The 144,179-nt window shown below is 36.0% G+C and overlaps 1 protein-coding gene across 1 annotated transcript; it reads right to left on the reverse strand.

Moving 5' to 3' along the window:
* Positions 1-28,025: 28,025 nt before the first annotated feature.
* LOC128210480 (uncharacterized) lies at positions 28,026-74,865 on the reverse strand. Its single transcript, XM_052914828.1, has 31 exons — positions 74,616-74,865; positions 74,425-74,514; positions 72,286-72,456; positions 69,770-69,833; positions 69,487-69,635; positions 68,262-68,353; positions 66,242-66,332; positions 65,390-65,511; positions 63,747-63,921; positions 62,754-62,890; positions 62,403-62,571; positions 61,214-61,372; positions 58,107-58,256; positions 56,963-57,085; positions 56,581-56,766; positions 56,206-56,393; positions 55,554-55,647; positions 54,622-54,777; positions 54,153-54,306; positions 53,665-53,874; positions 52,803-52,952; positions 52,540-52,613; positions 51,530-51,599; positions 34,828-35,020; positions 32,167-32,356; positions 31,664-31,823; positions 30,311-30,468; positions 29,625-29,818; positions 29,137-29,201; positions 28,452-28,564; positions 28,026-28,156 (listed from the first exon to the last, which is right to left on the reverse strand). The coding sequence occupies exons 1-31, from the start codon at positions 74,863-74,865 to the stop codon at positions 28,026-28,028; spliced, it is 4,428 nt and encodes a 1,475-aa protein (XP_052770788.1).
* Between the last annotated feature and the right edge of the window lie 69,314 nt (positions 74,866-144,179).

A 144,179-nucleotide genomic window follows, 5' to 3' on the forward strand; every position in this document is an offset into this window, starting at 1 on the left:
TGTTATGTTATACAGATTTGTTTCAATAGTATCCCAAAGGTACCCCTGTTAAAATATGTTCAAGTTCAAGAATGATGCCTCTAGAAAATTTGCTATGAATTACATAATGGTTTCTCAATGGGTTAGATGTAATTATTGGATCATGAACTATGTGTCCTTATCACGCTATTTCTTTACACACCTGTTTCAGCATAGTAACATGTGTTGAGTGATATCTTTTACACACTGATGTTTGTAACAATAATAACTTACTGTTAAATAACATATTTTAAGAAACGTGCTATATTTTCTAAAATAATTCAATGCATTATATTACTGACTTGTTTGTAATCATAAAAGTGCACATGACCACTATAATAATTGCGATCAATTTCCAGGAAAACGTCGTGTAAAATGAAAATGCAGTTTCATTTGTTCAAGATAAAATCAGAGCGTTTTATCACGGAATAACCAAAGGATACATATAATAAAAGGAATATAACGATAGCAAGCTTTTCTGACCTCCTGCAAAACGTCTCAACGGATATGGTTTTACGCACAGAACTCGACGCAAAACAGAACATTAGTAAAACGCCCTATAATAAGATCCTTTATAAACGATATGTGAATAGTTTCCGTGTCTGTTATCTGAAATCAATTAAAGTTTAAGTGCTATGAGTTATTGTAAATGAATCTGAATGTAAAACGAGCGAAAGATTATACTTGGGATGAATAGTAATTCCGCATGTATGTTTTCCATTTCTACGCCCCCCACCAAAAAAATAAAATAATTAATAAATAAATAAATAATAAAAAATGTTAACTAGCTTTTTTTCAGCAAGAAAACAGTTTTGTTCTAGGTATCTTTAAAAATGATGGTTTTTATGTGAATGACATTATTTGTGGACCAATGATAATTAAGTATTATTAAGATTCCTTTGCCACGGCAGGGTCCCGTTCAAAAGCCTTATTCTTTCGTGAAATTCTACTCATATTCAATGGCGGAGACCATCTATACGCTTGTAGTTGTGACCTTGGAGTAATTTACCATTACAAAATATTTTCAATTTGACTCTTTGGAAGAGAATAAACGCATTTTTCGAGAATTTCTCGTGTAGTATTTATTTTCGAATGTTTAACATTAACCATATTCGTGTTCTCGTTCGTTTAAATGTTTTGTCAGCGGTAAGCCATTTATTGTTATATTTTTTCCAGACTAACTTGGTCCAGGTTAACATTCTAATTTGGTAGTATTGCAAGTACTACGCAGTCGATCACACTTCTACTATTTAATGTGGTGAAGATATCAGAATAGTTTAAAACGACGTACTCTGAATACACAGAAATAACAATCATACGCATAATATAAGGCATGAATGGTTTAGCTGGGACAATCAAGTGGCCGCGATCATTGCTAAAATACGTTACGGTAGACATATTTCAAATACATAAAACGTAAGACTAACATAGCAACAACGCATTTTACAAACTGATTATGGATCGATAAGTCTATTACAATTTCTATGATGCTCTCTATATCTTTCGTACTGTGCCCGTGTTAGTATTTCTGGATGTAAAATTAGAAGGTAGTAAATGCACATGAAGAATGAGGTATTTTCATGCAAAGAATACACAATAGCCATTTATGTGCCACCATGTTGAATTGCAAAGCAAGGCAATTGCTACAAATATAAAAACAAATAACAATTTTACTGCAATCATAAGCAATAAGAAATAATACCATGACTAACCTCTTGAATAATCTTGAATGTATTACATCATATAAAATATGTATCTACCACAAAAATCAGGTTAAAAGTGCCTTCTGATACTCCCTCAAAAACGTTTCAAACAATGGGTCACACCTGATGAACACAAAATGTCAGATAGGTCAATATACATTTAACCATCACTAAAAATGACTTCTCGTCACACAATCCAAATACATGTACCGTATGCCTACTAAGGGTCTAAGGGTTTATTCATTTCATTAGAATAAAGTGGCCAAGCAGAAGTTGAAAAGTCATCTATCAGCTAAAGAAATCTTGAGCATGAGTGCCTGTTTTCTCTGAATGTTCGATTTTCTGATCCTCCTGTGGAATATTTTTGTTATTAAACCTCACGTGACCTGCCAATGTTAAATTATCAAATACACGATTTTAGCCAATCCGTACTGTTGCCCTGACATGAAATATTTCACCAGGTATCATTTCTGTTAGTCTTGTGAAAAAATGATTGCAAACTGATTAAGAAACTTATTTTTGTGTTTCATTACTTTTAAAATAAATGAATTTACTCATTTTGAGGGTGTTGAGTTTCTTTAAAACTGTGCCTATAAATTTGTTAAGTCGAAAATCTGTGTTAGAAGACGCCAAAAATCTAAAATAGTAATTTCAATAGACCGGAAACAATTAACCATATGCGGTATTAATAACGCCGAAAACAATAATTCATATAGCTGATAACTATGATCTTGGTAACACCTTGTTTAATTGCAGATATAACCAATGTAAATAATAGTTGTTCGGTATAATGAAATAAATATCAGATACCATGAAGGGTGATATAAGCTTAATCCTCGAAACGTTAATGTCAACCGGTAAGTTTCAGGTATCTTCCTCTGTTTGTACCAGTTGTTAGGTAGAATAAAATAAATATCCGATGTCATGGCTGACGCCTCGGCTGACATTAAAGTTTTCGGTTAAACATGACATGCTATCACCCTTCATGGCATCCGATATTTGTATAATAGCTTTTATACAGTGTGTATAGAACAGACAACTGAAAACAACGGAAACCCGTTAATCAATGAAACGATTTTACACCAAAATGTTGCACGTAGATAGCATTTAATCATAATAATGTCTCGTTTGCACATTGAAAGCTTTTAACGCAGTATTCGATTAATTTGAATGCACGCAAACAAAAGTTTAAAAGATAACAGAATAGTTGAAGTCGGTGCATGTCCTCGTTTAATTCTGGCAAAGATTGTGTAGGTATTCCTTCCTAAAGCAGGCGATATTTTATGACATCAATCCCGCAAATTATAACGCCATATGTCATCTGTTTGCTTTGGCTTTGTAAATTAGTTTTCTTATTTTGGATTGGTTTTCGTTTCAAAAGTAATGCAAAATATAGGATCGAATAACGACGTACTGTTATCAGTGGATGAAAATGCTCGTCTTTTCTGGAAAATTTCGTTTTTGCAGGAGATTTGTAAAATCCTGGTATTTAATAACTAAGAAGTTGTATCAATAATTCCGGAGTCAATATTTCATGATGTATATGAATGTAGTTAAAGTCCATTTAGGAATTATCACTATAACCGAAAGGCTTCTATCGTTTACCTCTAATACGCGAATATTTTACAATAACACCATTATTTATCCTGGAAACACGAACGTGACCGGGGCTGCTTCTACTTTAACGAATATTTCACTTGATGAATTTGTCCATAATTTAACATTATAACAGTTTTGCCGGTCACACTTTTAATCGGTTTAGAGGCAGTGTTTGGCTTTTTGGGGGATATTATGATTCTTTTAATTTACCGTCGACGCTATGAGAAAAGTAACTACCGGTGTTTCGTGTTGATGATGGCTGTCATTGACCTGACCAGCTGCCTCACAACGCTACCAGTGAAATATTTTCTCAGCTTAACTGGTATACATACGAATATGCTGGATATGCAGGGTAAAGTCTTAATTTAATGTCTTTACGGCCTGGGGCGCTGCGTCTATACTCTTGCTGCTAGCGTTAGATCGCCATAGGAAGATCTGTATATCCCTCAATTGGAAAGTCCAGCCCTCGCTCGCTGGCAAAATGTGTCTCATCTTAATTATGATGTCCGCGGTGGTGGCCACACTATTAAAGGGGGAGACATACATATGCTTATAAGCACGAAGGGATAACCGTCAATATTTCCATCTGTTCAAAGTCCGAGAAGAACGCAAATCGGTTCACTGAATTTTCTGACTGCAAACTATTTGGTTGAGGGACATAAAGGGGAAAGAGTTGGCCTGCCATGTTGGAAAAACTTAACGATCTACATTGTCCCTGAACACGGAAATCACAAACGTGTGTGATCTACATACGATTAAAGATTCGAGCGTTCAGAAAAAAGGGATCAAAAATATTTTCAGCATTGAATGCAAACACAAAACGGCGGTGCCATTCTATGAATGAGGCGTGTGTAGATTTTGAATAACTGGATTGTCAAATAAGGACCAGTATTTCTGTCATTTCGTTACCGCTTTTAAAAATAACAGCAGTGACCAAGAGTTTTATATAGGTATATATATAGAATATCTACAATCATCTAGAAGAAGAAGCAATGCCAAAAACCAGGAAATTCGTCAACCGGTATCCGATTCTTGAACGAACAAATTGTCTACAGTATCGAGTAAAACATCATACTTTTCTTGTCCTAGTGACTTTCGACTGAAGCAGAAAACAGTTATTATGCTTGTACTCACAATTATCTTTGTAATCATAATGTCCACATACGTGATTTTTATCAGTTTTGTTGCAGGAACAGAGGGTATTCTGAGACGAATGAAGGATACACAAAAAGGTGTGTTTTTCTTCTTTTGGATGCTGTATTTCATTAACACTGTCATCAACCCCATCCTGTATGGTTTTATGGATCCGCGCTTTAGGCCGGGACTTGATGCACTGTTTAGGCGAGATTTGTTTATGAAAAAATACAAAGAACAACAAAAGTGGCAAGCTTGTTGAATGGAAACGTAAACGACTATTTTTACCCTGGAAAACATTAACAACGGTAAAACTACACTAAACCGACAAACAATTGACAATGGTTGTACAGCTAGCGCAGTTGTTAGAGCACTCGATTCGGCTCACTGCCTGGGCGCTTGTGGGTATGATTTGTGGTCACGAACCCGGACAAGTGTTTTTTCTCCGGGTTCTACCGTTTTAACATGACACAAGACCACACAAGCGCGCAACATCCGGCCAACGAGTGGACTTAGTATAAGTTCATACAACTTACTTCCCAATCTTTGTAAAAATAATAAAGTTTTAACTAAACCATGAAAATGGTTTTTTGTTTATATCGAATCTGATCTACTAACAGTTTGTAGTTATGTACTAGGATATGTTACCTCGTTATTGTTTACATTTAGATATGTAATATGAATATCCATGTCAAAAATTGGATGCGTTAAAATCTTACAGAACCAGTAAAGAGGCTGTTTGCATCAATCAGGCATGATGATAAAACTTGTTTGACTATGTTATTTCTCAAACACGGCTCTATTTATTTTCTAAGCTACCCAAACAAATTTTCGAATTAATATCATTAGTATCAATGTAACATCTGCATTATGTATACAGGTCGTTGTTATTATGAATGCGCAAATAAACAACGGATGAATTTGATACAGCGTTGAAGTTAAGCAACAGCTGCACAATAAAAATGACATCGTTTTTCTTCATTAACTTGTGAATAAACATTTATTTTCTTATTGGTAATTGAAAAATGGCCGACTTATGACGTCATTAAAAACGTGAACAACTGTAATTATATCAAAGGTTTGCAGACACATCATTTTTTTAATGATTGAATGAATTGGAGTTAGATAGATTGTTTCTTTTCAAACATATTCTTTTCTGAAACCCATTGCTTTTACAATATGCTTTGTATGAAAAACACATAACATTATAACAAGGGTACAATGACGTGTGCAAGACCAAGGGTAAGGTCATAAATAAAGGTATGCCAGCGTGTCATTTATCAAAAGAACTAGGACGAGAGCAAAAACCAGGGTAAGGTCCGGTCATAAACAAGGCATGCCAGAGTGTCATTTTACAGAGAAACAATGACGTCAACAAGGCTCATGGTAAGGTCATAAAAAGCCATGCCAGGGTGTTACTTCACAAAAGATCTAGGACGAGAGCATGACACATGAAAGCTGGTAAAGTTATAAGTACGTAATATAAATGTTCACTTAACTGACTTAAGTATAACGATTCAAATTGACTACGAATATAATTTTTAACGATTCAAATTGACTACGAATTGAATTTTACTATGATTTTATTTTGAATTTTACTTCTGGATGATATCCATTAAGAAAACAAAGTCATCGAAAAACGTGTATTATTGGCTGATTTCATGATATGAATAACATAAAATGAATATAAGACGAAACCCAATATTTTAAGGGAATCGCAGTGACTAAGCATTCAAGCATACCTGTACTATGGAGGTAAACAAAACTTCAACAATGTTTGTTTGTTTGTTTTTTTTGTTTTCAAAATAATGAAGGATAATAAGCATTTTTTTATATTTAGTTGGTTTCGCTTTTTCCATTTTCTTTTCTATGTTAAAAATAAACAGGGAGCATTTATCAAATTATAACTGAAACCATTTCAAAACATGTTTATTCACTGTTCTTCGGGATCAACTTAGCCAAGAGGATTTTAGTCAGAGGGTCAAAAAAGAAGAACACCAAATCGATGCACCTTGCTCAATTTCCGAAAGATCGCCAAACTTTTTATATTAGTTAATTGATATTTGTTTGTGATAACGGAATGAGAAATTACAAACTAAAATAAGTTTTAAAAATCAATCGAAACAGAAATACCAAAGTTAAGCATTCGAACTGATACGAAAACCAATATTGTTTTTATAAATTACTATACGTATAAAGACTATAATATGAATGGTCATTCACTATTAAGTTAACGAGTTGAATAAAGTTCGTACGGATTAACCACGTTCTATTCATTTAGTATGTTATATTCCAATTTGACAAAACACAGCTCTAAATACAAAACACGTGGCTATATAGTGCGCTTTTATCGGCACGTCAAAAGTTATCTCGCTTGTGATGTATCAAAATATATATTGACGTAATCTCATAAATATACGCATATACGTACATGTATATCAAATTTGTTTTTCACCATTTCCGACAGACAAAAGTCTCCAATGCTACAATACTGATATCCCATTTAACTCCCCAAAAAGGTTTCGGCTGGCATAAGTACCAATAAGTGTAAACAAATTTGTTGACGTTTTTAATTTGATGCATTATCTCTTATCTTCACAGGCCTTTATATGGACGCATATTGTTTCCTATCACTATATAAAGGCCTCTATTATAAGATAGCATGGACTAAGACGCTGCTATTATTGTTACCAGTGCCTATCACATCGGACACGGATGGCGCTTTGAATGGCGCATTGAAGGGATCTATAGTATAACAAATAATAAAGAACCTGGCCTGCTGATTAATACTGGTCTGGCTACCCCACTGATTCGTTAAAAAATTAGATTACAATATATTTCGCTCTTACGAGTATTACTACTAGAAGAAATAACTCACTATTAAAATGCTTTTCTCTAAGTCATTATAAAACATTCTTAATTTAATAAAGTGAAGTGCAATTTGTCTATTGCTGACTGCATTAGGCAACATGGTCCCTAGAGCATTAATTTCGAAAACGGTTCCATTACTCTCCAGTTATCTCTGTATGCTAACACGTTCACTGTCAATGGCCTGTAGAGTGAGTTCTTTTGCACAATATCTTTCACAGAAGCCACAGGTGTCGCTTTGAACGGATTTATCGTTTAAGAAATAACATCACATTTGCTACAGCGCGCGCTCCTCCTCGAACTATTAAAAAACCCCAGACACACACAATATGTTTATCACATATCCCTTTACTTGTTAATGAATTGTTTGACATTTTAAAAATGAATATATATTTTTTTTCGCAGGCAATGCATATAATGGGCTACTACGACAATTGTAACTTTTAAAAACTTACGCTCGTCAGGTTTTATAATTATGTCATTTAGGTCAATACATGTCAATTCCAATTTTTATAAGGTATTACAATGATATTATATGGCTCAGAGTGAACACTTTATTTTAAAATGTATAACGATGCCTACATCTACATTTAAAATGTGTTTTTTAACATCATGCGCAGGCCGTACCTGATAATGCATGCCTGGGCTACGACGATTTAAAAACGTACACTTGTCTTTTATTACAGGTCTTTTATGTCAATACAAATACAGTCATTTCTTGATGTATAACGATGACTAGGGTAAATCCGCCTGCAATGATTTCATTCTGTTGATCTGTTATATAAAACTATTGTTGATCATTTTAAAAACAAATGTGCAAACAGTCGTACATTTTAAAACTTATTTCTATTCAAAGAGTGTTCATTTATTATCATTTCGAGGATACGTTTTATTTTTTTGAAAAAAAGAAAAACCCAACGACGTTTTACAATGTCAAAAATTTATTTACGATAACAACTTGTTCCATTTAAAAAGGGCTTTTTAGTCTTGATCGAAATCTAGGATCCATAAAACCGTACAGGATTGGATTCACAGTATTGATAAAATACAAACGCAAGAAGAAGAAAAACACTGCTTTTTGTGAGTTATGAAGCTGGCTCAGAACATATGAATCATCGTGAAAACACATTTAAATGTTAATACACACATAATATCCGTCTTCTGATTAGGTTGACAGTTCCGTATTCTGGACACATTGGTATAACTTTTCGTCGTTTTTGATACTCGACTGCTAAGTGACATTTCCGAAACAAATATGTCGAAACTTTAGTCGGGAGCGTGTTGAAGCTTCATAATTATTTGTAGGCACAGAACAGAATCCTAGTCTGCCAAAACGTGGAGCACTGGGGTTAATTTCATCCTTTAAATGGTTCGTGATGTGAACGTCATTATTAATCTGATTCGATACCTGTCAATAAAGTTTATGTTGCTGCTATCGATTGACAGCGTGGGTAGGGGAAAGCATAGATAGATCAACTGCTGACATAGTTGACTTAGATTGTGCACAACACGGTTCTAGATGAGATGAAGTTTAATGTACAAACAGTTACATCATGATCAGCATTGGAAAACTGTAGACTGCCCCAATGTATAAAAGAGAGTATAGGTTATCGGCATATACATCATCCTTTTTACAAACTGACACGTTTACATTTGTTCCATTCAGATTATATTCATATGTTTGTTTTTACAATAGGAAAGCAGCTAGTATGGCAGCGATGGCTGAGAAAATTATGACGTAATTCAAGCCCCCCCCCCAAAAAAAAAAAAAAAAAAAAAATCGCTCAAGTTGCTTTTTATTTTTATAAAGGAGAAAAAGAGTCAAGAAATATGCACAAAATGACCATTTCGGACTGGATATCGCTAATATTTTCATGAGTGAGTACCCCCAAACCCCCTGCCAACAATTTAAACAAAATAATTTTAGCTCTAAGGGAGGTTACGCCCATAAGTTACACCCCCTGTAACATCAAATCCTGGATCCATGACTGGCTATACAACATGTTATGTCTATACAGGTCATCGATATGACAAAGTAACGAAAGTTACTCTTTTCAATGCGCCAAACGTTTATGACTTAAATCAAAATATTTCCAAAAAATCCAACGAAAGTCTCCACCCCGATGAAAAAAGTCACAGGTAACACTACGATAGTCATGTTGTGATTTAACGACTGAAGCAACGAACTTTGTTGAGAATAGTTTAAGCCTTATGTATTCGAATTTTCCGTTCCATCGCCGTCAATGATAGTCCAGTTATCTTGGTAAATGTTACTGTTGTTGAATTACAACAAGTTTTGAAGCAGAGGGAAATCATTTCTAACAACAATGCTATTGGGCATTCATTCCAAGCAGAATTCATCGTAAGATGTATTTTGCCAACCTTGTTGTACCTTTTTCTACCTTTTCCTTTTACTTAAGTAAGGGCAATAACAAGGTGAAATTGTAAATGGAAAAGGCCGTTCCTCGTTGTTCCAAAAAATATTCAACACACTCCTTTTATTAATAAAACAATTTGTTTTTAATAACCTAAATTAAGATGTGTCTCTGTTGGTTTTATTTATGGTAGTATGCAAGTTACTTAAAATATATTTAACAGAAAATCAGTCGGACTGCTTCTTTTGGCTACGGTTGAACGATATGGCATTTTATTGGGGATCAGAGTTATTCAAATATGAGGACTATCGCACTGAATGTCTCCCCTTGCAGTTTATGCCTTTTAAACGACACGCTAGTTCTATACATAGGAACTTATTCAAATGCTGTATAACCCTGTAAGAAAGATGAAGTCAAAATTATGTGTTCATCGTTGAAGGGCAACAATGAATAGTAAACATTGAAATGGAACGTCGGATTGAGATATGCTTTGTGATTGAGTCAAAACAATGATTGGCGAGTTATACTTGCATTTGCTTTAAATTGAAAGTATTTATATACATATTATTTGAATCGCTTTAGTAATTATTTTTCTTATTTGTATCGTGAATTCTATGCAAAAGCTTGGCATTTCACCCTTTAATAATATAATGTCGATTACCGTAATAAGTTATAAATATTGTTTTACAATTGTACATAAGAACTGTTTTTCTCCCACCTCAGATAAGTAGATCCAATAATTTAACCATGCTAGATATTCTTATCTTGCCCACGGGCGAAGATAAAATGCCCGTATTGAACTCCTTTTAATGGTCACCACATTGTAATTACCTCCCTTGTTGAAGACTGTCGTCAGTAGCATCAAGGAAATCTTGTTTTATGGTAATATTTAGAACGCTAATTAATTATTTTTCGCTTCAAATGTCACCATAAAACAGTTTTCACGCACAATTCAAGAAATAATGCTTCATTCTCCTTAGAACTATTTAAAAAGACCGATTTGTCTATTAACATTTACTTGATCACTGCGCGCATATCCATGACAACCACGTGCTATCGCATATCCATACGCAGTTATTTTCACTAAGCACAAAAGAGTTCCAGCACAAAATACATGTTTACTTAATTTTGTTTAACTGAGGTGGGAGAAAAAGCATCTACCATAGCCGCTTGTGTAAGATAGGTTCATCCCGCCCCTTGCGCAGGGTGTTTTGCGGGAACTCGGTAAACCTCGTTTCCGCAAAACACCCTACGCTCAGGTCGGAATGAACCTATCTTACACTCTCGGCCATGGAAGATACTTAAAATCCTGTATATCCTGTTTCAAAAACAATGAGGTAATGCGATTTATTTGTATATGTGTCTTGTCTTGTCTCGCACAACTACCAATCAGTAGTCATATATGTTTAACTGTTCTGAATAACATGGACATATTGCTGCTGTCGGCGTTAAAAAGACATTTTTTATTTTGCGAATTTCTAATCGATCAAATGAGGAATACAGAGGCAGGCGTCACACTAATGACAATAATACGCATATTCATATTGCGCTAACAATCTGTTATCATTGTAATATGTGAGTGAATTTCTGCCAAAGAACACAACAACTGTTTTAAATCAATTACCAGTTAAGCATATCATGTCAAGGAAAATATTTGATTTTCAAAAGGAACAACCATACGACTAGGTCAAATATTAACTTGTTAGAAGAGGTCATAATAACTGAACAAATACAAGATGGGACTTTACAACGTTTGTTTTGTTAATCGCATTATAAATTTTAAATGCAAATATCAATGGGACAAATCATGAAACTGGTACAACGTATATACAAAGCTAGAGTGTTTTATATTGATAAATTAAAGACAGGATGCTTTGGTCTCTCGGGCAATGCCGTTTTATTAAAGTTCAACTATTACTTTATTCAAGATAGTTTGGATAAGAGTGAGTTTTATGCACAAAAACTGTTTTAAACCCCCAGTAAATTTACATTTTTACTGACCGTACCAGGGCGGTACCTAACAATCCTTGATAAACACACCTAGTTTTTATATAGTATATCTGAACTGTGATGTTAGTGGAGTTTTGGGCTGTTGTTCCATATTTCATGTTTGTGATTTGTTGTTGTTGTCTTTTGTTATATGTCTTTGGGATTTACCCTGTGCCATTAAACGGGGTTTATGTTTAAAATTTTGGCTACTGAGCTTGTTTCTGTAGTTTTTCATGAACATATAATTTATTTTTCATGTTTTTGATAATAATTTGGTATAAGAGTAACAAGAAATATATTTGCAAAAACTAAAATTGTTTAAAAAAATCCGAATGACCTATTTCAACTTAAAAGTAATGCACTCATCAAAATGCTAGTATTTAAATGTAGAAATGTATTTAATAACTCTTTAATGAAAATACGATATAAACTTCTTGAAAACTATGTAAGCTAATTAAAACAAGCAAAAAAAGGAAATAAAAAAATATGCTTCTATATGCATTAAACCCTAAAAAGTCCTATGCATTACAACATAGACTAAAGCATTAAACCAAGTGAAATTTAGTTTTAAGTGGAGCCTTTCATAAGGGATTTGCTACCTTAAGAATATGGTATCGCTCTTGCAGCCATGTTGTTCATGATTAGAACACGATTGAAGTGGTCAATGCATGGAGGCTTAAGCCGGCTTGAGTATTGGATGATGTCCTTAATAGCAGAAACACTTTTAATTATAAGTGTCATAACTAAAAGGTGTTAAAAAAAGCTACCGACCGATGGACCATTGTAAAAATCAGAACACATATAAAAGTTGTTACGGTTATAGTAATACAATAACAGAAAAATCAATACGCAAATCTAACAGTCTGTTGGAGACTTTTCGTTGCGTTATCATTTGTCACGTGATTATCAAATCGAGTGTTGCATGGAATGTGTATAAATATTATTTATATTTTTAAACAAAATTCTAGATCAACATGGTGGCGGCCAAAAGTAACGGAGGTACGCTGTAAGGTACACTGTTTCTCAACTTGTGTAGTGTTGGTGATCGTTGTATACTTAGAAATATCCCTTGTACTTTACACACGAACAACGTTGTAACGGTCATAAAACGACTCAAATTAAAAAGGATCATGGTTTATGTGCACTTACTCTCATTTCATTGATTTCGGGTTTCCCCTACAATTTAGCAAAAGCAAAGTGTTTATCGACGTCCAATAATTCGTACTTTAAAGGATACACGGTTGGCCGGGTACTAGCCAACAATATATGTTATTGTCTGTAATAATGTTATATTTATGATAGTATGTTTCTTTGGACGTTGAATAAATCTATTAAATTTATGAAAAACGCCTAGCTAAGCAAACTAACAAAGTTAATTAGACACAAAACCCCCAAAAAGTGAGGATCTTCACATCTGAAATATGCAAATAGTCTCCGTGGGGGGGGGGGGGTCCTTCACTTATCTCAGTATAATCTGTGTTCCCGCTACAAAAACTGATCAAAATGATGTGTGTAGACATTGTGATAACAAACATAAATGCATTATCAATATAAATGTTTACTCTTTCCCTCGAAGGTATGTTGTACCTGAAGCGGACGTCGGTCAACGAATGTCGATGCCTAATTATTGGTTACTCGTTTTATTGGGTTAAAGATGGAAACCACATGACGGAAGACTTGTTGTTTGTTACAATCACTTTCTTCAATATCCATTGACACTAAGTTCATATAATGGCATCGCGTAATGTTTTCCTGCAGAAAGTGATATAAACAACACTGGTCACGTTTATGCATCCACGAGTAATTAGAGAGTAATAAGAAAATATGGTGTTATATCTGTCACAAATAATTACCAGCTTTCAGCTACATTCATTTGATAATTCCTAAATGGACTTTAGTTAGAGGCATTAATAGCATGGACTAATATATCTTGATGTTTTAATACATCCTCTTAGTTTTTTAATACCAGGATGGGATAAAACAATTATGGAATGATGCGATTATCAGAACAAGTCGCGCTTCTGCGTCTTTTGATTACAATGCGTCGTGAACTTGATAAAGCAATGGAAGCATATGTTTTGCGTGCTTGCAAACTAATTGAATACTGTGCTATAAGTTTGTCATTGACGAACAAGATAATATTTAAACTGTATCTAGTACGTGCAATGTTATAGCAAACCCGATTTGTTCCAGCTGTAAGATAACTTTATACTAGAGGATAAAACATTATTTGAATTTTTCCATTTCACAGTATGTTTTACACATATTAAAACTAGTATAAATGAATAATGACGCTAATGACCGTCTATATTCATTTATAATCGGCAGTATACAGCTGCATAGGCCGGTACCTAACACATACTTGCAGTAATATCACCTTCTCGCTTGGGCAATTGACGCAGGCCAAGTTATGCCACGGCGCAAAAACGGCATTTAACAAGTATTTCAAAGTATCTCTTTCATTCCAGATTGTAAATCGTTTGAAACTGCTTGCGATGCTGTTTTTTTTCTACTTAATGACCTTATGGCTTAAATTTTATGCAAAAAGAACCAAACCCGTTAAGCTTACAAGCCATTCTTTAAATTCAAATGACTGAACGAAAAAGAACTATTTCTTAACGGTGATTGTTGTCTTGAGTGGATAATGTAATTACACTTCAGAATTTTTAAGTGAATGCATTTATTTGTGGACCAATGAAAATCGAATAATTTTCAAGTATACTAGACAAGATATTATTGTATGCAAATATAAGTTGATGAATCATCTTCTGACTGATGAAGAACTTGACAAGCGCTATGTCGATTATTATTATGCATACACTACACGAATATAAGAATAAATGGAAAGGTGACCTGAGCTTTGACTTCCATAACACAGAACTTCAAGCGGAACACATATTTAAGGAAGGGGGGAATCTACCCAAAATGAAACTGCAAATGCTGGTGCCATATCGCCCAAATCGTCAATACCGGTCACGTCTAAGACCAAATCACCCGGTCCAAGAGAGGTATGTCGGATCTTCAAAAGCAGGTTGGTGTTCGTTTGGTAACAACTGCTGTAAAAGACACCCTAAACACCTACTTCCGCCTCACGCATACACGCAAGCAATACTATATGGCTAGGTAAGATCGCCAACATGCAAAGGTAAGAACTCATACCTTATTTTTTAAAACATAGGATTAAAAAGACGTTTCCATACATGCCATGCGTTCAAAGTCTTATAACTTTTCAAGGTGATCCGTTTCTAAATTTGTGTTTAACTCAGTCAATATGACAATAAGGAACCGGCATATAAACTGCAGGCTTAAGATAGTGAACGAAACTCCATCTTCAATAATGAGTCGGAAATTTGTACTGGATAACGCGGTCTTTGTGGTCAAATCATATGGGGCGTTTAATACATCGTGCTAATACATTTCGTGCAAGTGTGCACTAAACAAAGGTGAACACAAACAAGAAACTTGAAACTTAACACAATTCTTTGGTTTCGTTGGTTTCGAATTGATGAAGACACTCAATGGCATCATGCGGATTATTTAGGACATAACGGTGGTTTCCTGGTATATATTAATGTCTTCAATACTGTGAAAAACTTCAAAATCTGCATGCGGCTCGTTTTGCTCTGGGGATTTCGTTGGCATGCAATGGAACAAAACCTGCAACACTGCCCAATATTTACCCTGCCGTGCTATCATTAAAGATCGCGACTAAAAGCTAGTCATATTGATGGGCCAATCAGCTAATTTCCGTGCACGCTGATAATATGGCGGCCTGCAAGATAATTAGGTCTTTCAAACACACGATTCGTTTGAACGCGTTTTGTGGCTAAGAGATATTTATTGCTGTTAACGACTTATTCGCATATGGTATGTACGGTTTCCAGTCAGACATATCAATCATTATTTTAATATGGTTTTCATTCGGTTACCAGCCAGGCTTACGATACAGTATTTGCATATGGTACATACTGGAAATTATTTGCACTGAGGATACAGGATTGGTATTTAGATTAATTTCGACATGTTAGATACTTTATATAAAACACAATTATTGTGATGGGTATAATTACATAAGGCAGTCCACAACTGAAGATAACACACCAAAAATGAAATATTTATTTTTATTTTAGCTGAAATTGTTAATATTTTGTCTTATTATTTTATATCTTCTAGAAACTAGATACAACATATACATAATTATCATTATTGGAAAGACAAATTTAAGCCTAATGAATTACTAAACACATTAGGAACTGCACTAATTTTGCTAATCATCGGAATCGTTTACTGTAGGGCCATAAGCTGATGAAAATGCGAATGTAAATGGTCGTTCCTCACGGTTTTAAAAAAACAAGAACATTACATTAAAAACAATCTCTTTTTTTCTTTCAAACAATTATAATTGAGACATTTCCAACGTACTCACGTATTATTTTCCCATTTATCTCTGTCGGACAAACAATGGTATTGCACAAGTAAATGGAGATATATAAAGCATTAACGTAGTCGGAATGTTACTTTAAATTGCTTTTGAAAAATATGGCAATATACATATGTCAATCCAATTAATCAGATAAAGAGTACTCTCACTATAAGAAAGATTGTATTAAATGTAGCCCCTTCAAATGTCTGAACTGATAAGAATACAATGAGTACCAGTGTAATAAATATCGTCCCATCAGGTGTCTAAACTGATAGGCATACAGTGAGTGCCAGTGAATTATATGACATCTCTTTTCAGTAAACTGATAACGATACAGTGATTTTTTTATGTCTCACATTTTTATCTTTGCATTTATAACTATATCAGTGTATTTAATGTCCTCTCTTCAAATGCATGTACTGATAACAAGAGTAGAGAGTAGAAATGTATGTCTCTCATTCATGCAAATGTATGCACTAAGAATGATGTATTGATTAGAAGTGCATTTAATAACTATCCTTTAGGTGTATGCACTGATAACGATACAGTGTTTTAATATGCCAATTCTCAGTGTCCGAACTGTTAAGGATGCAGTTACTATCAATGAACATAATGTCTCAACTTCAGGTGTATTATTTTTAACAATACTGTGGATATCAGTTTTTTAGGGTCTCCCCTTCCAATTTCCGCGAAACGATACAGTGTAAATTAGAATATTGAATGTTACCCCTTCAAGTTGTTGAACTGATAACGATTCAGTTTAGTTGGTCATTTGGAACTCATACTTAAGAACATATTAATGCGGTTGATTGAGTTTGAAGGCTGTTACTCGGTACGGATAAACAAAGAGTTGTATTGATTCATTTTTAAGCGTTTAAGAGCATCACTGAACAGTAAATCTTAGAAATAAAATATGATATGCACTTATAAACGAAAATACAATACTGGCGATTCCAACTTTTCTTGAATATCTCTTTACATTAGATCATTTTTATTGTTTGTATCGTGTTATTTATAGGTTATTTCCAGTTTTTATATCGTATACTACATGATACATGGCAATTCTTTTACAAATATAAATGCTGTTCAATTTTCATCAATGTGATGGTTTACTTAAGAAAAGTTTGAGCACACTGATTATGTATAAACTGCAATACGGTTATGTTCTCTGTTATTTTCTCTGTTGAACACTTTTTCTGGAAAAAATCACGATTTTTCTATTAAATATATAGGCTATAGCACTAGGACAAATAAAACTATTTAGCAGAGATTTTGCAAAATTATTTGGTGTTGCCCAAGGGTGTTTTATTTACATTTTGAGTGTACAACAAGCATACCAATGGGACGAATATTTTAACTGGTAAAAAAGTATAATGGAAGGTCAAGGAACCATTTATATTGGTCATCGGAATATGACCAGAAATTAATTATATATAACTTTCAATATTGAAAAAAACAACACTAAGTACATACATACCCTAAAAATGGACCATGTTTCTATATTAAAGAGGCAAATGTGACTGACAGAGGATGAATATCCAACAATGTTCAGTAGAAATCCATTTATGAACTTAAAAAAAATAGGAAAGAAATGCTTAAAGAAGAAGATGTACTGCTGGTATTATTTTGGCGAAGAAACATTACCGAATCCATTCTGTTGCTGCCAATTGTAGACTTGAGAAGGATCAATTATGGACTTAATTTAAAGAGTATGTAACGATATTGTATGAAAGAGGTTGTTGAATTTTTTTTAAGACATTGAAAGAGCTAAACTTTTGTTGAACACATTTAAGGACATTAAAGGGCTTTTAACTGAGTATACTTATCCAGTGGACAAAACAAACGTTTTCGATTTTTGTTTTAGAATATATTTCTAAATAATAGCCCTGATTGAACAAAGATCAATGCATGGAAGCTTAGTACCAAATTTGGTACCAAGCTACCTCGCAGGCGATGTGTTGTTTGAAGAGACTGATAATGAAGGTAAACGTGCAGTCAAAATGCATAGATTAGATTGTATGCGTAATAAAGAGCGTCCTAGTCAACTAGTAAGGCATCTTAATCAACTAGCTGGCTGGCCTAATTTTCGAGTCATCATAAAATCAAAATGTTATAAAAGTTTAAATGTAATAAATAATGAACACACAATCACAAAATAAAATGAGTTAAAACTTCTTATGATTATTTGATCGTTCGTTCGCAGTTGAATCGCACAGAATATTAATATAATACAAGTACCGTGCCATATCGGTTACAAGCAATTGGCATATTTTGCACTTAATGGCAGCAAGCTGTTGCAAATACTTCAAACAAAAAACAATAAGATATCAAACAAAACGTCCTGGAAAAAGGCGAACAAGCTGTCGTTTCCAGTCGTTTCCGAAAATAGTGAACTAGAAATTTTGCAGAAAATATAAACTAGCGATGTCATGTCTCTACTTCTATTTTGGTGATGGGATCATACCATTTTGTAATATCTATAATCATTATGTTAGAAACATATTAGGAAGTAATTACCTCAACAAAACAACAACAACATTAACAACAAACTCAGTCAAAAGAAGCCTGCCCGCCACTTTTACGTGGTGCCCTCTTTGTCACCTTCTCTTCGTCCGAACAACTAGTACACCCATTCACCGATCGAGCATATGAAAAAAAGAGGGATGATATAAATTATATTTCAGGCTGGAAGAAAAGAAAACTACTAAAAAATCAAGATATTTGTGAAAACAGAAACATTTTTCTTCTTTTACACTTATACTTCAAAGTTTGGAATTCATCAAGGTTTTCTGGCGCCTTCTCAAGGTTCATTGTCTGCGATTATGGCACTCCCGATGCTCCAATTCTTCTTTCGTACGCTTCCAGGCCGATTAGGAGCCCGGTCAGCCAAATAATTTACTCTCCATTGATAATCATTATTTAAAGGGTGAAGATTTCAATGTTATTAAAGCTGTTATGCCCGATTTTCTTTTATTGGAATACATATTATTCGTTCGTTCCTTACGGTGTCAGCAAAATGTGTTCGATATTATAAGTTAGGAAACAAGTGAAGATATTGTTATATCATTAAGATGAATATAATTTGCAAATGTTTAAAACACTTTTTGAATCATGCGCATATTTCTTTGTTGTGTAGTTAGAAAAGATGGTAAAGCCATTGCTGTGTACAAAAAAAGGCAAACAGTATATTCTACAATCAGTATTAAATGTAAAAAGTACTTTGAAATCCCTCTCCTTCGGGCTTTGTCGATCGTTTGCTCCCCAGCAGACACCGCCATAAAAAACAGCAAGCAGGGATTTCCCGACCGTTTAGCCTACTCATTTAACAACGTCCGCAACTCCTGGCATTTTCAATTATATTTATCAACAGTTATGTATGTCTAATTTGAAGAACATGCGCGTAGGAGCTGGAACGAGCAGTCACCGCTACAGACAAAAACCAAGTGGGGATTCCCCGAACGGTTATAGTTCCTGGAGTTTTAGTTAGATTGATAAACAAACATGTCGGTTAAAAATTTTAAGGCAACATTTTCGTTCAGAGTCCTTTTCTTTATACACATAATCTGTTTTAATTAGTAATCTTTTTTGGGATTTAATTAAAGACCTTGAACATTCACCGACAACGAATTTAAAATAAGATTTGAAATCGTTCGGAAAATTAAGGAAATTGGACAGTTTCAGTTTCCTTCCTATTCGCACGGCTGTAATATTTACTTTGCTTTTGATTAAGAAGTCAATGTCAAAACGTTTGTTTGAATAATATCCGGGAAAAGGAATGAATTAAATATTGGTGAATGGAAACTATTTTTTCTAATTGGACCAAAATTCATGTCAGTTTGTTTGCACTTTGATTAATAAAATAAATACCAGTAAATTCAAACAGAACAATTTGAAACAAACGTGTACTTTCAATAAGGAAATAATCAGTTCTATATTCAGCATTTTAATAAATATGCTGTTAAAGGCCAATTCAGTGTAGCTTTTGATGTAATCAAGTAAAACAGAATTTTGATTTTTTTGAGAGAAAAGGATGATATAATTAAGTTAAAAAACAATTTATTAAATGACAAAAAATATATAACATTATGTTGTTAGGCAGCTGGATTCGGTGTCTTCATTTTAGCCAAATAATTTATATTTTGTACAATGATAACCGTAAACCGAAGTGCACATTTTCTTTGCAAATAAAATAAATATTTCTAACGCCGTTGTCCATAGTATGAGTCTCGATATTGAACCCATGTCCCCTGTGATGATAGTCAGGCCTCTCTTCTGGACAAACTCATCGTCAGCATAATGAGCATCATTTTTGTTTAGAAACAACGAAATGTATGCAATTTAAGTTTAAAGACGGTTTTTAGCACTATTCGTGAAAAGAAAACGCTATTATTATTGTTATTCCATGTCGCTTCCTTGACAAGATTTTATTTCCACTCTGACGAAATAAATACCGATGTCACGTGAAAATACCCACTTTGATGTTCGTGTTCGATTTCTTTAAAAATAGCCAGCACATTGCTGTTAAACAATGAAACTAAAAAAAAACACATTTTTAAAATGTTTTATTCATGCATAAAGTATAAATCAATTAAACGAACAGATACAAAATTGGTTAACCTAATTCTTTTTTTTAATTTACAATTATATGAGCTTGAACTAAGTCACACTCGTGAGCATTATGTTGCTCGAGAGTGAGGTCATGTTTTGTGGGCTGACTTTTGTGGGCAAGAGTGAAACAAAATCCTATAAGAAAAAATGATAGTGTATGATATTCATGATTATTCCATTACCTGAAGTTAAATTTCATACTTTACTAGTTAATAGTTGTCATTTGAATGCCTAGGACGATAAGTTCTTTCACCGAAAGCAAACGATTATGCTGTTCTGTGCATTTCCTACATAAATTATCGTATTGTACTTATTAACTGAATAAATTAACAGACGAGTAGTGAACTAACATTTTAAAATTTTAGAAGCATCTGGTTAAAACATGGATTGTTGTTCAGAATGTTAATTAAGGATGGAGTGTTTCAGTATTGCAGTTTATCGGAGTAAAGAAACATTTGTGAAATTAAATACATTTCTGAAAAAAACTACATCCATTTTCATAATTAGTAAATATGCAAATCGAGTAAGTTTTACTTCGGCATAAAAGTGTTTGGGAACACGGAAAAACAATAATTAATATATCCAGTCTTAAACATACATGTCGAGGAGGTAACTTGCTTCTTATTAAATGTTTCCTCATAGCATAGCTTACATAAAATGGAGCCATGGCTTTGTATTTACACTTGTATTAAGTTGATTTATAAAATAACGAAAAAATGTCTATAACCCGTAGGGCAAATGCTTCAAGTGGCTAACATTCCTTACCCTCTGGAAGATACCACGTATACTTCAAACTTATAATGTGTATACGAGCAGGGAAGATAACTGCAAACAGGTTTGGAAAATTGATGGATATTGAAGTATTATCTTTGTTTATTCTTCTTGCCATCTTCAAAAGAAATTAATGTTTAAGTTAAGTTGAAACGAATTTGAGTTAAAATTATGATTTCATGATTTTTAACGCGATCACGTGACTTTAATCATCATCATGTTATAAACGTCTGCATTAACGTTGCATTAAAGTGACAAAACCGATTTTATGTTTGGCGTGTATTGGGAAACTGTGATCCGTTATACAGGTGTTAATAGTAAGTTTAATACGCCTATTACATAGTCAGTCATTCCGATAACAACTGTAACAAACATGAACCTCTGACGTGATTGCGCTGAATCTATGCAACCAGACAATACACATCCATATCAACAAAGCACAGTAAATAAAGCCGTCGTTATATCAATTTACTTTAATGGCAGCCTGATGTTTCAAGGTAGAACAGTTGTCCTTCAACCCTTACGGAATATCTCTACAGCAATTTGTTTATCCGTTTTAGGTAACCGTACTTGCTAGAAATCATAGAAAATCAAACTAATCGAGTAATGTGAATTAAGGCGCTGCCACCAGCGTTTGTATCCCAAACTAAATTATATAACAGTCCTGTGTCGCCCCCTTTCACGCCTTATTAATCTTCATCGTTATTGTTAATGTTTAAATCAAATAACGGTGATATACTTGACGTACAACTAAATGACTCTCCAACTCTGCACCCTGGTGAGGCCTTTTGATACTTAATTTATGAATATATGTGATTACAAAAACGGACATGACCCGATAAGCAATAGACAAGAGTTGATTGTTCAATATTACATTGTTTTCTGTAACCTGTAAGCTGATAACAGAATAGGTTTGCTTGAAGTACGATTTCTTCCTTTTTTCTGCGAATGAAAATTTAGAAATAAGAATGGCCATGACTCAATTAACTAGCGAAGTGTTATTTGTTTAATGATAGATACATAATTATACTGGATTATATATAATCCAGTCGTATACTTAAATGGCATGTTCATATATCAAGTTTTTTTATGGTTTATTGAAATGAGTAATTTGCATGAAATTAATAGAAAAAAATCCTATGTATGTACGATTGAAAATAGTTCACCTCGTGAACTCTCTACGATAGTTGTGTGTATGTGGAACGTCGCATCGGCGTCTTACCTCACTTGACTGCTTATAAAGATCATATTCTCCGATACTCATTTTTATATAAAAAAGAGAGTAAACACAATAAAATATATCTGAGGCAATTGTATAACATTTTGCTAAATTTTAACTTAAGTCTAGTTTTCACATTCAATTGAAATGATCCTTTGTGTAGTGGCACGGTGTTCTGCTCTGTTTATGACCTTTCCCTAGACCTTGCACCCGCCCTAGATATATTGTGAAGTGACACGCTGTGATGCCTTTTCATAAAGTTATCATGGGTTTCGCTCCTGTCTTAGTTTCTTTGTGAAGTGACACGCTGGCATGTTTTTTTATGAATTTGTCTTGGGTCTTCCACTCGTCATTGTACAGTTGTAATATTGAGCTGTGTTTTTGTACAAAAGCCATGTGTTGTAGAAAAGTATATATTTTTTAAATGGAACAATATGCATTAATTCAAATCAATTAATAATATATTAAGAAAACGGATAAGCCCACAAACTTGTGATATAATTACACTTGATCATGTTTTCTATGACGACTTATGGCGGTTGCTTTTCATTTATCAAAAAGAGGGTGTTTTTTTTTTCTTATTAGTGTTGCAAGAGTTTTTGAGCAGCTGTTGCTAAACTAACACCGTATACTATTGTTTCTATATTTATTCTTGTCGCATTCATCCATCGTTAACATGCGCTATCAAAATGACTATGCATTTGTCATTAGAAACATACACAATTGTGGCAGAAGGCATGAATGAAAAAACGAACAAACAAACAAACGAATTTACGTACAAACGAATGAACAATAAACAATCGGTATTTTATGCAGTATAAACTGTCAGTATGTCAGATTTGTTTATAAAAGGTGAAGTCGTATCATATACATTGTTTAGTTTAAATTTATTTTACGACTATTGTAGAGAAGATTATAAGAACATTTACTTAGTCACTTGTTTGCACGAGAGTGTGATCTTGCGTTGTTGCGGAAACTTGAAAACCCGAAGAAATCCCACATGTCCGGGTACCACAAACAAACCCACATGCACCTAGGCCGGAAATCGAACCGGTCCCCTTGTTGAGAAGCGAGTGCTCTAACCATTGCTCTAACCATACAGCCATTGTACACTGTTTCGTCGGTTTAGTTTAGTTTTACCGTTGTTATATTATTCCAGTGTAAAAACCGGTCGATTATGTTTCCATTTAACAGTCTTGCCACTTTTGTTGTTATTTGTAATTTTTCTTTTCATAAACAAATCTCGCCTAAACAGTGCAACAAGGCCAGACCTAAAGCGCGGATCCATAAATCCATACAGGATGGGGTTGATGACAGTATTTATGAAATATAGTCTCCAAAAGAAGAAAAACACACCTTTTTGCGCGTCGTTCATTTGTCTCAAAATACTCTCTGCTCCTGCAACAAAGCTGATTAATATCACGTATGTAGACATTGTGATTACAAACATAATTGTGAGTACAAGCATAATAACTGTTTTCTGCTTCCGGCGGAAGTCTCTAGGACAATGAAAGTCTGATGTTGTACTCGATACTGGCGACAATTTGTTCGTTGAGGTATCGGATGCCTGTTGACGGATTTCATGGTTGATAGTATTGCTTCTGTTTCTTGGTGACTGTCGAAAGTCTATATCTATGCCGATACGAAACTCGTGGTCACTGGTGTTATTTGTTAAAGATGGTAGCGAAATGACGGAAATACTGGCCCTCATTTGACAATCTATTTCATCAAAATCTGCTGACGCCTGATTCATAGAATGGCATCGTCTTATTGTGTTTGCCTTCGATGCTGAAAACAATTTATTCCTATTATCTGTGATGCTCGAATCTTTAATCGTATGTAGATCACACACCGTTGTGGTTTCCGCATCCAGGGACATTGTAGAACGTGATGTTTTTCCAGCATTGCGTGCCAACTCTGTCCACAAAATGGCCAAGTCTTTTTTGCGACCAAATAGCTGCTTTGCAGTAAGAAAATTCAGTGAACAGACTACTACCATCATTATTCCAACAGGCAATATATACACACATCCGATATAGATTAATGGCGACTGATCGTTAGCGTACTTCTCGGATTTTTCACAGATTGAGACATTGACGGTTATCCCTTCGTGCTCATAAGCATATGTCTGTCTCCCCCACAATATTGCGATCGGTGCGGCCACCACTGCGGACATTATAATTGAGATGAGACACATTTTCCAAGCGAGCGAGGGCTGGACCTGCCAATTGAGGGGTCTACATATCTTCCTATGGCGATCGAACGCAAGCAGCAAGAGTATCGACGCAGAGCCCCAGGCCGTCAAGACATTGAAGTAAGACTTCACCCTGCAAATCCAGTCATATTCGTATGTATACCAGTTAAGCTGAGAAAATATTTCACCTGGCAGTGTTGTGAGACAACTGGTCAGGTCAATGACAGCCATCGTCAACACAAAACACCTAAAATTACTTTTCTCATAGCGTCGACTGTAGATTAGAAGAATCATAATATTCCCAAAAAAGCCAAACACTGCTTCCAAACCGATGAAAATTGTGACCGGCAAAACTGTCATTGTTAAATTATGGTTAAGTTCATGAACAAATTCATCCATTGAAATATTTGCAACAGCAAAAGCAGCCCCGGTCACGTTCATGTTTCCAGGAGGAATGATGGTGTTATTGTTAAATATTTGCGTATTAGAGGAACAATTAGCAGCCTTTCAGTTACGGTAATAATTCCTAAATGGACTTTGGCTACATTAATAAACATCATGAAATATTGTATCTGGAATTATTGATACAACCTCTTAGTTATTAAATACCAGGATTTTATACAAATCTCCTAGAATCACGGAATTTTCCACAGAAGACGAGCATTTCCATCAACTGATAACAGAACGTCGTTACTCGATCCTATTTCTGACATTGCTTTAACTTTTAAAACGCGAACCAATCAAAAATAAGAAAATAGTTTACAAAGCCAAAGCAAACAGGCGGCATATGGCGTTATTATTTGCGGGATTGATGTCAAGAAATATGACCTGTTATTAGGAAGGTGTACCTACACAATCTTTCCCAGAATTAAACGAGGACATGCACCGACTTCAACTATTATGTTTTCTTTTAAACTGTTGTTTGCGTGCATTCACGTTAATCGAATACTGCGTTAAAAGCTTTCAATGTGCAAACGAGACATTATTTCGATTAAATGCTTTCTACGTGCATTTTTTTGGTGTAAAATTGATTAACGGGTTTCCGTTGTTTTCAGTTTTCTGTTCTATACACACTGTATAAAAGCTATTATATAAATATCAGATGCCATGGAAAACGTTTATGTCAACCGAGGCGTCAGCCATGGCCATGGCATCGGACACTTTTTTTATTCTACCGAACAACTGGTAAAAACCGAGGAACATATCTGAAGCATACCGACGTTGACGTTTGGAGGGTTAAACTTAAATGCTAGTAACCTCCATGACGTGTAATATTTTTTTAATTATACTGAACAACTATTATTAACATTGGATACATCTGCAATTATACAACGAGTCAACAAGATCATAATTATCAGCTATGAAATCATTTGCGTTATTATTGCAGCATATGGTTTACTGATTACCATTTATTGAAAATAACTATTTTGACGTTTTGGGTCTTCAAACACGGACTTTCAATTAAGCCAATTTAATGGTGCAATTTAAAAGAAATTTAACGCTCTCTTAATGAGATCCTAACAATTATTGAAACATCAAAAAATGTTCATTGGATATAATCATCCATTTATATAAAATTGTTTTATTTAGACTTGTTCGAAGTAAGCTAAAATGGATACTGATTGGTCAATATTTATACAAACATTTATATAAACACTACTAACTACTCATTTCATTCAAATGTGAACATAAGACTCTCGTTACAATTCATCCAAATGTTTTACAATTGGCTCAGACTGATTTTATTTTATTAATATCATTGAAACGACCATTTTTCTTTTTATTTCATGCATATATCTCATTGAAAGTAAAAATAAGTTGATATTTAATATAATAAATCACCGAAAAGCATGAAATAGAAATAAGCAACAAGAAAACCACTGGATTGTATTTATCACGTAACAAATTACACGTTACTAGTTAATCGGGTCATGGTCATGCTTTTTTATAGCAAATGCACTACAAGTATTCTCATGGCACAAATCATCTTACTGGTTACAAAAAACACATGTTATAGTGAACAAATAACTCTTGACAATGACTTCTGCTTGTCGGAGCATGTACAGGGAGATTTATATTTGCACTCATATCAGCTACACAGTAAACATTTGATGTTGGATTAACGTTGTGCTAACGGTAGACCCAAAAATTGCATAACGGTTGGATTTAAAAGTTATTTAGATGTCATACCCAAACGTTGGATAAATGGCATTTCCCTGTCGGTCAACTAAGTATGTTCAGAGTATCTGAATATTGTCAATAAATGGCATAACTAATCATATTGTAAACAAGTATATCTCAATTAATCCTTATTTTTCTTTAGCACAAAAAGTAAAACATAAGAATTTTCCCTGAACAATACAATGGACATTGTGATACAAACAAGTACATATTTTCATATGATTTTAATACGCCAATTATGGTATACAATTATCTCTGGCAAGTTCTTTAACATACTAGAAAGTAACATGGGGGACAATTCACCGACTTACACAATATAATTTATACAAGATTTATTTTAATTATTGAATAAGGTCATCAAAAAGGTCTTTCATAATTATTCAATACTATAAGATCATAACATGTAATCCCAAATACATAAGAATTATAGTGAAACATATCATACCCCTAAAAGAGTTTAACCGCTAGTGCTAGCAAGTGCTTGGTTAACTATAATTGTAAGCATTATATACATATAAAAGAGAACATGTAATTTGTTTATATAGCCTCTAAACTAGCGTTTTGACTTAATCATTACAATAATTGTCTTATTCAAATAATTATTGTTGACTTTTTTAATAATAAAATTGTTAATATTACCGAAAAACGGTGATTGTAGTAAACACAACTACATTAAAAACAACATGATAATATTTACAAAACAGAAAAAATCAAATGCATGTACTAAATATATGCAACATTTATTAGCGTGTTCAGATCAAAGCACCAGTAAAACAACATTTGAACAACACCTTAACAGTCCCTGCATTAATAATAAAGGCATTTCATAAGTAAATCAACACTACAGCAGATAAAAACCGAGGTAATTTATACTTAAATCAGCACATTGATAGTTCACACATATACACACGAAATACACTAAAAAAGAAGGAAATGAAAGGTATCACTGTATATATGTTAATTTTCTACCGCCTCCACCGTGACGATCGGGAACATATTTCAGTGTATCTCCAGTGTATTTATAAATGTGCTGGTCTGTTAAGCCCTCCTTCATGTAGGTGTTGAAGGCACTGGCTGAAAATATATCATTGAACTTGTGTACAGCATTATTCATGTTTTGACCATTTCTTATTGCTGCAGTATGCACGAATGGTAAGCATGAATAAATTTAATAGCCCATTGTGTTTAAACATTCCTGGGTAAGATATCCATAAAATATTAACTGAATTATACCCAATATTTGTTCATGAAACCTGCAGCATATAAAATTTATATTCATTCAATTGTATGAGGGGTGATCAGGGATATACATATCCAAACTTTATACTCCTTTATTTTTCTTTTTTGAACAAAATAAACTTAAACATACCCTTGACTACTTCGTAAACTGAAGAGGTTTGGACACCCAGCTTCCTCGGCTCTCCATTCTTGGTGGACCTGCCCTTCATGCTGAAGAGGGCTATCAGGCGATTGCTCATCAACCTGTGAACATACAACAAAGCAGGAATAATCAAATTAAATATACATTTACTTCAAACAGTGTAACCGTCGGTGAAACTGTATACCGCAAATAGTCAAGTGGGTCATGGGTTACATAAACAGAACGTTTATTGCTTAAATATATCGTGTGTATGGTCCAAATGTTAGCTCTGTATATCTTTTCGGATTTAACAGATGAAACTCGGTAATAGTGAAAGACCCTAAGATATTTCAAATGAATTCATGAAAATTCATACTTTCTGCGGAATTACTTGTAGTTGAAATGTTATTGTACCATCGTCTTCAGACTCATTCAAACTCATTTTAAAAAGGAAGAGGTTCTTCCTTAGTATCTAGAAGAGACACTGAATTTGAAAAATTATTGTAGTTTATAACTTCAAACTTATGTTCAAGGCTTTATTCATTACTTTTAACATTACATTATAGATTATGCAAACTAGAATATTTCCCCATTTTGGATTTACAACACTTTTACATACTTAAATCCCTTTCTTTATAAATCCTCATCTCTATTTCAGTATGCAAAGCGTCAAGAGAATACACAACGTGTTTACCTTTCCATGATTTTCTTGACATTGTCCTTGGCATCCACACCACCAATCTTCGACAATACCTGAACCTGTTAATACAATATGATGCATATTACTAAAAATAATGGGAGTTGTGCCAACTGCAACCAGGTTTAAAGATTCAAATGTTAGGATGATTATAAGAATACACGTCAGTAATAATCGGACTAAATTCCCCTAACAAAGACAGTTAACGTTATCATAATTAATTGTAACATGAAGGCACAAGTGCATTTAGAAACCCATCCCCTATTTCTTTAAAAATGGAATTGGTCTTATATGTTTTATTGTGGGATTCACCCTTTTGGGTTAGGACACACTGGATTAAACCGGTAAAACTAACACAGCTTAAGGAAGGATTTGTTTAAAACATGTTTACAAGGTTCAGCCTGATATCACGTTGTTTGCAGAGCAATGACGTAAAAAACACACTGTAAAGGTCTACTTATTCAATACAATTATTTGTTCTAAACAATACCAGTTTTTTTCCTTTCCTGTGTGTTTGAACACTTGTCATCTAACTGATGGAAGTCGTCCAAAGTTTCTGCTGGCCAGATGTCTACTTCCAGCGAATCGACAGACTGGCTATTTGGGACCAACTGCCGCTTCAGTTCGGCCAACTCATGCTGGATATCGCTGAGTAGCATGAGGACACGCTTCTGAAACTCTAAAGCAATAATACATCTTAGCTGGGTTACATATTCAACCAATGTTAACACTGACTTGTCTTAATCAACTGGGTAGTCGGTTATTGGTCTACATTAATCAGTCCAATTTAGAAATATATTAAGAGTCTATATATATTTTATGAAAGCGGAAGTAAAAGGTTTATACAGGATAAGTTTGCATCATTGCCCTTCCACTGATTTGCAATTGTTCAATTCTTTGTTAAACAGTTAATAACAGAAAAACCCCAATGGTATATTTTCAATACGACTCTGGCAACATGACAATATTCCCATATATTTTTTTCGAATTTGAATGAAAACACAAATCACTCAATTGATAACAAAAGGCCGAGGGGTTATGACCATGGACATCAAACCACAGGACTTCACCTCCATGTCGGTTAGTTTCCAAACAGGATCTGGATTATTGAGTTGTATTGCTTATTTGTAGAACCGGACATACGTGAAACTCAAGCAAATATCTAACTTACCTCCAGTTGGCAAAGGAAATATATCACGTTCATTCTGCTGGCTGCTTCCTTCCTTTGGTGTTGAGAACACTACAAAGTGTTGTGAGTAAAGTGGACTGCGTGTGGCATTATCGAATGATCGTGATCGTGACCGTCCTAAGGCAGACGTTGAAGATGTCCTGGCAAGTGATTTGCTACTGAGAGTAGTGATTGACTTGTACTGCGAGTGGTGTGTTGACATCGACCGCAATTTGTGTGAAGATTATGAATGTGAGTGCTGTGATGCCCTGGATTGTGGTGACCTTGATTGTGATCGTTTTTCTGACCTTGAGTGTGAGTGCTGAGATGTGGATCGTAAGTGTTGCGGTGAATTTGATTGTGAATGGCTGGCTTTCGTGGAGTGTGGGTGATGCAAAAATCTGAGTGGTTTGACAGCGCCTCTGTTCTCCTTTTTAGGCTGAGGGTCTAGATCAGTAGACGGGCTTGCTGACTTGGTGGAATTGATCGTAAGATCACGATTCGAAGACAAACCAGTTTCATTGCTTAATTCTGAAAAAGCAACAACGTTATAGTGTAGAACGTTCTAGATCTATCGTTTGAATAAAACTGTCTTAATGTGTATCTCAAGTCTCAATTAAGCTACTTATTGACCGGACCATTATTATATTGCCTGTGGTAGGTGTAAGCCAGTTGTTTGCTAAGAACGGGCCTCATATGTTTGTACCACACATTGTCACAAGTAAACGGTACTTCTGAAGATATGATTTGTGACTAATCCAAATTGGTCTGAAATATTTCTGACATCTAAAGGGCAAACTACAATTACCAAGGGTTAATAGTGCCTTAAAAAGTGCCTTTTCTTCTGCTTGATTGATTGATCCCTTGATACACAATATACGAATAATATACGTCATGTGTTTCCAGTCGGATAGAAAAAACCGACCCGAGCTAGGGCATCTGCGCTACGAGGCCTATCGAGTTACCGGCTAAGGAGCGTGCCCGGACAAATACGATTATTATATTTTCTAGCATACCTTGATTTAACTTTTTGTGAACAAATGACATAGAAAAACGAATTTTTGTACATCTCATCAAAACAAAACGTGCGGTGATGATTACTGACGTCATGGCGCGCCATAACTTTTATTCACTGCATACGTAAATAAGTTCCTTCAATATATTGTTTTAAGGGTTATTTTGTTTCGTTTTGAAGCTATATGTTTTGTAAACTAAATGTTTATTGAAATCGTCTACTGAAATAAGTATGCTTACATAAATTTTGTACTTAACGAAATAAAAATGTCATGAGTCACAGCACGTGACTTATCTATCATGGGAAAAACAGATACAGTTTTCGAGCACGGCTGAATTCACCGAAAATGCCTATTCGGTGTGCTTGGATATTCCATCCTATCAGTGATGGAGTCTTCAAATCGTCGCTTCATTCTTGTGCGTTTTGCTTCCACCGGTTCATCAACATCCCACGCCCCCATCGTTGAGGTGAAATCGTACATTTCACACTCGCTTTTCTTTTCTGAAAGTTAAAGTGTTTAAGCCTGTACTAACAAAACATTTTTCCATAAATGGCTTTATTTTTTTTTACAGAATGAAATCAATAGAGTAGAGCCTTTTTCCCTAAACAAAAAATCAGAAGAAAACATGCATCTGCACAGTCCTGTGAAATTGAAATATTCGTTTACCAATCCGTTAAGTCAAACGCTTTTAAGTAAACTATTTGCTGTTTGTAATAATATACTAATGCAGCGGGATTTATATAATGTTGGAATATCTTTTACCCAATCTCAACAATAAAATGTTTAACTGGAAAATTCAGATGAAAAAATAAAGGATGAATAGAAAGACAATGCGGTTCTTACCAGATTTTATATTGATTTTGATCAATGGAAACTTCTTCCATGTGCTCCGAGGGTGTGTCCTGTCCCTCAATGATTTCCTAGCCTCAGCTACAGGCGGCCAGAGCACACAATTGTCCTGCACCCAGTTTTGCGGAATCACACCCTCTACCTCCCTCTTTTCGTCATCTTTCCAAACTGCTCTGACCCACATCTACTAGACATAATGCACAAACATGGAGCTGATTTGATTTGGTAATTACTTGCAAGTATACTATGAATATAAAGTTTGCTTGCAGCAAGTACAATTTATACATAAATATTGTATGGCATCAAAAGGTTACATTAGCTGTAAATAGCTATTGATAAACTAAATACTTGATATTGTTTAGTTTAAACATATTTATTTTACAACGATTGTGAAACAAGTTATTACAACATTTTATTAATCACTCTCGTTGGCACGATTTTACGCGAGAGTGTGGTCTTTTGTTGTGGGGATAACCGGAGAAACCGGAGAAAACCCACTTGTCCGGCTTGGTGACCACGAACCAAACTCACATGCACCCGAACCGGCAATCGAACCCGGGTCGCCTAGGTGAGAAGCGAGTGCGCTCGCCACTGCGCTAACCAGACAACGGACTTGAGATTGTAATAAGCAATAATTCTGTAGTAACTTAAGGGAAATATCAATAAATTAGATTATTCTTGATCAGTAATAAGCAATCGATTATCTGTTGTAAATGAGTGTGCTTTAGTAATCGTATCTCCCAGCAGTAAATATGTATGTAATCAAAGCGCTTAAAGCGTTGCTTTCGGCCGGTAACGTTTTGTGAGTATAGTCATGTAATTGTAAAACATAATTATTAACATACACATCTCAAGATAGCATATACGCGCTCATAATTTCCTTCGCGAAAACTTTTAGAGTTTAATGTTGATTCTCAATGAGATCATGAAGTATAAGTCATTTGAAATGTGGAATACGCCAAATAGTTACTTATACGGTATGGAGTAATTCTCAATATCATATAAAACCTTAGCTGGAGCTTTGGTTTCATAAACAATACACTGCCCCGGATAAAGCATTAAGGAATTTTTAGTAAAATCTACTCTACACTTCAAACTTGACTTATGCATATTTAATTTACTACAAGGGTATGTCAGCTTAACCAAATGCATCCCAACAAAATGCATTGGACATATTAATTAGGTTTATGTTTAAGGTTTCTTTCTATAACGTCAAATTCCTCTGGATCAAATCAAGCACACACTATTTAGTCCCTGTATGCTTTATGTACAAGTTTCTTAATAATACCCTCAACATATGTCACTCATGGACAAAATGAAGAGATTTATATCAGTTGTGTTTTTAAATATGCATATGCATTATGCTACATGCTCAAGATATTTGACTGAAATTACTGAGACAAACTGAGAAAATATTCACATACATCCCGTTTCATTCGGCATTATATGACTAGGACACAACATTGCAGCAGGTCGATAGCCTGTCAACGCTTTACGCGATTTGATTTGAACAGAATTGTGTTTAATATTCATTTATTAATGGTTAAAGGGTTGTTAGTATGTACTTACACAAGATAATGGTTTTATGCAACACACATTTTACAAACACAAGTAAAAACTAACAATCTCAATAAAAATGTCAAGTAATAGCCGATTTAGGCAATTTAAAACATAGAAAATAATAATGAATGAACTACTTTTCCGAATGCGCTGACTCAGATTCTATTCTTAACTATAATATACATGTAGATATTATCGGTCCTCGGCCCTAAAATAATCTAAACACAAGTATATGATACATGCATTTATTTAATTCAGAACACGTTCATTTTGAAACTATTTGCGGATTCTGCTATTTATATTGCGTTCTGTTACTCGCCGATATCAAATTAGTTGCTTTTTGTACAATTTCAATTTCGTTATTTTACGCAAAACGCAGCTTTTTCGAACTATATTAACGGCATAAGATAGATTGAAAACTCATAACAGCACTATTTATATCAAGCTAATGAATATGCAGAACGTAGTCCGTAGCAATTAGAGCAGATTGCATACTAGGTATTTTCGATGTAAATGTTAATGTAAATTAGGTCGGTGACCACCGCAATTCAAATTGCGCTGGGGTTGATACGCCCGTGCGCACATTAATTGATTTAAACATATTTTATTCAACATATACAAACAAACTACACAGAATATACACACACACAAGTTGTCTATAATATTGAAATGGATTGGAACGAAAGCAAAGCTTATAGAGTTCATCTGCGCACATTAATTCGATTTAGTTAAAAATGTTTTGTCGATCAGCCGATGCGACGGTTATAAATGGCTGCAGGCCTAGCGGCGTACAGCCCAAAAAACTACAGAAACAAGCTCAGTAGCTTCATCACTTCTTGCCATACACTCTACTACTGAATGAAATACTTAACGATTATTTGTTCAATGTCCTTTAATCGTATATCGTTCACACGCATTTTAACCGATGTGGTCTTTGATTGTCTTTATTAAAGCTCAGACTGGAGCATGGCATTTAAATACATTGCAAACTTCGTTGAAAATGGAAGGTTTTCTTTGAAGGATTTATTTACATTCATTTTATGTTGACTCAGATGAATGCTTCAAATCTCTTAGAAAGTCTGATGCATCACTTACATTACTTGTTTCACTGTCTTGCCCATAAGTTCCGATATCTGTTTCCCTGTTTTCAAATTCATGTTGATGAAGAATGTCCTGTTCAATGTTGTCTTGAACATTGTCTTCACTTTCACTGCTATACATAGCCGATGCCATCACAGCTGCGCGATTTCGTCGCCAACGTTTTAAATAAGCCATGATGCTCTCAGTGCTGAAATGTTTTGTTGATTATTTCAAGTACAAATGCCAGTTTAATAAAGACAATTATAATCCATTTGGTGCCTCAAATTCTGTTGCTTACATATTTCGATCTCCGAAATGGTTATATCTGAATTCTTACCGTTTTGTGTGTGTAACATTCCCTATAATTATGGTAAATGTCAGAAAACACATCACAGTAGTTCAATGATAAATTCTTAGTATTCCGTATTGCTATGCATGGATATTTTCCGGTGCGGCAAGTGCATATCTCTAATTTAAGGATTTTTTTCAGACTTTTGTCATTATGCACCGAGTGTATTTTATTGGATACTTTCTTGTTTATAAAATGTATCTTTTTTAAAGAGGGTAATGTGGAGTGTGCGTTTCAAACTGATTTAAAAATTCACTTGCTTCCATGCTTCAGTCTGCGAGTGTCATTGCAAAGGCAGAACACCTTTTGTACCCTTTCAGATGTTGGTCGTTTAACTCTCCTTTGTTGTTTACACCACTATGTATCCTTTGCATTTGCTGTTTACATAACTATCTGGACTGGTATTAATTATTGGTCTTTATTGAATCTAACAAGGATGTAGCTAATCGGATAACTTGTATTTATTAACTGACCGAAAGAGTGAATGAAGTCAATGATGTATGACCATTGGATTAACTTAATTTGAATAATGAATACCACTCAAGGTAAGTGATAGCCCCCCTGTTATATATTGTGTATTCGTACTTGTGTGCTTCCATGTTTTCTTTGTTAAACTGTCATGTCCTAGCTATTTTTTCTCAAGCATTCAATTCTAAATCAATCCAGCAAAAGGTTAGCAGATAGTAACACTATATCACTTGAACAAGACTGTTGCTTAGTTATTTGAATTGCAGTGTATTGCCACGCTTCGGAAACAGGATGTCACTTCACTATTGATGCAGCAAAAGTATAAGGGACGAAAAAAAAATACATTTGTCATTTTTAGACTATCTGCGCATGCGCGCAGGTAGTCTTAAGACCGCAAACGCCAAAGAACTACTTCTATTCATGTCGTTTAACCCATTTTTTTTGTCTCAATGCGCTCTATGTTTAGTAGCAGAATGACGTCGAAACCATAAAAATAGATTATCCTAGTATGAGTTCTTGCTTGTTCGGCTATTTCCGCGCTGTATTTCTGTATTCCAGCGTTTTATTTTTAGCAGAATATAACTATTTATAGATCGTTATATTTATCAGATTAGTGTGGGTCAAAATAATAGATGCTCTGGTAGGATGGTAACATACTGATTATGATATTCACTCTGAGTTCAGTCCAAGATGTTTTAGAAATTATTACCGACCGCAAGTGTACCATCGCCTGAAGGGTTTGTTATTATAACCTGGTGTGACTATGAAGCACGCTTATTTGTAAGGGTGTATTTCTGATATTACTTTTATGAATTAAGAAACAAAAATGATTGTCTGAAAATCAAAATAGTTGTATCCCAGGTTTCGTGTTGCTAATGCTTCAAATACTATGATTTGCCTGCTATACAATAACAAAATACTATCCATCTAATAAGAGGTTTACATTTTTTGCGTAAAAGCTTCGTTCCGATGTATTCTTGGCATAGTTTTGGACATTAGCCTTTCAATTTATTCTAACACACTTGCCCTGATACGACAGTGAGTTATGCATACTTTTGATGAAGCAAATTAGTTCGGATTTAACCTGTAAAACAGACAATTAAAGAGTGCGAAGCATTCATAACAGCACTAGTATTAATTTTAAACAGATACTTACATAAAACATAACAAAACATTTATTTATCAATAATACTTGAAACGGCACAATCATATTCCCATTCTTAGAACAGACAATTTCCGATAATCTAGAAATAGTTTCAACTGACTGATTTTCTAAAAATAGTTTCTACATACATTAACTGACCACATGTTTGCCTTCACCGCAGGAAAACGACCATCTGATAAGCTCTGCATTTTGATAGTAATTATTGCTAAAGTTATTCGTAAAAATAAAATCATTTTCCTTAAACAATTAAAACGTGTATGTGCATAAATCTTGCATATTGTATGATATCTAATCAAAGCACTGGAAATCTTTAGAAGCGATTGAAAGAGGCACGCATTGCCAGGGGCGTAGCCACCGTTACGCACTTACGCATGTGCGTAACATTTATTTGAAAAAAAAATGAAAGGTCGAGGGCTAAGCTAAAAATCTGGCTACGCCTCTGATTGTGACTTTAAATACATAGGGATACGTCGCCTTAAGTGATAAGCTGTGCATCTTGAATGGAATTATTGCTGAAGTTCTCACATATTTGCCCGCAGATAGTCTTTCAGCGCCTCGCGCTTTGATTTGTTTTAGGAATGAATTGCGTGATTGATGTCGTTATCGCGGTGTGAAATCAGTTGGGCTAGTTAAGGTGTGTGGTGTCCAAATGACCCCACGCGTACTTCAACCAGCCTAACTGAGTATACTTCCCCGATAATCCATTACTTATATATTTACAACAATAGGTCATTAACTCTTTGCAGCATTATGAATACAAATAATTCATTCATCAGAAAATTAAACTGTTTGATGTGTTAGTGGGCTCAGTTCTTAATTTCTGCTCGGAAATCTGGGGTATGAATACAGCTACCGACATAGAAATGATTGATGTGAAATTTCTTCGTTATATACTTGGAGTAAAAAAAAAATCGACAAACTTAATTGCATTATACGAAGAACTTGGAAGGGTACCAATGATAGGTTATAGGAAAATAAATTTAGTCAAATATTCGAAAAAAGTTATTGTTTCGAGAGATAATTGTTTAATCCAACATACTTATAACATATTACGAACAGAAGATTCAAATAATAAAACATATAAAATAAAAACTGGGCCACTCAAGTTAAAAATATTTTGAATGAACATGGTTTTTCTGATATAAGGCGAACTGAAAGTATTGATAATTACACATCTGAGGTAATCAAAAATATAATTATAGACAACTATTGCCAAAGCTGGTACGCAGATATCAATAATTCACCTAGATTAAGAACATACGCCTTATTTAAACATGCTTTCATTAGAGAAAAATATTTAGAAACAATCCATGAAAACATATTTCTATATGCTCTTGCGCGATTTAGAACTTCTGCCCGTAGACTTGGAATCGAGACGGGCAGATATACTAACACACCCGTAAATGAAAAAATATGTGTATCATGCAATCGGGTAGAACCTGAATTTCATTTTGTACATGTGTGCCCAAAATTTAGGGAATTAAGATTTTTTTTAAGCCTTAATTTTGCCATTGGCCAACGTTAAATATATATACTTTGCTAACCAGCTAAGGGAGGTTTTACATAACTAGTACCTGAATTGCTGTTATTTAATGTAATTATCCTAACATATTTAGCTATATTTCTATTTTTATAACCACACTCGAACAACTATAGGATGTTATATCATTCATGTTAAATCGCTCCAGAAAATTGTATTTCTGTACTTTCTCCATTCATTGTATTGTATGTTATATGCTATGAACATTGTATAATGTTTTATGCAATAAACTTATCGTATCGTATCGTAATTTCATTTTAGAAAACTTTACAGTTATTCCTTCTTACTCATCATGTTAATAGAACGACTCGACCATAACCGGAAACAGTTTATTATATGACGTCACAATAACGCGGAAAAATGTAATTCAAAACACTTTTAAACGTTTAATTAAAACGCTAATGATAATAATACATTAAACAAATAATGAATTAACACTCGTCGACATGTTGATAAACGTTTGTCGTGACATGCTTAACAAAAAACAAGATATTTTTTTATTTTAAATTTATATTAAAATGACTTGCGATCCGAATAGATCCGAAGATGTTGAGTTTGTCGAAATATATTCGCAATTGGCGAAAGGCCGTTCAAAGTTTAGGTGTAAATGTATTTATAGGTGAGGTTCATGTTAAAGCTCAGTATGTATTTCAAATAATAATTCATGTATGAAACAGTTTCAGGGACTTCCCAGTCCGCGTACCGACCGGCATAGTGAAAAAGATTTCAATCATTTTTCAATTGTTCTTATTCGAAAATAAGATGCCCGTTAATATTCCTAATATGATAGATTGTGAAATTAAGACTACTACTACTACTACTACTACTACTACTACTACTACTACTACTACTACTACTACTTCTACTAACTACTAACTACTAACTACTACTACTACTACTACTACTACTACTACTACTACTACTACTACTACTACTACTACTACTACTAACAACTACAACTACTACTACTACTAACTACTACTACTACTACTACTACTACTACTACTACTACTACTACTACTACTACTACTACTACTACTACTACTACTACTACTACAAATACCTACTCCTACCAACTACTACTACTACTACTACTGCTACTACTACTACTACTACTAATACTACCACCACCACCACCACCACCACCACCACCACTACCACTAGCACTACTACTGCTACTGCTACTGCTACTGCTACTGCTACTGCTACTGCTACTGCTGCTGCTGCTGCTGCTGCTACTACTACTACTACTACTACTACTACTACTACTACTACTACTACTACTACTACTACTACTACTACTACTACAACTACTACTACTACTACTAATAATAATAATAATAATTACTTATATTATAATTTATAATAACATAGTAGTAACTTATAATAATAATAATAATAATAATAATAATAATGATAATGATGATGATGATGATGATGATGATGATGATGATGATGATGATGATGATGATGATGATGATGATAATAATAATAATAATAATAATAATAATAATAATAATAATAATAATAATAATAATAATAATAAAAAAAATAATAATAATAATTATAATGATAAATAATGATAATAATAGTGAAAATAAAGATAATAATAATAGTGATAATAATTATTATCATTATTTTTTATTATAATTATTATAAATATATATGCGTCGTAGTCTATACCTTTATAATCAAGGACACAAATATATATTTCTATATTTTATTATATTCCATTGTTTTATTGTTTATTTATTGTGAGAGGTTAATATCAATTTCAAGTTAAATGGTTACTCACTTACCCAAATGTAAAGCTTCCTATTCTTACTTTCAATGCAATTCCTTCCCTCACATTAATTGTGTTAATTACCTTGCATCTTACTCTTTTTAAGCCACACCCATATAAAAATAATCAAGCATACAAAATACTAATAAAGCTGCCATTCATACCAGCCCTTAAAGTAACATACTTTTGATTTCACCTTCATACCCGACCTCATAACGATCCAATTCACACCTTTATGTTAATATTTTCTTTGATCTAAGTAGGATACTTGATAACCATGTTACCATTTATAGAGATAGAAGATTCAGTCTGTCCAGTAATTAAGAACACATCTAGCAGGTGTCTGTAACTCAGTACAGCCTCACAAACCGTCATTTTTTTGAAAAGGGCTTATCAGTCCATGACATCAGCATTGAATTAAACCAGTCAATTAATCACCACTTAGCAGGCCATCATGCTGTGTTATTTACTGTGTGTTACTATTTCAAGATGTTCTGACCAATATTGCAGTATGTAAGCATTGAGTTTGTCCTAAATAATGTATCAATCAAAGCACTGAAAGTGCTGATGGACGGTGACATTGTTCGGTCTGCTGCAAGTATAGAACTAAGTCCTTTCTCTTATAAACACAGAAAATCATCGGAACCTAATCTTGAATATAGAAGCATAATTTGAACACTCTCATGTGAGGACAATTAGACAATGCTTCAAACCAAATATCTAAGCTTGATATTTATTTCCCAAACATAATTATTCATCTTAATGCTGTAGCTTTGAAAAGTTGATGAAAAGGTCACCTGGCAATATCATCGTTAATGTTTGTTTGCAGAACTACTTCATAGTCAAAATTTCATTCCAGTTGCATAACAAATACGCCAAAAGGACACAATCAAGATAACTGAAGCATAACATTAACAGATGTTTTTTAAAACAGTATACATGGTCCAAAGTTTAATGTTGTACTCAAAATTAAAAACGTAGGCCTTAGCTGAAGCAACTGTGCACAAGATGATCAATCTGCCAGAAAAACAATTGTCGAAAACTGACATAAACTTGGTATTAATGTGTACAAAGCATTGAATCTTACTAACTGAAGTACCACATAGTTTACAATTTATTTTAGCTAAGCAGTGATTTTGTATTTTTCCATTAAATAATTACTGGGTATGTCTACGAAGGTATATAGCTTAAAAATATCACCCGTTTGGAGTAAGCCTTTGTAGCACAGCGGACACAACACTGGACTGCTATTTTTTTACATTTTGGTCCTTTCTCTAAAATTATGATTCAAAGCTTAACACATTCTATTAAATAATTGTCCTGAGTTGCGTTACAGGAAAAAAAAATGGTGCCAATCTGGTGTACAGTCCCTTTAAAGTAACCCGAGACCAACAATGATGAATTGTTTTCCAAACATAGCAACATTTTATTGCAGAGGCCACAAAAATAAAAAAGTAAGTGAAAATGTCACAATCATGGTTAGCCAAACACAACATTCATAATTATTCTTAAAGCAGTACATTTTATGAAAGAGGGTCAAAAGGTCACAGTAAAGAAGATCTCAGGACAACATTGATAATTGTTTTGCAAAACTTACTGAACTTTCGTTGCAGTACCTTAGAATAGAAAAGATGGTCAAACGGTAATTATCAAGGTTATCCAAGTACAAAATTGATATTTGTTTTAAAAGTTATACACATGGTCTAAAAAATTTTGCTGTTGCTTCAAAAATAGAATGTATGTCAAAAATCATATTCTATGTCATCAAAGCACAACATTGCTTTTTGTTTTGAAAACTGTACTAAAAAACTTTCATTGAAATAGCTTAAAAATAGGAAAATATGTCGAAAGGACAACGTTATCAAAGCACAATTTTGATTTTTGAGTTCGAATTAATGGTCTTAATTTCATGGCTGAAGCTTCAAATTTTAATGTGTGTCAAAAGGCCACAATCTAGGTCATCAAAAGACAACATTAAATATTGTTTTCAAAACTGTCTAAAATGCTATAGCTCTAAAAAATAATTAGGTCAAAAAGGTCCCAGTCAGGGTCATCCGAGAACGACATATATAAATATATGTTTGTTTTCAAAACAGTACTGATGTCAAGTTTTCATTGATGAAGCTTTAAAAAACATATTCAACAACCTCAGGAAATGTGTAAATAACTTAGCCTTTGTCGATCTTACTAACATATTTCCTTGACGAGTTGTATAATACAGTCTATTATATGATGACGAGTTTTAGTATCTTTTTATCAAAATATTCTTTAAGTAAAGACAACAAAAACAACTTACCTGTTTTACTTCTCTAGTAAACAAGAGCTGTCACAGAGACTGCGCGTTCGACTATTACGCCGCTGTTCAGTGTGCGTTCGACTATTACGCCGCTGTTCAGTGTAAGGATTAAAAAGTTTTGGCGAAACATGGATCACTGTAAAATTAGATTAGATTTCAATGCAATACATTATGTATTTGTTGAGATATTAACATGAACGTGGTTACATGGTCCAATACTTGAAACTTAAACAGTATTTCTAAGTTGCATAATAAAGGGGCAAAAATGATAAAATATAAAAGATAGAGTTATCTTTCCTGATTATTTAAGAAGGTTAAATAGTTGGGAGCCTGTGTATAAAGTTTCAATGCAATACATGATGTATTTGAATTTATATGTCAAATAATAAAGCAAAACCTTAACCAGAATTTTTAAGTCGAATAATAAAGGGTCATTATTTGCATTAAATGCAAACTAGAGTTATCTTACTTGGTTAATTAGGAAGGTTGGATGGTTGAGTACTATTGTATAAAATCTTAATGCAATACATCAAGTAGTTGCTGAGATATCAGCCTATGTGTGCTTACATGCAAAACCTTAACCAGAATTTCAAAGTCAAATAATAAAGGCCCATTTTTTGCATTAAATTCAAATAAGTGTTATCTAACTTCATTAATTTAGTAGGTTAGATAGTTGGGAATACATATCTAAAGTTTCAATGCAATACATGATGTATTTGCTGAGATAATGACTTAAAGGTGCATACATGCAAAACCTTAACCAAGGTGTGACGCCGACGCTTGGGTGAGTAGTATATAGCTCTCCATATTCTTCGAATAGTCAAGCTAAAAACAGGATACATGTACCATTAAAGCGATGCTATTCTCTGGACTACAAACATGCATTGCAAAAATTTGTATTAGGAAATATTTCAAACCAAAGAATCATGCGATCATTCTCACACTGTTTGTAAGAAGAATACATATAAAGGTGATATCAAGTACAGCAGAAAGGAATAACAACAAAAAACTAAACTCTTTTTAATTGTGACATCATAATGGTCACCGGTAAGATGAAGTCATAGATTACTATGTGTTCATGACGTCATTTCCTATTTAAACCAATATATAGTACCCCATTCAGTACCCAACGTGATTGAAAGTTTTTATCAGGAGATAAGATAAATATCACATTTTCCTCTTAAGAATTGGTTGGAAATTTAATTTTACATTTTTTTCATCACAATGAATACAAAATGACAAATTGTCATTTGAAAAAAACATTCTTGTCAATGAATTTGTTTAAAAACATGTGGAAGGATACTATAAGTTCCATGGTCAGTAGGTAACCCGCGATATGGGATATTCAATGTAAAGGAAACCATATTGCAGTGGAGTGAAGCTCGAACCTAAATATGGATTCTTGCCCCCCCCATATTTCCAATACCATGTCACCTACTAACCCCGTAATGTAAGTATAACGTTGACAACCTGTTCTCCTGTTTAAATGTTTTATTTATTCATTGAAATATTCATCAAATCCGAATAAAGACGCCATTTTGTTGTAATTTAAATTTGGAAAATGGAAAAATGTGGTGTCACCGCGTGACCTGTCCTTGACCAACAGCGGTGTTTCATAAATATTGGGAGTCGTGACATTTTTTTGACCAATAGAAATAGACCAATGTTATATTGATATCCCCATGTGTATTTAGGAGAGAAAAAATGTGTGATGGCTGTATTTAACTGGATATAAAGTATACAAGTAAATAAAAAACACGAAAAAAATAAAATCTTTATGAATAAACATTATTCAGAATGGGTGGAGTGATTGATGATAATGAGCCCTTCTTAATCATTAAGCTAGTTACTTTAGGTCATTTAATTGACTTCAAAAACAACCTCATTGTCTAATTCATTGTCGACGTAAAATCTTATGCAGGGATTGTGCATCAGGTGAGTGACAGTAGGCTGAGGAAAAACCCAACTTGAAGAATGAAATTGTTAATGATTAAGGATAGCACTTCATTTATACCTATCTGAAATTTCATTTGCTTAATTGTAGGTTTGTTCTATTTTTGTTGTTAAAGCTGCACTCACACAGATTGAAAGTATTGACAACTGCTTTATTTTTTGTTTCCGAACGAGCCAATTTTTGCGAAAATCCATGGAAACCAGTAATATAAGACTGCTGACAAAAAATCAGATCATAGATTCTTATACTTAAGTTCAAAAACTGATGTTTTATGCATTTTTTCTTTAACCGTTAGTATCAGATTAAGCCATTAAGCATCAATTTTGGAACATAAATATGAAAATCTAAGATCTGATATTTTATCAGATATCTTATTATTGGTTTGCACATATATATTTACGCAATAATTTGCTCTTTCCAAAACAAAAAATAAAAGGTGTTAAAATAGTCAATCTATGGGAGTGCAGCTTTAAGGTCTCATTATTTCTTAGTCTAAACAAGTTGATGTTCAAATTAAGAGTCTTCTTATCCATAAACATCTATTAAAACAAGTTTTGAAAAAAAAATCACAGACTGTCAGACTAAATTACTGACACTCCTTTTCTATAAAAGTTCATGCTGTCTTCAGAAATAAATTGAAATAACGAATAAGGGTAATGTAACATTCTGCCAAAGGGGGAAATGCATTCATAGTATGTGGATGTCCTGGATTAAATATGCAAATTAACATACCAGGTCTCTGTTTGGAGGGAGAATATATGTAGATAAAAGGGTTATGCATGATTTTCTCTGAAGGGATCTGTTGGCCTTGAACATTTCAGTAATATGGCTTGTTTTTATTGATCTTTGTTAGACATACATGTTTGATGCTTGATAGGCATACCAATGAGAATGATTTGCCCAAAATCGCAACAGAACAATTTCAGGGGCGTAGCCAGCGTTACACACTTACGCACATGCGTAACATCAATTTGAAAAATGAAAAAAATGGTCAAACATGGCATCAAAGTCGAGGGTTATGTTTTGACATCAGAATAAAACCTTTAAGGGTAGATCAGCTATAGAAAGCATTGTTTCTCTGTGCTAGATAGCTAACACAGCCTTAAAAATCACTTAAAAAAAATTCCGTGGGGAGCAGCCCCCCCCCCCCCCCTAACCTCCTACGGTTACAGGGATTCCCTATCCCATAGCCTCTCACATTTAGTACAGCCTGGCTACACCCTTGAATTTAATTAATTGCCAAAAAATGTCAAAATCCTGTCTACATTCTAGTATTTTGATTTATTTTTTTCATTTAGTAAGACCCTTTTGAGTTATTTAAACACTGTAAATATCCGTAAAGCTATATGCATGTATACAATATCGATATCCCCAGCATGCACAATCTTTTACCATTGTTAATTTTAACATACAAAAGATACTGTATTTTACACTTACCTAAAAAATGTGTAGACAATGATAGAGAATAATTAAGTGGCAGATTTCAAATCAAGGCATTTAAGGCTCACCAGGGGCTTAGCACCATCCAGATAATACAGACAGGCTAGCTCCATGTCCTAATGCCAGGATCATTTATAGTAACTTTATCTTGTTGAAAAGTTTAATACTTGACTAGTCCAAATAAACAGCAACTTCAGAGTCTTGGACAAGTTTTGTTTTGGCGAGTCTTCATGTCCACATCCAACTTTTTCTCCTAGCTAAGAATGACATTTCAAGCACTAAGTTTATTTAGTTCAAATAATTGTACATTGAATGATTTTTTACCATTTTTGATATGGCACGTCACATAGTGAACACATCTATAATTTTCGACTTGATGTATATTGAGCTTCAAGATGACGCGCATCAGCTAGATAGGTCCAAAATGGCAATGCTATGTTGACAGAAGCTGATCGGAATTTAAGTGTTTAATGAAACACTTGTGTAATTATACACACTTGTGTGATTAAACAATGATATTGGCTCAAGATAAATTATGTGAAACTTTCGTGTTTCTATTTTGCAATGCAATGTTAAATATAGAAGTGTTGTTACAGCTGAAGAAAATATTTTACTATGGTAGGAATCAGATCAACATGGCATAAAGGGAACCAAATTATGCACTGGTCAGTCAATTGTAACCACGCCCCCCCACCCCCAGATCTTGGGAATAGCGGGGACTTGGACTTTCAGTACAGCCAACACCGGCTAGATTCCATGCCATGCGGAGACGAACAGTTGGTAAAATCCCCACCAAAGTCCCTGCACCCCGGGGACTCTAGGCAAGGCCAATTACCCGCTGTATTTAAAACAGACAAAACCACCGCATTCACCCGGCAATGTGTAGTTGGACTAGGCAATGTGGGGCCACCTTAATCTAAAATAATAGACGTGTTATACGGGATTCTTCCAATCCCTAACGTCTAAACGGGAATGTGCAAAAAACGGGGGTGTTTTAAAAATATTGAAATTATTTTAAGTGAAGTATTTTATGGTTGAAATTGATCATAAAGAGTTATATTCATAGTTTGCCATGTAAGTGAAATGTTATTTTGCACTGAACAAGCATTTAATGCATTAAAACAAGTTGTTTACCTTTCCAATAAAACGAAAGTTGACTGACACAGACAACAATTATGCGAAGTGGAACAACTCGATACAATCGTAATGACTCGGCCTCCTCCGACAAAGCTTCGAGACAGACCTCGTTATACAATCGTAACAACTCGGCCAATTGCCGAAATGTTCTGAGCGATTTAAAACTGTGCCCTAAAGCCTTGCAGGTGCCCTTCATGTATATATCGTTATGTTTTGACAGAAAGAAACGAAGAAAAGCCGTCAAACTCATTATTTTAAGTTGGATATTTAATTTTTGTATACGGAACTAATATAAAATAACATTATCTGATAATATTTCTTGTTTTTATGATATTTTATAGACGCTATATGCTTTAACCCGGAATCCTGATCGGAACAACTACCCACTTTTGATACTAAACAATTTGTACGCGAAGGATTTGCCATATCAAAAATCTAAAAAAAAAATCCGTCAACGTACAATTATTTGGACTAGGGGCCACCTGACAAGCATAAACACGACCCATTTCACCGGCTATTCCCCGTATATCCCCGGACCTGGGTTGGCCGTGGTTACAATTGACTGGTGCATTTTAAAGAAAATCTGAAGTACCTACTGTACTGTAATGTATGTTTTATGCAAAAAGATGACAACTGTGACGCAGATGCAAGTTGTTTCGAGTTATTTATATTATCATTATTTTTCACATCAATATTTGCAACAATTATTGGCACGAAGCAAAACGACGTCATTGTTTTTTTGATTTTCACTAAGCTTGTATTTCCGTGTTTTACTGCAACTTCCTTTTTGTCGTGGGTGACCTTTCACCAGATGTATATCAGTCATTAATTGTATTGCGTTAAATTCAGCCAATTTGACCACAAGGTGATGATGTTATTCAATTAATTATTTTTACTTCTCCTTTTTAGCACTAACAATCCATTGTAAAACTCGAGTGTGATGCCTTAAATCCAATTTGACATCGGAAATTCCACGGACATGTTTTGATTCATCCGCCATCTTGGATAAACCGGGTCATTTTGGGTCATGCCATTAACACATCATATTTTGATGATTTTACTTAAAGAGTCTACAGCATGATATAGATTTTAAAATATTTCAGTAGTTCAAAGTATTGAATTAATTATGTTTAGCAACAATGTACTTCAGTATTCAGTTCGAAACATTTACGGATTTATTTTTATCGATACAGTAAAATGGCCGAGGAGTTCCGAATGCATTTTTGTAGTAACGTAGTGGAACTATTTCCAATTAGTAGTCAATATTGGCGAAATGATTTATCAATATAAAAATTTGATTTCAGTACCAATTGGCAATAAATTATACATGACCCACTTCTCTCACTATTCGCCCAGACATTTTAGAAAAAAAAACTATGTAACAGCCACTTTAAATCAGCTGTGTATTCAAAAAAATGATGAGAACTATTTACTGAGCGCACTGGCGTTCTTTGGCTTGTAGTTTGCTCGGCTGATGTGCCTACTTAGGACGGGCCCTGAGGGGCACCGTCCAAAAAATGAAAAGGGGTTACATGTTTACATACAAAACAGATGATATATACAAGCTCGTTAAGAGAATTTACCCCCCCCCCCCCCATTAAAAGTTAAAACATGAAATCACAATGTTTTCTTTTCGGTTCTTGCGTTTGTTAAAGGGTGAAACATGCATAACTTTGCTGCAATGTGTATTTTGCTATTTTTTGTTTGCATAATTTGTAACAACTTATGCACCTGATTAGGTTACATTTTGGTCACAGAAAACAATGAATTCATTATATTTCTGTTTCACAAAGTGAGATAGGGATTATATTGGAATCATTCGTCAAGTACAGCTGTACGACAGTCAGTCCCTCCGGATCCGTCCCTTTTTGTCGACTCTTTATAAATATCTGTCTCATTCATGGTGTGATTATTTTAGGCAGAAGTGACGACCATAGCATGAGGATGCGTCGCGCACATTTTAATTGTCGGATTTGAACAAATCTGCCTATGATTGGCAGGAGTGACCAGTATGATGAAGTGTCGCCCCTTAAAACTGGTATACCTTCGATGCCAAGGTCACAGCAACAGTGTTTTGCTATTCAGTCCATATCTTTGTCATACAAGGTCAGCTTTAAAATTATTTGGCAGAAGTGACCATCATATTATGTCTATGAGGACGTGTCGCACACAAGATCTGTGATTCTAAGCCTTCAAGGTCACGATCACAATTTCCATCTGAACTTATCTGAAATATTTTCTTATTTAGGAGCCTGACTGATGATAGCTTGAGTCCGGTCTACGTCTTTGTCATACAAGGTCAGATTTAAAATGATTTGGCATTCTGGCACTTGCCGTATGTGTCCTTTAACAATAATACAGGAGGTTTTTGGCTAATGGTTTTATCACTATGTTTTGTATTCCTGTATAAATTTGGAAATAGATATTAACTGTAACATTATATGTATAACTCATGATTATCTGATTGTATGTACGTGTTTATCATCTGCAACTTTTAAATAGTCATCTACAGCAGTCATCTGGGGATTGTCATTACTCGTTATCGCCAAACACGATAACGGTGTGGTGGAAATCGGAGAAAGCAGTGATAAACCAATTGTCTGGCCCCATACCAAACTCACATGCGCCAATGCCGGGAATCGAACGTGGGTCGTCTTGGTGAAAAGCGGTAGTCGATAAAGTGTGACCAGTGCCCCATTTTGCTAAAGAATAATGAGTGGGTGGTAATTCTATTTGAGTTAAAATACATCCTTACGCAGGCCAAATTCTAATAGACTCTTAAACAAAATTACCGTAATCAAGTTGTTAAAATAATCGATACAATCTAAGCTAAAGGCGCTATTTTAATACATTTAGATGAATAGTAAATAACATTTATACTTGATATTTTCAATCTTTAAACATTACTCAAATGCTTGGTTTAGAGAGTTAACACTCTGTTGTTAAGGAGATTTTTAAACAACATCAAAGATTTAATACTTTGTTAATTATAGTTCAGGAAATCATGTCTATATTCAGTAATAAACCATTATTGAAATATTTGTGTTATGTTTGACAAGTATCGAAATATAAAAAAATGAGATGAAGCTTAAAACCTGAGAATTATGCACTATTCCAAAAACTGACCAAAGTCATTGCTCAAATGAAATTCATGCTTGGCGTAATGGCCATTAAATTTCGATGATTTAGCTATTAGCAGATAACTGATAAAAGTTGCCTGGAGAATCACAAAACCATTGACTGGAAAATCCTGCATATGCCAGGTATATGCAGGCATAGCCCCTGAAAACAAGGGTTTCCTTCTTAATCGAAAATTGGATAGGATTTCTTGGCATGCGTGTGTGGGGATATTCATGGCATTCAGTGATAAATCTAAATATAATTATTTAATACATCCCCTAACAGAGATTCTTTCATAATAGTTAATGTTATAATTATGCAATACAATAAAAATAATTCATCAACGTACAAGTTGAACTGTTCTAAATGACAAAAACAAGTTATATTACGATGTACAGCTCGGTTCTCAGAAAAATGTGCTAGGAATTGAATACCAGCTGTGCAGTGAGTATTTATAACTCTGTGGCTTGCTTTAGATCATTATCACAGAGGTGTTAATAAACACTGACCCTGGGTAACCTTTATCAAAATGATAAGTTTGGAAGACAGAAACTCTGGACTAAACTGATATTTCAAAGACTGTCGTTCACCCACTTGACCATAACAAAATATTATAATTACTAGAATCTATCTATCATTTTCACATGTGGCTTTGCAGACAAATAAATGCCTACGCTTTTCATTTTGCTCAATTCAAACTATTTGAAAACCATATTTACCGAAATGAACAATTATGGTTTTATCTGCTGTTTTATATAAGTTTTATATCGCTGTCACACAATCAATACATTTTAAATGCCACATGTACTGTTAAGTTTTAATGAATGAATCCAGCATATAAATCTGAAAGTTGTTTCAGAGAAAGATAAACAATAAAATATTTTCGCACACCCCGTATTGCCTTTGGATGCATATATAACATTTAATGTTTCGTTAGCAAAGTGCGCGTGTTCATTATTTTATGCGACTCATTTACAGCAAGTTACGAAACACATTCACATTTCGTAATAAATTTGATGTAATTTAAACTGTTTTCAATATGTTTTGCTAAAGTAACACATTCGATTTAACTTTATGCGCTTTTTAATTCACACCTTGTGTTAGTTTTTCAGTGGTTTCTCTGTAAATGTTTTATCATGATGCACAGAAAATGCAAACTAATTTTTCTTCACAAAACATTGAGACATGTAAACACTACATTTTACCTGTCAAAACAAATTTAACATGTCGCAATGTATTTAAACAGTATTCGGTATCATCAACCATAATCTTTATTTTCAGTCGTTATTAGCTTTACGTGAGACGGTTGTGGTGTTGGTCACAGATCTGAGGTTTACAAGTACATTTGAAAATATGAACTAAGGCGTAATTTTTCTTAAATTCTATAGAATTCTTGTAGTTGTTTTTAATCAAATAAATTGTAAAAATCTTGTGTTTTTGTTTTTCTCGACTGCTTCCATGTGACTTATTGTCGTCGTCGACGTCAGATTTATCCATCAAAAGGTCCTCCTGGTTGCTGTCGTTTCTATCCGTTTCTGAAAACAGAAAAATATACAATTTTAACGAAGCATTAGATATATACATATATATATAAACAACCTATGGCATCGTTTTATAGCGTTATAATGAGGATAGCTTATAACTGATATGGACCAGACTCGCACATGTGAACGGTTTACAAGCCAGTAATGTCAGTGTCTATTTGGAGAAGCAACTCGAAATAACAAAGCGAAAGTTTCAGACCAAGGACCCATTACACTGGCGGTCACCTATTCCACCTGATCGCCTAAAATGGTTTTAGTTCTTATTAAGTATTTTATAATGAAAGTGATCATGTGATAGCTTATCTAAAAGCCCCCCCATGTAAATGATACATTTCAACTTACAAGCGTGCCAAAACTCGAAGGTATTCCCTCGGGCTGAAACAAATATTGTTTTATTTAACCACCTAAACAATACGGATACAAGTAATATAAGTAATTAGGAAGTATCAAAGTAATAGCGGTACATTCCAGTCAAACGTAGGCAGACAAATATAATTTAAGACAGTGTTTCTTAGCTTTTTTAAGGAATTAAAAAGGTACGTCATAATTTTCAAGAAAGAGCACGCAAATGCATATTTACAATGCATTTTGTTTATAAAGAGAGTGTGTCCTGGGCTCAGGCATTCATTAATGGTCTAATTGAATATAAGAACGATGTAACTAATCGGATTACTGGTTATTAACAACTGACCAATACATATGGGTACCCACTTATAAGAATGAAGTAGTTTAAAGTGGCGGTGATGTCATCCACGGGGTACATTTCGTTCAACATTGAGCTAATTGGAATATGTAGGTACTCCAAATTGATTAAGATCGCGCTTTTCCTCCGGAGTAATATGTAGAACGCATTACTTTTTGAAAAGTAGTCCGCCAAGCATATTCATACGATATCAAACTGTATAAAGATTGATTTGCGATTGTGATTTACCTTTAGGAAAGTCGCGTCTGGGAGATAGGTTGTAGGATTTCTTAGGCTCCTTAGGCACTCTCTCAATTTTGCAGCTAAAATATTAAAATATTTCAGAATATAAATGCATTTAGTATTTTGCGTATTAAATTGTTCGCAAGATACTTAATTGTAAAAAACGTTTTCATATTTAACATATTTTAAAGGTCTACATATCTATTCAAAATTAATTTAAGGACATTGTATTTCACAATTTATATAAATTATAAATTCAAACGTCTTACCATCGACATGCAATCCTGGATGTTGCCTCGCCGCCCCGGCCCCAGTACGTGCACACCATGTAGACGACAGTGACAACGACCACCAGAAGTATCACCATGGCTAGTGGAAACCACGTGAGGTTCCCATCGTCTTCGAAAAACGTCACAAACCTGCAAATGCGATAAAAATGTATTAGTCTGGTTATACGTTATTTGGGAACGACTTTATTTGAGAACATTGGAGATGAAAAACGTCAGATACCTGCAAATGCGATATAGAATGTTATAGCTGCTTTATTTGAGATCGTTGGAGATCAGCAGTGCTGACGTGAAGGAATACAATCACAGTTTCACGTTATCATGCAAAACACGTTATTATTTAAAATTGAACCTATCTCTACGTTTACGTTTTTACTCGCGGTATATTTATTTACTTTGTGCTATACTTGTACACTAATCATGATGGCAATATGAACTAAGTGCGCGTTCTAGATATATGGGTAGTTTTGTTTGGTTATTTATGGAAACTAATTCCAAAGAATGTATAACCCGCTAGTCACTTGTCAGTGATTGTTTGTCAGGGGTGTTTAATATATAGCAGGTGGGGAAGGGCTTTCATGAGTTGTTTACCATATGCCAGCCCAATCTTATATTTTGATAGTGTTTGTATGAGAATGCACACTCTGTAAGATTCTTTTAATAACAAAATATATGTTTAAATCAGAGATGCCTTAGTTATTCATTTGATTATAAAACCATGTGCTTTTACTTTTAACGAAATACACTCATTGTATTGGCCAATTGACAACCAGCGTATAAATCATTTAAACCCAGGAAATAATTTAACATCAACGGATTGTTAATAACAAAACCTTCTTCATACCTGTCAGTTGTGGAAGTGGTGGATGTGGTTGTGGTCGCCATGACAGCCACGGTGACGTTAGCGCGTGTTTCCAAGCCGCCACCATCAGTTGCTATCACGTGAAACGTGGCTGATCCACCATATCCGAGTGACTGGATGGACTTAACGACAAATATGGTTCCACTCTGAGTGATTCCGAAGTACTGGTTGCCTAAACTCGACTGGTCTAGGCTGAGAAAAAGTACAAACTGTGGTATATTGTCTTGTCTACATTTCTAAGTACTAGTACTGCATATCAGTTGGTTGCCAAGCCATTTAGAATAATTAGTGGAGAATGTTAATTGTGACAGGTTGGTCTCAACGCCTGACTATACTTGAATTACTACACATAACGAAGTAATGCAAATAAGAAAATACCTTGAAATACAAGTTTAAAATCTTCTTCTAAAAAACAGATGGCCGTACCTCTGTAATACAATCTTAAATCATAAAGCATATCAAGCGCTTACCTGTACGTAAGAGTGCCGTAATCACCTAGATCGCCGTCGGCGGCGGAGACGGGGTCGGCGGGCGAAAGGGCGGCCGTGCTGGTTGGTGCATTCCAGTCTGCAAAGTACGCGTAGGACGCCGGGAGGAACACGGGCGTATTGTCGTTGATATTGTCTGACATGGAATAAAGAAGGAACATTAGCAGTGAATACGCAATTGTTATGGCGAAAATATATTGTTGTTATTCTGTTGTTGTCGATTTTGTTACCGATCAACACACCAGAACGATCAATACCGTATATGTTATATTAGTGTCGTGATTGTGTCTTACTGGCGTGTTGGTGTGTTAGTAAGAGATGACAGAAATCAAGCACCATATGCAAGCCACGCCTCTAATGCATGGCATTATCTATTACTATATTTGAACACATATATTGTGGAATTGCACATTTTTTTTAGTCCGTTATATATTATATAAATCACACTCACTGATTGTTATGCTTAGACTGGCGGTGTCGGTGAGGGCGCCCTTGTCGGTGACGCCCAAGGAACACGTGACGTACGTTGGCCGCCCTCCAGCCGGATCAACGTCATAGTCAGTCGCGAAACTGACCAGCCCCGTGTTACCGTTTATGTAGAAGTAACCTTGAAACGGAACGAGAATTGGTGTTTAAAAGCCAACAGTATGATGCCATGTATATGCAGTGCAATCTTTTGTATTTTAAAGGGCTTATGTACCAGCCAGTTGTAACCACGGTCCCCAGGTCCGGGAGTAAACCTGGGATAGCGTTAAAAGTCGGCAGTGTTTTTACCTTCTAGGTGGCCCCGCACTGCCGAGGGAATGCGGTGGTTTTGTTTTCGCGCCGAAAATTACGGGGAATGGAGATTTTACCCGGAATTGGCTGGAGCGAAAGTCAATGTCCCCGCCATTCCTCGGGCTGTGGGGACCGTGGTTACAATTGACTGGTGCATCACAAATGAACAGATGCCTTGACAAGAGAATCCACAGTGGTGGTTGGCTTTTTATTTTCATAAACACGCTTGTAGCGTTATTCGTTAAAATAGGTATGTTGTACAGCATATAGTTGCATTAACCTTTGATGATTGTCCGCAGGTTATCTTTCGGCTAAATTGTACATTTAAATGATTTGATCGGTTGATATTAATTATTGGATAAATGTCGACACATCAATTACATTTTTGGAGCAAAATTCACAGACAGAATGTAACGCTGGTAGCTGTAGCCACCCGGTTTTTTTTAAGTGCACCAGTGTATAGCAGGACATTTAACGTCCCTCCCGGAAGCCTGCGACCTCTGGATTGACAGTCAAGTGCATGTGTTACTACTAGACCACGGATCCTCCACCTTTGACGAAATCAAAGAGTTATCCAGTTTTATAAAATTGGCTGCAGATATTTACCAGTGTCATTCCCGCAGTCCAGTGTGAAGGTTTGTATTTCGTCCGAGTCTTGGTCGTTCACTTGGGGTGGTGACGCCTGGAGCTCCGTACCGCCCTGCATACGTAAAGGGATTTCACAAAGGCTTTATTGTTTCAAACAAATGTATCAAACTTTTGTCAATCAGTTTTGAAAATTCTCATGAAGTAAGATATTAAATGAAATACAGCCTAGTTTAAAGCGTTATTATAGAGCGTTCGAAACCCGTCGAAGCTCGCAGGTTCAATCCCCACCCGCGTCATATAAATATGGTTGCCTCCTTATATAAATGCAGACCGCTAAGCGAGTACTCCACTCGATAAGCTGTCTGCATTTACATAAGGGGGCAGCCTAAATACACTAGTCTTGAAGAATTAAGTAATGGTTAAACCTAATAAAAATGTATACTGTGTATTGTTTTATTTTACACTGGAACATTAATAAACAAGAGTATATTTATTTTAAAAGGCAATGAATCGCATCCGATTTGCATACTGGACCACACCAAAGGATTTTTTCAAGTTTCGAAATATCTACACACAACCATGTACCAATTTGAAAATGCAATCATTTTTTCACAAAAACACGTGTAGTTATAATTGAAAACTACAACAACAATAATAATAACACATATACCGGTCCTTCATCCGCGTATATGCTGTACCCATTCTGAGTAAACGTCGGTGCTTCGTTAACGTCAGTGATATCAAGATTCAGAGTCGCCGTGTCCGTCGCCTGCCCATCAGAGCATGTCACGACACACGTAAATGACGTTGACGTCAAAGTTTCATAATTAATAACGGCAGACACCGTAATTTCGCCAGCTACATAAAAAACAAAAGCCATTAGTTCATAGAAAAACAAATATAAGGGAAAACGATGAAGATGTTTACTTACATTGTTTGAATACAGCGGTTATTATTTAGTTTATTAATTTTAATATTTATATCCAATATAGGTATATAAATTTGCGTAAACAATTTTAGTATTAACACTTTTAAATACACCCACTTGTTGAATCAATTCTAAAGAGAGAAGTCCCGCTTGCAGGCACACACGTCATACTGAGCGTCAACGTGTCTTCAGGAACGTCAAAATCCGTGCACGCGGTTTTAACGACGGTCTCTCCGACGTCAGTGTTCTCAGCGACGTTGAACGCCTGGTTCAAATTGGTAATATCAGGTAGATCGTTGATGTCTGAAACAAAAACGTTACTGTAAAAAGTGAACAAATGTTTTAATATTTCTTTAAAAGGCAACGTTATTTTTATAACATAAATACGCTTGCTTTTTATCAAGCTTTTGTATAGTACGTTCTTTTGTAAACCGGGTGACTTTTTTATGTGTTGCTTTTACCCTACGACATATGTTCAAATTTGTCCAACCCTACCTACCGACAATGGTGACCGTAAGTATCCGGTTAATGCCGCAGTTCCGGTGGTCACACACGGTGACGGTGACGTCATATCCGACCAGGCTGAGGTCAGAGATCGATGAGTCCAATTCCAGATGTCCTGCTATAATGTGTAAACAATCGTAAGTTGGAGTCTGATAATAATATTCTACCGATAGATTATTGAAATATTTTATGATTAGCTACAGTCCTTCGTGAATAACAGATTTACAGCCTTCAATATTTTTGCGTCGTTGTAACCGTTAAAAGCGAGGTCAAAAATATTCTCTGCCACTTGCGTCGCCCATATACGCACTTAAGTCCCAGACCCCCCAAATACATCTAATATTAATGTGTTTTTGTAGATATGCCGAAAAGTTTTTAAAAACATTCGACCAAGTCTCGGCGTCATTTCCAATCAGTTTTGCCCGTTTGCGCATTTGTGCTCAATTGTACTATACTTCTTTAAAATAAGGCCCATTGTTCAGAACTTTCTTAAAGTTAACAACTTTTTAACGGCATCGTTTTGAACTTGTAAATTTTAAATGTTGTTTTATATGCTCTTGTTTTTAAATAAAACAAAAACAGCTGAAACAGTTGTCTTAAATGTGGTTAGAAATACTGCAGAACACAATTGTGTTAATAAAAACTTAAGAAAAGTATTTTGAAAGTTAACAACTATGACGTTAACAAAGTTGTTTACTTAAAGTGAGACTCTTTTTCAAAATCAATAAGTACACATGTAAAACAAACATAAATTTTGAGTGATAGACCCTCAACTACTTACTAAATAAAGCATTTATGGAAAATATTAATTATTATTAACACTATTTTAACCGTCTATTAAATAGCCGAAAACGCAAAAATATTAAATGATTGGTGAATGCTAAAATATTTACTGTGATCTACTATAGTCTCATTAGGTAGAAATGCCGTATTTTATGCTCATTTATTTCAAATTAAACTCGGTATCCTTCATAAGAATCATATCGACATTTGTTCTTCTTTTTGGTATATTATCACAATTGAATCAAATGTGTTAAATCTTATTTGGGAGTAATAGTGCATCTTTAAACAAGGTTCTGAACAGTTAGCTTAATGTCTTACACAAAGATTCTATTTAATATACAATTCAGGGTACCTACAAGCGAGTATTGTGAATGGGCACCCCGACGGGTTGCAGGAGATGGAATACGTCAGTTGGTCCATACGGCCCCCTGGCCCAGGAGCGTCATATGACGTCAGCTCATACACCGTGTACCCGATAGGCGCCGACGTCGACAGCGATACGTTTGCTACAGTAACGGTGAATAAAATGAGATTTATAGATAAACCTAGTGACATGCATTTGTGAAAAAATCAAGCCACTAATCATATATGTTTTTTTTAAACTCATATCCTTATAAGTTCATACAACTTCGTTTTAGCAATCAATCTCAATTCCATAACCTGAGTAGAAACCAAAATCAATGCTTTTTGAGGGGCAATGAGAAAGTACTTTTGGTGGGGATCAAACACACAACTTCTTGGTTGAGAGGCGGATCTCTATATCACTAGACCACTCGCACCCCGGTGTTGATCGAACCTACAACCACTTGAGTGTGAGGCGGATCTCTATATCACTAGACCACTCGCACCCTGGTGTTGATCGAACCTACAACCACTTGAGTGTGAGGCGGATCTTTATATCACTAGTCCACTCGCACCCTGGTGTTGATCGAACATACAACCACTTGAGTGTGAGGCGGATCTCTATATCACTAGACCACTCGCACCCTGGGGTTGATCGAACATACAACCACTTGAGTGTGAGACGGATCTCTATATCACTAGTCCACTCGCACCCTGGTGTTGATCGAACCTACAACCACTTGAGTGTGAGGCGGATCTCTATATCACTAGTCCACTCGCACCCCGGTGTTGATCGAACCTACAACCACTTGAGTGTGAGACGGATCTCTATATCACTAGACCACTTGCACCCTGGTGTTGATCGAACCTACAACCACTTGAGTGTGAGGCGGATCTCTATATCAATAGACCACTCGCACCCTGGTGTTGATCGAACCTACAACCACTTGAGTGTGAGACGGATCTCTATATCACTAGACCACTCGCACCCTGGTGTTGATCGAACCTACAACCACTTGAGTGTGAGGCGGATCTCTATATCACTAGACCACTCGCACCCTGGTGTTGATCGAACCTACAACCACTTGAGTGTGAGGCGGATCTCTATATCACTAGTCCACTCGCACCCCGGTGTTGATCGAACCTACAACCACTTGAGTGTGAGGCGGATCTCTATATCACTAGCCACTCGCACCCTGGTGTTAATCGAACTTACAACCACTTGAGTGAGAGGCGGATCTCTATATCACTAGACCACTCGCACCCTGGTGTTGATCGAACCTACAACCACTTGAGTGTGAGGCGGATCTCTATATCACTAGACCACTCGCACCCTGGTGTTGATCGAACCTACAACCACTTGAGTGTGAGGCGGATCTCTATATCACTAGACCACTCGCACCCTGGTGTTGATCGAACCTACAACCACTTGAGTGAAAGGCGGATCTCTATATCACTAGACCACTCGCACCCTGGTGTTGATCGAACCTACAACCACTTGAGAGTGAGACGGATCTCTATATCACTAGACCACTGGCACTCTGGTGTTGATCGAACCTACAACCACTTGAGTGTGAGGCGGATCTCTATATCACTAGACCACTCGCACCCTGGTGTTGATCGAACCTACAACCACTTGAGTGTGAGGCGGATCTCTATATCACTAGACCACTCCCACCCTGGTGTTGATCGAACCTACAACCACTTGAGTGTGAGACCGATCTCTATATCACTAGACCACTCGCACCCTGGTGTTGATCGAACTTACAACCACTTGAGTGAGAGGCGGATCTCTATATCACTAGACCACTCGCACCCTGGTGTTGATCGAACCTACAACCACTTGAGTGTGAGACGGATCTCTATATCACTAGACCACTCGCACCCTGGTGTTGATCGAACATACAACCACTTGAGTGTGAGACGGATCTCTATATCACTAGACCACTCTCACCCCGGTGTTGATCGAACCTACAACCACTTGAGTGTGAGGCGGATCTCTATATCACTAGACCACTCTCAACCCGGTGTTGATCGAACATACAACCACTTGAGTGTGAGGCGGATCTCTATATCACTAGACCACTCTCACCCTGGTGTTGATCGAACCTACAACCTCTTGAGTGTGAGGCGGATCTCTATATCACTAGACCACTCGCACCCTGGTGTTGATCGAACCTACAACCACTTGAGTGTGAGGCGGATCTCTATATCACTAGACCACTCGCACCCTGGTGTTGATCGAACCTACAACCACTTGAGTGTGAGGCGGATCTCTATATCAATAGACCACTCTCACCTTGGTATTGATCGAACCTACAACCACTTGAGTGTGAGGCGGATCTCTATATCACTAGACCACTCGCACCCTGGTGTTGATCGAACCTACAACCACTTGAGTGTGAGACGGATCTCTATATCACTAGACCACTCGCACCCTGGTGTTGATCGAACCTACAACCACTTGAGTGTGACGGAGCTCTATATCACTAGTCCACTCGCACCCTGGTGTTGATCGAACATACAACCACTTGAGTGTGAGGCGGATCTCTATAGTACTAGACCACTCGCACCCTGGTGTTGATCGAACCTACAACCACTTGAGTGTGAGGCGGATTTATTTATTATTAGACCACTCTCAGCCTGGTGATGATCGATCCCGCAACCTTTTGAGTGAGAGGCAAATCTCTATATCACTAGACCACTCAGTGAGGTTGTTGGTTCAATCATGAAAAAACCCACAACCTCATGGATGATAAGCTTATTATCTCTATACCGCAAAAACGCACTCACACTAGAGAAGATTGAATACGCAACCTAGTGGGTGAGAGGCAGATACCTATACCACTATCACCATCGAGATCCTTATAGTCTTATGCAAATACTATATTCAAATTCATCGATAACAAAATCCTTAACAACACTCCTACACAGTGTACAGCAATATACTTCTGAGCAATAGAACTACTGATTTAATACCATTGTGTTATGATATGTACGTAGTGAAGTCATTAAATACCAACGTATATTTAAAAGCAAAATGATTATTTGTTTTCAAAAAAAGAACAGCACGTTTAACGGGCATATAACACGGAAAGTTAATACATTCATTTTAGTTTACCGGGCACATTTGTAAGTTGTGGCGGATCGTTTCGGATGAGGTAGACTGTGTAAATGCCGGTGTCGGCGTCCCGCCCGTCCGTACACTCGATCCCAATGTCGTAGTAATTGACTGAGTTGTAGTCAAACGCCGCCCCTGCCAAGCTGTAGACGCCCCAGTCTGTAGTTTATAATTCATACAAATTTAATCAAAGTACACATTGTGGGGGTCGAACCTGCAATCTCAACGTCGTATAAGTTGACTGAGTTGTAGTCGAACGCCGTCCCTTCAAAGCTATAGATGCCGAAGGTTGTGGTTTATAATCTATACGAAGTACCCCTGATGTGTATCAAACCAACAATCTCCAGGTCGTACTAGTTTATCGAGTAGTAGTCCAATACCGCCCTTGCTTGTCTATAAATGCCCAAGGCCGAGGTTTAAAATTTATACAAAGTACCTCTGATGGGTATCAAGCCAACAATCTCAAGGTCGTACTAGTTTATCGAGTAGTAGTCCAATACCGCCCTTGCTTGTCTATAAATGCCCAAGGCCGAGGTTTAAAATTTATACAAAGTACCTCTGATGGGTATTAAGCCAACAATCTCCAGGTCGTACTAGTTTATCGAGTAGTAGTCCAATACCGCCCTTCCAAGAATATAAATGCCCAAAGCCGAGGATTATTGTTTATAAAAAGTTCCCCTGGTGGGTAACTAGCCCGCAATCTCCAGGTCGTACAAGTTAATCGAGTTGTAGTCCAATACCGACCTGATGGGGTCTACCCATGATTTCAAGGTCGTAGAAGTTGACAGAGTCGTTGTCGAACCCCGCCCCTGCAGGGCTGCAAGATGTCCCAGTTTGTAGTTTATAATTGATGCAAAATTACAAAAGTACCCCTGATGGGATCTAGCCCTCACTCTCAAGGTCGTACTGCTGGTGGAACAGCAAGTGATAATCGCATCATTTTTATAGCATGGAAAAAGAAATGAAACGTTGAAATACCTTTTAATTAAGACTGCCCGAAACTCACCACCTCCATTACAATATTCAAAATGAACCAAGCGCAATGGTATTATGTTGTTTAGAACATTGGCTTGAAATGCTCGATCATTAATGACTTTGACTACCCCTAGGATATTCAAATAGTGTAAGTATGATACAACCAACATATTTACAAAGACGTGAACGCACGACGTTGTCTAAAGAGCCATACCTGTACTCCCGGTAACCTGACGTACACGGAACTCGGTTGACGTCGCCGTTAAGCTGCACGTGACGGACAGGCTGTCGGCGTCGGTGACGTCCAGCCTGTAGAGGAACGACTCTGTGTCCGTATCTTCGTGAAGTTCCGTCGAGTTGGCCAGGTTGTTGATAACCGGCGGCTGTATAAGGATTCCAAAACCATATATTACCCATGGATTTTTAAAGCTGATTTCATAAATGATTTCCCAAACAAGATGATATAAATGGATTTCAAAACAAAATATTCATGAATGGGTTACACTCACAAGACTGCATAGAGCAAATAGCACTGTGGCAACTTTTTTGTCATGACTTTACTTGCCTGGTTGGGTATCAGGTTGACAGTAAACGTCTGCTCATCGGAGTCTCCGCTCGTGTCCGAGCACTTGATCGTGAGCACGTGCGCCTGGGCCGTGCCGTAGTCAAAGTAACAGCCACTTATCGTGGATATATCCCAGTCTACAATAAAATAAGTATGAAATATTTGAATTTGTAACTCCAGTGTGTGGATACCACGTGATAAATTACGTCTTAAATGCTACTTTTGAAGGCAGCATTCTGCTTCGAATGAAGACTTAAAAAAAGAGAACTTTTCTTTTTTATGACCATTTTAAATGGAACAAGGGACAGTTTTGCGCTCATAGAGCCCCGTCTGCGTTAAATAACCGGAGTTTGATTAGGTTATTTGTTTCCTCAAACACTCTGACAAAGCTGTTTTTTAAATAATGTTTGACAGTGCTCCATCCGGTGGCGGTTTTGTGAAAAGGTTTGTCGAAGTGTTTTAAGAAAACTAAACTCTCAATCAAACTCTAGTAAAAGATCGAAGGCTGGGCTCTGGAGGCTGCGTAGACTGCGCAATGTTTCATTAAAATAGTGAAGAAATGGTAAAATTATCTTTGTTTAAACTCTTCATTCAAAGCAAAATATTGCCTTTCGATAAAACATTTATGACGCAATTTATTACGTGGTGTACACACGCTGAACTCGTGATCATGAATTTATTTATAAGCCAGTTTCTAAGTAGACATCGAAATATTCATAAAACATAATGCCAAACAGTATCGAGGAAACATAATGCCAAACAGTATCGAGGAAACATAATGCCAAACAGTATCGAGGAAACATAATGCCAAACAGTATCACGGAAACATAATGCCAAACAGTATCGAAGTAAAATAATGCCAAATTAGTATCGAACCCGTTTTGTTTGGCGATTATCTACTGACCACAAAACTAAAATATGCTGAAAAAGGACTACTTACATCAATGGAACTATTTACTATGAACATTTGATTATAAATTCCCTTTGTCTTACATGTAGACGTCCCTCCCGACTGGATGATGTTGAAATCGCCGCTGTTCGGGTTGACCTGGTCTATAATGCACGTCACCACGTCTGATGACGTCACGTTAACGGTGTACAGGTACGTCGACGTCTCAGTTATCTCTAGGATGCTTGTGGCGTTGGGGAGATTTTCTATGACAGGAGGCTGCAAATATGTACCGAATTTGATTGTAGTTAATACGCTTGGACTGAACGCTTGGAAAATAGTGAAATAAGTCCACTTAAGACCGACGGTAAGTACCAAGACAAGTGTGCTGACCAAGAGCAAAAAATGTATAACATGTAAAAATAAATCGCCATATGAAAGGATGTGGTAATTTCAGCATTGAAATAATTTAGTTAATAACGCAGGCGGTATAACCCACTCTAGTGTTGAACTGTGAACGAAAACAGTTGGAGCGTAGCGAAATCACTCAAATAAGTACTTGTCATCGAAGGTAACTAACGTACATCTAAATCCTGTTAATTCTAGGTCGTCGGGACAGATGCAAAAAAGTTCGCTTTAACGATAATTCGGATTAAGAGTTATAAGAAAATGACAACGTTCACGAAGTATTGGTCATTCTTGCGCTGATTGTGCTACATAACCATCTCAATCTCTCGTAGACTATGGGATGACCGAGTTCAAAACAATAATTGATAAATAGGTTTAAGTACCGAATCTGGGTCACGTTTCAATAAATATCTTATGCCTTAAGAACGTAGATTTTCAGGCGTAACCTCGTTTAGGGCATAAATAATATCTTAAGAACATTGATCGCATAGATTTTGCCTGAATGAGAGCACTCTTAAGCAGCGTGCTGTTTATTACTAAGCTATCTTATTAAAACGGACCCCCTTGGTCGTAGATCGTAGCAGGGTCCTGTTTTGATAAAGATCGTGAGGCTTCTGATCGTAGCCTCATTTTGGTGTACATTACTTTTCAATTAAACTATCGTTAGAACATTTATCGTATAGCTTATGCCCTTACCTTTACGGGTTTCACTGAGAACACTTAAACAGCGTAAGGTTTACAACTAAGAAACGGGCCCCTTGTCCATTATTTCGACTTCGAAATCACGATAATTATATAAAGAATAGCGATTTCAGTTTATTAATACAAATTGAAAAAAACAAAAACAAAAAATCGGCAAAGCAGCGAATGATTACAACTGGTATACTTCGAATGTAGTTCAGTCGAAACTCGCTGTGTCAAACTCTGTTATCTCGATGGTCTGGCTATGTCGAACTTTTTTATCAAATGGGTTCGGGCTTATAAACACGTTTTGTATTTAGTTTTATAGCAACTAATTATGAGCCTGTTAATTAGTTGTCTTTCTAATAGTATTTATATCATCTTCTTTAAGAAATTAATAATTAAAATGAAACACTTATATCCGGATATATGCTTAAATTCCTTTTCTTGACACAACTCGTATATTATTTGTTTTATTATGTATGTCACGTATTTTGGGCCGGTGGCCTTTGATTACTTTATAAATTTCTTGACTTGACTTTATAGAATGTTCGTTATCTCGATGTATTTCCCGTGATCTCAACGACTTCGACAAAGCGGGTTTTGACTGTATTTAAAATAAGTATACATGTAGTATACGTTATGAAAAGTGACATACGAAGTTGATTATGTTGACGTTGAGTACCCTGGTCTCTGTGTTGCCACACTGGTCTACAACGGTGAATGACAATACCTGGGGCGATGGCGCGGTGAACAGAGAACTAGACACCGACACGTCGTCTGCAAAGTGGGATAGTTGGGAAAGTATATAGTCGTGCCGTTATCAGTGTGTGTATATACCACTTGATAATTTGCGTCATAAATGCTACGTCGGAAGGCAATATTTTGCTTCGAATTTTCTTTACCATTTTAAATGAAACATAGCGCAGTCTATGCCGCTTACGGAGCCAAATTTACCAAATTTTGATTAAGAGTTTAGTTTCTTATAACACTTCGAAAAACCTTTTCAAGATACGGCCGTCTGACGAAACACTGTCGAAACATTGTTTTGTCGAAGTGTTTGATAAAACTAATGACCTTATCAAACTCCGGTTATAAAACAAAGGTGTGTCTCTCTATGCGGCATAGACTGCCCATTGTTTCATTAAAAATGGTGTAGTAACAGAAAAGTTATCTTTGATTAAAGTCTATATTTAAGCAAAATATTGCCTTCCGACGTAGCATATATTATCACGTGGTATACAAACACAGGTTATGTACGAACAGTCAAGTGAACTGGATAATAAATTGAGGAGTTTCAGTCTGTAGATAATTTTGGGAAAGTTCGTACTGATTAGTACTGTTTTGCGTAAGTAACTTGTGTAGTCGAAGACATATTATACATGCATTTTAGTGAAACTAATATATTGCCATTATTGCACGACGTAAATATTCGTTAAAGATTGTATACATGTGCATACGAAACAGATATTTAACGAGTACAAGTTTTGACTATTACCAAATGCCTTACTTGTGCTGGGATCGAAGCTGAAGTAGGCGTTGGTAGCCATGGTAACAGTGAGGCTCGTGACGTCACTTATGTCATTGTCGTCTGGATCAACCTGTAAAATTTTATTAAAAAGTATGAAGCGTTGAACAGGGAAAGGTAATGATTTTATAATGTGCAAAACGTACCGTTTTATTGACAATTACTGTTGTTGATTGCAATTCCTTAATCATAAATATTCTGGAGAAAAATTCATCAGCAATTTTAGTTATGTTTTTAAAGACGGTAAACATTTTCACGTACACACGAATGAAAATATATGCAGTCACAAGTAGGTATTTCGAAGTTATGTGGACCTCAGAAATTTCGAAATAACAAACATTGGATATAACCGAAATATAAAACATGTCTAATTTAACACAAAATATTAAAAAAAAGTTCGACAAAACCGTTACATCGAGATAAGAGAGTTCGACATAGCGAGTTTCGACTGTAGTACAAAACTTTCCAACTATGAAAAATCATTTAAATTTATATAATTGACAAACAATGGTGGCATACTTCTGCCACCAGATAACCATATAACTAACTAGTTTATTAAGTAATTAACTAGTTACGTAACTAGTTTATAACCACTTAATTACCTAGTTAGTTTTGTGGTTAACTAGTTACGTAACTATAAATAAAAGATCATAACGGGAAATAAATGCATGTTAGTGCCTACAACTGCCATTCTTGTATTATTTAACCAGCTTAATGTTAAGTGGTTAACTAGTTACGTAACTAGTTAACCACATAATTAACTAGTTAGTTATGTAGTTAACTAGTTAACCACTTAATTAACTAGTTAGTAATATGATTATCTGGTGGCAGAAGTATGCCACCATAACAAACACCTACCAGAAGCAGATAATGGAAAGTATTTTGGACAAACCTGCCAGAAGGTGGTAGTATTTTATTATGTTTTATTTTATATGGCCGAACCTGTAAATAGTTAACTGGGACGAAATCTACATAACATGGTACGAATCTACCAGATGGATGCATTGAATAAGCTTAAAGATGCACTCGTAATACCAAATAAGATTTACCACAATTAATACATTTGTTTAAATATACCAAAAATGATGAACAAATATCACAGGTAATAGTTCTTATATTGGATACCGGCTTTAATTTGAAAGAAAGCTGCAGTTAACACGGTATCTCTACCTTATGAGACGATAGTAAATCACAGTAAATCTTTTAGCATTTACCAATCATTTAATATTTTTGCGTTTTCAGCTATTAAACACACGGTTACAATTTTGTTATTTAGCAATTAATATTTTCCATAAACGCATTATTTAGTAAGTAGTTTAAGATTTATCACTCAAAATTTGTGTTTGTTATACATGTGTATGTATTGATTTTGAATAAGAGTGGCACTTTAACATGAGGACAATCGTCAGATATCAACGATACAATACTACGCTATGCTTCGTTGTGTACCGTGGGCGATTTGGCTGAGAAAATCTCGTAATCATGAATAATAAATGAGGGAGTTTCATTGGTACCAAAAGGTACCAGATGCATGTTTATAGAAAAATAATCTGGCGAAAGCCGGAATCAAACCGGGTCTGTCCTTTTTGTAAAATAAATTTCGCCAGCTGTCAAGATCACCCGGCCACGGAGGCTTTGTACACTTTAGGGTTATTGAAGAATAAGTACTTGGAACTTGCGAACTCATTGGCCAAAGAAGTTGTCTCCCCTGCCTCATGCATTTTCATTTAAACGATATTTTGTCAGTCAATTGTTCTACGGTATATATAAAATTTAGCCGAATCAATTACCGTGGTTGCCGATGATGGAGAAGGACAAGCTAAACATAGCAGACGACTGTAAGTGTTAAATTAAATGAAAGTGCATGCGACAAACATGCTAGTTCGAGATCCAGATATGTTTTAGTGGGATGAACATTTCAAAGGGAATGTCACAAAATTGGGGTCAAGTTGAATGAAAATTCCTCCCAATGTAAGGCCATGTGTAAAAGTAGGGAACAAACCTGCCATATGGAAGTGCTTACAGCAGTCGTCTCAAGCACATCGGTGCTGGTCGATCCGTCATTTGCCAGATCGTTGAAAAACGGATTACGATCTTAAATTATAATATTAAGACGGATGAAAGATTAAAAACAAAACAAAAACAGAACAACCAAAATACCAATAAAGGATTGATATCATTTTTTTTCTTGAGTTTATGATGTATGAACGCAGTAGGGCACGCAAGCAAATTCCATGAAGCACCTAATATACAAGTGTATCCATTACAATAAAATTAAATATTCAAAAGTGAACTATTATGATAAACGATGATGTTACAACGTTATTTACTTAAACAAAGTTCTGAAAAACTGTGTCTATGTAAAAAATACCATTGGTTTAATATCGATGACAGTGCTCACTTGTTTTCATTATTTCTGTAACCTTTGTTTGCTTGTTATTTTTGTCGTTTTGGAACAAAAAATGATCTTAATAAATGATAAACACACCTCATTGTTTTTAAATGCACTTTGTTGTTTGTGGATTTTTGTGCTGTTGTGTCATGTTTCTTGTTTGTGATTTTTGTTTTTGTGTTCTTTGTCTTTTGCGTTTACCCTGTGTCATTAAACGGGGTTTATGTTTAATCATTTGCTACTGAGCTTGTTTCTGTAGTTTTTCATGTAAATATTCAATAAATACTCAAAAAAGGACTCAAGTTTAATTTTTGCTGTTGGAGTAATTTTAATAAAAAATGGACCATTTTTATATAATACTAATCTAAAAAAATGCGCTTTAAACATCGTAAAACATGTAAAGAAAATAATGCTATGCGGTAATGTGGTAAGGTACTTTGAGAGTTTGTGTTTTCGTGATATTGGGACCATTCGAAACTCCTCGGCCATTTTTATCGAATACAACCTCGGGTGTATCTGGATGGTTTACATACTCAGAAATTGGTATGTTTAAGTCCGCTGCAAGTAGATTGGGTAGCAATTTAATTTAGCAGTCAAACTTAATGACTTAACTCTTGGGAATCTTTATTATGTTTGCACTAATACACTTCACCGGCAATCAATTTAAACTTATATCAATAGATACAATCTAAAACATAACATTTAATAAATGAAATAATTCAAAAAAATACAATCTACTTCCACTGATGTACCGGCATACATCCGAGGTTGTTTTTGATGAAAATGGCCGAGGAGCTCAGAATGTATTAGGACCTGAACTAATGTTACCACATACTATCGTCAACTGTGATCCGGAAGGCGTATTCCCGAAAGTTCACAGAGTTCGATAAGGACGCTGTAGACCCGTTGATGAGCCCCGTAGACTGATACGTGTAGAACGTCTCCAAACGGATCTCGTATTCAATCATCTCCGAGCTGCTCCACCTGCGCGGTGATATCTCTTTCATTACATGTACTTTGAATAATAATGACAGCTATGGATCTCGGCCGTTAACCGTTGAATTAATAATGCCAAAAAATGCCAACAGTTGTTTAAACCAAGTTTTTTCTGAACTCACCATCCAAAGAGATCCCCAGACATTACAGTGATCTCCTCGCTGTTTGGCACGTTATAATCGCAGTCTGTGAATAAAACAATAATGCGGGAGTTTGGCACATTAAAATCACACACTGCGAGTAAATACAAATTTTTTGCACGTTAAAGTCTTAGTCTGCAAGTAAATGCAGTAGTGTGACATGGTATAGTTTCAGTCTGCAAGTAAATGCAGTAGTGGGACACGGTATAGTTTCAGTCTGCAAGTAAATGCAGTAGTGGGACACGGTATAGTTTCAGTCTGCAAGTAAATGCAGTAGTGGGACACGGTATAGTTTCAGTCTGCAAGTAAATGCAGTAGTGTGACACGGTATAGTTTCAGTCTGCAAGTAAATGCAGTAGTGTGACACGGTATAGTTTCAGTCTGTAAGTAAATCCAGTAGTGTGACACGGTATAGTTTCAGTCTGCAAGTAAATGCAGTAGTGTGACACGGTATAGTTTCAGTCTGCAAGTAAATCCAGTAGTGTGACACGGTATAGTTTCAGTCTGCAAGTAAATCCAGTAGTGTGACACGGTAAAGTTTCAGTCTGCAAGTAAATGCAGTAGTGTGACACGGTATAGTTTCAGTCTGCAAGTAAATGCAGTAGTGTGACACGGTAAAGTTTCAGTCTGCAAGTAAATGCAGTAGTGTGACACGGTATAGTTTCAGTCTGCAAGTAAATGCAGTAGTGTGACACGGTATAGTTTCAGTCTGCAAGTAAATGCAGTAGTGTGACACGGTATAGTTTCAGTCTGCAAGTAAATCCAGTAGTGTGACACGGTATAGTTTCAGTCTGCAAGTAAATGCAGTAGTGTGACACGGTATAGTTTCAGTCTGCAAGTAAATCCAGTAGTGGGACACGGTATAGTTTCAGTCTGCAAGTAAATCCAGTAGTGGGACACGGTATAGTTTCAGTCTGTAAGTAAATCCAGTAGTGGGACACGGTATAGTTTCAGTCTGCAAGTAAATGCAGTAGTGTGACACGGTATAGTTTCAGTCTGCAAGTAAATGCAGTAGTGTGACACGGTATAGTTTCAGTCTGCAAGTAAATGCAGTAGTGTGACACGGTATAGTTTCAGTCTGTGAGTAAATCCAGTAGGTTGGCTTGTGATAACTAGTCTGCGAATGAATGCAACAGTTTGGCGCGTTGTTGTTACAGTATGCAGGTAAATGCAATACTTTGGCGCGTTATAGTCAAAATCTGCGAGTAAATGCAATAGTTTGGCACTAGAGTCACAGTATGTGAGTGAATGCAATAATTTGGTGCGTTATAGTCACAGTATGTAAGTGAATGCAGGGGTGTGACGCGTTTTGGTCACAATATGCGAGTAAATGCAGTAGTTTGGCACGTTATTGTCAAATTCTACGAATAAATGCAGTAGTTTGGCGCGTTCTGGTCACAGTATGCGAGTAATTGCAGTAGTTTGGCGCGTTATGGTCACAGTATGCGAGTAATTGCAGTAGTTTGGCTCATAATGGTCACAGTCTGAGAGTTAATACGGTAGTTTGGCGCATTATGGTCGCAGTCTTAGAGTAAATACAGTAGTCTGGTGAATGATGTCCACAGTCTACGAGTAAATACGGTAGTGTGGCGCATTATAGTCACAGTCTGCGCCTAAATACGGTAGTTTGGCGCATTATGATCGTAGTCTTTCAGTAAATACGGTAGTTTGGCGAATGATGGCCACAGTCTGCGAGTAAATACTGTAGTTTGAAGCTTCACGGTCTCAATCTAAGAGTAAATACGGTAGTTTGAAGCGTTATGGCCTTAGTCTACGAGTGCATACGGGAGTTTGGGGCATTATGGTCACAGATTGCGAGTAAATACGGTAGTTTACAGCATTATGATCACAGTTTACGAATAAATACGGTAGTTTTGGCGCATTATGGTCACAGTCTGCGAGTAAATACGGTAGTTTTGCGCATAATAGTCACAGTCTGTGAGTAAATACGATAGTTTGGCGCATTACGGTCAAAGTCTTTGAGTAAATACGGTAGTTTGGCGCATTATGGTCGCAGTCTGCGAGTAAATACAGTAGATTGACACAGTATCGTCACAGTCTACGAGTATATACGGTAGTTTTGCGCATAATAGTCGCAGTCTTTGAGTAAATACGGTAGTTTGGCGCATAATGGTCACTGTCTGCTAATAAATACGGTAGTTTGGCGCATTGTGGTCGCAGTCTCCGAGTAAATGCCATAGTTGGACACGTAATAGACAAGTCACATGGTATCCTTTCTTGTATAATGTCGTTATTTCATTATCGTTACTAGGCAGGTTGTACATTGTGTTTAACCATTCATCTACCAGACCTGTGTTCAGTAAAGTAGTCTTCGGCTAACGGGTACAAAACAGAACAGTTTGCAAACGTAAGCTAATGTGAGCGATTGCTAGACCTAACTGAACTCAGGGCAGATACAAAGGTAGGGTAATATAAAGCAAACAGCCATAGACAACATAACATAAATCGATACTTTTGTTTTTAAAAAGCATACAGACCACTCTGAGATTGGCAGGATTGGGACCACTCCCCGATGATTGTGTAATCTCCCGCGCTGTTTGGCCGCCAAATATGGTAGTACAAGGTACCGGAGTTCCTCACATATGCTTCAAACCTGTCAAGCACTCCACAACAGTCGATTGCTTCCGTTTTACTCACAAATGCTGTGTCTGGAAAAAATTCTCACGAACTATAACTTACAAATACTTACAAATTAATATTACATCAGGTATATACTTATATAAATATTAGGTATACTTTCTTGGAGTGGTGCTTGAAGGTTGTTAATGTTAAAAACAGTTAAATAAAGTATGCTAGTATTTAGTAATGGCAATCTTATACCTGACGATGTTTTTGGTTAAACACAATTATTTCAGAAAAGCATAAGAAGTAAAAACCAAAACAAAAAGGGTCCGATTTCCCGACATACCTTAAGCTTTAGCACCCTACCCTAATTTTCTTATTGCCGGTGGACAATTTTGTCCCGTCTGTTAAAGTTTCTTTCTCAATATTAGATAAAACTTCACTAGTTTTTTATTGGAAATACCAGTTAACGTTTTCAGACAAATTGCGACGGGTTTCCGTGTGAAACTGGTATTCATGCTATAATGAAATCAGATACAAACATTTGTTTTTCCATTCTGAACACCTCGTCCATTTTCCATCGAAAACAGCCTCGGAAGTATGCCAATACATCAGTAGAAGTAGTTCGTAATAAAACAAATAATAGTATTAATCAATTATAGGGTTTACACGTGTTTTTTGTATTACTAAGCTTAAATTGATTGCAAGTGAAGTGTATTATTGCATAAATAATAAAGGGTCCTAATAGTAAAGTATTAAGGTTTACAGCTAAATTGAAATAAATACGCGATTTACTTGCAGCGTAGTTAAATGTAAAGATTTCTGACATTGTAAAACGTCCATATTCATGCGAGGATTTTTGGATGGGAAATAGCCGATGTGTTCCGAATGTTGTATTTCTTTTGGTCTAAAAAGTTAGCATATATATATATGACATTATGATAGAAAGCTATTTTTGTTTTGGTATAATTTGTGTAATATGGTCAGTTTGAAGAGATCTGCCCCGTATAATGCACCAGTCAATTGTAACCACGCCCCCTCCCCAGGTCCGTGAGAAAACGAAATTTGTTTTGCCATGCAGGCTGCTTCACTTTGAAATCTCTCAACAATCAATTAAGTTGTCCAATGTACAAATAAGCTTAAATAGAGAAAAATATTCTGGGGCCCAGTGGTTTTAGGTATTCATCCTATTGGTCAGCTTTTTTTATCAGATTGAATGCTTATGAGTATGGTATTGCTATCTGACATGTATACTGGTTGAACCATTACATTTTTAGCTTGTAAGTTCATAGAGCCATTGGCAATAACGTATGAGTAATTATGCTATCTTATTATTATTGGTCACATGAAATAATATGGGGTCACCTGGCTTCCAAAATTCTTGAAATTGTACATTTAATACCCGAAGATATATAGTTGATAACTGCATATTTTTCAACTGACGGCATATACCATGTAAGGATATAATATGCTTTTATAGGCTCAAGCACAATTTTGCTACTTTAGCCAGCGTGGTCCGATTAATGGCTTAACTATCTACATTACAGAATAATGTATTATAACGGATACTAATAGATATTCATACTACAGCCAAAACACGCTATGTCGAACTCGGTTATCTCGCTGTTCTAGTTATGTCGATTTTGTTTCGAATGTGTTGGGTTTAGTAAGGTCAACATGTTTTGTATTTCTGTTATATCAAATGTTCGTTATCTCGAACTATTTACCTTGCTCCCAACGACTTCGACCTAGCGAGTTTGGCTGTAAATGTCGTCGCAATAAAACGATTTATTTCCATGTCATTTTGAACAACACATGGTGGCACGAATCTTCGAAATGATGAATAATAAAATAGATATAAGTTCACTACATTCACTACATTCCGTGTCACTTTGAGTAAAACATGGTAGCATAAATCTACGGAAAAAAATGATGATAAATATAGATATTAGGTTCACCAAATAACGTATCACTTTGAACAAAACATGGTTGCATGACTCTACGAAATAATGAATAATAAAACAGATATTAGATTCACAAAAAGAATGACCTACTCGTCAACCCCCCGGGTCCCTGCAAGTTTCCATTTTCCATATCTCCACCTGGACCAAACCTGGTGTTATCAGCGCATTGCTGGCATAATCCTACAAAATAAAGTATCACAAATATACATTTTGGTAAACTAAAGTGTTTCTGTGTACCGCGTTCCTCTCCATGCTGTACCGCGTTCCACTCCATGCAGTACCGCGTTCCACTCCATGCAATACCGCGTTCCACTCCATGCTGGACCGCGTTCCACTCCATGCAGTACCGCGTTCCACTCCATGCTGGACCGCGTTCCACTCCATGCAGTACCGCGTTCCACTCCATGCTGGACCGCGTTCCACTCCATGCAGTACCGCGTTCCACTCCATGCTGGACCGCGTTCCACTCCATGCAGTACCGCGTTCCACTCCATGCAGTACCGCGTTCTCCATTCGGAACTCATCGGCCATTTTCTATCGAAAACAACCTTGGATGCATTCCGGTACATCAGTAGAAGTAGTTCGTAAAATTTTGAATTATATTATTAATTAAGTGTAGCGTTTTAACGTGTATTTGTATCATCTAAGTTTAAATTGATTGCCAGTGAAGTGTTTTATTGCAAACATCATGAAGATTCCCAAGAGTGAAGTCATTAATTTAAACTGCTAAATTAAAACTACTACGCGATTTTCTTGCAGCGTTGTTAAAGTGTACCGAATTTTGACTTTGTAAACCGTCCATATACGTTGTTTTTGATAAAACTGGCTAAGGAGCTCCGAATGCACGTTCTCCTCAAAAGGCTCTAAAACATCCCGTAACAAATAGCGGGGTAAAACCTCATAAAGCATAGCTGGTATGAACTTCGAGACTGTCGCTTTTTACGAAAACTTTAAATGTTAATTTCCTCGGAAAACTGTATGTCACAATTATTACGTACATCTTCATTAAACATCTTTAAAAAATACAAGGAATACCTGTATGGAATGTTACAACGGCAAAAAGACACACTAAGACAGCATGCGCGTCTAACAGCTCCATCTTTAAAGAATTCTTGTTTCATATGTAATCAGAATAGAGTTTCCAAAAAGCAATACATCAAAAAGGACCGATCCAAATGTTTGTAACCAATTTTAAGTATGAAGACATCATCGAGCTCCGAGTGAGTAAGGTTTACATTGGTTTCATCATGAAATCAATAATTTTTATTTTTGCTTTTATCTTTTATTTATTTGTTCATTTCATTTTTTTCAATTCGTGGATATAGGTAAATACTAATGGGAAACCATTATGCGCTATTTTTAAGTGTGGAAACTCAGATGGACAGCAACATGATTTTTGTGTTCATTCTTTAAATCATGTAAAATTATGTAGTATCGGCCTCCTTCTAGCTCGCTTTGACAATTCTGGGCTTGTTTTGAGGAAATACTGTATTTGGACCACATTGGGTCTAGTCCCTTTAAGAGTATTTCAACCATTGTAGAACTGAGTATTACGATCGATTTTTGTTTGATTGTATCGTTCGACTGCCCGTGTTAATTTGTTCACTAACAGGTGATGTCTTTATCTGGGGTGCCATTCGATATGCGATTTAAGTCAATCCTTTGGTCACACATTATTGCCTTCATTCACCCTATTGGTCAGTTTTTAATAACAAATAATCCGATTAGCTACATCGTTCTTAGGTCCAGTTAAGACCAATATTGAATACCAGCCCAGGTTTGGAGGTATTTTTTTAAAACTTACAGAGGAGACTGAAACAAAATCAATTCCTGCTTTTAATCAACGGATAACGTATTTATTATTTTCAGAAATACAGCGTTAAAGCAATTGTATTCCGAAAGTTTCGAATAAATGTGTAAACACTGTTGTTTCCATATATAGCAAATAATGGAAATCCGCTGTGAAACAATTCCACATAAGAAATAAAACAATAATACAATTGCTATATATACATGGGAATCACTATTGAAAAACTTCTTTGAAGGCCTAGTTTAAGTCATCTAGAAGTGACCCCCCCCCCCCTCCAAAAAAAAATAATAATAAAGCAAATCAAAAAAAATTGGTGTACTGATGCACAGCAGGGGATTATCATTCTAAACATTCCTTAAACTAGGCCTTTAAGGCATTCATCGACCAGGAGACATTCCGTTTTGGGCTGACATCATGCATGATCCATCCATGCCGTTTATCAAAAGGCCACATAGCAAATAAGGCTTGTATTTTTTTTTTTTTAAATATGATGCTTTCGCAGTACTGTGTAACTTCTTAAAACAGTTATTTCACCATTATGTACGATAGCTGTGTCTTTCGTATTCTTCCTTTAGACTATAACCGCAGTGCCTTGAAACTTGTAGTTTTTCACAGTAGATTATAAATACAATTGAAAGAAAGGTAGTACGCTACCTCTGCTTTAAACGTATTTCTATTTTATACATAGTTCAGTTTTTAACAAATCTTCCTTCTTTGAAATGTTTTTTTTATAAAATACTTTGTTCTCACCAAAATCATAGAAGTGACAACAGAAGAGAGACGAAAAATACCCACCATTTTTATGAAATGCTTTAAGTGTCATGCATTGAACGGCGTCCTTTTCGAAAACATTATATGTCTTGTACTCTGATTCAATATTCATGTTGAATGTAGCATTAATTGAAATAAACACAAGTTAAACCAATCACAGTCTTTATTTCAAATCAAAGCTTTGATTGTGCATGGCTACTTTTGAAATACCCCTTTTTATACAGACACGATAGAGTTTTACAAAAGTCATTAACACACATCAAAGTCAAATTTGTTCCTTAATTTGGTCGGGATTTTATACAATTAACCATGAGTTCGATCAATAATTATTTCGTTATTATCATATTTAGGTTAAAAATCGCAATGTCCGATTCAGTTTTTATAAAATTTGCATTGTAATGGGTCAATAAACATAATAATAGTTCATTATGCGCCGGAACAAATATTAACCCTTTTATCGTTTACTTTATTTATTATTACATTAGTATTACAATCCGAGTTTCAAAGGCCACCAATTGCATTTTATTATTTGGTTAATTTAACTAAATTTCATTGTTAACTAAGCAGTTGTAAACATAGAAAATCTTTCAACATATAACGGAGCGCATACATGTCAACCTCCGGTCTCCGATTAAAAGATCCAAAATTTCACATGCGATATCATTATAATTATTAAATTTATGTAAACAGACTGGTAGCGTATTTTGAATGGGATAAATGACGATGATAAAGAAGGCAAATATACTTTTGTTGGAGAATCTGCGTCTAGTTTAATGGATTATTTTATTTCTATGCCTGATAATTTTACATGAGTTGATAAATTCGGTGTCAGAGAGTTCTATCGACTTCATGGTTAACTGGTTGTTCAAATGGCATTGCTATAAGTGACAGTGAGCCGGAGGAAGAAAAACAAAGTATACCTCAAACATCTGCATTGAAAACGATCATATTAAAGTACTAATATATAGTGAAAATATAAATCTTTGTATTGAAGCATGAAATGATGTTGTTAATAGCTAGTAATTTACAACTGAATAATATACCGGAATTATTAGGGAACATAGATTTTGTTTATATTGTAAAAAAGTTGTTGAGGATGAATATCATATTGTTATTAAATGTCCAGTGTATAGAGATATAAGAGAAGTGTATACATCATCTAAGTATTAAGTATACCATAGTCTCCTTAAGTTCTTTCTAATAATAGCAACAACAAATGGAGAAATTTTGTAAAAAAAGCTTTGTATTTGTTTTATGCACACACAATTAGAAACAATTTGTCAATAGCTAATAACTATTTATGATGCCACAATAACTATTAATATTTTGAGAATTCTATGCCCGGTCAACTCGGATTATACATATCGGTATATGGACCGGTGGCCTTCATACAATCAATATTTGACTTGAACTAGATGTAATTATCTACCAATAGCGATACTCATGGCGGGTAATCATTGGAGCCATAGCATTTTGTTATGTGTTGAAAATGCTCCAACGTGTCTTCCGTTATAGTGCCAATGAGTGGAATATGGATGTTAACAGTGAGGATGGTTTCTTATTTTTCATTTTTAGAGGTATACGAGTAATTTGAAAAATTGGAGAATGTAGTTCCACATAGGAATGGCCATGAGATGTTCTAAATGTAAAAGTTCTGAATAAAATTTAATATCTGATCGTCTAGAACTTCTGGTTAAGGTCTTGCATGTTAGCACACAAGGTTAAGGTCTTGCATGTTAGCACACAGGATAATATTTCAGCAATTACTTGATATATTGCATTGAGACTTTATATATTGGTATTCAACCACCCAGCGTAATTGAATAAGTTAGATAACTGTATTTTGCAAATAATGGCCCTTTATTATTAGACTAAAAAAATCTGGTCAAAATGTTCCATGTAAATACATTTATGTTAATATCTCAGCACATCATGTATTGCATTGAAATCTAATCCAACAATGATCCATGCATGTTTCGCCAAAACTTTTCAATCTTTACACTGAAAAGCGGCGGAATAGTCGAGCGCGCTGTCTTTGTGACAGCTCTTGTTTATAACACCATACGTTTTAGTATGTAACCAGACGCATCACTTTAATATCATGTCAAAATGTAGATCTCAAAAAACTTGATTTCGGTTTGTATGTTTACGATGTTTTGCTGGTCGGTTAAGTCACATGGAAAGCGTCATGGGACGAGGTAGTGTCCTCAAGCTGGTATAGCATCATGATCGACGAACAAACGGAAATCATAACGACGAGCCAGATCTACCTTCATCCGGATCTTTGCCGAACACCGCGCTCTACGTGACAGCAAAGAAAACATGATAAGCACTAAAGTGATCTGTACGTATTTAAACGCCTCGCTAACATTCGTCTTCGCCAAGTGACCAATGCAGTAAATATGCATGTATATATTTATGACCATATCGGATAATCTGTTTGATTGTTGGGTTTAAAGATGTCAAGGTTTACATATGTTTATTTGAGATCTGTGTATTTCTTTGTTAGAAATGGCGAAAACAAGCGCCAATAATATTCTGAATGTGAAATTAACATTTTAAAGGAATAAGTCAATAAAAATAATAACACTTGAATGTAAAAATACTGATATTTAAGATATTATTTAAAAAGCACATGGATAGAATTGGCAAATGAACTTAATTTTTATTGGGAAGTCCTCCCCCCTCTGTGTAAACAACAACTTAAAGAAGTGTTGGGAGATTTTAAAAGCAAGGGCAAAGAAGAATTCAGAGGAACGGCGAGAAAGGCTCGTAAGAACATTATTATGAATAATAATAATGATGATAATTACACGAAAATATTTCATGTTTAATGGCGATAATATAAAGACAGACTTATATAAATTAAATAAATATTGTGTCCAGGCGGTGGTACATTATTGTCGTGTTCGTGAGCAGATGTAGATATGGCCACCTTATAACCATGATGACGACGACGGGCCCGACGACGAGAAAGTCTTTGGTATGAATATTTGTCTTTTTAATTGATATTTTGCTTAATATACACAATACGATACGGTTTATCGTTATGACGATGTCTTGTTATAGCGTCGTTATTGTTGCAATAGTTTAAGTATTTTGTGTGTGTCTATCATTTATATAAGGTTAACTATTATGTGCTTCATTGATTTGGGTTTTATCTGTTATATCATGACCTTTGGCAGTATGCATGTTAAGCCAATCTCCCAGATGCCTGGTTATGGTACAGTAGATGTTTATTTATTTTTTTATAACATATTCATAGCATTTTATTGTTATGTATAAATATGGTACTTAACTTCTTTGCTTTACATACATTAATAAGTTCTTGATGTACTGTAATATAACTAACTAACGATTCATACCTAAATCGTTAACAATGATGACATATTTATAAAAAAACACCCGCGTTAATGTTCTGTCACCATTGTTACATGTAGGTGTTGGAAAGGGAATAGATAGAACATGATGTCCTAATGACCTTGCTTAAAAAACAAATTGATCACGAAGACGAGCGACATGAACTAGATATGGAAATATGACAAAAACAGTTGCATCTTCTTTGTCACACTCAGTAACAAACACCGAAACATAATTTAAGCGGTATGATTATAACATAGTATAAGAATGCTTTACATTAAATCATTTATAAACAAAATAAAATATGTGATTTCTTATTTTGGTTTAAGCTTCATTTATAACAGCATCCGGATTAAGTTTGCCAATCGGATGTCTAGTCCCTTGGTGTATTTTTTTTTAAAAGAATGATGTGTGAGTATATGATTGAGACATGCAGTTATGTTGACCATTACATTTTAGATATGTATCGATAAAATCTTGCAAATCATAGAATATAAATTTGTAATGAACTGGTTCATTTTGAGGAGTTAGCCAGTTTTGATGAAAGTTCATATAATTGAGATGATTTTCAATAAATGAGCCGGCCTGTTCAAAGTCCCCAGTGACATTGAGAGAGTTAATCATGGTGCAATTTTAAACTGCCCTTTATACGCTGTTTCCTCTTGCGATTTTTTTATTAATTTTCATTAATATGCCATTTACTTTTTTGTTATTTTGTATTTTTCCCAATCTCAATTGTTTTCCAAATTTGCAAGGCACTGGCGGAAATAACTGATTTAATATTACTAATTATGAATCAAATTAGTAAGTTGTACATAATTTTGTGCACATTTTGTGTGTAATTAGGTATTATATAATGTGTTGTTTTTTTAAATTGTAGGAAGAGCTACAATCCCGCTTTGAAGGTATCTGCAGTAAAACCCCAAAGTAAAGAGTTGATCATTATCACAAGCTATCAAGTAAGTTCTTTTCCGAAATGCATGTATAATTTTAGCAGAAAGAATTTTAATATCAAAGTCAAAGATGATGGAGTTAAATAAAGTGAATTTATACATTTTGGAACAATTTTTGAAGAATGCACATGGCTTGCATATAATTTCATACTAATACAAGTTTACATTAATGCCGCAATTATGTACATTTCTGACCGTGTCTTTTTGCAAGAAGATGGTTAGGCAGTTATTGAGATGTCGGGTATCAACACATGTATGACAACATCATTCCACTTCAGTACCTTGCAGCATGCCACCAACACCATTGAATTTTGTCTGAAATCTGATGACAATCATGAATGACCAGCAAATTACCTTCTATACCAGCAGTAAGTATCACAACAATTACGAAGATAGATGCATATAATTTATGTATATATATATATATATACATATATAATGTATAAATATATGTGAAACTTTTATGGGATGAGTTACAAGGATACACATTATTTATTTATTATTATTAAACAACCAATGAATAAACAACCAATGAATTTATTATTGCATTGACTGATGCCCGAAATTTCCTTTTGTCTAGTTTCAGCTGAGCCCAGATTACAGCTTGGAAAGTTTGTTTGCAGAATGAAGTTCCCTGAGAGGGTTACGGTATGTTACTACTTAATTACCAGAACACATACTTTAGTATGCCCATCTATGGCTTAATATTAATCTCATAAATCAAATATCATTATATTAATATATTTTGAAATGTCTTATAGGTAATGCGCAACATACATCCGGGCTTGTCAGGCGTCACAGAGATGACAATGCTTAACACAAAAGATGTCAAATGGCGGAGGGAGTGTGAAGGACTTATGGGGTACTCGGTATGATATAATCATTGTTAAATTGAATTTCTGTTTCTGTTAAATAAAGAATGACAAGTATTTCATTTCATCTACAATGCATCAATACATTGACTTTAGACTTTTGAATTATAGAGGAAAAAAAAAAGAGAAGAGTTATACTGTTAAGGAAGCCACTAGAATGTTAAACATTTCTATTTCCAGGGATATGGTTCCCACACAACGTTTGGAGGAATCTTCAAGAAGGCGTTGGTGTGTGCTTGCTTGTCAAAGCGCTGCTTCAGACTGCTAGCCAGCATAATGGCAAAACATGGGTAAAAATCTAAATATTCATCTAAATATTCATTTGCCATATATATATAACACAAACACACAGAGAAAAACTTGATCCATATAGATTTAGTATAATTGATGTAGATAAATTGTAGTACCACATTTAGTATATAAATATATATATCCTTTACATTGAGCCTAATTTTACATAAGTATTAAGAGAGACACCTTAATCACAATAACCGGACTTAGTCCTTATTAGTGTTTTGAAGGAACAAACCCTTATACTACAGCTAGCATGACATTATTTTCTACCACTGCAGAGTTGACCAAGAAATTAAACAAGGCCGGAAAACATTGCCATTTTATTTAGTGCAGGCTTGCATGATTGTGTAACATTTACTGGATTTATTTGGATGTCTTAAATTAATCTTAATACAGTCAATTTGCATTTAGCTACATACACTGCTATGCACACACGCATGTATTCATATCCTTCTTATAGAAACAATGAAATTGTCATTTCAGAGAGCTGTACGTCCCTTTTAACCAGAGCATGGTGAAGGAAGTACCAGGAATGAAAGATGAAGAGAACCTAATAATCGTATTAGGCTCAGAACGGTCCATAATCGGCGTACTTGATATCCAACTTATCAATGCAACGGCTGCGAATTATTGCCAAATGTTGCCAAATGTTGCAACCTCCTGCTCACTGTTGCAACCATTGTTTCAATGACATTCAATATAGGTTGTGAAAACACGGCGGTGCGAAGGATGACAAAAATAATTAAACCTTCTGAAATGTTAATCACAATAATGCTTGAAAACAACAGCATTGGAGATATTGAACAGGCTTGTGAAACTTGCCAGATCGGGCAATATTGCTCCATTGGGTAATTATTGCCCGATCAGGCAATATTTATAACAAAAGAAGTTTACTTTTTTGCTTTGTTCACAAAGATGTAATGAACGGCGAACTCCTGTGCACCCAGGATGGATGCATTATGATCAATTATTACCAAATCATAAATCAGCATAATTCTATACCTTGCTCATAAATGCGCAGGGTTCTTGGAAAAAACATTTACCTACCGTTTTTCACGTTAAACCGACGCAAAACTTAAAAAATCGTGATATTTCAGTGATTTTTTGTTTCAATCTAGAAAATTGCCGTGTATCGCCTGCGTAGATGTCGTTAAAATGCTCGTTGCAAATTGTGATGTGTAAGATACAGTAGCATCTGTGAAAAAGTACAGGCCTGACCAGAAATATTTGACGTTTTTTTCGGCAAATGATAAACTTATTTAAAATTCTAAAAACATTGTTAAATGCCTATAAAACATGTTTATGCGTGTACAATTCAGTGGCTTCAGTACATTTTTCGCGTTACTCGGGAAAATATGCAGGAACAGGTATTGGCCACACGGGTCGGCGTACATAAAAATTAACACTTTGATGCATAAATACAACTCGAAATTATCTATTGCCGTCAATTTAAAACTAATAAACACTCCTACCCAACAGGACAGGATCACTCTGGTAAGTATGTCTATGAATACATGCATATAGATTAGCTCAGACGGAAACACATGTCTAACTGTACCAATTGTTATTTAGAAGGAATACTTCCAGACACGTCCGTAAGTTTTCTTCTATAGCGGATTGTATATAATGCGCAATACCGCTTGCAAATAAAAGGGGTTACACTATACCTTCCTAGCGAGCCAAGTTGGATTATAAACCAAACCGTTCTGGGTATGGGTTTCTGTCATAGCCTCGGTGAGTCCTTCAATAAAAATTGCTATTTCAGCTTTTGTTTTGATTTCAATATTATGATTCTCTTGCCGCTTTTCTGGGGTAAAAAACACCGGTGTGAGTGGTACTCTTTATCTGTAGTTAAGAACCCTATTAATGTCCGTGTATTAGGATAGAGATAATGCTCAGATTTATTAACCTGTTTTGATATGAAATTTAAATTTAAAACTCGTTTAGGTTAACAAATACTTGTATTTTCCATGCATTACCTGTGATATACTTGGCAAAATTGTCATTGGCATTTCGATTAACTTCAATCAGCCCGAAGTCAAGGGGGCGTTTTCCGCATATGGAATTGTGCTCTCTGTATCGCATAAACTATATTTTTATTCCAACCACAATCCATACATGGAAATGAAATTACGTTATATGTATATTGCATTAAATTTACACATGTTTGAATTAACTTTAGTATCTGCATAAGAAATTAAAACGCCATACGCATGTTGAAAGGGGTCGTTCAAATCACCAGACGTTTGGATGAAAGCACGCTACAAGATATCTCCTTGCAGTAGTTTCTACTGATATATTACAACGGGGCTTTCGTCGGATACTCCAACAATGTCAATTAACTTTCTCCGAATCTACAAGTCAATATCAAACATTCATTAATTCATCACTTAAAAAAAATACACAAACACTTTTATTTGAATTCTTATAACTTTATATTTTTATGTATAAAACTGTTACCCATTACCTACCTATACGCATTTGGCGTGATTAATGTATACATGAATCAGAAACAGATTAAACGTGCCTTTTGCAAAGTATCTGAATTTCGAGCAAACATAGTCCAGTGTTTTTCTATTGGCATTCCAGGGGGATCCACCTTTTAAGTTGCTTTTTAATGTTTTTTAGTACAAAATTCCCACCTTCACCATTGCTGTGATGGCCACTGACTTAAAATGACTAACTGAGCGCTTGTGAAATTCTGTGATTTTATATTGTCAACAAAGTCACCAACACTGTCAAGTTTTTGTTTTGTCTGTGTTTCAGACATCCTATTCTCAATTTCGTATACATAATGTCACATTTTTGAATCATCACATGACCAAATTGGCTCTTTAATCTTTAATGGCAAGGGCAATAACTCTGCATTACCTTGTCTGAAGAAAAAATAAACTAAAGTGCATAATCTCCATTCCGGACGGACTGAGGGTAAACCTTTAGTCTCCTCTGATGAAACCGGTAGGGGACTTAAAACAAATAAGATGTGGTATGGGTTTAGGTTTGTCATTTATATTAAGGATGATTGTTATTTCAAACAATAGAGGCACCAAATGAAATGTACAACAAATCTCTAGCATTGAATTAATAGAAAACAACAACTTTTGAAATCGGATCAAGAGGCTGGATTAGAAAAAAAGCGAAAGGTGATAATGACATCTTACAGATACCATGAAGTTACTTTTAAGGAGCAATTTTCAAAACTTTAGTGAAAGGATAATACAAAAAAGACATTTCACTGTCACAAAGATTCATTAGATTATAAATGCGTTTATACAGAAACAACCATCACGGGAAATAATTCAATTATGACACAAGTTATACTATTAAACAAGAGCTGTCACAATATGTGACGAATGCCCCCGAATGTGACATTGACCTATGAACAAGGTCAGTACAAGAAAAGTTGATCTTGCCTGTACGTGTCAAATACATATGGCAAGTTATTTTAAATTACCTCTGAACATAAAAATATAGCACCCATACTTGACAACCTACACTGTTATGTCCTTATATTCAGCATTCCATTGTGAATAAACACTTAAGAGTATCTTTCACCTTAGAGGTAGGGACACGGGTCTTGTACCCGAGACGTCATCTCGGTATGTCAAACACATGTGGCCAGTTATTTTAAAATCTGTCCATACAAGGGAAAGTTACAGCCCGGACACAAGTTATCGGACACACGGACGGACGGACGGACGGTGCGATTTTAATATGCTCACCTTTCGGGGGCATAAAAATGGAAAAAAATATAAATTGTTGACAAATCTTGGTTAATTAGCATATATATACAAACAGTCACAATCCATGTTGTTTCTTTATTCCCAAACACTAAATTTTCAACCTTTTGCTTTTGCCTAAACACCTTGTAACCTCAACCTTGGTCGGCTTTCTCTTTCCTGGTGTGAGGGGAGGCGGGGCTGGGGTTGACATCTTGATGCTTTTTTTCTCCACAGATTTCCATGCACACTTCGAAATGTTCCTTCACATAACCAAAGGTCATTTCATCACCTAAACTTGACTGAAAAGTCATCCTTATATTTTAGGAATATTATCTTAAGGTTGAACCGTTTTTTGACATTGTTTTCCCTCTTTGCACATTTTCATTGAAATGTAGATATGTCAGGTACTGGCAACACATTTGTCCGTGAAAGGAATATGCTGTCATATTTTGGTGCAAAGTGATTGATAACACTATGAAATGATACCAGATATGAAGTTTGAAATACTGTGGACAGCTTTTTGATATCCACAGTCTCTTGTTTAGAAGAATGTCTTACATTTTGGCAGCTGCCTTTGAGCCCTTTTAAACCATTCTCGGGGTTCAAGGGGACCGTTTGTGCACTGCCGGTAGAGGTCACCATGTCCAGTATGAATGTCCTTAACATGGGTGACTACTAATGTCCACTTTGTTACAATCATGGAGCTATCCTCTCCCTGGGAGGATTCGGCCGACCAATAAAGGTGATTGGTGATACTCTTCATCCACTTGCAGACTATGTTGCAGGCTTTTTCCTTAGAAAGTGCATGGAGCTTCTTTTTCATAGCTGAAACACAGTAAATGTATGTAAAAAATGTACTAAATGCAACCTTTGGAAAGTGATATAAGCCAAATCTTGGTTTTTCGTTTTTAATCACATATTGGTTTTGAAATGATCACTGAAGAATAAGGTATTTCTTATTATATGACAAACGTTTTGAAGTAAGATCCTATAGTTCCTCATTGTGACTGTTTATGCAAATTTTGGTTGAAATTAACCACGCTTTGTCTGATAATGAACAATTACAATTGCTCATCTTCAGCACTTAGCCGAAGTAGGTGGCTTAATCAATTTGTAACATATTATTATAGTGTTTAAGACATAGACCGACAATCTAGTTCATTCAATATGATTATACATTAGATAATACATGTATGTTTTCACAGCTTCACAAAATGTTTGTTACCTTTTCAAATATGACAAACATCAAAGTAATGGACAGTCCCAGGAAAATTCTCTCTAATCCACTTCTGTATTTGTAGATGCACTGATCTTGCAAGGTACAGGCCACATCTGCGCAGACTGTCAGATGCTCTCTTTAGGCCTTTCAACTCCATATAATAGTTTGAATTCACTTTATTGGACTGAAAGAGATATACAGAAATAATAGAAATGAATTTATTCTGCTCTGCTTTTCACAAATAGCCAAGATAGTTTATATCAAATACATCATATTAATAAACATGTTGCTAAATCACCCTGGTATACATATTCATACAATGTAACTGTTAAATCAGTGAAGACATTTTTTACATAATAACCATTGACTTGCAGTTAATCTATTCTCATGTCAACTTACAAAGTAGGTAATCATCAAAGGCATTCGTATGGAATATTTTGTCGATCTGTTTAACAACTCATGATAATAAGTACATCTCTTGCGAAATCAACAAAACTTCTATGGCTAGGTTTTGACAATTCTGTGTGACATTTACTTTTGACATACATGCATGGGTCTTGCACACAACTGAAGGCATCCTATGATCAACTTCTGTGCCATGTTTATTGTCATGTTATATTTTGCTTAAAACCCAAAATGCATGGCAAGTCATCCAGCAGACAACTTCATGCATTTGGAGAGACACATGATAATAAATGACTAATAAACACTCAATTGATAGCCAATGTGACTTGACTAAAATGGCTGCATATATTTAAAATGATAAAATCTGATTTATATTAACAAACCTGCACAAGTTCAATGGCAACTACTCTCCCGGTGTGCATATCAATCATGGAGTATACCCCAAACTTTACAAATTGTCTCGGTCTGTCACAACGTCCATCTCCAGCAATCACAAGCTCTTTTTCTTAGCCTAGTAGGTCCCTTATGAGTAGGTCATTACGCTTTGTTCACACTCTCAATCACTGGCCACAATACAGTTTTTTGATGGTTAAATAAAGTTGAAAGACTGATAAAATGTTAACGAAATAGAAAATATCAACACTTTCGAAGTTGAACATCAGGAAAACAAAATGCCAGCACTAAGAAGAATGTTTCCAGCAGGCACACCTCTTACTTTGGGCTGTGACTGGTATGTCCATATTCACAAGCTTGTTTGATGGCCATAGCTTATCCCTTGACTATGCAGACTTTGCCTTTTGTTGAAAGATGGTACATTTCACATATCTTAATCAGTTCTAACAGATTGTCTTCAAACACAAGACACTTCCTCTGCTCAAGTACATCTGCCCTGGAATCAATTTATCAATTCAAGTAGCCCTATGCGGATAATTTACTTCTCATATTGACTTAATATGTTGGTGATAATGAAATTGCACAATGATAACGATTTCCTTTAATACTGAAATTATATATGACAAAGACTAATCAGGACAATTCATGAAGGCCTAACCTACTTTCTTGGGTTATCATCTTCTAAGTCACTGTAGACTGAGACTTCCGTTTTATAATCCGGATCTATAGCTTCATCGTCAGTAAAGCTTCAAGACGATGTTGACATGCAGGACTTGTTGAGTGTTGATTGAACAGCAATCCTGATCTTTTTCCGCGCAGAGTTGAGGGGCTAGGACTGATGTAGGAAATGGAGAAGCCGAATTGTGTGCAGCAGGAGGCGCATCAGGGCAGGCAGGCGTTCAGTTCTTTCCAATGCAATGTCACTGTCACAGTACTGGGTACTTTGGATGGGGTATGTGATGTGGTGTTTAATCAGTCTCTGTCCCTGAGTTTAAGAAAAGATAACTGTGTATCAATATGTTGAGTTCAATTGCTTTATTCACAATTGCATAATGAAACCCTTCATATTGTCAAAAGACGGCCCCTCATCCGAAGGGACCTGAATACGTATGTGGGTACCATCTGACACCCACCACCTTTGGAAATTGAGCCAGTCCATAAAACTGTTGAACCTGTGCATCAAGCTCCCACACTGTTAGTGGGGAAACGCACAAACCTTCCCAAAACATCAGCAGATGACAGATGATTTGTCACTTCAGTCAGTATTTTTGATACTGCTGGCTGTGAGACATTGTGCATGTCAGCATCGTTTAGCTGCATTCCCCCTGTTGCTAAGTACCTTAGAGTAATAAGGAGTTTGTCCAAAGCCGACAAACTCTTATGTTTCAAGGTAATTGAGGCCTGCCCTGTTGAAACGATAACTATCAACGAGTTGCTGGTTGGTAAGTTCATCTAGGATATTGCCCCTATCTGCCATACTGGAAGAATGAAACCAGCCGCTGAAAGTGTCTCGCCGAACTAACCGCTAGACTTGTCAGCCAAAACCGGTGTAGCGTGAGAATTATCAGACCGTGAGATTTGCAAGATCTTACAGATTTCACACTACGGTGTGAGAAATGTAAGTCGTGAGAAATGTAAGACCGCTGCATCCAATGCACTTATAGGATGGTGAATTATTATTGAAGACGTATATATTGTATGATGTCCGCGTTTGTCCGTTTTGTATAAAAAGGGATACAAATAATTAATATAAAAGACAGTGTTAATTAATCGCCATTTAATGTCATTTTGTATGAACAAATCTAATAAAACTTGACTTAATTAACAGAATATAGAACAGAAACTGGTGGTGTTTGATTGACAATTGTAAGACATTATTTCCGTAATGTTTTATTGGCCCTGAAAAGGGCCATTTCGTTATATTCCTTTACTACCGGTACTGCATGATACAGACACCTGAGCAGAACGCGATTACCCTCGTGCGTGAGGTTTACACCGTCGCTTGAAATGTGCCTGGTTGGCACAACTGCCGCCGTCTTGATCCGCTGGGAATTGACGACCAGGAAGACAAGCCGCCGCTCTTCAGCTGACGCGTGACGTCTCGGCAGGAGTTCGACGACACTACTAAGCGCCGCCTTCCCGACGAGACGGCGGATCTGCACACATATCTCAAGCAGATCCTCAACGATCTCGTCCGGCACTCTTTTTCACATATATCAGTACGCCTGCAACTGATTCAAATATTTACAACCGTCGTTCCACATGATTTTGAAATAAGAAGTATATATTTATAAATCTATATAAATTCATCTATATATACCTTTTTTTCTTCTGTAAAGCTATGGGGAGCAAAACAATGGGGTTCATAAACATACACTGCACAATAATTTTTCGTACAGCTATTCTCACTGACCTGTCATAGATATTTTTAAAATAGATGGATTTGGCTCTAATACCTCTGCGGATATCAAGGTTGTTAGCTTCAATGTGAGCCCGGCCGTAACAAGTCACAGGCTTAACAGACATGTAGTGGCCTTATGAATGCCAATATATATTGGGTCAAAATGCCTCCACAATAAACTCGATTTCCATTGACCACAAATAACTTGACACATCAATAGCTGACTTGCCAGACGATTCCTCAACAGTATCGTTTAGTGCGTCGTACATATGCTCATAATGAACCAACAGGGTACTAATGAAACACTGAGTGTTGGGAGAGTCTGTCGTTTCGAGGCACATTGAAATATGACAGCCCCGTTTTCCTCCTCACACTCTGATGCATCGGCTAAAAAGGTCGACACTGCGCTTTTACCCGACATGTGTCTGTTAAGATTGTTTTCCTTTTTGAAGATAAGTGAGTAAGATGTTGAAAGGTGCTCATACAATTGTGAATTGGTGGAACCTGAGTGCATAATTAGATTTGCCTCTCCTTGTCTATGCAACATCAATCCCTTTCCCTCGCCACTTCGTTAGATCTATGTCCAGTTGTGTAGGTTTTCAATAAGGTTGTTTGAAATGGTCCTTGCATCACTTCGTGGCAGTTCTAAAAAAACACATTTATTTCCTTACCAACAATATACCGCACACAAACACTCATCTGTTCTGTTACACTACTATCAGTCATTTCATCAACTATGATGCCAAAAAAATGGCATTTTGAAACATCACATACAATCTTTTCACGTATATAGTCAACCATACATGTAATGTTTCCATTTGGAATTGCGATGTATACTTCGCATTCTTTAGACTACTTTTCAGATGGTTGGAAAGTTGTTCATCATGTCTGCTTATCCATTTAATAAAGAAGTTAAAATTGCTACCCTCGCGGTTTTGATCTTTTAACCACCTCCTTCTAAGAGGAATTTCTCGTGATGAAAGTGTTATAATAACTGGGTGAACTATGGCAATAAGAACATGTCTGTTTTCGAATAATTTATCGGAATAAGCTGTGCTCAACAACGCATTTATCGATTCTGTTTTTCCTGTACAAACTTTTTGTAAATATCACACTAGCGGTTACCTCTTTAATACACATGTGTTTTAGAACTGTTGTGACTTGGTAAGATACCTATTTTAACCCTTAACAGCATTTTCCAATCTTTAAATGGTGAACAATTAAATTCTATGTGCCTAACATCTGCATGTGCAAACACCAATTCACTATCGGCATACCGTAGCCAGTTACAGTGCGTCTCCCTAGAAATGTTGAACTTTCTCTGTTTAATTGCAGGTTACTTGGAACAGTTTAACATTGAAGTTAAGAATGTTAAATATCTCTTCATACGAAGACTGTCTATGACCAAAACTGCTAAATCCGGACAAACTGTAAAGAGTGTGGAATAAAACATTGGAGCAGGCAAAGTAGTTACGACATGAAGTGATAAATACCGGTGCTGCTTGCTTTCGACTTTTTTGCATCACACAGGCGTTTTATTTATAGGTCATACTAGTTAAATGCAGTTCTTCTCAATGAATCATTGTCGGACCTGGACCTTAGTATCACTTTGTGCAAGTCGTAATGATTTTGTAACCCTTACGTTCATGGCCGTAAATCTTGACAATGCAGAGGATCATATCAATAAAACCGTCTGCGCCAACCACTCAAAATGTGTCCAGGTCCATCACAAACCCCGATTCTTGACCTGTTTGAAGCGATGTCTACCAATGTAGGGTAAAATTCATGCGGAATCTTTTGAACAATAGCGCGCAAAAATTGCTGTCGAACGGAGTCGGACAAGGCTCAATAACAGCGAGGATCGTGCCTGAACTTGCCTTAGCATCTATAGCTGTTACTACGACATTATGCATAATTGTTCTAAGTTCTGTTATATTGTGGTGGTGTCTCGAATTCAGATGCAAATTTATTACTTTTCATTACCTTTTTTTATTTTTGCATTGCAAATTTTAACCGATGCTGCTGCCTCGGTGTGCCTAAGTGTGGCTACGGCGCTGTACAGTAGCAGTTGTAATACCGATGTTTGTAATGCTACTCGCAGTTTTACGAAATGTTTACGATTACCCTTTAAGTTATTTTCATGAAAGAACACAGCACTTTACAGAATGGGTAGTTGTTTCGTCAACATATCAAGTTTACAGTTCGTCAACCTTATTATAATTAGAAATTAATGTTATCACTGTGTTCACTGTTCAGTGCTCAAATTCATCTTACTTTTGGTAAATGTATGTATGGATATGATAAGGACTAACTTCTTTGAATGATCTTGCTTTCTTATGATTGAGGAATTTGTTATTTATTGACCACCATTTCTAGACAGCATCTGTTTTGAAGTTCAATGCTTCGTGACTATATCTTGGTTGTCGCCTGATATTCCCGCAGGTATGTATTGGCTATTTCGTCCTGTTGGTGTGTTTCAAAATCAGAATGAAGTCTTGTTTGAATAGGTATGTCTTTGACAAACAGTTTTTCCTTTTTACTCCATTTACTAAACTCTCAACTCCTATATCTGAATCACGCCTAAGTATGCACTGGTTTTCGTTATATTATAGAGGTAATATTATTTATTTTATTATTCCAGATATGTCTTCATGAACGCCGGAGGAAATGACATCGATGGGCAGTGTCGACCCGAAGAGATCGCTACCAATATAATGAGGCTAGTGTCTGAATTGAAGCAGCGTGGAACAGAGCGTGTGTGGGTGTCTGCCATCGTCCACAGAGGAAGATTTCCGGCACATACGAATATGACACCAACAAAAATCAGAAAATCAGTAAATGAAAGACTTAAAAAGGCTCTTGTGGATGATTATGTCGACATGGGGAAGCGTCTGACATACACCAGACATTATGATAGAGACTTAATTGGTTCACCCGGGCAAAAGGGAAGGTGGCATGGACGTGTTTCTTGGAACAGTCCTAAGGTCATTCGCAAAAACGCAAAGGGCAGACAAGCGAAAAGTCCTCATGAATGTGGATAATAGACTTGTAGTGAGTTTAAACTGATGTTAAGTTTTATATAAATGTTTTTATTTGTACTCCATGATATGTTTCATTGCTATGTACGTGCTTTAAATTGAATGAATAAATAATGAAAATAATCTTTGATTCCTTGTCTACTTATTGTTTAAGTAAATCATTGCCATAACTCAACTCAAATATAACACATATATACTTATTCACTGTTTTCGTATTTTAGTCATACCGGGTATGACTAAAATACGAAATAGTCTATTTTCGCGGAAATAGCTTTGTTGACTAAAATACGAAAATAAGATTAGAAATGTTTGTCATTAGGTAGATTTTTTTTTAGATAAAAACTTAGTTTATATCATTCTTATATTCAGGTGACGGTTATTTAGCATTAATTAATGATTTTATCGAAAATAAGGCTATTTTGGGCGAAAATATTATTTTTTGGTGAAAATAGAATTATTATTTGGTACGAAATCATTAAGATATACTAAGATATATGTATTATATTCAAGGGGGAGGACGTAATTTGATTTCTGGCAAACATAAGGTGAGAAAATTTTATGGCAAACAAAATGGCGTATTTTTATTGACAATTGCCGATTCTGGGACCATTTTTGCCTGGTAAGTTGATCATTTACCAGGAGCGTCATAGAGCGCAGTAATTTTAAATAACTAAAAATAGCGTTTTTTACGATGAATTATGTTTTATTTCAATTATAAGTCTTGCAAACATATATATTTGATTGCGCTTTATTGAAATGGCATACTATATCTTTCATAAACCATACTGAAATAAATGAAATAAGAAGTGGCGCGTTGTTGCGCGTGACTCATCTTACATGGGGTATGTAAGATGGGGTTTTCCAGCACTGGTCACATGACCGGAATGATAGTATCTGTCATGTGTTCCCGTTCCGAATAGAAAAATCCGACCCGAGGGCACCTGCGTTGCCAGGTAACGAGGCTTGCCGAGTTACCGGCCACGCAGCGTGCCCGAGGGTCGGATTTTTCTATCCGGAACGGACACACATGATAAATATTTTTTCTAGCATACATAAATTTTATGGAGAAAATACATAAAAAAGCGCATTTTTATAAGTATCACCAAAAAGCGCGTGCGATGATGTTTACTGACTTCCATTCGGTGCTCCTCGGCCATTTTTTTTCAAAAACAACCTCGGATGTATATGGACGGTTTACATACTTAAAAAGTCGATCGTAATTATGTTTGCAATAATACACTTCACTTGCAATCAATTTAAACTGAGAGCAATGAATACAACTCTTAAACACTACATTTAATTAATGCTTTTATTAAAAAAAATACGGACTACTTCAACAGATGTACCGGCATACATCCGAGGTTGTTTTTGAAAAAATGGCCGAGGAGTTCCGAATGACTGACTTCATGACGCGCGGTAATTTATATTCACTGCATACGTCAAGAAGTTCCTACAGTATCACGTCTTTTAAGGGTTATTATGTTGTTGTTTTTTTAAAGTATATTTTTGTAAAGTTAATGTTAATGGAACTTATCTATTTAAATCTCATAATTATGATTACATAAAGTGTATTATAAAAGAAATTGAAATTATTACGTCACAGCGCGTGACTCATCTGGCAAGGGGGGATGCCAGATACCTTGCCTATACCCCCCATAAGTGTCACTGTCACCCATTTCCTACACATGTTAGTGACACTTTTGTGGGGGTATAGAGTGCTAACATGTGTAGGAAATGGGTGACAGTGACACTTATGTAGGGTATAGAGTGGTAACATATGTAGGAATTATGTGACAGTGACACTTTTGTGGGGGTATAGAGTGCTGTCACATAATTCCTACATATGTTACCACTCTATACCCTACATAAGTGTCACTGTCACACATTTCCTACACATGTTAGCACTCTATACCCCCACAAAAGTGTCACTGTCACCCATTTCCTACACATGTTACCACTCTATACCCCCACAAAAGTGTCACTGTCACATAATTCCTACACATGTTACCACTGTATACCCTTCATAAGTGTCACTGTCACACATTTCCTACACATGTTAGCACTCTATACCCCCACAAAAGTGTCACTGTCACACAATTCCTACACATGTTAACACTCTATACCCTACATAAGTGTCACTGTCACACATTTCCTACACATGTTAGCACTCTATACCCCCCACAAAAGTGTCAAGGTCACATAATTCATACACATGTTAGCACTCTATACTCCTACATAAGTGTCACTGTCACACAATTCCTATACATGTTGGCACTCTATACCCCCCCCCCCCGATAAGTGTCACTGTCACACAATTCCTACACATGTTACCACTCTATACTCCCCAAATTAGTGTCACTGTCACATAATTCCTACACATAGTAGCACACTACAACCCCCATAAGTGTCACTGTCACATAATTCCTACACATGTTAGCACTCTATACCCCCGATAAGTGTCACTGTCACATAATTCCTACACAATTACGCACTCTATACCTCCGATAAGTGTCACTGTCACATAATTCCTACACATGTTAGGAATTTATACCCCCCCGATAAATGTCACTGTCACATAATTCCTACACAGGTTAGCACTCTATACCCCCAATAAGTGTCACTGTCACATAATTCCTACACAGGTTAGCACTCTATACCCCCAATAAGTGTCACTGTCACATAATTCCTACACATGTTAGCACTCTATACCCCCGATAAGTGTCACTGTCACATAATTCCTACACAATTACGCACTCTATACCCCCCACAAGTGTCACTGTCACATAATTCCTACACATGTTAGCACTCTATACCCCCGATAGGTGTCACTGTCACATAATTCCTACACAATTACGCACTCTATACCCCCCACAAGTGTCACTGTCACCCATTTCCTACACATGTTAGCACTCTATACCCCCCACCCCCAAATAAGTGTCACTGTCACTAAATTCCTACACACGTTAGCACACTTTACCCCCCATAAGTGTCACTGTCACATAAGTCCTACACATGTTAGCACTCTATATCCCCCACATAAGTGTCACTGTCACACAATTCCTACACATGTTAGCACACTTTATTCCCCATAAGTGTCACTGTCACCCATTTCCTACACATGTTAGCACTCTATACCCCCCCCACATAAGTGTCACTGTCACACATTTCCTACACATGATGGCACTCTATACCCCCCCCCAAATAAGTGTCACTGTCACATATTTCCTACATATGATGGCACTCTATACCCCCCCTCCCCCAAATAAGTGTCACTGTCACATATTTCCTACACATGCTAGTACTCTATAACCCCCCCCCCCCCTCCAAAATATCACTGTCACATAATTCCTCCACATGTTGGCACCCTATACCCTACATAAGTGTCACTGTCACACATTTCCTACACATGTTGCCACTCTATACACCCCCATAAGTGTCACTGTCACACATTTCCTACACATGTTGGCACTGTATACCCCCCCAATAAGTGTCACTGTCACAAAATTCCTTCACATGTCAGCACTCCCTACCCCCCACCCCCATAAGTGTCACTGTTACACATTTTCTACACAATACAACACTCTTTATCCCCATCACTATCACAAATTTCTTGTCACTTTTTTATATTACCCATAATGCGCATCACAGACTTCACACTGGAATTGATTGTTGTTGGTGATTGTCACATCTGGCTTTGAGCAACATGTTCTGTGCCACCAGCGGTAACATACATCACACTGAATCCATTCCACTTTTCTACCTTTAGGGTCCTTGCACCAGAAAGAATCACACAGGTATGTGTTTCTTTGACCTTTAAATAGTAACCTGTCAGTGATGTAACGTCTGAACAGTGGCACATGCACTTGGCGCAGGATCCATGATGCCTTTCCTTTGAAAAGGCACTCAAGAGTCTGAAGGGCGGAAAATGATTCAATGAAATAAAAAAAACATGTCATAATAAAATAAACAATACCATTTTAAGTATCTTTTATGTAGCATTTTAGGTTCTCAGCATCATCTATTGCAACAACCTAACCAGTGAGAGGCCTAATCACTGGAAATGATGCTATAGTCATGGCCAGTCAAAGTGCATTTAAGAAAAAAAAATCTAAATTCAATTTTGGCAATCTTAATAGAAATAAATGCCATGGATATGTCACTGACAATTTATACATACACTTACCATCAAAACAAACAACCCACAACTCGAGCCATCAGTTTGTTGATTTGTTGTGGAAGAAACTGGTTCCCAATGCTGAAGGCCATCATTGACTATCTTCAACCTTTCACTCATAAAATTGCTGAAAATAAAATATTAACCGATTGTATAATCCCTTGAGCAATGGTTAATGTTCACTTGATAATGTAAAATTCATTTGGTATTGAAGCATTCCGACCAAGACCTTCTCTGGTATAATAACATTCCTGACAGTTGGTAAATTATTGTACAATTGATGAATTCATGATCAGTAAATGATAAAATCATAAAATGAGTGTATATGAAATGTACATGGTTTACTTATAAAGAGCCAAAGATATCTTTGTTCATTAAAAGATACCTTGAAACCATGTAAATCATCTTCATCGAACTGAGTCAAATAATAAACTATTCATTTCTTTACCGTGACTTAGTTTTTATTAATGCATTTCACACCTAACACTTTTCTGTGTATTGTAAAATCATGTCTAGTGCAACATATTAAAATGCACACTCAAATTCTGTAAGTATTTGCACAATAATGACAAGTGACTACAATGGATTTAAAGGATTTAACTTTTTTGAAATCATCATAGTTGTGGTAATCAACTTACCAGAATCTCTCAATGAGAGGACGGTTGTCTGCACCAAGGGAGTCATAAACTGCCACACTCAAATCATTAGGCCGAGCCACAAGAACTACCCAGTGGTTGCCATTTTTGTTCCATGGAACTACCACAAAGTCAAACTGGGTAAAATCAACCTGAAACAGACAAAACACATTCTATTACCCAGGCTGCATGCTGACTGGCTCGCTTCATATCATATGCCTTAAACTAATTGTATGTCATATTGAAGTAGAAATGTAAACATAAAGACTAAAGCTTCTTAAGAGGAAAAGGTGTGCTCCGGGAACATAAGAAACTTGAATCAATTCATTTTCCTTTCAAAGGGGGCAAAAGTGTAAAACTTATTGTCATTTTAAACATGATTCCTTTTAAGCAATGTGTGTACCGACTTGCATGTTATGGCAAAGGATATTCAAAAAATCTTAGGTAAAGATAAGTTGTATAACTGAAAAATTTTAAAGGAACATTAATTCCCATTGAAATGCTTTGTTTCAATGCATACAAAGTTTAATTGAAATTTGACTCGTTCAGATCAGGTTTTTGCTGTTATGGAACCATCTTTGATACCACATGGTAGATTTGACGTTTCATACATATGAATTTGCATGTGCAGCATGGTATAAACAAGTGACTGATAGATATAAATTGACTTTTCTCAAAGTTATATAAATTATATAAAAGTTGCTGGGAAGAGTCAAAGATATAAAAACTTATTTTAATGCAAATTTCTACCTTTGTATACATGTATCTATCATACATTCCAGTATCCCATAACACTGTTGTATACGAGAGGATCACAAACATCCTTTTCCGCACTGGGTTCGGATGAGTCAGTTGCTTCTCTTGCTAGGAGCTTCGCGTAACTGTTGAGCACCTAAAGGGAAAAAATTGGTTGATATGACAAATTCAGCTAATGACTTATACTGGTGAGAAATTCTACTATATCTTATATCACAAAACAGTCATAAAAGCTCACAGTAATTAAACTGCAAATTGAACAGAAAACAGTTTTCATAATAACTCATACCCATTCATTGTGAAAAGCAAATGAATACTCAATATGTTTTGAAAGCAGGGACATTGCAAACATCATATCAAAATGCAACTATTACATACAGCATTTATTCGTCATTTACTGTTGCGTCATTTACTGTTGCGCAATGTTTTCAAGGGTTTCTCAAATGTCACATACAAATAAGAATACAAAAGTGTCATCTCTGACTGGTAATGTCAAAATTGACTATAGCAATTATCATACCTTGTCATTCAGCCATTCATTTCCTTCAAGTGTGTTCAGATCCTGTTGTTCCAAACCATCTCCTGCAACTGTCAATCGCTCCGATCCTGTCAATCCTTCAGGCTTTGGACACTCAGACAGGAATGCTGGGCGACTTTTCAGTGTCTCCAGAACATCAACAGGAGGTAGGTCCTCCATGTAGGCCTTGGCTAGGACAGTGAGCAGTAGTGTTCCAGGGTCCCCACTTTCTTTAACTCTGTGAACAGCGTCTTCCATATCAGGGAGCAGGTCACCATACATGGCTGTTACCTAGTGATAGACATGTTACATGTTCATTTAACTACTTCGGTTTAAACTAACCTAATTTCAGTCATTGTACATCTATAGCAGTCATTAATGGGGCCTCACCACTTGAAAACTCCATAAAATTTAACACATGTGAAGTAATGCAACACTCAAGGTTTCATCATACAAACATAACATATAGCTATATATATATTGAGCTTAACATCAGAACAAAGATTGTAAATACTCCGAATGATTAAATAATTATTTTCATCAACCATCAGATAATGTATACCGGGGTACGTCTTCTGCTCAACCATAATACAATGTTACTAACATATATCAATGTGTATATATTGTACATACCTCTTTTACAAAGGACAGAACTGGACAGGTTTCCACTTGTTTGCTAATCCTAAACATTCTGGCAGGCGATTTAGATGTGTTGCATATAGCGGCGCATTCTTGGAGGAGACTATTTACATTGTTGTTTGCATCTAGATTGTCAATATACAAACGGATAGCGTTGTTAGGCATATCATGTTGTTCTAGATTGCTATTATTGTCACTTGTCTCGTCAAGCACTAGCTTAACATTGTTCACTGAAACAAGACTTTTGAGAATTTTACCATCCTTTTCTAACTTAACCCTGTGTCCAACTACTTCCAAAACAACATATGGCCCAGAATAGTTATAACCTAAGTCGGCTTTGCTTTTCCGTCCAGGCTCGTGCACTGTTAAATTTTAACACTTTATCACCCACTTTAATATCTGTATATCTACGTTTCTTCTTTTCATGTGTATTTCTGAAGACTCTTTGCTGTTTGAATTTGGCCTTTTCATTGTTAATCTTAACCTTTTCGGTGGTTTCAGCCTGCTGACTTTCCCGTTCCTGTACACCTATGTTGATCAATTCTTCAGGGGGACACGTTGGGAAGATTTCCTGGAAAAAAACGAAAATAGGTGAAGATATATACTTGTAGTGTTGAGCACAGAAATTAGAAAATGAACCAAAAAACAGGGAACATGCACTACTGCTGGTTGCTAAGAAAGCATCTTTAACATCATTCTACCAAGTTTAAGGACTCTAGCTGCAATAGATCTGGAGTGGTGAGCTGCCCAACTTCAATAAATACTCTAATATTGACGGGACCATAGATCAACAGACCATTGCAAATCTGCCCCTTGATTCTGATACTGCTTAGAAAAAAAACACTTTTTACCCAGAAACCAAATCATTTTTATAAGAGCTGTCACAAAGACAGCGCGCTCGCCTATTCCGCCCATTTTTAGTGTAAGGATTGACAAGTTTTGGCAAAACATGCATAGATCACTGTTGGATTAGATTTCAATGCAATACATGATTTGCTGAGATATTAACATAAATGTGGTTACATGCAAAATTTCTACCAGAACTTTAACTTAAAAACACTTATATCAGACCCAAAGTCTGCAGGCAGTTGACTTGGATACTGTGCCTCTCTCCCGTACAACAGGAAGAAGGGGCTATATTTTGTGGAAGCCTGGGGTTTTGTCCGGAGGGAAAACAAGACCTGGTCTAAACGAGTGTCCCAATCCGTCTGGCCTCCGTTGACACACTTGCTCAATGCCCTAAAAATTTAAAGTTAACTTTTTTCTAGACTCTTTTCACAGAGATTTGTCACACACACTGTCAGTATTTATTGCTTGTTTTGATATACCTTTTATTCAAGCCTATTGGTTGCAATGGACTTATCTTTCAAACTGACTCAACTAAAGTTACCATCTGCACTAAACAACATTCCTTCAAGCTTTCATGTTATATGCAATGCAATGTAATCATTCAAGCTTTCATGTTATAAGCATCGCAAGGTAACCCTTCAAGCTTTCATGTTATAAGAAACGCAAGGCAACCCTTTAAGCTTTCATGTTATAAACAACGCAAGGGTACTCATCAAGCTTTCATGTTATAAGCAACACGAGGGTACTCTTTTATCTTGCATGTGATAAGCAACGCAAGGTACTTATACCCTGCCTATTTGGTTTTATCATTGGCTAATACTCCCAGCATACTAGTTTCGGCTGAAACCAAACAACCAGGTGAACACCTCAATAGTGTTACCCAAATATCTAATAATTCTTTGTCTACTAGAATTGCAGTAAGGATAGGAATATTTTCCTGGCACACTATGATTACCAAAATTCATTAAACAAGCATGCACACATGTCAATATGTCAATGTCATGTGGGGCAGATTTGTCCCTGTAAAACATGTACTTTGCATACCGTTTAATAGTCTGGTTTGTCCTTTCATCAAGCCCATTGGTCTGTGGATGGTAGGCAGCAGTAACCCTGTGACCAACGTCCCTATTCAGCACAGAGAATTTTGTTAATCTAAATTTAAGAGAGAAGCTTTATTAACATGTTGATGTTGAAATAACTTGATCAAGATTTCATTTAGAGATTATTTTTCACATTTCAATGAAGATCCATATTATATTAAATTTAAGGCAATTTGTTTCAAACTTATCAAGAACTTAATTAAGACAGTTATTTTTACTAAATTACTAATAAAACTAGTTTAATTTTATCTATTTGTATTAAGCTGTCAAGAGCATTCAGTAGTTCTTATATATTTTATATTCTTACATCAATTATTTCACAACAGTTTCAAGTGCATATTCGGTATGACACGTTTTTGTTCCATCCCCATGTGATGGAAGATCTTTTTTTAAATGTCAGATTAACACTTAATAGCACAGCGAACAGTGATATCACAGCCTTAAGTCATTACCTCATTAATAAATTCTCTCCCTTGATCAGTGAGAATTGCATTCATTGCACCATGTCTGTAGAGCAGCTTTTTGATGCATGCAGAGACATGTTTGGCAGATTTTGTCTGGATTGGGAAGGCCTCTACCCACTTAGTATAGTAATCTGTTGCAGTGAAAATGTATCGAAACCCATTCTCGGTCTCTTGGAAAGGGCCCATGAGATCGCAGCCCACCAGCTCAAATGGGTGTGTGACCTAGAGAAATAACCATTACTTTATTTTAGGGGATATAAGTATGATTACATCAGCTGATATATAGAATACTGCCATTTATTCATGTTTGCTCGGTAACTTGACATGATATAAGAGAGGATTTTGACATGGTAAGTAGCACATTGCTTATGGTCAATGAAAACTGACCAGAAAGGTGGGATACAGATCTCAAGTGCTTGAAAAGATTCCATGTTTTAGTGAACAATTGCCATAATGCAATGAATATTCAACAAAAAAATTAGCATTGATGAAAAGGCATCAAAAACTGGAAACTTATCAACATAACAGGCTAAATTGTATATGTGATGACTATACTTTGTCTCACTGAACCATGATGCTTCTTATTTTTTTACAGGCTATTGTACACAGGTTTATATGCCAAAAGATTTTTATACGAAGCTTCATTGCAGGCACTTACATGGATTTGCTGTACGTCAGGCTTTTTAGCTGGTTTCATAGGGTCTGACATCTGACATTGAATACATAGTTTCACCTGTATGAACAATACAAAGATGCTACAAAAAATATATAAAAAAATGTGTTCTTGTTTTAACTTAACTGAGCTGAGGTTTAAGTGAAATAATTAAAAAAAAGAACTATTAATAGAAAATACAGATTTATATCTTTTAAAAGACTTTGAATGAATATTCATGGTTTTCGTGCAATCAACATTTCCTTGGACTTTAAATTTTGATTTTTTGAAACATAAGCAGATGAAATGACATTTGGGTCATGAATTTGGGGATCGTCCATCTCTCAATGATCCTATTTAATGTTCTATGAACAAAACTACTTTCACAATAGATCTTCCTAAACATATAAGCACAATATTGCACCAAAATGAAAGAGCTTGTTTAGTTTAATTTCCACAAATTTAAAATAACATTTTTTGGTGCAAAACTTTAAGAACACTATTGATTTACATCTTTGATTTTTTTAAGTAAAGGGTATGATTTGCTTCAAACCTAAAATGATATTAGATCATTAGAACATTTTGACCAATGATGCAGTCAAACTGTTCTTTACCAGTACAAAATATCTATCTATCTGATTGTGCTGTTACATACATATTTTCTAATGTTATCAGTCATCCGCGGCCACCAGTAGCGCACTTTGATCGCACTGTTGGTTTTGTTGAAGCCACTATGACCACCAATGGCACTGCTATGGAACTCTCTCATGAAAGCATCACTGGAACCATCTTTTACCACAGTAACACCATTCATGAGGCCAGGCACGGCCTTGTACAGAACATCATCTGGAAAGGAGATGTGCACGAATAAACAAGTGTTTCAAGATATTTGTAAATGCTGTGTTTGTTAACAGCCTCATAGGTGACAGAGACCACATTAGGGACATCAGAGTGGCCGTGATAATTGTAAGACTATCTGAAACTGGCATTGTGACATAGTGTTTATGTATCTTATGTTCAACAAATACTAAAAGAGAGAATATCAAGGCATTTTCAGTAATTAAATCATGGAGAGTTGTTGAATATCACTCAACATTACCATAGGAATTGGTGTTTAACAGAGACCACATTAGGGACATCAGAGTGGCCGTGATAATTGTAAGACTATCTGAAACTGGCATTGTGACCTAGCGTTTATGTATCTCATGTTCAACAAATACTAAAAGAGAGAATATCAAGGCATTTTAAGTAATAAAATCATTGAGAGATGTTGAATAGCACTCAACATTACCCTAGGAATTGGTGTTTAACAGAGACCACATTAGGGATATCAGAGTGGCTGTGATAATTGTAAGACTATCAGAAACTGGCATTGTGACCTAGTGTTGGTGTATCTAATGTTCAACAAATACAAATAGATTTGTTTATCAAGACATTTTCAGTAATAAAATCATGGAGAGTTGTTGAATATCACTCAACATTACCCTAGGAATTGGTGTTTAACAGAGACCACATTAGGGACATCAGAGTGGCCGTGATAATTGTAAGACTATCTGAAACTGGCATTGTGACCTAGAATTTAAGTATCTTATGTTCAACAAATACTAAAAGAGAGAATACCAAGGCATTTTCAGTAATTAAATCATGGAGAGTTGTTGAATATCACTCAACATTACCCTAGGAATTGGTGTTTAACAGAGACCACATTAGGGATATCAGAGTGGCCGTGATAATTGTAAGACTATCTGAAACTGGCATTGTGACCTAGTGTTGGTGTATCTAATGTTCAACAAATACTAATAGATGGAATAACAAGGAATTTTCAGTAATAAAATCATGGAGGGTTGTTGAATAGCCCTCAACATTACCATAGGAATTGGTGTAAAACAGAGACCACATCAGTGACATCAGAGTGGCCGTGATAATTGTAAGACTATCTTAAACTGGCATTGTGACCTAGTGTTGGTGTATCTAATGTTCAACAAATACTAAAAGAGAGAATAACAAGGAATTTTCAGTAATTAAATCATGGAGAGTTGTTGAATAGCCCTCAACATTACCATAGGAATTGGTGTAAAACAGAGACCACATCAGGGACATCAGAGTGGCCGTAATAATTGTAAGACTATCTGAAACTGGCATTGTGACCTAGTGTTGGTGTATCTAAAGTTCAACAAATACTAATAGATGGAATAACAAGGAATTTTCAGTAATTAAATCATGGAGAGTTTTTGAATAGCCCTCAACATTACCATAGGAATTGGTGTAAAACAGAGACCACATCAGGGACATCAGAGTGGCCGTGATAATTGTAAGACTATCAGAAACTGGCATTGTGACCTAGTGTTGGTGTATCTAATGTTCAACAAATACTAATAGAGAGTTGTTGAATAGCACTCAACATTACCCTAGGAATTGGTGTTTAACAGAGACCACATTAGGGATACCAGAGTGGCCGTGATAATTGTAAGACTATCTGAAACTGGCATTGTGACCTAGTGTAATCATGGAGAGTTGTTGAATATCACTCAACATTACCCTATGAATTGGTGTTTAACAGAGACCACATTAGGGACATCAGAGTGGCCGTGATAATTGTAAGACTATCTGAAACTGGCATTGTGTCCTAGTGTTTATGTATCTCATGTTCAACAAATACTAAAAGAGAGAATATCAAGGCATTTTCAGAAATTAAATCATGGAGAGTTGTTGAATATCACTCAACATTACCATAGGAACTGGTGTTTAACAGAGACCACATTAGGGACATCAGAGTGGCCGTGATAATTGTAAGACGACCTGAAACTGGCATTGTGACCTAGTGTTTATGTATCTTATGTTCAAAAAATACTAAAAGAGAGAATATCAAGGCATTTTCAGTAATTAAATCATGGAGAGTTGTTGAATATCACTCAACATTACCCTAGGAATTGGTGTAAAACAGAGACCACATTAGGGACATCAGAGTGGCCGTGATAATTGGAAGACTATCTGAAACTGGCATTGTGACCTTGTGTTTATGTATCTCATGTTCAACAAATACTAAAAGAGAGAATATCAAGGCATTTTAAGTAATAATATCATTGAGAGATGTTGAATAGCACTCAACATTACCCTAGGAATTGGTGTTTAACAGAGACCACATTAGGGACATCAGAGTGGCCGTGATAATTGTAAGACTATCTGAAACTGGCATTGTGACCTAGTGTTGGTGTATCTCATGTTCAACAAATACTAAAAGATAGAATATCAAGGCATTTTAAGTAATAATATCATTGAGAGTTGTTGAATAGCACTCAACATTACCCTAGGAATTGGTGTTTAACAGAGACCACATTAGGGACATCAGAGTGGCCGTGATAATTGTAAGACTATCAGAAACTGGCATTGTGACCTAGTGTAATCATGGAGAGTTGTTGAATATCACTCAACATTACCCTAGGAATTGGTGTTTAACAGAGACCACATTAGGGACATCAGAGTGGCCGTGATAATTGTAAGACTATCTGAAACTGGCATTGTGACCTAGTGTTGGTGTATCTAATGTTCAACAAATACTAAAAGAGAGAATAATAAGGAATTTTCAGTAATTAAATCATGGAGAGTTCTTGAATATCACTCAACATTACCATAGGAATTGGTGTAAAACAGAGACCACATCAGTGACATCAGAGTGGCCGTGATAATTGTAAGACTATCTTAAACTGGCATTGTGACCTAGTGTTGGTGTATCAATGTTCAACAAATACTAAAAGAGAGAATAACAAGGAATTTTCAGTAATTAAATCATGGAGAGTTGTTGAATAGCCCTCAACATTACCCTAGGAATTGGTGTAAAACAGAGACCACATCAGGGACATCAGAGTGGCCGTAATAATTGTAAGACTATCTGAAACTGGCATTGTGACCTAGTGTTGGTGTATCTAAAGTTCAACAAATACTAATAGATGGAATAACAAGGAATTTTCAGTAATTAAATCATGGAGAGTTCTTGAATAGCCCTCAACATTACCATAGGAATTGGTGTAAAACAGAGACCACATCAGGGACATCAGAGTGGCCGTGATAATTGTAAGACTTTCTGAAACTGGCATTGTGACCTAGTGTGTATGTATCTCATGTTCAACAAATACTAAAAGAGAGAATATCAAGGCATTTTAAGTAATAAAATCATTAAAGTTGTTGAATAGCACTCAACATTACCCTAGGAATTGGTGTTTAACAGAGACAACATAAGGGATATCAGAGTGGCCGTGATAATTGTAAGACTATCAGAAACTGGCATTGTGACCTAGTGTTGATGTATCTAATGTTCAACAAATACTAATAGAGAGTTGTTGAATAGCACTCAACATTACCCTAGGAATTGGTGTTTAACAGAGACCACATTAGGGATACCAGAGTGGCCGTGATAATTGTAAGACTATCTGAAACTGGCATTGTGACCTAGTGTAATCATGGAGAGTTGTTGAATATCACTCAACATTACCCTAGGAATTGGTGTTTAACAGAGACAACATTAGGGACATCAGAGTGGCCGTGATAATTGTAAGACTATCAGAAACTGGCATTGTGACCTAGTGTTGGTGTATCTAATGTTCAACAAATACTAATAGAGAGTTGTTGAATAGCACTCAACATTACCCTAGGAATTGGTGTTTAACAGAGACCACATTAGGGATACCAGAGTGGCCGTGATAATTGTAAGACTATCTGAAACTGGCATTGTGACCTAGTGTTTATGTATCTAATGTTCAACAAATACTAATAGATTTGTTTATCAAGACATTTTCAGTAATAAAATCATGGAGAGTTGTTGAATAGCACTCAACATTACCCTAGGAATTGGTGTTTAACAGAGACCACATTAGGGATACCAGAGTGGCCGTGATAATTGTAAGACTATCTGAAACTGGCATTGTGACCTAGTGTTTATGTATCTCATGTTCAACAAATACTAATAGATGGAATATCAAGGCATTTTCAGTAATTAAATCATGGAGAGTTGTTGAATATCACTCAACATTACCATAGGAACTGGTGTTTATCAGAGACCACATTAGGGACATCAGAGTGGCCGTGATAATTGTAAGACGACCTGAAACTAGCATTGTGACCTAGTGTTTATGTATCTCATGTTCAACAAATACTAAAACAGAGAATATCAAGGCATTTTCAGTAATTAAATCATGGAGAGTTGTTGAATATCACTCAACATTACCATAGGAATTGGTGTTTAACAGAGACAACATTAGGGACATCAGAGTGGCCGTGATACTGTAAGACTATCCGAAACTGGCATTGTGACCTAGTGTTTATGTATCTAATGTTCAACAAATACTAATAGATTTGTTTATCAAGACATTTTCAGTAATAAAATCATGGAGAGTTGTTGAATAGCACTCAACATTACTCTAGGAATTGGTGTTTAACAGAGACCACATTCGGGACATCAGAGTGGCCGTGATAATTGTAAGACGACATGAAACTGGCATTGTGACCTTGTGTTTATGTATCTTATGTTCAACCAGTTAATTTTACCAAACCTGTGAACCCTGGGTGCGGCCAGTAATAACCCCAGGTGCATAACTTGAACAAACATTAACAACCAATTTTATCAAGATGAATGTGCAAACTACAGAAACTTAGAGCTAAAAAATGGCCTTTGTGCTTTCAACAAGAACAGGGCAGAGTAATTCTTAAAACCAAGTATTGTACAAAAAGCAAATTTTCTCCCTTTGTCCTTGACTAGAATTTACATGTTCATTAAAACTTGGCTAAAAATAGAATTCGCTCATGCAGACCTGCAAAGCTAAAAAGAAGTTAACTAAAATAGCATTTCTTTAATTTAAAACTTTCAAGGCCCATAATCTAGGCATGCATATGCGGAAGACTGTATCGCGTTAACAAGAAATTGTTTACAGACACACGGACGCACAGACTCACATACTACGTACACATTACCATCACATAAGCTCTTCTGGCCTTTGGCCAGTACAGCTAAACATCAAAATAGCACATCTTCGATCAGAGTGGATATGTAGAAGAATTGCTACAATGACTAATGGGGATATTAACCTTTGATATAGAAGCTTTCAGTCTTCTTTTTGTAGTGGTGTCTTTTGTTGACTAGCACCCGGCCTTGGCCTCTCAAACTTGGTGGATGTTGTCCATCTGAGAGGAATACTACAATGTCATCATACTCAGTGTTATCCATGGTTGAAACACTAATCACTTGTAACTAGTATTATTTGCAATAAGTACACAAAGGATCAATAGCAAAAGTTCACTTCTAAATTGATATTCAATTCAATTCAATTCAATATCTTTATTTCCTCCTTGCAGGAGATATGCATTTTATATACACATAGAAAAGTCAATATTCAAAATTATAATGGAGCATTACAAATATGTACAACATGTTCCCAATTAGGGTGATTAGTCTACCATATGTACTCTTCATTGAGTCACATATGTGTCATATTCAACTTAAACTCCATGAACACATTTGGAGATGTACTGAAATGATATCAGTAAGAATGTCATGTTCGCGTCATCTTCAAGTAATGGCTGTATCGGTACAACATGTGCCCAATAAGGGTGATTAGTCTACCATATGTACTCTTCATTGAGTCACATATGTGTCATATTCAACTTAAACTCCATGAACACATTTGGAGATGTACTGAAATGATATCAGTAAGAATGTCATGTTCGCGTCAACTTCAAGTAATGGCTGTATCGGAGCACCCATGAGCCTTAACGCAAACATAGTTTGGCTCAAGTTCAATAACCCTGATACAAAGTCACTGCCACAATACAAGCTGTCGCTCAGTAGTTGAGACCTCAATAAGACTGTTGATTCGCATTCGCTAATAACATGCACAATTGTGTCCGATATCTGGAGGTTGCAGCGTTCACAGACGACCAAGTCCGTCCATTGATTTCCACGGCACCATATTTTAGCAACCGCATGCATCATGTTCCTATGATCAGCCCTGTTGCACACTTTGTATACAATAGATGGAGTGATGGTAGGCTGTAGTACCCGGAAGTAGGCAAAGTCGGAGTCCGTCATTACCCTATGTTTCCAACTGTGAGCTCCCACCGAGTACACAAGCTGTCTGACAGTGCTTTTCCACAACAACTTGGTAGGTAACGGAGAAGGATTGATGAGAACATTATTAATAAGAGAATGGAGGCCAAGTTGGCAAAGAATGTTACATATATCGGGTACGAATCCGTACCGCACGTTTGTATTACATGATAGAAATGACAAGTATCGTCGAATAAAGATGACAGGTGCATTTACAATCTAGGCTTAGAAGTTTGTGTAGAAACATAAGCTTCCTTACAGTAACATCACAACTAAGTTTGTGTAACCCAACCATTGATTCACACATATCTGACCTTGTACGAACATGGAATCCCTGTATTTTCTTAACAATGAAATGTTGGAATTTGTCAATCAAGTACACGTTGTGTTTAGTTAAATTACACCATAGCTCAGATCCATATAATATAATTGGTTTTACTATCTTTGAAAACAAATTGACACAAACTAAGGGGTTTGCACCATACGGGTTGACACCTTGAGCTGCCATAAAGAAGAAGGCGTTTCTGGCCTTTTGTATCCTATCTTGTATCCGCATGGTATAGTTCAAATTCGAGTCATGCCTTATACCCAAGTGGTTCACGTTATTTACTTGTTGTAATAATTTGTCTCCGTATATGATCCCTGCGACAGGTATAGACCTGCGCTTTGAAAATACGATGATATTCGACTTGGCAACACTAATGTCCATCTTCCAAGTTTTACAATACTTGTAAACAATGTCGATCATAATCTGAAGAAAGAGGGGGGCTACAGCGACTAGCGCAATGTCGTCGGCGAATGATGGGTTTCCCGCCTTTACGGACATCACCGTGCAACCGCTATTGCTATTCTCTAAGTCCAATAACAACTGATCGACGTAAACAAGATAGAGAAATGTCGAAAGTACTCCTCCTTGGCGTACTGATTTGCGAACGTTAATGATATCTGAGTTCAGTCCGTTTGTGCGTACCACACATTTCAGATTGTCATACGTGCTCATAATGATCCGTAGAAATTTTCCAGTCAGTCCTAACTGACCGAGTTTGTAAAACAAACCGGTGTGCCATACAGAATCAAACGCGGCTTTCTGGTCTAAACACGCCGTGTACACGTTACTTCCGGTTTCTATCTGCGTGTAGACTGTTTCCTTGAAGTTGAAGGCGGTTGTGAGACAGCTGAGTCCTGTCTGAAAACCCTGTTGCTGTGGCGACGGAAATTGTAGGCGATGCATTTTGATGTGGTTATTTATTCTGTTCAATAAGATTCGTTCAAAGATCTTACAAAAACAAGGCAATAGCGACACTGGCCGGAAGCTGTTGGGGTCATTCTTTGCTTTTCCTTTTCCCTTATAAAGAGGTATTATAATACGTGTCTTCCATGTCTCAGGTATTGTTTCGTTACGCAGGGCTGAGTTAAACAGCTTCAAGAGGGCGGTTTGTAACATTTTCCCTCCGTGTATGACATGTTCATTTAGTTTATTGTCGATTCCTGGTGATATTTGCTTCTTAAGCGTTTTTACAACTGATTCGACCTCAACTGGTAGTATTTCGCACAACAGCATTATGTCTTGGCGACTGTCATTGCTAGCAAAGTCTTGTACACGCATATTTATTGCTTCATCTTCACGCGAAAGATGATAGTTGTGATCGAACACATTTTCAAAATATTTTTGGAAGCCTTTAACGACATTTTCATCAAAATATTTCACATCATCAAATATCAGTTCGTTACAAATTTCAGTATTTTTCCCACTCTTACTCTTTAATGTTTTCCAGAACTGTCTATAGTCAAGCTCTGCTGTGCGATTCAGTTCATCTAAGTATTTGTTTTCACTTTCTCTTTGTTTTTGTCTCTGAATGTTCCTGAACTTTGCTTTAGCCTGCCTATATTCACGATAGGTATCGTACTCGTTACCTCTTGGTCGCCCTGCTGCCATCCAGATTCTTCGTAATCCTCGCGCAGCGGTGTGAGAGGCTTTTACTTCATGATCCCAATACGGTTTCGCACGCTTATTAAATTTGCTGACTGGTAGACAAGACGATGCCGTATGTAACGTGTCAGTGATAAGTGCGTTTAAGAAGTCCGGTTTGCAATTGTCGATTTCTGTGTCTAAGATACACTTAAGGCCATCTTGAATTGCACAATTATAGCGTTCAATATTTTCATTTGTACATTTGTTCCATGCAATGCCCGACCTGTTAAGCCTTATCTCCTGCAGTCGCGGCTTAATGGCAAATTTCATTATCATCGGTAAGTGGTCGGACGTTATTATCTCAGCACTATTCGTTATTTGGAATGATTTGACATTTTCTAAGAATGTTCCCTCAATGAAAATATAGTCCAATGTAGACTGATTGGGCACAAATGTGTAAGCATCCCCTTTGCTACATGATAGTTGAACAGATAAAAGATTGTTCTTGGCAATGAAATTTGTAAGAAGCCGTGATTTACCGTTCCCTTTATATCCATTCGTTAGATAATGTCCGTTAAAGTCACCTGCGGCAATAACGTTCCCCACCTTGGTATATGACTCTAAATTACTCAGTTCAAACTGATAAAGATCTAAATCGTTACATGCTGGTAAATACGCACAAAATATATACAATGGGGTCGAATTAGTACACTTAACTTCTATGCCAATAATTCTATCACTCATAATAGTTTCTATTCGTTCTATACAATATGAGAGAGATTTTTTACACACTATTGCAACCCCAGATTTTCCACATTTTAAGGGTCCATACTGATCTGTACTTTTATCAACAGTTACGAAAGAATTATAGTTGTGATGTATCGAGTCGAAAAAAGATGCAGATCGTTGAAGTAACTAATGCTCAGTGATTAAACAAATATCAATGTCATTTTTGTCTAACATTTCAGAAAGCGGGTATGCCGAGGACATAATGCCACGGCAGTTCCAACATAACATATTAACTATCATAACTATTGCATACAAAATAATAAACTTAGCCATCGTATTTAGGTGTGATATACAACGTTAACATCAAAATAACAAACCACGATTAGTATCGGTATCTCTCAAAACAGTCGTCCCGGGCTTCTTGTGACCTCCAATAATCTCCCGTTGGGTCCCAATTATCGTCTTATTCCCGGGTTTCGCTACGCTGGTCCCACCGTGTGCTATGCTGGTCGTCACTATGGTAGCGAACGTCGTTTCCCGTGTCGAGCCTGTAATCCCTTTCGTAATCGTTACGCGTCGCCGCGAAGCCCCGCTTCTTGTGTTGGTAACGTCTGTCACGGCGCTCACGCCTAGAGGCCACTCGCGAGGACTGTCGCTGGTCATCCCACTCCTCCTTAGTAACCCACTTCCGGTAGGTAATCCCGTCCGGCCAAAACCTGTCATCGTCTATGATTGGCTCAAGTTCCTCCGGTACGTTTAACTTTGCCGATGAGCCTGATTTACCGTGGAAAACCCGGGCATACGAAAGATACACATTGTTTTGTTTAAAGTATTCGTATATGTCCTTTTCTACAACGTCACGATCAATGTTACCAATGAAATATGACACATTACGCCGCCTTCGCACAGATATGAACTTATTCATATTTTCGTCACTGAAGTTCATTTCCTTCTGGCACTCGTCTTCTACGGGTTCTTCCTGTCTCGACTGTGCACTGTACTTTTCACGTCTATTTGTTGCGTCGACGTTTGAATGCTCGTTTTCTTTTTTAGAACGTTGTGCAGGCGCTGCTTCCTGATGCTTCTCGGGTGACGACGGTTTCGTGAAGTCTTGTGGGTCTAACGTAGTTGTACCCTTACGTGTTTCCTGTTCCGGTACGCGCAGGGCACTTTCGAGCGTAATGGCATCGGCGTACGATTCGGGCTGTATAGAGCTTTTTAAGGGCGCTGCTCCCTGTCGCTTTGTTGACGGCAATGATTTCGTATTGTCCTGCGTGATTAGTGTCGTCATTTTGGAGTTATCTGAAGTTATACATGTATGCATGTCCTGCTGCCTAGAGCGCACATCACTTCCCAGCGTAATAGCATCGGCGTATGTTTTTGGCTGAACAGCGTCAGCTCCTGCATCGTGACCACTATAGCTCACGGATGTATCATCGGTTTTATTCCAAGCACCGTCGACAAGTCGTTGATTTACGGTCGCTATGGAAGAGCCAAGACGCTTCACCTCAGTCTGAAGCTTACTGATTTCGGAAGTAGCGGTTGCTTCCGGTAGCCTCGCAAGTACACTTCTAAACGTTCCGTTAAGCACTCTGTAATTATTCGCTATATGTGCCATGTCAGTTTGAATAGCTGCGACAAGCACTGAGTCTTTAGCTTGTTGTGCCGATATCTTGAGAATTTCAGAATTCATATTTGCAATGAGTGCAAATAAGTCAGGTTGGACGATGCTTTCTTTCGGCGATGGACAGTCATTACACAAGATTATAGTGTCATTTCCAGTGCTGGCAAATATCTCAGAAATTTATTTTGTTTGTTCTCCGCATAAGTATGCATTTATCACATAGCAGTCATTGGCGTATTTCTTTTCCCTGGTGGCTTGCGACGAGTTTCTACGGTTTACAAGGCGGGTGCGCGGGCAATCCGGAAGTGTACGTGCTCTGTCCGCATGCCGATGCCTGTACTCATCAATTTTTGTATAACATTGCAGCATAATCTTAATAGTTCACGTATATAATCCTCACGACACAATCTAGCGAGTTTGTAATCAAGTTCCTGAAAGAACTGCTGGGGAAGCGGGGGCTGTGATAAATCAACATCAGGGTCCTCGAACGAAGCGTCATCCTCGAAGATGCTGTTGCACTGGCTAGCAGTCCGTTCACGATTAATGCGCAATATGCTTTCGTTTACCAGTACTTTAAGATCCGTTTCATCGGTTGACATCTTGAATACACTATTGTCCCGTTATGTTAGATGTACAATTGATTGATGTCCCTCTATTTAATCATGCCCTGGGGTTATCAAGAGAACCGAGGAGCGTGGCCCCTAGGCAAGTCTTCGTGTATAAACATAAGCATAGGCTACTATGACAACTGCTCAACAATATGTCTTTGTTATCATATTTACACAATGAGCCATCAACGTTTTATCAAATAACTTGCTCCAATTAATCCCTTTTTTAAGAACGTTTCTTCGGTGTGTAGCAAAAATTTATCTTAGTAATAATATCCAAAAATTGACCATTTAGATCCACAATTCACATTGTAAATATTAGTTTTTCTTTCCTAAAATTTATCACATCTTTACTGAAAGCGGAACCGGAAATACACACACACACACACACACATATATATATATATATATTCAATGTTAAAGCAATGCAATTCTTAGTAGGCACATTTCATTGGTGAACATTAAATTGACTCCACCTACTAAACACCATAAATATTTATGAGAGTCTGTGTACATGGTCCCTGTCACTTCCTGTCCTTGGTAAATGGCTTCAGTGTAAGGGAAATGACACCCATAAAAAGTGGGATCACAAAAATCTGGTATACTACCTGCCAAGATAACACTTGCTTCACCAGCCTGTCACATACTTTGCAATTCACAAGCATCAATGAGACAAAGGTAATTCCTTTCATGTTGAACAGTCCCTTAAATTGTTAAATAGAAGCAACATTTGCAATTCAAAAACATATTTCTAAAATTAATGAATTAATATTATTGAAATTAACACTTATGCCATTGCATATAAATTAAAGATCGATTAAAGAATTAACATATCATGTGGTAACTAAGCCAGTTCAATAATTTTGATTCACAAACTAAGTATTTAGCTTGTGCAAAACATGCAAAAGGCCCCAATCACACAGAACACAGCTATTTCTTGCTAATTTGATTAATATTTCTTTTAAAAAGGTCATTGCATTAGTCAAAAGTCAATATTTGAATGTATGGGGAAAACTAAGACTTAATGGTGTTTTGCCAGTCTTGTACAAATGGTATGTGGGGTCTTGTACTCTTATCCTACAAGATGAGAGGTGTTTTTTTTCCAGGACCGAGTTATTTTACCATCCAAAATATGAGATGTTTTTTAATTATCCAATAACTTTGCCAAAGCTACAAAATCAAAATTATATAATCCAAAGGCTTAGAAGGGTGATTTTTATAATTCAACGCAGCATACAAGAATAAAAATGTAATACCCATATCTAATTGAAAAAAAACTGAATGTAGAAATCAGGACAGTCCAGAGTGTTTGCCCTCCAAATTTATCTTTTTGATAAAGGTTAGCCAGGGTTTGTCTTTATTAACACCTTAAATGCTCATGATTTCATAGCATAAAGTCACACCAGCTATAACTATTCTTGTTTAGAATACAATCTATATTCTCAGCCAATGAAATTGCAGATAGGCATTCAATAAATTCTAGTCTGATTTTTAACTTCCGCAATAGTTTAAAGGCCCCCCTACTGTTATGTTTATGCCTCAATAGGAACAATTAATTCATTCCATATTTTGTTACATCATAGGGTGGAGTCTTATACTCTGGGACTGGTTACATTCTTCAGCCTGGTTTGCCTGGCAATACAGCAACATGTACACCTTTTGTTAATAAAATATAAATATTTTTATTTTTAATATTAATAATTCTTAAAAGGTTGGTTATATATGAACATTTTCATGTACAGGTGCCATATACCACCCCTTTTATTATTTTAAATCACAAGTCCAATTACACCAAACCACATGGACAGCTGCAAGTTATAATTCAACTCCCGAAACGGGACAGTACTATTTATTTCTGGTGTTTCCATGTCAAAGGCATTTTTTTTAAAAATACCATTATACTTAAAAGATCCTCAGTGCATACCAGTACTCACAACCCCTATCATTGCATTGATAGGTGAGGTTTAGAAAACTTGTTGGTATGCGATCCTTCAATTTATTGAATTTCAAACTAGCCAGATTATATACTGTCAAGAAAATATATGTTATACATGTAGGCTGAGCCTGAAAAAAATTACGATGTTGATAATTTTATTGATATATTTTTACTGTTCCTTTCACCCATCATTTAATGGATATAATTGTTAGATGATATCTTTTAAAAAGATGACTAATAATTGACTTTAGATATATATTTACTGTGTAGACATCAATATAATTTATAATCCAAATCATCCACGCTACAATTACTGTTGCCAAACTTTTAATATAAGGATGTTATTGTTTTTTAATATTTGTGTAGACATAATAGTGTAATCGTCAAATGGGTATTACCAGATGGCAAGGGTAATTAAGTTTACCCCCCCCCCCCGCCCCATTATGCATAATTTTGTTAATTCTCTTTTGCTATTGTCACCGGGTTTCTTCTTGTCCCTATTTATTTATAACATAACACCACTTCCCTAACAAGTACTGTTTAAGCATAAGATGCAAACAGGCGATTTGGAAATAATGACATTTCTATGCTGCTTCCTATTTTGTTATCCTGAGTAAATGTGACTGTTGAATAAAAGTGCTGTTTTATGAGTTAATGTTTATATACGTTTTAATTTCATATCAATCAACTTTCTAATTTTGAGAAAGTATAGCAATTTTTGCCACTTATCAACTATCAACTCTATTGTTACAATACACAATACATCTTCCCAACCCCAACACCATACCATTTACATCACAATAAACAATTTCAGTTAAGGCCACGCCCATATAACATAACCAACCAATAACTAACCACACAATTTATAGTTATTAAGCATTCATTCATACCAGCCCCTGATGTAACTTACTATTGTCCAGAACCCATAAAAATCTAATTCACACCTTAATGTTATAATTGCATTCATCTAAATGTATGTCCACTAATTAAGAACAAGTCTAGCAGATGTCTGTAACTGATATTGCAAAGACTATGAATTACCCACTAGACCATAATAATATATAGTAATTAGTATCTATGATTTCCACATGTGGCCTTGCAGACAAATGCTTAAGCTTTTCATATTTCCTTATTAAATTTATTTGAGAGACATATAAATAATAATTTTTGTTTTATAACTCTGTGACACAATGATTACTCTGACAGCCCATTCTTAATAATTAAGATCTTTCGTCATGTCACCTAATTTTTACTTAAATTTCGGTTGCAGAAGTGTATGATATCTGTGTTCTCATATCATATAACATTTTATTCAACATATATCTTATTAATCATCAGATTATCCATCAGCATTTTCCCAAATGTGGGAGGGCATAATTATGTCACCTTTCTTTGACCGTATAAGTTATTTCAAAAACATTTTTTGAGGGGGAAACTTTAAGTAAGTATTATCTTTATATCCATCAACATTTTTACAACACGCTGAATTGATTTAAAAGATTGAATATTAAACATGTGAATTTCAAACTTATCATATACCTATGCGACACCATTTGCTCAGAAACAAAATATATCATATATATTCTCTGTTAAAGCTGCTCTATCAAAGTTTGATTGACCAGTTTGACCACATTTTCTTGTCTATGAATTAGGCTTTTTCTGCATTAGAAAAACAGTAATATAAGACTACTGACAAAAGATGTGATTGTTTTTTTTTTAATTAAAATTTGGAAAATGATGTTTTATGGCTATAATGATTTACGCTTTAAGAAATTGGAAATTTTTCTGCAGTTCTTCAACTAATTGTGATCTGTTTTATTGTTTTATCTTAAATGACTTAAATTGAAGGCTGAGTCACAAAATGTAAAATAACGTCAGACCTGTCAATCTGTAGAAGGCAGCTTTAATGTTACATTCTAAAATTTAACAACACAAAACTGTGTTCTGGATTGCTGTAAAGAGTGGAACAAAAATCCCAAGACTGAGACAAGATAATAGCATAATTTATGACCGTCAAGTTTCTAAGCCCAAAGCCTCACAGTATATACAGTTACATGCACAAATAATGATGTGTAATGATGACAAGCTATATTGCTGAATTTCAGCAGACCTGTTAAATATGCACAAGACTGGCTGCGAATATACACAGTAAATGACTCATTGCTTTGCTCATTATTATTCAGACAAAAATCTGGACTGTATAAACCAGTGTATATTTGAGACGGGTTTGTCCAATGACCAAAAACCTGGTAAACACATTGCTGGAAAACACTTAAGAACATACAATAGAGTGTGCAAGGGATGGGGGGGGGGCATTGTGTTCATAGACTATTGTGTAAGGGACTGCTTATCATGAATAGGGTCGGTCGGGGAAGTGGGGTATAAAATGTTTCAAATACTACCGGAAAACATTTGAAAATTCCTTAACTTACATTATTGTGTGCAAGGTGGTGGGGGAGGGTAGGACTGTCATTGGAGGAGTGTATATTGAGTGAAACAGATGGCGGCAGTAGGAAAGACTGTAAAAGGGTCTCACAAATGCTTGTTTTTAATAGGAAAACACATTAAATTTCTGATTATTTATTTCATGAGACGAGGGGGTAGGGGAGGGTGGGGGTTCATTCTACATTGCGTGTAAGAAGGGTGTAGGAAGCCGGATGAGGAAGGAGAGGCTTAAAATGCCCCAAATCAATTTGTGCAAGGGGGTGGAGGAGACTGGGGCTGTCACTGGAGGGCCTGGCGCTATATCAAGTTTGAGGTGTGGGGGTTTCGGAACGATATCCAGAGAGGGAGTGCTATAAAAGGATCTTTTTCTTATCATATACATCATTGTGTGAGGAGGCTTGAGCTCTCAATAGAGCTTAATCAAATGCTATTTTATTAACTAAATGTTTTTCCTTTCACCAAATTTAATGTGTGAGTAGGGTATGGTCGGATATTGTCAGAAAGTTTGATGTTAAAACGGCACCCTCATAGATTGAATGTTATAGCAACTTTTTATTTCTTGTCTGGGAAACAGTATGTTTTACTTAAATGTTGAGGGCTTCCATTTAGAATGCCCTATTCAACTTACTTTTTGTAAAATTGTATGCATGAATATAAGTACAAGACGGCTTTTATAAATACTTGTTACAATATCTCTTCAATTTACTATATGCTTTTATTTCCGGGCAACAGGCTCATTGTTATGTTTTTTAAATATTCTGTATGTTTGTTCATCATGTCAAAAAATAGCTCATTCTTGTTAACATATACCTGACTAATTAATATTCTTGTATCTTGTATATGGTAACTTGGAATTATGCACTTCCTGTCAATCAATTTTGGAAGTTTTTCACCATAATTTGAAAGATTTAAGTCTTTTTTGGCAAATATAACATGCCAATTTCACCGATTTATATTTATAATAATTAATTTTGCTTGTAAACTGATTGAAATTTTGAGCATAAAAGTAATATTGACACCAGGTTTTGATATTTTGAACTTCCAAGCTTTCAATTTAAAAAGTTTTCTTCACATTAATGGAAGTTTTTGTAGGTCCAATGAATCAATTCTGGAATCCATTTCTAAGTCATGAGTCATATACTTTAAAAATTCCTTTAACAGAAGCCCTGAATGTTTGGACACCAGTAGTTGAAGACTGCTGACAAAAGATCGGATTGCAGGTTTCATATCAATGTTTATTATTTATATATGCAATTAGACACTAATTTCTTAAAGCATTTGAACGCTTTTAGCCATTAAACATCAATTTATAAGCACAAATAAGAAAACAATTGGTTTTAAGACAATGACTGTACTGATTCTGAGACAAACATTAAGAAAGTTGTCAAAACAGTCAATCTGTGAGAGTGCAGTTTTAAGACGGAATATGATGTTAAAACAACATCTGGATATGTTTTTTAGATATTTTTTAAAAACAATTTGGAGAGTTATAGTTTGAGGGAGTGGGGTTCTATGGAGTGGGGGGGGGGACGGGGGGGGGGGGCACAACGCACAGACACCTGTGGTGCATACCAGACAACCGGAAACGATTGACAGGTCATATTTGAGTACGTTCATGTTTCAATTTGACCTATTTGAAGCAAAAATATAAATTGTAACAACATGATGTTTATAATGGGTGTAAGTTAATTCAATCAAATGGAAATCTCCCTTAAATTCCTCTAATCGTCGAGTATTCATCGCATGCAGTGACGAATCTTGCATATCTCACGGCCATTACTCGATGATCATTGACCGCCGTCTGCGCATGCGCAGTATGGTAAGTCTGACCTATTTCACGGGTCTTATGAAATTCATGCCACACCGGTCGCTGAAAGTGTCCAGCAGACTAGAACAAGCCGCTAGACTTGTCAGCCCCCACCAGTCGCTGAAAGCGTCTAGCCGCACTAGCCGCTCGACTTGTCAGTCCAAACCGGTCGCTGAAAGTGTCCAGCAGGCTAGAACCAGCCGCTAGACTTGTCAGCCCAAATCAACTGCTGAAAGTGTCTTACCGCACTAGCCGCTAGACTTGTCAGCCCAAACTGGTCTCTGAAGGTGTCCAGCAAGCTAGAACCAGCCACTAGACTTGTCAGCCCCCTCCAGTCGCTGAAAGTGTCTAGCTGCACTAGCCTCTAGACTTGTCAGCCCCCACCAGTCGCTGAAAGTGTCTAGCTGCACTAGCCGCTCGACTCGTCAGCCCACACCAGTTGCTGAACGTGTCCAGCGGGCTAGAACTAGCCGCTAGACTTGTCAGCCCCAACCGGTCACTGAAAATGTATTGCAGAAAGAGATGCTGGACTTGTCAGCCCTACAAGCCTGTAAAAAAGCAGGAACATAATTAAAAATAATACAAACCATAATTGTGATGTTAAATGCCAATATTACACACCTTTATCAAAGCTGCCTATTTACAATCACAAGGCAGACAATACATAAAGATGCAAACATGTGGCTTACAATTAAATCACTCTCATCATAACCAAATAAATCCGAAACCGATCCTCATCCGAATACGTATTTATACTAGTCAACTAGTATTTATACGACTATTAAATATTTTGCTACTTGAAGCGTCACATTTCGGGCGATAAAAGAACGATGTAATTACACGAAAAAAGAGTATTATCCTTTTGTTTAAAACAAGAAAGTGCACCACTCTGTTAAAGAATAATCGTGAGGTGATGTTTTGTTTCTATACATCCGCTGACGCAATTCACGTTTCAAGTCTTAATAGAAACCTTTAATACGGTATTATCGGTATCTAAATACGAATACATACCTTTGGTAAACCGCCGATTGTATTATTGTCTGCCAACGAAAGTTTTCGACAAAAAAAAAAAGGATCAGCGTTCCTCGGTCTTGTAAGTTCCTCAACTTCTAAGAATTTTTCCTCAACTTCTAAGGAAGGCTCGGACCTTCCTTATAATTTAAGGAAGAAATCTCTCCATTTAAGGAATATTTTAAGATAAAAAGTTTCTGTAATATCACTTAAAATATTTTTTTTAAAAATAAGATTTTTTTAGTACATTTAAGGACTTTTTGTATGAATTTTGGATAAAGTTAAAGATAAGATGCTTCTGTAATACGGACCCTGAAATGACTTTTGATCTAAAAAAACAAAAATAATATCGGGTTATAAATTATACTTGTGGGAAACAACCTGTTTTTAATCCCAAATTAGAAATAAAAGCTTGATGTAAGGTCATCGTGACCTTGATAATTGCTACTAATCATAAAATCATTAGGGATCATCTATATGACCAACTTACATACCAAGTATTAAGTTCTTGGGTGCAAGTATTCTTTAGTTACTGAACGGTAACCGTTTTTTTTCATCTCAAGGTCACGGCAACCTTGACCTACTGATCTCAAAATCAATTGGGTTCATCTACTAGTCGTGACCAACTAGCATACAAGGTATGAAGTTCCTGGGTGCAAGCGTTCTATAGTTATTGAGCGTAAACCGTTTCTTCGCCTCAAAGTCACGGTTACCTTGACTTTTGACCTACTAATCTGATAATCAATAGGAGTCATCTTCTTGTAATGCCAAGTATTAAGTTCTTGGGTACAAGCGTCCCTAAGTTATTGAGCAGAAACCATTATTAAGCTTAAGGTCACCGCCGACATATCGTTTTTTACCTGAAGGCAATCTTGACCTTTGATCCTTTGATCTCAAAATCAATAGAGGTCGTTAAATGGCCATGAACAACTAGCATACCAAGTATGAAGTTACTGGACCCAAAGGATCTTTAGTTATTACGCGGAAAAGGTTTCTTCACCTCAAGGTCACGGCGACCTTGACCATTGATCTACTGACCCCAAAATCAATAGGAGTCTTTACTAGTCATGACCAACTAGCTTACCAAGTATGAAGTTCCTGGGTCGAAGCGTTGTATAGTTATTGAGCGGAAACAAAGCATGACGTACAGACTGACTGACGGAGGGACAAACTGACTGACGGACATGAATAGGAAGACATAATTACCTTTGGTTTTCGCTTATTGGCGGTAGATTGCGACTCACTTGAGTATCCCGGACAGCAGTTGTTACACAACACTTTGACATACACATGGGGCTTTAAAATACAGGACTTGTTATAAATTGAAACTGTCGTTCTGAGTCTTGCTGGCTGTCTGGAATGATTTGCATTATTTGATTTTTACTTTCTATTATTGTAACAGAGCAAAGCTTGCATGCCAGCTGTGCTTGAGGTAATTGTAATTTAAAAAAGGACAGGGTGCTGTTGCTGCGGAAAAGGGACATGTCACTAAAGTTATGGTTAAAATGGCTCCTTTTAATTGACTGTGAATACCTTAAATATTATGAGGATGAGATAAAATGTAAGAAATATAGCTTAATTGCTGAAATACAAGATTAGGACATTTGTTTGTATCTTAATTCATATTACAAGCTTCAAATGAAAGGAAATGTTTAATTATCTTTTAGTATATAATTATAAAAGACAAAATAGACATGGGCACATTCTCATAAAAATCATTATCTCAAATTATTAATATGCAGGCTTGTTTTTATTGGTGTCTTTGTTTTGAAATCATAGTTCTCTATATGTGCCTTTGACTGGAACTTAGCATCAGAATTGTTAGTTTCTGGGTCTGGTTGAATGTTAAGGGCTGAGGCTGCTGTTGATGATGACTGGTCTAAGATGCTACTCCAGCGTTCTACATAGCAAAACTTAATAGTTGAAAATAGTAACTAAATATTCATTGCACTGTAATCGACCCTGTAATCATATCCCTTTAAAAGAGGAATGCCTTAGAATGATCTTGACATAAGTGCCTGCATGACAGTTATTGTACTGTTGCCCAACTCCATGCCCATGTCTAATTTAGAGATAGACGAGCTGCCGGACGTTCTGGTGTACAAGGTGACCCTACTGACGGAAATACTTCTCCAGTAAAGAGCGGAATGCAAACGAAATTCTTACACTAGCGCCTTCAACAGATGGAGGAAAATGGCATTTTCCAACGGCTTTAGTAGTGGGGACATTTTGCCCGCCAGGGCGCTTCCGGTCGCCGTTTATTTAACGTCATTAATGTAATGTGCTAAAACTCCGAAACCTATAGTTAATGCTTTTTACAGTCTTAAATGGTTTCATGATAATAATGATTTGTATTCACCAACGGAGTCTAAATTAGAGATAAACGTACTAGAATCAGCTAAACGTATACTATCTAAACCTGTAAATAAAAAGGAGCCTATAACAGTTAATCTATTGAAATCAGTTTATAATAATTTGTACATGGAAGGACACATTTTGCATCAGAGAACAATTTATGCTTTACTATTATCCTTTTCTGGGTTCTTACGTAGTTCTGAGTTGTTAGATATAAGACGAAGTGGTATCAAAATTCATAGTTCACATATGGAAGTGTTTATTGAGTCTAGTAAAACTGACCGTTATAGGGATGGAGCATGGATAGTTATAGCACGGACTGGAACTTTTTTGTGCCCGGTGGTGAACTTAGAAAAATATCTTTTCTGGACAAACATTAGAGTGGATTCGTCTTACTACGTTTTCTGTGTTTTAAGTTCTACAAAACATGGACACAAGCTAAAAAACGGTGATCAACATATTTCGTATTCAGCAATGAGAGACTAATTCCATAAAGCATTTGCTCCTCACGTAACGGACATAACACACTTTTGTTTACATTTCCTTCGTTCAGGCGGAGCTACCGCCGCCGCCAACAAAGGCGTCAATGATCGGATATTCAAAAGACACGGACGTTGGGTTAGGAGCAAGCTAAAGACGGATATGTTAAAGACGATCTCGAGGAGCGTTTGCTTGTTTTTAAAATGTCTCGGTTTATAACCATTATGTTCACAAATATTTTATTTGGCGCTTTGATTTTTCCTACTTTACATCCCGTTCTTTGAATTCAGTCGGCATCCAAGGTCGCTTTAAACAAATTAAACAAGTTTAAATGTTGAATTTTGTGATTCTTTATAGCTTTGCCAAAATATATCTCAATCCGTCTGGGGATTGACGTTGGGGGACATACCCTTCTCACTTCTCGTTGGCGCACTACCGGTCTTGCTGGGCCTTTGTCAAGGTTACTTTTCCTAACTTTGAACGGTGTCAACTCAAAATGTTCAGAACACACAAGCTGTGTCTTTGCAGAACCGCTTTTCGAGGGACCTTGCCATCCGGCCCTTGAACACTCAGACCATGTCATTTGAATTGCACGAATCCATTGTTTCCGGATATTTCTTTTCTTGGGGAAATGTGTGCATGAGACCTATACCATTTCCCGGCATATTGCTACATCCCCAACACAACACCGGTCCCATAGTTCACACTTATTAATATTCTATACTTCCGTGTCATTCTGTTCAGTATAAATAAAACAATATGGCGGATAAAAGTAGCGACTCTGACGACACAACGGAAAATTACGAACGAGGAACCGGACTTTTCCGATGATCGGCAGTATCGGAAGTGTACAGAATGCGAAAATGATTAGTCGGCTAATACATCATAAATATTCGTGTAAGCACAGAAAGATTATCTCAGCAGCTACTTGATGTATTGCGTTGAGACTATAAAATGGTACCCAACCATCTAATCTACTTGAAATACCATGTAAGGTAATTGTAGTTTACATTAAATTAAAAAATGCCCTTTTTATTCGACAAGAAATTCTGGTTAAGGTTTTGCATATAACCCCTTTAAAGTCAATACCTCAGCAAATACTTTATGTATTGCATTGGAAGTTATACACATACTCCCAGTATTTAACCTTCTTAATTAATCAAGTAAGATAACTCTATCTTACATATTATGAACTTTTTACCTGTTATTTAGCGTCTGCTGGTTAAGGTTTTGCATGTTAGCGCACACAGGTTGATATCTCAGCAACTACTTGATGTATTGAACTAAAACTTTTTACAATGGCACCCAACCACCCAACCGACTTGAATAACCAAGTTAGATAACTGTATTTTGCAAATAATGACCCTTTCTTATCGGACGAAGAACTTCTGGATCAGAAAAACGTTTTTTCCAAATGCCCACATTGTGTTGGTTTGCCAAGAGCTATAAAACTCGAGAACATAATGATCAGAGATTTAAATATGAACGGATACACAGTGGACTAAGTTATATACACAGAAATAAAGAGTCTGTGATCGTCTCCTCTCCCTTGTCATGTCCTCTTCAAGCCACAAATTTATACAGTATTGTGTACCAAAATGTTAGATCTCTAAAGACATTTCCAAGACACAGTTACAGGAAACCACTACAACTTGGCTGACTTCAATATTTCCGCTGAAAGTAAACTTGGCATCCATGATCAGTGGCAAAATTACTCCATTACAATCGCAGATATAACAGTCCAGTGAACAGTAGTTATGGATTATTTGTTTATTCAAAATAAACGTTGGATATTACTGTGAAAATAGCCATGAGATGTTCCAGAACAATTATGTGGAAAATGTCAAGATTGAAGTAAAATTTGACCGTGTACCAAAGTTTACTAAAAATGATATGTATGTGTCTCAAAAATAAAAACGAATTCTTGAAAAAATGTTTTCAGAATATGTATAGCATATTGTGCCAAAGGAGCCAACCATTTGTTGTGATAGGGGACATGAATGTAGACTTATTGAAAGATATTGTTATTTTTCAGAACATACTACTGAATTGTATTCAGCTTATCAAAGTTCCAACAACAGACTTTGAATCCCGTTTAGATCATAACTATGTAATAAAACAATGAGTGTGTTGTAGTTTAAAGTCACGTTTCAGATCACAAGGCAATATATATTTCTTTTAAATAAAAGAGTGTATAAGACATTGCACACAAATAGTGTAAATGTATGTTTATATTCATAAAAAGTTTTACATAAATTGAATTATCCTTCAACAAACCATAAAAATATTATTAAAAAAACTGGTAGTATGTGTACAACTAGTTATCATACTGTTTTCATGGAAATACATGTGTAACATTTATTTTGGAATTAATTCTAATTGTGTTGATGGTTTGGTTTAAACAACAATGAACAGTGTTTGCAGTCATTAATGGTGTAAGATTTCGACACTACTCAATCAACATACAGTGTATTCAGAAGAAATCAGAATCTGACACTTTCAGCCTTAATGAAACAGCACTCGAACGCTATAAAAGAGTTTCAACATCCAGTAGGACTTGTCTTTGCATTTAGCTATTGAAATTGCACAATTTTATTTTTGTTTAATTTAACTTTAATTTTAATTTATATATTTTTTTCTGTGCACAACCACCAATTCATTGTTTATCCCACCAACTGATAGGAGCTTGAAACAATGCTCCACTGTATTTAAGGAAAATATGGTTAATTAATTGCATTAATGTATACAACCTATACTCCTTTTATGTATTGCATGCTATAAGTCAAGTCTGCATTTCATTTAAGTCTGAATGATTTTGAATTTTACATAAATCTTCGAGGGCATCATTCTTATCTTATTTTACAGTGATCCATGCATGTTTCGCCAAAACTGTTCAATCCTTACACTGAAAAGCGGCGGAATAGTCTAGCGCGCTGTCTCTGTGACAGCTCTTTTTAGATTATATAATTAATGTTGATATGATACTATTCTGTATACATTACTTTGGATCAATAAAATAGTATAATCCAATTTATATTGTTTATTTTAATGTTCATATGATTAACATTTGGGTTAAGTTGTTATGGCGGTTTGATAACAATTAAGTTTAAAATATAAATTCAGTTACGTTTAAAGCCAGATTTTAGCAGCTTTATGGCTGCCTTAGAGACATTTTAAACAGGAGGCGTGACGTCCACACGGTTCAAGGGACCCCACAGTGCAAGAGTTATAGATATATTGGTCACATGACCTGAACCCGATCAGGGAATCGATGGTGATTGGCTGTCGATTGGTATAAGTGCATATATATATATATAAATATATATATATATATATATATATATATATATATATATATATATATAATATATATATGTGTGTGTGTGTGTGTGTGTGTGTATTTCCGGTTCCGCTTTCAGTAAAGATGTGATAAATTTTAGGAAAGAAAAACTAATATTTACAATGTGAATTGTGGATCTAAATGGTCAATTTTTGGATATTATTACTAAGATAAATTTTTGCTACACACCGAAGAAACGTTCTTAAAAAAGGGATTAATTGGAGCAAGTTATTTGATAAAACGTTGATGGCTCATTGTGTAAATATGATAACAAAGACATATTGTTGAGCAGTTGATTGGCTGTCGATTGGTATAAGTGCATATATATATATATATATCTTCGCAGTTTATTCTATGCACGACCATCTATCTATTCCTGAACGAAATAATATCTTCGTTATAAACGTTTAACTCTTCTTTTTGTTGGATATTTTATATAGGCTTAAGACAGACTGTTGGCTGAATTGACCCAACCTCCACAAGCAAAGTAAGTTCCCCCAAAACAAGCAAGTTATTGTGACAACATTAAACAGTATACCATCAGAAAATAAGCGGTTCACCTGTTGGTGGGGAACCAAACTTATTAACCTAGAGAAATGGCTAACACAACCCACATGTTGTTGCGATCCCAAGGCGTCGTGAACGACGGTAGTATTCTGACATCGTTCACCGACGCTGTGTCAGTGTCTGTCAGTTTTACAGTAACGACGACCACAATGACCACAGCTACGGCAAAGACTCCGACAGCAAAATTTTAACTTCCAGCCTTTTTGAAGCCGTTCAAAGGCAAGATGATCAACGATTACTAACCAATGACCCCCCTATCATAAAGATACTTTCTATCTTAAGTATAAAAACTCTTCAAATTGTCAATATGACGCAAATGATTAAAAACCAAAATTAATGAGATTAGCTTAATCCTGTTATAAAGGACCTAAGAAGTTTCGAGAAATTGGGGCCAGGAGTGGTATCTTAAGTCCGTTTTATCTTTCCTTATGGAACAATTTCTGCCATGCATTTCGCCTGCGATATGTATCTTGTAATAAGTATCAGGTCTTCTCTCAAATAAGATAACTTTGCAACGAAATCCAGCACATAGCCAGGCCACTACTCAACTTGTCGGAGGATCAATTACTACCAACACCCATTGACAATGTCCTACCCTCATTTAAAATCGATATAATACGCACACAGCCAAACAACCGTTAAAACTTCAATAAAGCTGGTAAGTTGGTGTGAAGGAACTCCCTCAGATAGGCAATTTGATGTTATACTTTCCTGTTTCCCCGCAAAACTCTCGAGTTAAAAGTGCATACATTTTCAATGTTAACTTTTCTACTTCGTTTGACTCAATTTGGTCAATGTTTAAGTAAATGATCTTAAGGTAAAGGGTCTTGTGAACACGGGGCCATGATTTCATTTGAATGGAAGTCATCTCTTCAGAGTACAACAATCGTCCAAGGCTAACATTAAGCCAAAACATTTAAAAACGTGCGTATTGAATTTGCGGTGAAGTTCTGGATATTCTAGGTTGTGTGTTTTTTTAACATTGAAGGCAAATTTTGAACACAAATTCCATGTGTTTGATCGCATACACGATTTCTTGATGTTGGGTATATTTACTTGTAAAGAAAAAAGGTAGTTTTCGTTTAGACACGTTTAGACACGTTCGATCTGTGGGCTTTAAGTAAAGTACCGGTTGTGTCATCTGTTTTAACCGTCACGATAATATCTTTTGACATGGGTTTGGCTCGAGCATCTGAAAATGTAAAAATTCCAGCCTTACACTATGCACTCATTCCAGTTAGGTTGTCAATGGTCCCTTTAATGGCTTGTCAGTGATCATATAACCAGTTAATAAATTGTCTTCTTAACATTGTTTGGCAGTGCACGTTCTGTGCAGATCCATAACAAGAACTTGTGCCTCATAAAAATAATGAATTCTATGCCAACTCCAGCTATTATTCGCCTAAACGAAGTTCTTGGTAAAGTGATCCCTGCTACTGACAATTTGACATCAATGACCATCTGTCTTTAGCATGCACACTGATTTCAAATGGATTCAGAGTATATTCAAATCGCCAAAGATTTGGGTATCCCCTTCATTGATATCACAACTACTCAAAAATCGCTCAACAACTTGCTCAGGAGAACTTTGCTGGTGCCCAGAAAAAACAGTGAATGAGTTCCATGACAAACATACCACAATTCCCAATTACCGTGTTGGTGATAACAACTTGCTAAAATATACCAAGTGCAGACGAGGCCCAGTCAAAGAAACTTAGGGACAAATATGTTGGCCCCTATACCGTCATTGCCTATGGCCCAAATTACACATTCCAGCTAAAGAACGTTTCTGACAATCAAGTCACTTCTCATTTCTGGCATAGTGATAATATAAAGCCATCACGAGCATGTTCTTTGAACAACAGTAGTCCAGGGCCGACTGATAATCAAAACAAAGAGGTCCATTCTGAACAAAATACCACTACTTATTCCAAGAAAACGGGGAAAACAAAAACCAACAACATCCTTCCTTAACCCAAGAAGGATAAACCCTATAATCAAAATCCGGCACATCTTCCGGACGGATGGTTCGAAGTTGAACGATTTGTTTAACTCAACCTTGTTAATGGCAAGCAAATGTACAAGATCAAATGGAATAGGTATCATCAAATAACCCTAGAGCCTGAGGAAAATATCAATCCTGTTCTCATCTATAAATACCACAAAGCAGGGAAAACGGCGGAAGTGCCCTAGCAATATGAAACCAAAAGAAATTCTTCAAGAGGCGGCCAAAGCCCTTGCCCAATGTATTATTATTTATTCGTACCTACATCGCACCTCTAATTCGTGCTTGCGCGCCTCTTATCATTTTTTATTCGTGCATATGTATCATTCCACAATGATGTGTTTCTTCATGGCATATATTACTATGTTCCTATTGTTGATGCAATCTCTCTTGCATGTTTGTATCGGGTCCTTGGAATAATGGACACACGCTTTTGTAATTCGACTGCAGTCCTTGCAACTCCTAGTTATGAAACCATTATGAAGCAACTGCAATACCTTAATAAAAATTCAGTTGCGCTGTTAAACTTTACACATACTGCAATTATCAATATGTTCGCAAAATTCCACCATAGCAAGCCAATTAGAACCAGGCGAAGCCTTTTGGCATTTGCCGGCGGTATTGCTAAATCACATTTTGGTACAGCTACCGCTTCTGATCTTGAACGGGTTGCTAATTTTGCAGCTATGATCCGTTCATGTCATTTACAATTGATATCTGAACTCCATCATGAAGTAGATATTTTAACCTCTTTCATTGATGCCACCAACGACAGAGGAAACACTGCAGTAAACATCAAAGACATACATATTGAAATACAACAAACTACAGAGAGAATAAACCTCTCTCTTCACCTATTTCAAAAAAAGTACACCTGACTGTGTCACTTTTGTTTGCAAACATCATTCCCCACACCAGCATACGAGAACATGCACAACACTAACTAAATGCATCCATTTTAATGACAGGTTTCATATCTCTCTAAGTCATTGCATAACAATATTTACAGACAACCATCACACACATTCAGGATTTAATGCAATAACACAGACCTATGTACAGGCTTATTTATTCCAATGCTACATAATATAACAAACAATCTGGTTTCTCTGTTTTCAAACAAGACACTCACATATGCATCCCTGTCCGATTTTCACTCAGCTGACTGGAAAAGCCATTAGATTTATATGAACCCATTTCATTCCCCGTTTACAAGCAGACAGTTCCGTAACATGCTCTCTTTGCATTGTTAGTTTTCCAGGTCACTGGTCCCTATAAACATCACTTAATACATTAATCGAAAGGTTTTCGGGATGTCACTCTTCTGTCAATAATATTTCCATTTCTCATGCCGTTAATCTTGCTCTTCTCCATAGATTATTCTCGCCTTTACTTCTAAAGAACGTCTCTTCGAACAGCACATTCACAACACTATTTAATGTAACATTTAAACCATTCAACATTTTAACTCATAAATACTACATACTAGTACTAATACACTAATCGCGCAAGATGCAGCGGAGAAGCTAAATCTCGACCAAGTTGTAGCGACGGCAAAAAGAAGACCTATAAATTTAACCGAGCATGGCCGATCCAACTCGCACGTTTGCCATTTTCACGTCTGATTCCATCTTTGCATTTTTTTCTAAACTTGCAATAGGTTTATCTGCCCTAGCCTTTCTTCCGTACATCTACTATGCAGATTCAGAGCATTGACTTCATCTAATGCTAAAATGGCGAATGTCAGAAAGGTCAAGGCTACCCCATTTTCAGCACTTATATATACCAACCCACTCATCACTTCAACATTCCCTCGATTGATATCACAATTTCACAACCATTTACCTAATTACAATACATACAGTATGTAATAACTTGATACCCGAGTGTATAAATATTATGTATAAAACCAATAAAATGATATAACTTTGAACCATTTGCAATTGTGTTTTATAACTTGGACATTCGCATAGGATTTAAGGTTCATGATTGCTTCTTGGTTGTCACCAAAAAGAGCAATATTAGGGAAACGTTTAGCCTCCCTACTTGGAGTTAAGGTGTACACCATTTCACCACATTAAAAACGTATCATAAGTACGGACCCATGAAGTGCATCATTTAATTGAAAATAAGAAGACCCTTTTAAGGGGTATGAAGTGATGGTAATACTACAGTTGCTGATGGACAGACGGACAAAATGTTAATAGAATAATGCCTAACATTTATTGACATCACACCCAATTACCACATTGTAAAAACAAATGTCCTCGGAAAACATCTTAAATATCGAGTCAAAGATGAGCCTATCTAGACCTGCCTACTGCTTGTCGCCTTATAGAAAGCATATTAGGGACATTCTAGTCTTTGTATATGTAATGACCTCAAGTCTTATGTCTATCGCCTGAGAAGAAATTAATGCGGACGATCTAGGTAGTCTCGAACTGAACAAATAATTACATCCGTCTACTGTGTCCCCCTAATAGGCATAGGTACAATTAAGGGAAATACTAGACCTGAGCTGATCATAAAGTGAAATACACCTGCAGGTTGAAGCCATAGAAGACATAATTTTATAATAAGGACATACCAGACATTAGCTGAACATATTGTGACCTCCGCCTTACACAATACATTATGGAGACATTCCAGACTTAAACTGTAAATATAATGTGCATGGGAAGACTAATACGGAAGCTATAGTCTTGTACTCTGTGACAGCTCTTGTTTGTGAAATGTTCTTGTTATCACACTTGTGTGATGAGGGCTTTATGAAGAAGTTGATTAATTGCATAAGGGTATTGTAAAAGGAATACAAGATTATATTATTTGCCCCCTTAGATTGATCGTGTAGTAGAGGGATACATTGGATATATTGAAGAGCTGAAACTAGACACAATAAAACACATAGACTATGTGTTTGATGTTTGGGTCCCTGAAGTGAGTTCTGCTAGAATTTAGATTGTTTTCAGATTTTATCATTCTTATAAGTTAACACTTGTAAATGTTTTGAAACATGAGATTAAACTCCAAGCACTTGTTGATCACATGCACGAGTTAAATGTCTTACACAATTTTGTGTGTGAAGTGTTTATGACTATCAGATAAGTAATGTTGATTTAATAGAACACTGACAGTATTCAATCTGTCTAAAGGGTCATGTGTATTGCTCATATCTGGTCTTTTTCTGACATTAACTAATGGGCCCTTAATGTTAATTTTTATTGATGTCCAATTTTCCAGCCAACCATGATGTTTTAGAAGTAGAAAGGGTACTCTAAAGTAAAATCAGAGAAAGATACGCCAGACGAAATACCAGCAACTACACGGATGACGAGAGGATGCCTGGGACTAGTACGAAGAGGATGAACTGACAACAACACAACTAAGAATTATCGATAAAGACCGAATACCGCCGCCAACCGCATCATCGAAGGTCGAAGATTTCTCGATGATGCCATGTCCCTCGCAGTATGTCAAACTGGATAACAGAAGAGACATTTGAATGTACTTAAACTTTCAGGAAAACAACAAGCCTGCCCCACACCGATTGAAGAAGAACTGGATGGAGACAATGATCTATTCGAAGACGTTGACCTCTTTGGAAGCCATGACTAACCGAATGAGGAGCTTGCGGTTGACTACAATGTTAAATATTAAGATCTGCTGGTGGAGCATGAAACTCTGTAGATTAGAAAATTATAACATTTACTTTATACTCGTTTACATCTCGTTCTACTTTTTCACATATCTGGCTAGAATGATCCAACGTTAATAGCCAACAGTTGTTTTAATGAATTGATGATTTCACTGGTGATTAAATAAGATGGCAGGCAGATGTTTTGTCTCTTTGCAATTTCCTATTGGAGTAGATATGCACATTTATATATAGATATAAAAGCTTTCCTGTTTTAAGTTTAACAAAACTAATTTGTTTATGATGCAGTAGAAAAAGCAAAAGGGAGACAGACAGTTTCGAAGTTGGCGATGAGGTTCAAGCAAAGTGGACTGAAAAAGGAAAGACGACATGGCTTCCATCCAAAGTTATTGCAAAAGGTAAGATACTATGTATAATAAACTCAGGGGGCAGTATTACTGAGTCATTATATTAAAATATTGATTTGAATTAGTCAAGATTGAACAATTCACATAGATTGTCTACAGTGTAATATTTTGCTGTTACAGCATAAGGAATGACAATGATATGATTGACATTTGCACTACTCAAAATATGTTTCTTTCAGAGAACACTGGAGGGTAGGTGGGCGTGTGATCAGAAATACTAAAATTTATACTGTCTAAACTACCTCTCGGTAAGAAAACACTACACGTCACTATACGTATACTAGTGTATGTAGATGCATTGCTCGTGTTGAAGCATCAAGTGGCCCTACATACTAAATAAAGTGAACCAGTACTTGACTTGGCTCTGTTTTAGAACATAGAACATATGTTGTATTCTTTGATTTTCTAGAAACACATTAAATGCTGTTGTTCATTTAGGAAAATCATTTCAATACAAATTTTCGAAAACATTAAAGAAAGTCATCAGGATTAAATAAACAAACCTAACACATTCCATTAACGAGAGTGGTTTCATTAAACTGGCAAACCATTTGATTTAAAAGAAATGCTTGAATGAAGAAATATAGGCCACCAATGGACCTGTGTTTTTGAAAGTGTTTAACACGCCTGTAGACCGACAAAGTAAATTTCAAGAGGCACTTTTAAGTGTTTTCTTCTCGACCGTCTTAACCGCTCGTAGTCTTGAAAAATGTTCCCGAGTTCACTGTGAAGGATCTCATAGCCTACCAGTTCGCCTGTTAATTTCTGTTCTGCATAGGCAACTTATTGAAGACTAAATTGAAAACCGAGCCAACCTTTTCGAAACTATCAGCAAGGAAGATAGTACCAAACTTAGCGAACAATTATCTGTTAACCTCATCTGTGGGAACAATTCCAAAAAAGATGTGGACGTGGGTAGTCCGGTCAAAAAGATCGAGTTCCAGAAAGGCCTGGTCCAAATATTTTCAGCAGTCTGGCTCTCCGTGCGAGATGTATTTCCCGTAAAGGAGATGAAGGGATGCGCCGTGCATTGGTCCCAGGCATTTCGGCGACACGTGCAGAGCGTCGGGCTGTCAGCGACGTATCACCGTAGAGTCGGCGTTTTCAACTACGCCAGGATGCTGCTGGCTCTACAGTTCCTGCCAGCAAGTCACATCCGTCATGCCTTCGTTAAGCTGGTAGACATGGCGAGGACCGAAGCCACCCGTTCACTCACCGCATACATTGAGAGAGTGGATGACGATTCCCGTCTTTGCGGTTGAGGATTGGTCCGTATTCAGATATACATTACGCACCAAAAACGATGTTAAAGGTTTGTAATACAAAAACAAAATAAAATCCTTAATAATACATTGTATAAAATCAATTATTATCATTAATGAATTAAAATGGGAAAAGGTATATACAATTTTACACAATTTTAGTTAATATCAATTTTAATCATAGTATATTTTCTTTATTTCCAGGGTGGCATAACCGTCTCAACAAGAAGGCCGTAGGAAGTGGACGGGGTTTTACATGCTCGTGCCAGTACTTCGCCGGGAGGCCGAGCTTGTGCAGATGGCTGTAGAGTCTGAGGATCTGGAGAGAGGGGGCAACATTCGTTGTCTGCGACAAGACATGGCAATTAAAACGCTTGCAGAACAGTACATGGATGGGGGCATCAGGACATCGGAGTATCTAGGAAATGTTGGTGACGTGTATGTCTGCGGATGTAATCTGTTGTCACATCAACATCACCATTCATTCTTCAATCATTTTCCCTTCAGGAATCTTGTTATAGTATTAAACACATTGTTTAAAACAAATGAAATGTATAATTATGCCTGTCAATAAAATATTTCTTAATGTAACGCTGTTTGATTATATCTGTACCCACTGAATATGGTGCAAATGCGAATTCCTGAAATGATTTTAACGATTATTTAAGACACTAATGCTATTTATAATCAATATTCACTTCTATAGATCTAAGAAAATAAGATTTATCAAAGATATGACATACGTAAGTTATACAAACTGTGGCTTTCTGGACCGGGCCTTTTTGGAACTGGGCCTTTCAGGTACTAGGCCTTTCTGAAATTTTGACCCGCATTTGGACGTTGTGGGTAAAATAGCTAATTCCTGCGATCCCAATAACTCGTGCAGTTTAGTTTTATTCTACAACATGTGGGTACAAATATTGTTTTCAGTGGTGAGAGCTTGTAAGTTATGTATAGTGATTTCGGCGAACGTTCTCTGAACAATCAAATTCTTCTTCTATATATACTCCATCGACCGGTAAAAGATGCTTGTCAAAAACTAAATTCTTACTTTGAATGCATACATAGAAAAAGTCATGGCAAAGGATTTAAGATGTTTAGTTTTTAAATCTTAAAGACCACTTTTTATCAGGGAGAGATAAAAATTATGTGTATGCGCGTTTAGATAGAGGGCTTTATTTGAACTTCGAGGGAACGATAAAGTTAAGGAACTTAATTTCGTCTCTGCAGTAAAAGTTATGTTTTCACTAAGTATAATATTACCAAAATAAAGAAAATATTAAATATATTGTATTTTATTGGTCAAATACATTCATTATATTTATTTTTGTGAATTGAACAATAACTTTGTTTTTTATAATACCAGAAACAAGAAATTGCACATGTATATACATTTTAATGTATGAAAACGTATTCCATTTCAAACTCTTGTGATATCTACTTTCATAATTTTTATATGACAACTGTTGCAATTCAAACATCTTATATTCATCGAACTTCCACTGTGTCGAGTGTTAGCGTTTATCATGAACGAGCATAACAAGCACATGCTCAATTTGAATTCGAAGAACGTGACTGTCATTTCAGGCTCAGAACGGTCAATAATCGGCGCACTTGAAATTCCAACTCATAAATGCAACGGCTGCCAATTGTTGCAACGGCTGCCAATTGTTGCAACGGCTGCCAACTGTTGCAACCTTTTGGCTCTGTTGCAACCATATTTTCGGTGGCATTGAAAGTTGGTTGTCAAAACACGGCGGTGCGTGGGACCACAAATATATATAAACTTCTGGAATGTATATCACAATAATATTTGAAAACAGCAGCATTGGAGAAAACTAAATTTAACTTGAGTAAAGAGGGTTATTTTTTCAAATCAACCCGATTACTTATATTAATGAACTAGGATACTAAAAAAGCGAAACATTACATTCCTTCCTTTGCTCTACAAAAGCGCGAGTTGCAATGTTAAATTAATATTTTGAAGACTATAAATATAACAACATAAACGGAGACTAATAGTAACATAAAAGGGATTTTATTTAATGAGTCAACACAGAAAACGTCTTCGTTTAGAAAGAGAAGAGATGTTCATTTAGCCACCTTTGTACAAAACATGCCAACACTGCAATCGACTTAACAAATAAGTTAACCAGAGAACGTCGCGAAAACAGCGATAATAGTTGGATCGAAATTGAAGGAATACATTAATTCTAACGTTAATATTAAATTAATTTTGGTGAATATAAAGACAAACCTAGAATATATGGTATCACTTTCGTGGCTCCACCGGTTCAGTAACAAGACGATGCACGAGATGTTGTGTATATGCTAATGCACAGGCAGCGTTTCATTATCGACAACCAATAATAACAGCTGGGTGATTGACGCCATTTGATCTCATATATTAGTCAATATCTGTACATTTATAATTAAAATGCAAGATAGCTTTCTTCTATTGATATTTCTTTTTTTCTAAGACGGATGCATACTATTTCTGAGTTGCGTGTCGCTTCGCTGTGTGTTATATCCATCAATGTTTTCAGGCCCAAATAATTCGAAACTTCTTAAGCTTCAAAAGCTTAAGTAGCTTCTTTCAATTGGCCAAAATACATAGTTACATTAATTGAATTTCGATAAATGAAAAATGGTTTGTGATAATCATAAAGATAACTATCATCTAAAGAAGAAAAAAAAACTATTAAAGAAGTTGATATTTCGCATTTTATTGAAAAGCAAATTTAATGAGATAAGCGTGATCCTGTCATAAGGGACTTATGAAGTTTCGAGAATTCAGGGCTTGATGCTTCTTCGAAGTGTGGCGAAGCATTTCCGGTTTTTGGTATTATTGTACTCACAGGAGGCTTCCTGAAGCTTTGCTATTGTTGAAGGGCCGTCTGGTGGGCCAAACGAAGGTTTGAGTGGCCGTTTGCGTCATATTCCAAAGCGAAATATGGCCGCCAGGTGGCACCGCTTTAGTGTCACTATGAGAAAGTATGGGTAGTCAGAGACGACAATCACATGGTACACGGTACATTCAGCGGCAACCTCCCTCGCCTGGTCTCATATTTGTCGACGATCGTCATTCCCTCCACGGCGCCACGGGTGGACAAAAGTTGGCCTGCGGGCTCTATTAACATTCGCTGCCATGAATCAGCGGTCCATTCAAATCCATTTAATTTTTGAAGTAAAAGATTAGAATCTATATCTCAATTTAATTAAAAAGTGAATTTTGCATGTACTTTCCATAGGATTTTGTACTCTCCGCAGTTATGCACTAACTAGTCATTTAAACCAAACTGTGTAGTTAAAAGTATAAAATAAGATAAAATGGGTAACTCAACTGTAAACTTTAAGATTTAATAAAAACCCAGCAGTAATCTTTTGAGTTTTATGCCAGTCTCTGTACCGCATCTAAACACGGCCTTCATCACTTGATATTATGAAGTGATCTGTTAAAGAGTTGCCTTCAGTCAGACCTCTATGTCCTTCCATGGTCTTCTAGTAATAAAATATTCCGTCAAGGTGAGTGATAGGTGATGTGTCTTGGGAGACTTGTATCTTCTTGCGTACGATTGGCAGAATCAACACTTCTCCAACTTGCCTCCAGATGACTGGACACACGCGAGAAAACCTGATCAATGTATTCGTGTGTATGCCCAACCATGACGAAACCAATCTTTACCTGAAGAGATGCAGTTGAAAACGTTTCATAAGCGACATTTACTGGAAGGAAATTCATTTAATAACTGTAAGTTATGGGTGTCTTATTTAAATGGATGAGTAACCTTCCAATTCTTACAACTTCAGTGTCGTCGAAGGTAATACATAAGTTAAATTAGCTTCAATGATTTTGTTCTACTTCCATGTTAAGGTACCTTCACAATGACCGCATAATGTCATTTTAAAATTATCATCTAAGCATGCAATGTGTTCATTTAATTAAGTCTTAGTAAATTAAAGTTATCAATAAAAAACATTCTCTTGTTTGTTTTTTTTACAATGACATCCGACTATAATTGACTCTAAATGCATTCCAAACTAATGGTGTTAACATAATCAAATGAAACTACCACAGGCTTGGCTTACAGTATTTTACATATCAGACAGATTATAGTTTTGATTATTACCTTTCGAAATACTCTTTTCCTGACAAGCCATGCCATAATCATAATGATGAACACATTTTAATTGTCCTTCCCAGAGTTATCCATCTGGACGTACAATACTTCCGGTAGTCTGCTTTTTTCCTGAAATGATTCAAACAACAATATTCATTGTCAAACACTTTTATGATGAAAATAATGTTAATATTTCCTTAAGTTTACCTTAATTAAAGCTTAAGCACTATGCTTTAAGGTCTTCTGGCATGATAGCTTTAAACCTGACCGATAAATAATTGATGATAGTCAAATTAATTCCTACAAAATAAGCACAATGATATATCTCAGAGTAACAATAATATATCTCCGAGTAATATTTTTTTGCAATAATTAACTTAAATAATTTCCAAGTGTTGACGACTAACAGCTTTAATGCAAGTGAGAGGCCGAATTAGAGCATCTTCAGTTAGTAAAAATCACACTATAGGTGGTAAATACTTATTCATTAGAAACGTTATCTTTCTTATTGTTGAGACACATGGTAAAAATTTATTTTTACATGGTTAAAAAGTAAAAATCATATTGTTATGTGAGGCATTAATCCTTATCGGTTTTGTTTGAAATAATAAACCCTGTTCTAGGAATCCTTTTCAAACAAGACAGCTCTGGTCAATCATTTGGTTCGGATCCCTTATGATAGTAAATAACATGTGTTCAATACTGCTGATGAGCCACTGAACAAATTAAGAGCATGTTCTTTGCTTTTATTCAATATTTTGGATGGCAGTTCATGACCAGAAGTTTTATAGTATGTATTCATTATGCGTACAAACTAATTGTAATGTTAGCTTGGAGTATACACTTAAACGGGGCAAACGTGTCTTTGTCCGATCCATACTGTCTATGATCAGAGATAAGTGGCGCCCTTTCTTTCCATCATTGGCAGCCTTTCTTATGTGCTTGTTATATATCTTGCGACATCTCCTTAAGATAATGTGCTAAATTATACACACACATGATGATTAGTTTATGGAAGATTGGATTAATATATTGCCTCTAACCTTTCTTTTGAAAATAAGATTTAACCAAATGTACTGTTTTTTTTAGCCATATGCCACCTAGTTTCAAACTTGTCAATGATCTTCACAAGGAAAAAGATCTCATTAAAGGCCTAGTTTAATCCTTCTATAATTTCAATCTGAAACAATAAACATTTTCGCAACTCTTTAATACAATTTCAAAATGATGTAACCTAATAATCAGTAATGTTAAACCGAGGAAAATTGTATCCCATGTATCAGTGCTTTACAACGAGCAAGTACAAGAACCTAGAGGTCTTTTGGAAAAGAGCTTAGTTATCGCACCTGAATCTCATGTATCTAACTGTTTCTTCAAGTTTTCCATCTCTTGTATCTAACTGTTTCTTCATGTCTTCCATCTCTTGTATCTAACTGTTTCTTCAAGTCTTCCATCTCTTGGATCTAACTGTTTCTTCAAGTCGTCCATCTCTTGTATCTAACTGTTTCTTCAAGTCTTCCAATGTCTGGATTTCACTGCCAACTGCTATCACTTCTATCTCGTAACTTTTGGCATTAAAACACAAATTAGTTTATCAAGGTCTGCCTACACCCATTGGCTGCATTATGGCTTGACTCCGCTGTGCAGCTCCTGCTAACTGCACACATCATGTATAAACGGATTTATTATAAGCTTGACCATACTAACACATATAATGAGAGCTAAATCTTTAGCATTTAGTGACAGCTACACATCCTAGTTAAGGATGAGAATGTAAGCCACTTTTCTAAGCACTGCACTTTGTCCAGCACCAGGGAAGGAAGTTACTTGTACCAACATTTAGCGTCTTTCGTTGTGACGCGGCCTGCGATCGAACCAACGACTTCCCAATATGTGGACCGGTGCCTTAACCACTAGGCCAAAATTGGAACAAAATTAATCCTGTACAAAGTTTACACATATGAGGTGATTTCTGATAGGCCAAGCTATTTGCCCTCAGTGTTCAGTGTAGGTCCTTGCTCTTTAGACATAGGCCAACTTTCCGCTGACCTTTGACAAGTAACTGGGCAAATACAAATAAATCACTCAAATTTTATTACTGATATATTGACAATAGTTTGTAATTTTAAAATTAAAGATTAATTCTAGCATGCCCAGTAATCAAATCAGCTTTTTCCCCTGAATCCTTTTATTTAAAGCTATCATTAACAAGCTCTATCCTTTTCTTAACAAATTCAAAACTTGAAAAGCAAGCATATTAAGTATGCAACAAAGAATGTATGTACTTACAGACCTGTCCCCGACCTCGAGCTGCTCCACCCTCGACCGTCTGTCAACCAGCTGATGAGGTGCTCGGGGCAGCCGTCTGCCCACCAGCTGATGACGCCAGCTGATGACGTGCTGGGGGCAGTGGCAGCAGAGCTGCGGGCAGATGATGTAGTATGTGTAGAGCTACCCACAGTTGCTGCCGTTCTGCAGGCAGTTGTACTAAGCGCAGTTGAAAAGGTGCTACGTGCAGTTGAAAGGTACTACTCGCAGATGAAGAGGTACTACGTGCACGCAAAAGTAACACGGCATTTTCGCTCCAACTTCTTTCGTTCACCCTCCTTCTCCTCCTGCCGCATCTGATGGTACAAACAAGAGCAGGATTTTATATTTTGATGAAATTTGATTCACACAATAATGACTGAAAATACTTAAAGTATTACAAAATTGAAACAGGAATGAAAAGGAAATTAAACTGTTTTGTACCTTGTTGTGTTTGGACACACGGGTTTTACATGCCGGTCTCAACCTCAGTTCAAAGTTTCGAAGCTTGATGTTGGCCACCGTCTTCATTGTTTCCAACTTCATGCGAAGCCCTAGCCTGAAATACATTTGAAATATTTCATCAAACAAATGTGAATGCATTTAACCGAAGCTAAACTGACAGAGGGACTTCACAGTTTGAAACGCCAATACGTCAAGAATATTAACCAATCATTAGGTAAAAAATGATTTTTAATTTCTCATTAGACGTTAACTTCAGACAATTTGCTTCATTACATATATAGAAATGTGACAGATAAAAATCTCTAAGTTTCCAACCTTTAAAATGTAGATTAGCCAAATGTCATAACTAGGAAATGGCCAAGTTGGTTTTAAAAAGTGCCTTCTTAAAGTGGCAAAATAGTATTTGAAAATACTGTTAGATGATAGATAAATATTTATTTGAAACGTACTCTTGCAATTCCAGATGAGTTGATCTCAGATTTAGAAACTTCTCTCTGTCCTGTTTGCAAGGCAACTGCATGAGGCCAGTCTGCATTGTTGCACATGTTTGGCACTGTGGTTGATCATCAGGATCATGCAATTGAATAGGTTCTTGTGTTAAATATCTTTGTCGCAGTCGTTTTCCAAGTAAGAATTTATTTTAGAATTGTGCTATACTTTACTGTACCAATTAAGATGAAGTAGTGAAT

The sequence above is a fragment of the Mya arenaria genome, chromosome 12, assembly GCF_026914265.1.
Source record: "Mya arenaria isolate MELC-2E11 chromosome 12, ASM2691426v1".
Taxonomy (NCBI): Eukaryota; Metazoa; Mollusca; class Bivalvia; order Myida; family Myidae; genus Mya; species Mya arenaria.

What these genes read in the sequence shown, in the direction of transcription:
- LOC128210480 (XM_052914828.1), bottom strand. Translation starts at nt 74,865, where the DNA reads ATGGCCGATGAGTTCCGAATGGAGAACGCGGTACTGCATGGAGTGGAA. An exon ending in AAAGGAAAAAAACTGGTATT is followed by an intron (nt 29,202 to 29,624) that starts GTTTAGAACAAA and finishes TTGTATTAACAG; the next exon opens with GTTCAGGTATTGTCGAAGAT. An exon ending in GTCAAGAAAATCATGGAAAG is followed by an intron (nt 28,565 to 29,136) that starts GTAAACACGTTG and finishes GTATGTTCACAG; the next exon opens with GTTGATGAGCAATCGCCTGA.